The following is a 144,179-nucleotide window of genomic DNA, read 5'->3' as shown; positions in this document are numbered from 1 at the left end:
AGGATTTGAAGCCAGCGGCCCAGGTGTGACACAGGCTCTCTCGCCTTCCAGCTCTGTGACATGGCCTGCGTTACTCACTTCCTCATCTCTGTAACAGAGTTGTCACTCAGATGAAATAAAAGCGTGAAGGTATCTCATAAAGCGCTGACCGTCCTTTCTCTACCCGCACCTTCTTCTAGCACACAATGGCTCGACTCATCGGCCTGTGGTTTTTAAATATTTACTTATTTGGCTGCCTTGGCCCTTAATTGTGGCACATGGGAATCTTCACTGTGTCGTGTGGGATCTTTTGTTGTGGCGCCAGGACTCTCTAGTTGTGGCCCGGGGACTCCGAAGCACGCGGGCTTCAGTAGCTGCATTGCCAGGGCTTAGCTGCTTGGTGGCATATGGGGATCTTAATTCCCTGACCAGAGATCAAGCCCACGTCCCCTGTACTGCAAGGTGGATTTTTAACCACTGCCCTACCAGCCAGTCCCTGCTGTGTGTGCATGTGTGTCTTAAGTAGTTTTCTCAGACTTCTTGTTTCACTCTGTCGTTCTCTCCAGCACTGGGACTCCTATATTTGGGTCCCCTTGGTTCTGGTCTCCAGTCAGACTCTGTGAGTCCACTTCCTGCTCGGTCACTAGCTGTGCACACACCACTAATTTAGGTGTCCGCCTTGACCTTGATACACTTCTCTTCCAGGCTCATGCATTGTCCTGTGGGACCCTTATCCCCACTTTGCAACTATTCTTATCCCACCAAGGAACATGCGGATGGTACCAGTCACCAAGGTGGGAGATTCAAGATGAACAGGCTTATAAAGAAAGAAGGCTGAAAAATACCCAAATGAGGTTAGACCATGCTGAGTTGGAAGAACCTGTGTGCCTGCAACTCCCCACCCCGCTCACCCCAGTAAAGATATTTAGGAGGCTGTTGGAACTAGAAACACAGATTAAGAGATCATAAGCCTGTTGGGGAGAGTGTGTCAAGTGAGAAGAGTGTAAAGAAAATGCCAAAGAAAGTAGGGACCAAAATATGTTTATTGCATTGACCCTGCAAAGTCATGAGTAACCTGAACAAGAGCAATTTCCAAGGAGAAGTAAGAGTAGATGCAGCCAGATTCAGGAGGATCAATAAATTATGGGAAGAACATGCCTTTATAGTCAGTTGCCTGCAGCTGCCTGGTTTTATGTGCCAGCCAGTCATGGTGGCAGAATTGGGGAAACTGCCTCATGATCTTTCCAGAAAATAGAAAAGTGATGGTGGCAGGACTTAGGCTATTTGGAAACGCTCACCTCAAGATTTGAAGGAGATTTATAATACCTGCTTTATTTGTATTAAACTCTAAAGCATAGCAAACCTGTTCCAGACCTAGTGATTTTTCTTTTTTGAAACTCAATTCAGATGAAGAACAATTTTATGGAACTATTTACTCTGAATTGATCAGGAAATAGGAGGATCCTAATTTTTTCATGTTGTTTTTTTTAAGTGATAGTTGTCTATGTAAGTATATGTATGCGTGCATGCTAAGTCTCTTCAGTTGTGTCCAACTCTTTGTGACCCCATGGACTGTAGCCCGTCAGACTCCTCTGTCCATGGGATTCTCCAGGCAAGAATAATGGAGTGGGTCGCATGCCCTCCTCCAGGGAATCTTTCCAACTCAGGGATTAAACCTGCATCTCCTGCGGGTCCTGCATTGCAGGTGGATTCCTTACCTGCTGAGAAACCAGGGATGTGTATATGTACACACACATATGATAGTGGAGGTAGGCCGTGGAGGTGTGGATAGGATAAGTGTAAGTATTTTCTAGCTCTTTTGGCATTTCCAAAGGAGCAGGTAATGTGCTATATTCCCAAAGGAGATGAGAACATGGGGCAGAATCTGCCATATTTTCTGAAAATATCTCTGCCTGAGTTAGAGGGTTGATGGGTTTAACTCTGTCTCTGGGTCACCCATTAGTGAAGAAGGGGTCGATCTGGCTTTCCATTAGGAAGGGGTAGAAGAGGACACTATCAGGGGAGTGAGGGACTGTCTCAAAAATAAACTCAGGCAGCTAAGAGTTCTCTTCTCCTGTATTTTGATGTGGTTTCCTTTTGTCATCTCTTTGGAAAATCATCAAAATAGTGATACTATTTTATAACATTTAACAAATAGGAAAAGGAGTACGTCAAGGCTGTATATTGTCACCTTGCTTATTTAACTTCTATGCAGAGTACATCATGAGAAACGCTGGGTTGAATGAAGCACAAGCTGGAATCAAGATTGCTGGGAGAAATATCAATAACCTCAGATATGCAGATGATACCACCCTTATGGCAGAAAGTGAAGAACTAAAGAGCCTCTTGATGAAAGTGAAAGAGGAGAATGAAAAAGTTGGCTTAAAGCTCAACATTCAGAAAACGAAGATCATGGCATCTGGTCCCATCACTTCATGGCAAATAGATGGGGAAACAGTGGAAACAGTGTCAGACTTCATTTTTTGGGCTCTAAAATCACTGCAGCCATGAAATTAAAAGATGCTTGCTCCTTGGAAGGAAAGTTATGACCAACCTAGACAGCATATTAAAAACCATACTTTGCCAACAAATGTCCGTCTAGTCAAGGCTATGGTTTTTCCAGTGGTCATGTATGGATGTGAGAGTTGGACTGTGAAGAAAGCTGAACACCGAAGAATTGATGCTTGTGAACTGTGGTGTTGGAGAAGACTCTTGAGAGTCCCTTGGACTGCAAGGAGATCCTACCAGTCCATCCTAAAGGAGATCAGTTCTGAGTGTTCATTGGAAGGATTGCTGTTGAAGCTGAAACTCCAATACTTTGGCCATCTGATGTGAAAAGCTGACTCATTTGAAAAGACCCTGATGCTGGGACAGATTTAAGGCAGGAGGAGAAGGGGACGACAGAGGATGAAGATGGTTGGATGGCATCACTGACTCAATGGACATGGGTTTGGGTAAACTCCAGGAGTTGGTGATGGACAGGGAGGCCTAATGTGCTGTGGTCCATGGGATCGCAAAGAGTTGGACATAACTGAGCGACTGAACTGAAATGAACTGAACTGAACTGTCCAGGAGACCTATCTCCCACAGTTTGGGTTTCTAGCTAATTGAACAGAGAGAAATTAGCAGAAGCTGTATCCTATTTTTAAATTTTTTTTTAATTTTATGTTATATTGGAGTGTAATTGATTAATAATATTGTCTTAGTTTCAGGCATACAGCAAAGTGATTCAGCTGTAGATATGTATGAAGAACACACACATAGTTGTACATATGTATAAAAAGAATTCTTTTCCAAATTCTCTTGCCATTTAGTTTATTGAAAAATATTGAACAGAATTCCCTGTTCTATACAGTAGTTCCTTGTTGGTTATCTCTTTTAAATATAGTAGTACATATGTATTAATCCCAACCTCCTAATTTATCCCTCCCTCCACCCTCCCCCTCTGGTAACCATAAATTCATTTTCTAAATCCATGAATCTGTGTCTGTTTTGTAAATAAGTTCATTTGTATCACTTAAAAGAAACAAATTTGAAAGCAAGGTAAGTGTTTGGTTCTTTTCAAGACTCTGGATATCAAATATTGCAATGTTCTATTTGAGGGTTCGGTGAGAATATTTTCTAAAACGCTTCCTGTGAGGGAAGTATAGCACAAAGCTTCCAGTTTTTGCAGAGTGCTAGCTGCTAAGACTGATTAAACAGTTTATCCGTGTTTACATGGGACAAAGCTAAGTTCCTAAGCAAGTCCTATACAGAGGTGGTATCAGTAATCTTTGTCCTACAGCATCGGGTCTGGAGATGCCCCATCCAAACTCTCTTGTGGTTGTGTGGATGCTGAGATGCTGAGAGGGAAGCTGTGTCCTCAGAGTACAGCCTCATAGAGTCCAGGGGCACAGAAGGCATCAGGACTGGTAGGCAGCCTCCATAGAGGCGCTAGGTGATGACACACACACCAAGGGAACAGCAAACAAGGTCCCTACGCACACAGTGCCCGTGCCTGTAAGAATGGTTGCTGTGCTTGCAGAAAAGAAGCGGTGCTGAGGATGATGACTGCCTCCTCTCCCTTTGGGAGCCTTTGAGCCCTGCTCCTCATGGTGTCCTTTGTGGCTTCCTGCCATCTTTGGGGTGCAGGAGACTCCACATTGTTGCCCATGAGGCATTACACCTAGTAGTTACTCATCTGCAAGGCCTTGCTTCCCTAGAGTGGCCCAGCTCCCTCCTTTGCCTACAATAGCAGCCCAGCCCAAGGGAATATTTTCCATCCTGGAAGGAACCCTCCACTTTCTTGTCTACCTTTAGAAACATTTTGTCTAGAGAAAGAGAAATGTCATATGACACCCCTTGTATGTGGAATCTGAAAAGAAATTATACAAATGAACTTACAGACTTTCAGAACCATCTTATAGCTGTGGGGTGGGGGAGCAGTAAGGACGGAGGGAAGGGGTAGCTAGGGAGTTTGGGATGGACATCTACACACTGCTGTATTTAAAATGGATAACCAACAAGGACCTACTCTATTACATAGGGAACTCTGTTCAGTGTATGTGGCAGCCTGGATGGGAGGGGCGTTTGGGGGAGAATGGCTTTATCTTTGTGTGTGGCTGAGTCCCTTCACTGTTCCCTGAAACTATCACAACATTGTTGGTTAAATCCATTACAGCCCAATACAAAATAAAAAGTGTTTTAAGAAACCAAAATTTTGCCTGTAAATACATACCCTTTTTCTTTAAAGTTCTCTGTACAGGAAAAAATAAACTTAATGGTAAATGCTTCTTACCATCAAACCCAGAGCTTTAGTCAGACTAAAGGCTATTCCCCTTATCACAGAGGCCAAAGACAGCTTAAACTTGAAACCCTTGAAAAAGTAGCCAAGAAAGACAAGAAAAACACACCAGCTAATTGCCATATCAAAGCCACTTGTTTATATTCTGCCAAAGCTGCAAAAATCACATTTTTGTGTTCTGTGAGAGTTTTAGTCAATGGTAGATCCAAACCAAAAGCTTATTTAGGAAAAAATGGACACCTTACTGGAAAACTTACCTCGACAGATTGGTTTTGTGCAGGCCAACATGCTGGTCGTGGATGCTGCGTTTCCCTTTACAACTCACAGGCAGGCCTTGTGCTGGCTCTTTTTGATTTTGTGGATTTGAGCTAAAGGTCTCTGTTTGACTCACCCCTGCTGTCTTTTCATATCAAGATGTTAAAATGACAGATTTGGTGCTGCTTAGCCTTGGTACGGAGAAGGCAATGGGACCCCACTTTTGTACTCTTGCCTGGAAAATCCCATGGATGGAGGAGCCCGGTAGGCTGCAGTCCATGGAGTTGCAAAGAGTCGGACACAACTGAGCAACTTCACTTTCACTTTTCACTTTCATGCATTGGAGAAGGAAATGGCAACCCACTCCAGTGTTCTTGCCTAGAGAATCCCAGGGATGGGGAAGCTGGTGGGCTGCCGTCTATAGGGTCGCACAGAGTCGGACACGACTGAAGCGACTTAGCTGCAGCAGCAGCCTTGGTACTCCTGTTTCATTCATGGAGTTCAAACGTTTGTACAGGAAGCATCAAATCCTATTTAGACTACACCATGAAATGTGAGCCCTGGATAGAAGAGACTTCATCCGAGGTACCCACCTGCTTTAATATTGATTCAATAGCTAAATTAATCCTTAATGCTTGAAAAGTCAACATTTGATTTTGATAATATGAGCAGCCCAGGGCCAGCGAGCTCTCTCCCGTGTGTGTTCTGCTTGCAACTGACACACTTTCCCTTCGTAGGTCAGCGCACGTGGTTTGCTGGAGGCAGGTGTCAAGGAAGAAAGAAATAACTCATTTCATAGTTTCACAAACTTACCAAAACTGTATTTGCATTGTTACCATTTTTCAAAACTCAAGGTACTGGATTTCCATCCTCAACACTCTTACTTTGAGGGGTGTGGAGTTGCTTTTATCCTCTCTGCCCCTTCCACCAAAAATTTTCCCAAGCATATCTATGATTCACTCAAATATCAATTTACCAGTCAGGCTTTCCCTAACCACTCCCAGGGTTATGTGAGAAAATAATTTAGGAGGCTATTGACCTAGTCCAGACAAGATATGCCAATGTTACCTGACTAAGGCGGTAGCACTAGAGGTGGAAAAGTAGAAAGAATCAAGGTAGATAAATGTAGGTTGGAATGAATGGGTAATGGAATGGTTGCCATTTGTTGAGCATTTAGTGTGTCAGAAATTGTGCCAGATGTTTCATACATTTACCTTATTTACCCTCAGAATGAGTTTAATGAAGAGGTGTGGCATCGCCATTGCGTAAATGAGGAGTTTGACCCTTTTGGAGATTCAGTAACATATCATGAGTCACACATTATTGTTGGGGCTGCTATTTGGATCAGGTCTGTTTGATGAGGGCAAGAGAAAGAGGGAGCAAAAGATATATCTATATATCCATACAGAGAGACATAGGTATATAGGTCTACCTAAATCTGTGATGGTTAATTTTATGTGCCAACTTAAGAACATGATTTTGAATGCAATTAGCATTTGAATTGTTGAACTCTGAGTTAGCTGATTGCCCTCCATCTTGAAGGTGGGCCTCATCTAATCAGATGAAGGCATGAATAGAATAAAAAAATTGGCCTCCTGAAGCAAGAGGTAATTCTCCAGAAGATCACCTTCAGCCTTCGTTTGTAACACAGGCTGTCCTGAGTCTCAAGACTGTTGCCCCATCCTGCAAACTTGGACTTCCCAGCCACCATAGTCATGTGAGCCTCTTTGCTAAGGATGGTTGGAACATGGAGAGTCACTATACCATCCTTTTGATTTTTGTATGTGTTTGAAGTTTCCCAAAGTAAAAAACATTTTTGCTGTTTTTAATTAGTTACCATTTTGAGTGACTGTGATTTGCCCCTTATTCTTTTTTGTCTTTTCTAAATTTTTCATAAATGTAGTGATTTACTTTAAAGAATATTTTAGGCAAGGGATAAAATGAAAAAATTTAGTCTCTTTCTCAGAGACTTAAAAAACACTTTCCATATTACACCCTATTAATTCTGTTTCTCCAGATAACCCTGACTGATGCAATATCTATCTTTCTATCCATATATCCATCCAAAAAGGGAAATGTACAATTAAGAGAGCTAGAACAAAGGATGATTGTGGCATTGAAATCAGAGGTCACCAGCCATAGGGATCACTGCTGTCGTAATGTATGGAAGAAAATGACCTTTTAACAGGTTTATCTTTTGTTTGATGGTTTTCTTTCCTGGACACAGATGATTTTCAGTTTTGAACATAGTCTGCATATGATGAACTAGTTAGGTTACCTTATATATTGTATACATATTCTTATACAAACCGGCCAGATACTCATGTGCATGCATGAGTGCGCATACACACACACACACACACACACACACACACACACAGACACACACAGACACACACAGATACACACAGACACACACAGACACACACACACAGACACACACACAGACACACACAGATACACACACAGACACACAGATACACACAGACACACACACAGACACACACACAGACACACACAGACACACACACACAGACACACACAGATACACACACAGACACACAGATACACAGATACACACAGACACACACACAGACACACACACACAGACAGACACACACACAGACACACACAGACACACACAGATACACACACAGACACACACACAGATACACAGATACAGACACACACACAGACACACACACACAGACACACACACACACACAGACACACACACACACACACACACACACACAATTTGGCCAAGAATACCCATCTGATCCTGCAGACTTGAGGGTAATTGCTGCGCTCTGTTACTTCTAGGGAAACACAGAATAAGCATGGCAGCTTGATCCAATAGGTAGACATTTCTTTACTAAAGAGGGAACCATGGTAGAAAGAACATTTTCTTATTTCACAAGCAGCATCTTTGTTCTAGAGGTAAGGACAGTAAGATGCCTCCCTCTAAGAACTTGGGAGGTTACACCATGATGGCCCAGCTGGTAAGGCAAAACAGCCCGGCAAACAACAAAAATGCATTTCAGCTCTTCTAGCTCAAGTGGCTCCAGCTCTAGGATGATGCAAAAGGGACTCAATAAAGGGATATTAAAAGACTGAAAATGTCATGGTGACATTATCTTTTGGAAATACCAGACTATCAGTTAAAGCGCTGCTTCCCAATGGTACAGTTTGCAGGATTTGTGGCTGAAATTTGTAGATTGTCTATTGCGGTTCACAAAAGGTGCTTTGCTGAGTTTTGTGGCGAAAACTCCCCCCGCCCCTTGACTCAGCAGGAATTGTGTCTAATTGTGCATTCTGTGTATATCCTAGCTAAATTTAAGTGTTGGAAAATGGCAGTTAAGTGAGGACATGTGACAACTAATTGCCTTTAGTTATAGAAAGAAGTTTTAGACTGAAAACACATGTGCCTAAAGCTTCACGTTTTCTGTGAAGAGTATCATTGGTTTTTATAGGACTACACAGCATACGTGAAGTAGCAAAGATTTGTATTTCTCTTTCTGAGGTTTGTAAGAATTCCTTCAGTTGTGTGGATCCCCTGGCCACATACAGAATGTGGAAGTACAGGTATATTTTTACTAAATGATATAGATGCCTCCTAGCAAATTCAGCTTTAAAGCAATCCCATTTCCCTTGAATGTCCTTTTAAAAGTTAGGGATGATTTCCCAAAGGGGCAAAATCTTATAACAATCCTAACTGCAAACTTTTAATGAAACAGTGAATAGCCCAATCACAAGATGGAATTTGGACTAGGCTAAACATTTTGATGTTCTCTGGGGGGATTTTCCCAACCTAGGGATTGAACCTGGGTCTCCTACATTGCAGGTGGATTCTTTACCATCTGAACCACCAAGAAAGCCCTCAAATACTTTGATGTTAGGTTATTAGTTCCAATTCAGGAACTCCATTTTTCCTTATATTTTCTTAACATTTACCCAGTATCATCATTTCTTTCCTCAGATTAACTCATTTTCTCTAGTACCACAGATATTTTTCGTAATTAGCATGATCAGCGTTATTGTCTTTATTTTCATGTCATTCTTTATTTACTTAAAAAAGAGTTGCTGGTAGACAAACACAGTGAAGGAACGTAGATTTAAAAAAAAAAAAAAAACAGAATCCTGTCCTCCAGGAGCTTCTAATCTATAGAGGAACTTTCTGTTTCTAATAATATTTAACTTCCAATTAATATTCTAGCACTTCACAGTATTACAAAATATGTCCATGAAAGTGATCTCTTTTCAACTCTCAACAACTTCTTACACAGTAGGTAAGTTAAGTATTTTTGTGCCCCTTGAACTCAGAGAAGTGAAGGGACTTTCCCAGTCCTTGCTCACCCCCTTGATGGAAACACACGCAGTGCTGTTTTCGTGATGCTATGTAACACCTAGCTGCGATGGGCCTTTGTGTCAGCTTGAATCACCCAAAGCGTGTCCAGATGTCCGGTGAAACATTGCTTCTGAATCGCTGGTCTGAGTACCTTAGAGGCCTTCCCCAGAAGAGGTCGGCATCATCCAATCTGTTGAGGAGCAGAGTAGAGGGAAGAGCCAGAGGACGACTGAAATCACTCTGCCTGCCTGAACTGGGACATTGATCTCCTGCCCTCTCCACCCTTAGACCTCAGGCTTTCAGAGTCAGACTGGCATCTACAACACTGGCTTTCCTGGGTCTCAGACTTGGAGACAGCAGATCGTTACAGCCAGCCTGCTGAGCTGTATGACCTTATCAAGATCTCTCCATATTTACATATGTAGTTGCTGTTTAGTCACTAAGTCAGGTCCCACTCTTTGTGACCCCATGGACTATAGCCTGCTGGGCTCCTCTATCCATGGAATTTTCCAGCAAGATTACTGGAGTGGGTCGCCATCACCTCCTCCAGGAAATTTTTTTGACCTAAGGATTGAGCCTGTGTTTCCACGTCTCCCGCACTGTGGAGGATTCTTTATTGCTGAGCCACTGGAGGAGCCCATATATGTATTGTTGGTTCTATTTTTCTTGAGAACTCTGGCTGATACACTAGCAAAACTTTTTCTTTAAAACAGAACTCTGTATTTCTCTTTTAATCTAGTCCCTATCTAACAGAGCAATTATTCATACCACATGTAGGTGGTAGATGCCACTCCATCTAAAACCTAGAGGTTCTCAACCAGATGCCATGTCATTGCTGTGTTCTAGTCAGTTGAGTCAGACCCTTTAGTAACAAATGAAACGCAGTTTTTCTCTGATCATTTCAACCTTCTTTCTGTAGTGCGAAGAGAGAGAGTTGAATCAAAAAGGAACGAAATTTCATATAAATGTACCCAGGCCTGTGGGATGATGCATGATAATATCTTTTCTCAATATGGTGACACAGAATAAACATTGCAAATCATCCTATTATATGATAATTCTATCCTTCCAACACTCAGATATTAGCATGCAAATTATACACAATTCATTCCCTACTTGCTCAAGGTAGGGAACATCGATGTTGTCTCAACAACATCTAGACTACGTTTTTACTGATTTTGTGGCTGAGTTTAGATATAATTGACTCTCCACTCACCCTTGTCAAGTTGGATCCTGATAGCCTTATCCAATCAGAGAATGGCCAGTGTGATTGATAAAGGATGGTCCAATTAAACCAATGGTCAGGACTCATATTTGATTGTGAAGAGAAATTCTTACTTCTCCAGTTTTCCTGCCCACTGAGCCCACAAGTGAATGCGAAAGTCACTCAGCTGTGTCCAACTCTTTGCGACCCCATGGACTATATGTTCCATGGAATTTTCCAAGCCAGAACACTGGAGCAGACAGCCTTTTCCTTCTCCACAGGTTGTTCCCAACCCAGGGATCGAACCTAGGTCTCCCACAATGCAGGCGGATTCTTTACCAGCTGAGCCACAAGGGAAGCCCAAGCCCACAACTCACAGTTATTAATAATATGAAGCATGAAAGACATTGTTGTTAGAGGCCATGTGAAAACTGCAGAAGAAGCCACCAGCACAGACCAGAGCAGAGCTGAGCAAACTGCAAAAAATGGGCCCAGAGCCCTGGCTGGGCTACAGCTGAAGTCCACCCTACCTCTGGACTTTTCTGTTTCTACATCAGTAAATTGCTCTAATTTAAACTTCTATCATTGAATTTTGCTATTTGCCACCAACAGCAGCCTCACTGAAACAATCCCTTAAGAAGGAAGAATTTAAGAGCTGAATATCAGGTATAAAGTTTAACTCATCTAGGATAAGATAAAATGTTCCTGTGCATTCATTAAAAAAAGGGGGGGTATATACATGTTTTATGGACCTTCAAAAGTGAAAATTGCAGGATTTTAATTATGTTCAGCTTCCTTAAAAACCCAAAAAGATTATTTCTAAGATAAGATTCTGCCTAGTTGGAGACTTTATTGCTCAGCATTAGCACGTCAGTCCCACTGAAAAATGAACACTTAGGTCCATCTTGGTAACCTAATCACTATACAAATTGGCGTACTTATGAAATGATTGATTTTCTGCCACCTCAGGGATCGTATTCTGCAACAGCTGTTCACAAGTGAAGACCCTTGCATACTGTGTTTAGCTCTCTTATGAAGAGGACCACTCTTCAGGTTAAGTAAGAGTCGCCATTTTCCTAAAAACTATGATAATATAAAAATTCTGATCACGGATAAGCCCTTGATTAAAGATTTAAGAAAGGTACAGATCACACTAGTAAATGATGTTCAGGCTCTTGCTTCTGGTAATGTCAAAATGATTCTAATCAACTAAGGAAATGTAAGTTTAATTCAGAACCACCTAGTAGCTCATATGTGAGCTGCAAACAATGACTGTATTGGTGAATGGATTACAAATTGTGCTTTGATGTCATATGATGGATGTTGGGAGTAAATAGGCCATTGCCCATCCAAAATCTCTCTCCAGGCTGTGAATGATACGACTATGAGTAAAACATAACTCACAACATAGCACCTCCTCACCTCTTTCCAGGCCAGAAGTGGACTTGCTCTATGTACTATTACTGCTTCTGTGTATTGAAGCACAGAGAGAGAAGAGCAGGGACATCCTCTGAAGAAAAGCTATTTGGCTATAACTCTTTATACTTGATATTCTCCCTACCTGACAGATGTATCTTCAACTGCAAACCAAGGCAAGAATTTTTGTGTGCAAATGATTCCCATCAGAATACATAAACCAGTTGAAAGCAAATATTTTAACTGGGATCTAAACTGATACATTAACTTTTGGGTACTTTAATCATTTATTTTCAAAGACAATATTCTGCAGGGACTTCCCTGGTGGTCCAGTGGTTAAGACTTCAACTTCCAATGAAGGGGATTCCATGCAGGGGGTTCAGTCCCTGGTCAGGGAGCTAAGAGTCCACATGCCTCACAGCCAAAAAACCAAAATGAAGATAATATCTTCATTTAATAATAAAACAGTAAAGTTATATATATTTATAAGATGTCAGGATTTCTGAGTTTAGTGAGATTTTCTTGGTTCCCATTATTATATGGATTTGAAATTGGCTGAGTCTTAAACATTACTTTGCCAACAAAGATCTGTCTAGTCAAGGCTATGGTTTTTCCAGTGGTCATGTATGGATGTAAGAGTTGGACTGTGAAGAAAGCTGAGCACTGAAGAACTGATGCTTTTGAACTGTGGTGTTGGAGAAAACTCTTGAGAGTCCCTTGGACTGCAAGGAGATCCAACCAGTCCATTCTAAAGGAGATCAGCCCTGGGATTTCTTTGGAAGGAATGATGCTAAAGCTGAAACTCCAGTACTTTGGCCACCTCATGCAAAGAGTTGACTCACTGGAAAAGACCCTGATGCTGGGAGGGATTGGGGGCAGGAGGAGAAGGGGACGACAGAGGATGAGATGACTGGATGGCTTCACTGACTCTATGGACGTGAGTTTGAGTGAACTCTGGGAGATGGTGATGGACAGGGAGGCCTGGCGTGCTGCAATTCATGAAGTGGCAAAGTCGCACATGACTGAGTGACTGAACTGAACTGAACTGAGTCTTAAACTCTTTGGAAATCAGATTCCAAATTTTACAGATTCTTCATCTGTAAAATGAAATTTGTGGGATGATGATCACTAAGACTGCTTTCAGTGTTAAATACCAAAGGCAATAACAGTAGCATCAACAACAGAATCCCCATCCCAGTGATTCTATTAGCATAAAGACTGGTTTTCAGTCTTGCTATAAACCATAATCAGTGGCTCTGTAATGACTAATAGGTTTAAATAGATTGATCATCCAAGATTTTACATCTTATGGGTAGTTTGGGAGTTAACTCAGGACCAGCAAGTATCTTCTATCCTTCTTCAAAGACAGGAGCAGCAAAGGGATACCATTTCCCCTAATCACTCCTGGAACAGAAGGGCGTGTCCAGAGCAATCCAGTAAGTAAATTAAATAGGCAGGTGACTTTCCTAATAGGTCATTTCTGTGAGAAACACGCTTACCAGCCCAAAACCAAGATGGACTTGGAGACATACAGCACAGCAAAAACAGGGCTTTTAATGACAATCTTGCAAGATCGGTATTGGGTGGGCAGGTGCACCCAGAGCCGTTACACCGTCGCATGCAAGTCTTTCTCTCAGTTCGCCATTGGCTGAGTACTACGGGGTGAACAGTCTTCCCAGATGTTGCCTAAGTTTATTCCCTTCCTCTTTATCGGCTGGCCCTTCCCTAACACCTTGTTTCCCCCTTTCTCGCACACTTCTTCCCTGTGCTTATGTTTTGAATTCATGAATAGAACGAGCCTGCGCAAAACCCTAAACATCCCACCCTCCCTTTGTTGGCCTGGACTTTTCAGTTCTGTAACTCTGTGGTTGCTACATCAGCGATAAGTCATTATTTAAGCTAGCTATTAGTAGTTCCTCATTCCTAAGTTAGCATCTATGTTTGAAAATGAACCATTAAACATTAATGTTTCTTACAACTTTTGTTAAGGCTGTAGCTCTTTAGTTGGTGATGGGACCCCTATCCAAGTGATGTGGTTAAGGAAGAAAGCTTTCCCAAAAGGAGAAGTGAAAATACATTTGTTGGATCTATTTATAGCCTCAGGCATTGCATCCAAATTGAAACCATCCAGAGACTGTTTCTTCTTTTTCCTTTTTGGACTGAGGAATTACTTAATTCAAAGAGCAATTAAGTAGAAGCTTAACACTGAAACAATAGCAAAACCAAAAGCAATACCAATTTCTGAATGAACTGTTGCTTTTCCTTCAGGTATAGAGCTCCAGTGCTCCATCATGGAGGGTGGAGAAGGAGGGAAAGGAAGGGTTGATGGTTTTAACTGGATTTGGTTTTCATAAAGAATCCTGGTTGGCTATCCAGTACTTATGTTCCTCTAAAGTTTGGGAGAAGGCGATGGCGACCCACTTCAGTACTCTTGCCTGGAAAATCCCATGGACGGAGAAGCCTGGCAGGCTGTGGTCCATGGGGCCGCTAGGAGTCGGACACGACTGAGCAACTTCACTTTCACTTTTCACTTTCATGCATTGGAGAAGGAAACGGCAACCCACTCCAGTGTTCTTGCCTGGAGAGTCCCAGGGATGGGGGAGCCTAGTGGGCTGCCGTCTATGGGGTCGCACAGAGTCGGACACGACTGAAGCTACGCAGCAGCAGCAAAGTTTGTGCATGTTGGATGCATAATGATTATTCCATAGTCTTTCTAAATAGCAGCATAAGAAAAGTCATCTTGCATCTTTACTGAAGAAACTCCAAACACAGAATGCATTTTACAACTTAAAAAAGAAATTGTGTAATACAGCCAGCTTTCTAAAAGTACAGTGGATATTATTCATTCAACATGTGTTTATTGAGGACCAACTCTGTACCAGGCATAGTGCTTGGCATTGGAGAGACAGGGGAACAACACAGACAACCCCCCTATTCTCAGGGGGTTACAGACTAACAGAGAAGACAGATATTCAGCAAGTAAATCCACCAGAGTGTGATAGGTGTTGTAATAGTTACTAAACAAACTGTTGCAAGAAGACAGAGAAGCCCCTCTGTCCCAGTCTTCAATCAGGGGGGCTTCCCTTTAAAAGTGACACCTGAGTTGAGGAGTCTGATTCTTTGAGATGTGAGTTCAAGGAATTTGTTCAGAGTAGCAAACCACTTACACATAAATATAACAAAGACAGTGAGCTTCTACTATGTGTCAGCCACTGTTCTGTGTTCTTTATATTTCATTTAGCTCTCACAAGAGGTCTTCAAGATAAACACTATTATTCTTACTACAAGGCTGAAGCTTAAAGGGATTGACTTTTCCAGTGTCATAGTAGCAAAAACAGGGTTCTAATATTGGCTGATTTTAAAGCCCATGATGTTTCTTTTTTCTCTAAATTATGTTTCATTGGAGTATAGTTGATTTGCTCAGTTGGTAAAGAATCTGCCTGCAATGCAGGGGACCCTGGTTTGATTCCTTTGCTTGGGAAGATCCCCTGGAGAAGGGAAAGGCTACCCATTCCAGTATTCTGGCTTGGAGAATTCCATGGACTGTATAGTCCATGGGGTGACAAAAAGTTGGACACAACTGAGCAACGTTCACTTTAATAGTTGCTTTACAATGTTGTGTTAGTTTCTGCTGTACAGCAAAATGAATCAGCCATACATATACATGGATCTCCTCTCTTTTGGACTTCCTTCCTGTTCAAGTCACCATGGTGTATTGAGTTCCCTGTGTTATGCAGTATGGTCTCATCAGTTATCTATTTTATACACAATATCCATAGTATATATGTGTCAACCCCAGTCTCCCAGTTTCTCCCACTCTTGGTACCCATATATTTGTTCTGTACATTTGTGTCTATTTCTGCTTTGCAATAGGATCATCTGTACCATTTTTCGAGATTCCACATATATGTGTTAATATACAATACTTGTTTTTCTCTTTCTGACTTACTTCACTCTGTAAGACAGACTCTAGGTCTATCTACATCTCTAAAAAAGGCCCAATTTTATTCATTTTTATGGCTGAGTAATAGCCCATTGTGTATATGTAGCACATCTTCCTTATCCAGTCCTCTGCTGATGGACATTTAGGTTGGCTCCATGTCCTGGTAAAGCTCATATTTCTAATGTCTAGCCATGTAAAAGAAAACTTTCAGCCTAATATAGGGGGCACTTTATAAACAGATTGATTCTTTAAACTGGTATAGTAGGTATCATTGGAAAATATTAGACTGATTTACAATTAAAAATGATAGGCTGACCACACGATTGTGTCCTCTCTCCAGAGACTATATTATAATGTCAGTAAAGGGGAAAAGTAGGAATGCAAAAGTAGGAAGTCAAGAAACACCTGGAGTAACAGACAAATTTGGCCTTGGAATACAGAATGAAGCAGGGCAAAGGCTAATAGAGTTTTACCAAGAGAACACACTGGTCATAGCAAACCCCTCTTCCAACAACACAAGAGAAGACTCTACACATGGACATCACCAGATGGTCAACACCAAAATCAGATTGATTATATTCTTTGCAGCCAAAGATGGAGAAGCTCTATACAATCAGCAAAAACAAGACTGGGAGCTGACTGTGGCTCAGATCATGAGCTCCTTATTGCCAAATTCAAACTTAATTGAAGAAAGTATGGAAAACCACTAGACTATTCAGGTATGACCTAAATCAAATCCCTTATACAGTGGAAGTGAGAAATAGATTTAAGGGACTAGATCTGATAGAGTGCCTGATGAACTATGGACTGAGGTTCATGACATTGTACAGAAGACAGGGATCAAGACCATCCCCATGGAAAAGAAATGCAAAAAAGCAAAATGGCTGTCTGGGGAGGCCTTACTAATATCTGTGAAAAAAAGAGAAGCAAAAAGCAAGGGAAAAAAGGAAAGACATAAGCATCTGAACGCAGAGTTCCAAAGAATAGCAACAAGAGATAAGAAAGCCTTCCTCAGCAATCAATGCAAAGAAATAGAGGAAAACAACAGAATGGGAAAGACTAGAGATCTCTCCAAGAAAATTAGAGATACCAAGGGAACATTTCATGCAAAGATGGACAGAAATGGTATGGACCTAACAGAAGCAGAAGATATTAAGAAGAGGTGGCAAGAATACACAGAAGAACTGTACAAAAAAGATCTTCAAGACCGGGATAATCACGATGGTGTGATCACTCACCAAGAGCCCGACATCCAGGAATGTGACGTCAAGTGGGCCTTAGAAAGCATCACTACGAACAAAGCTATTTCAAATCCTGAAAGATGATGCTGTGAAAATGCTGCACTCAATATGTCAGCAAATTTCGAAAACTCAGCAGTGGCCACAGGACTGGAAAAGGTCAGTGTTCATTCCAATCCCAAAGAAAGGCAATGCCAAAGAATGCTCAAATTACCACACAATTGCACTCATCTCACACGCTAGTAAAGTAATGCTCAAAATTCTCCAAGCCAAGCTTCAGCAATACATGAACCGTGAACTTCCAGATGTTCAAGCTGGTTTTAGAAAATGCAGAGGAACCAGAGATCAAATTGCCAACATCTGCTGGATCATGGATAAAGCAAGAGAGTTCTAGAAAAACATCTGCTTCTGCTTTATTGACTATGCCAAAGCCTTTGTGTAGATTACAATAAACTGCGGAAAATTCTGAAAGAGGTGGGAATACCAGACCACCTGAACTGCCTCTTGAGAAATGTATATGCAGGTCAGGAAGCAACAGTTAGAACTGGACATGGAACAACAGACTGGTTCCAAATAGGAAAAGGAGTATGTCAAGGCTGTATATTGTCACCCTGCTTATTTAACTTTTATGCAGAGTACATCATGAGAAACACTGGGCTGGAAGAAACACAAGCTGGAATCAAGATTGCCGGGAGAAAGATCAATAACCTCAGATATGCAGATGACACCACCCTTATGGCAGAAAGTGAAGAGGAACTAAAAAGCCTCTTAATGAAAGTGAAAGAGGAGAGTGAAAAAGTTGGCTTAAAGCTCAACATTCAGAAAACGAAGATCGTGGCATCTGGTCCCATCACTTCATGGGAAATAGATGGGGAAACAGTGGAAACAGTGTCAGACTTTATTTTGGGGGGCTCCAGAATCACTGCAGATGGTGATTGCAGCCATGAAATTAAAAGACGGTTATCCTTGGAAGAAAAGTTATGAGCAACCTAGATAGCATATTCAAAAGCAGAGACATTACTTTGTCAACAAAGGTCCGTCTAGTCAAGGCTATGGTTTTTCCAGTGGTCATGTATGGATGCAAGAGTTGGACTGTGAAGAAGGCTGAGTGCCGAAGAATTGATGCTTGTGAACTGTGGTGTTGGAGAAGACTCTTGAGAGTCCCTTGGACTGCAAGGAGATCCAACCAGTCCATTCTGAAGGAGATCAGCCCTGGGATTTCTTTGGAAGGAATGATGCTAAAGCTGAAACTCCAGTACTTTGGCCACCTCATGTGAAGAGTTGACTCATTGGAAAAGACTCTGATGCTGGGAGGGATTGGGGGCAGGAGGAGAAGGGGATGACAGTGGATGAGATGGCTGGATGGCATCACCGACTCGATGGACGTAACTTTGAGTGAAGTCCAGGAGTTGGCGATGGACAGGAAGGCCTGGCGTCCTGTGATTCATGGAGTCGCAATGAGTCAGACATGACTGAGCAACTGAACTGAACTGAACTCAAAGGGAAAAAAGTCTCTAGAAACCTACAGATATAAAAAGAATGATGGCGTTACCATCTTTCAAGAACCAAGGATTTCAATGAGTTTCTGGGGAAACAAAAGGAGAAGTGATGGATGCTGATGAAACAGGGCAGAAGAAGCTGAAACCCTAACGAATGTAGAAGAAAATGACTAAGAAAGGAAAAACTTGCCTCCTAGAATGTGAGAGGTTCACGAGTGGAATTGAAATGCGAGGAAGTGAGGCCTCAGACTGGGAAGAAGGGGTAACTTGAAAGAATGTATTGGGAACAATTGGATGGATTTTCTAAAATGGAGATTATCTATCTCTGGGAATTGAACTCCCAAGCAGAAGACTGTCTTTTATTTGGAGGAGCTCCAGAGACAATACATTTTAATATCCCGTAATGAAAGGGATGACTAGCTCTCTGTCTGAGGCACCTAAAACAATGCCTGGGTGTTAACAACAAAAGTGGGTTTTAGTGACTCACTTTTAATTATGAAGAATCAACAAAAATGCAAACAATTGAGAAAAGCCTCCAATGAGAGCAATATGGGAAACAATAGAAAAGGGGGGAAAGAAACAAGACCTAGGAGAATATACAGTTCACATAGCAGAAAAGAAGTTTAAAAAAAGAAGAGAAAAAACCTCCAACCACTGTCCTTTGAGATACAAAGGAAGATATTGCATCCATAAAATGGAATCAGAACACTTAAAAAAGGAACAACTGGGAAGAAGGAAACATTCTTGGGAATTAAAAACATGATGGACAAAGTATTAAATTCAAAGACAGCTTGAGAGGCAGTGACAAGAAAATGGCCCAGAATACAGAACAAAGTGAAAAAAGAGAATACAGAGAAAAGCTGAAAGAACACAGATCAGTCTAGAAGGCCCAGAGATGATGGGATAATCAAAAAATAGATAAGACTTTTCCAGAGTCAAGGAAAACATGTGTCCAGATTTAAAGGGCCCATTAATTTTTCATCTCTTTGAATGAGCAAACATCTAAAGAAGAAAACAATAGAGAGTCAAAAAAAAGAGAAAAAAGCTGAGATGGTTCCTTGGTAGATCAATGAACATAATTGTAAATTTCAGAAGTTCTGGAATGAAGAGATGATCCAACCATCTCTAGAGAAAAAGCACAGATTACTTTCAAAAAAGTGAAAATCCAAAATGGCAGTGGGCTTTCCAACATCATTACTAGATGCTCAAGTGTTTCAGAAAAAAAATATTTTATATTAATATCTTAAAATTCTATACTCAGCCACTTGTGTAAAAAAAATAATTTTTTTTGGCTGCACCACGTGCCATGTGAGCTCTTCGTTCCCCGACCAGAGACAGAATCCGTGCCCCCTGACGTGGATATCTTAACCACTGGAACACTGGGAAAGTCCTAGAGTGTTTTCTTAGATGGCAGTCATGCAAAAGCGCTAAACTTAAATTCTGACGTTATCTTTCTTAGGAAGTTAATTTGAGGATTCCTCCAAAAACAAGGATATAAACCAAGAGAAAGATGAAATTAGAGGAAAAAGGAAATCTAAAAAAGTGAGGTTCTGGGAATTCTCTGGCAGTTAGGACTCTGTGCTTTCACTGCAGAGGGCATGAGTTCGATCGCTGGTCAGGAACTAAGATCCTTCAAGCTGCACAGTGCAGCCAAAACATAAAATCAAGGAAGACAGTTGTGCAGCAAGCCACGAGCATAACCAGTCCAACTTGGAGTAGGAGGCAAAGGCCTCTGGCAACAAAACATAGGGGCTTGACACGGTCTGTTAGGCCTCTGCTGAAAATTTAAACACAGGAAAACAAGCAAGTATGTAAAAGAGAAGAAAACAATAGTAAAAAATAAATAAATAAATACCCAAATGAGAAAGGAAATATAATCAAAGTATACTTCTTAGCCTTCCAGTAAATACTACTGTTACTGATTTAATTTTAAAGCTGTGATATAATTAACTGTGTGGAGATCATGGTGGAGGCAGGAACAGGGTAGTGCCCAGAAAAGACCCTGATGCTGGGAAAGGCTGAGGGCAGGAGGAGAAGGGGGTGACAGAGGATGAGATGGTTGGATGGCGTCACCGAATCAATGGACATGAGTTTGAGCAAACCCCAGGATATAGTGAGGACAGGGAAGCCTGGCATGCTATAGTTCATGGGGTCACAAAGAGTCAGACACGACTGAGTGACTGAACAACAATGATTAATTTGGGAGGATAGCAGTAGGAGAGGTATGCACGTGTGTGTGTCAGAGAACCACACTCTCATCTGACATAATGAGGAAATGAACAGTTGATTAAAGTTGATAGATCAAGACTTCCCTGGTGGTCCAGTGGCTAAAACTCCACACTCCCAATGAAGGGGCCCTGGTTTGATCCCTGGGCGGAGAACTAGATCCCACATGCCGCAGCTAAGAGTTCATATGCTGCAACTAAGACCTGGTGCAGCCAAATAAATAAATATTTGCTTTTTAAAGAAATTGATAGATCAAGGAACAGCCAAATAACCTATTCTTTGGAGATTTGGGAGTAACAACCAGAAGTAAAAAAGTTGCAGGTAGTACCTAGGCATTTGCGTTGGGAAGTGAGGAGAATGTGGAACCTGAGATTATTACTTTGCCGTTATAAGGATCTTGAGGCTATTAAGATTTTTTAACTATGTGCATGACACTAATGGGTTTCTCTGGTGGCTCAGCAGTAAAGAACCCACCTGCAATGCAAGAGGCCCAGGTTCAATCCCTGGGTCGGGAAGATTTCCCTGGAGAAGGAAATGGCAACCAACTCCAGTATTCTTGCCTGGAACATCCCTTGGGCAGAGGAGCCTAGCAGTCCATGGGATTCTAAGAGTCAGACATGACTTAGAGACTAAACCACCACATGCTACTAACACCAACTGAAAAGTTTATAAAAGGAAAAAAAATATGTTGAATCATCAGTTTAGAAGTCAACATAGGTTTCTGTTTAAACCTATTAAATGTGCGTGGGCCAAACAGAATAAGAATCGATGACAAGTACACATAAACAATTTCAAGAAATAAGCAATTTCAGTGCCTTGTCTATCATTTCCTTCTTACGGGTTGATGTATCTCTTTTGTTTACTTTCTGACTCAGATATTGGTAAATAGAAATTCTGCATTAAGTAATTTTATTTACATATATGGCACGTAGTAAGAAAATAAAATATACCTAATTCTGTGCAAATGTGTTCACACATTTGTAAATACCAAATTGGTGATTTCAGTTCGAACTGCAAATTACATATACAAATGTTTTGTGGAGTATGTCTAAGAGAAATGGCAAATTCTTTGCCCTACTTATTTTGTGTTGATTTTCTGAGATTTGTTAGGCTTTGTATTATGTGACATTTTTTTCTCAGACCTGTCTTTTGTTTAAGCAAAGGAAAAATAAAACACAGAATAACTTTTCCTAAATAGGTGTGTTCCTGTGACCTACCTTTGATGGTGGTGGGCTTCCTGGGCGGCACAGCAGTAGAGAATCTGCCTGCCAGTGCTAGACATGGGTTCAATCCCTGGGTCAGAAAGATCCTCTGGAGTAAGAAATGGCAATCCATTCCAGTATTCTTGCCTAGAAAATTCCATGGACAGAGAAGCCTACCGTGCTATAGTCCTTGGGGTTGCAGAGACACGGTCAGACACAACTGAGCCACTGAGCATGCATGCACCTTTCAGGGCAATACAGCATTCCAGTTTTGATTAAAATAGAATAAAGCACACAATAATTATTTGAGATGAATCCAAATCATAGTCATTGCCGTCTGTGTTTGTTCTGCTAACATCATTCAACTTACCTCTGAAATGCAAGGAATGCTTGGTAAGTAGTCTCTGCCTACTGGTTCTGTTCTTTTCTTGAAGGATGTTTTCACTGATGACAAAAATAGTATTGCTAGATATGTGGCCACATCTGTCCACCTTGCTAGAGCTGCGTGCCTGAACACCGCATAGTTCTGTGGGTTGGAATGCAGTCTCTAGGGTCAAACTTGGGTTTAAATCTTGGCCCAGGTACTTAGCAGGTATGTGACTCTGGACAAGTTACTTACTCCTTGTGAGTGTCATTTACCTCCCTTCAAAATGAGGTTAATGATAGTGCCTAGCTAAATAGTTGTAAAGATTAAAGAGATAATTCAAATAAGTCCTTAGTAAAGAGCCTAGAGCATAGCAAGTGCTCAATAAATTATTATTGTTGTTACAGATTTTGCAAAGCATGACATGGTTTAAAATCCAATGGATTAGAAATTAGAAATACTAGATTATTGCCAAATTTCCTTCCAGCTGTGGCTTTCCATAGGGAATGGTTAGATCCTTATCATCAATCTTCTGTAAGACTTTTGGTGTGTTTTAGTAATACAGAGTATAAGCTAATTACTAAGGTGTTTTCATGACTATGTGTGAAGAAACACAGTTAGATTAAGGAGAAAGACATGACTAGAAAGATGACTTACAAGAAGCAAGACTATAGCTTATCTGAGGGAGCAAGTAATGTGATACAGGACTTAAAGCAAAGAAGGAAAACAAGTCACTGAATTGTTACTATTGACCTCACGTTCACTAAGAAAAATCCAAGCATTTCACAAAGGTAGATCCTTTGTAATTTTAGAAACTTAGACTAAAATGTCGCAAATTTAATTCAGTTCAACAATATTGATTCTGTTTGATCATTTAGTTCCAGGTAAGTATGCTGCTGTCATTGATTTTCTGTTGTAGTTTGGTTAGGATCCAAAGGCTTCCTGCTTTAGCCTCTTTGTTAGTATATTTGAATACTCCCCTGGCTTCATTAAGCTTCAAACGACTTTATTCTTCATTCAGCAGCATTTGTGTTCAACAGATTTCCCAAGCTTCATTATGAATCTTCCTCTAGATGTTGAAATGCATTCGGCATAGGTGACTCAGGATTGCGGTAATGGGCCATCTTCTTGAGTCTGGGAAAGCTATGACTATTGTACCTATTACACCCCTAAGGCCTGTGTATATGTCTTTGCTTCAGCTGCTGTTGCTGTTAAGTCGCTTCAGTCATGTCCAACTCTGTGCGACCCCATAGACAGCAGCCCACCAGGCTTCCCCGTCCCTGGGATTCTCCAGGCAAGAACACTAGAGTGGGTTGCCATTTCCTTCTCCAATGCATGAAAGTGAAAAGTGAAAGTGAAGTTGCTCAGTCGTGTGTGTCCGACTCTAGCGACCCCATGGACTGCAGCCCACCAGGCTCCTCCGTCCATGGGATTTTCCAGGCAAGAGTACTGGAGTGGGGTGCCATTGCTTCAGCTGCTAGGGGACAAGAAAATAGTCCCAGGTGGACGAGTCAGATGTTCTATGGGGCCCAGTACTGCACCATCAACTATTACATTTTGGAGGTAATATTGGAAGCAAAATATCAAGAGTTAAGGAGACTCTTCAGGGCTTACTCAACCCTTCTACTGGCACTGTAAATCTCCCAAAGACTTTCCCTGAAGTGTCTTGGCACTAACCTTGTCTGATACCACCAAGCTGACCTTAATGTATGCAATTTAAGTAAATAATTCTAGTCTATCTTAAAAAGGACAAATTAGAGGGAGCCCTAATTCCCTAAAACAGAGCTGTCAAATAGAACCTTCTGATTTGATGGAAATATACATAGATCATGTAACTGAGGGGTTGAATTTTTAAATTTATTTTATTGGAGTATAGTTGATTTACAATCTTGTATTAGTTTCTGGTATATAGCATAGTGATTCAGATATAAATAAACATATGTTCTTTCTCATATTCTTTTCCATTATGGTTTATTACAGGCTGTTGAATATAGTTCCCGGTGCTATACAGTAGGACCTTGTCGTTTACTCATCCTATACTTGATGCCGTGCATCTGCTAATCCCAAACTCCCAATCCATCCCTCCCCACCACCCTTCTGCTTGGCAACCACAAGTCTTTTCTCTATGTTTGTGAGCCTGTTTCCGTCAAGCAGATAAGTTCATCTGTGTCATATATTAGACCCCACATATAACTGATGTCACGTGATATTTGTTTTTTTCTTTCTGGCTTACTTCATTTAGCATGACAGTCTCTAGGTCCATCCTTGCTGCCACACATGACGTTATTTCATTCTGTTTCATGGTGAGTAAGATCTCATCGTATACGTGCACCACATCGTCTTTACTCATCCGTCTGTCGCTGGACATTTAGGTTGTCTCCATGTCTTGGCTATTGTAAATAGTCCTACGGGGACACTGGGGTGCATGGATCCTTCTGAATTAAAGTTTTCTCTGGCTATATGCCTAGGAGTAGAATTTCAGGATCTTAAAGGTAACTGTGAACATGAAGGAAAGAGCCTCCAGTTTTCTATTTTTGGGTGGCTACCTACCTAGGTTTGAGAAAGTTTAACAGGTGTTCCTGGTGAAGGTCTGGGGAAACCTACATGTGACTATATACCTTAGATCTGCACTCATATCCACCTACTCTCATGTGTTTAGATATCACCTCTATTTTCTTCTGAGTATAATGTTTGTACTACTAATCATAACATAGCTTAACAATCCTGAGATTTCTTTAATTTTACCTAAAATTTAGGAGAAAAGCTCTATTCTAAAGCTTGAGAAAAATATTTTCTTACATTCCCTCTCCCATTAAAACACATTTGAACTATGTATTATTTCACCCATCTCATCATCAGCACTGTAATTTTCACATTATGAATCATAAATCCTTTCAGAGTCTGAGAAGGGGGCTTCCTTCTTTTGGTCTCTTGCTCAACGTTGTTCCCCCAGAGCCGAGACCAATTGCATAGATGTTTGCTGAATAAATGAGCAAATTAAAGACAGCATCTTCTTCTGAAACAGTTCTCATTTCTGGTATCCTGTTGTTCCTTTGAGGTTTCTGTTAGGGCTGGGAATGAGGAAACTAGACAAACATGAGCTCAACCAGATAACTGAAAACTGATTCCTTTTCCACGACTCAATTCAACCCATGCTATTTCTCAAGCATCCGAAGTCTGGTTGTAGTTTGCTTAAAAATGTGTATGCTCGTTGTGTTCAGAGGGATTTTATCTCCACTGGCATCTTTTTGTTTCACAAATGGGAGCCAAACCATGTTAAAGACTGGAAGAAATTAGCAACTGTTTAACATCTGTGGGCAAAAGAGTTCATAACTGGGAGAATTTACAAAGTTAGTCCTGGGGTCACTCTGTACGCTTTTTCTTCTCTGTTCATTGCTGGAGGTGCTCCGGCTGGTTAACATGGGAAATTATCAAGGTGGACCTGACACGTAACGTGATTTCCACTGTGTATAACTCAGCAAGGGCGGGGGTGGGAAGGAGGGAGGCGCCGTGATTGATCACGTTTTCATTTACCTTGGGAGAATATTCCATTTGTCACTCATAATACTACTTTCAGTGGCGTCTCTCCAGAAGTTTATTCCACAGATGGGGTCATAAGATTCGTGACAGACTCCAGGAAAGTGTTTCCAGTAAGAATTATCCAAACTGTACCCTCTGGGGACTGAACAGAGCTCATGCCTGCAAGGAATAGATTCCCAGAGTCCTTCAGCGTCTGAAGAGTTCCATGAACTATGTGGCAGGATTGAGTGAAGTAACAGTTGGTGGAAAAGTATCTCTGTTCTACTGAGGTTAAGTCTGAACCAGTAGTTTTTTCAGTCAGAAAGTGAATATGAACTGTTTCTATTTTGTGGCGGGTCTTAACATGGTAAGTAGACAAGAGAGAGAAGGTATCTTAGAAAGGGAATCTTTCCAGGCCCAGTAACTCCAAGAGTTATACCTTAGTTACTATTCCTTTAGGTACACAAAGACAGAACCTTCAAGATGTGACTGATTTGGGTGCTTTGGGGAGATTTATAGTTTCTGAATTACCAAAGAAAGCACCAGCAGAGATTTTGCTTGCTATTAAAAAAAAAAAATAGGTGTGGGTAGCCTTTGACTGTGTGGATCACAAGAAACTGTGGAAAATTCTGAAAGAGGTGGGGATACCAGACCACCTGACCTGCGTCTTGAGAAATCTGTATGCAGGTCAGGAAGCAACAGTTGGAACTGGACATGGAACAACAGACTGGTTCCAAATAGGAAAATGGGTACATCAAGGCTGTATATTGTCACCCTGCTTATTTAACTTATATGCTGAGTACATTATGAGAAACCCTGGGCTGGAAGAAGCACAAGCAGGAATCAAGATTGCCGGGAGAAATATCAATCACCTCAGATATGCAGATGACACCACCCTTATGGCAGAAAGTGAAGAGGAACTAAAAAGCCTCTTGATGAAAGTGAAGGAGGAGAGTGAAAATGTTGGCTTAAAGCTCAACATTCAGAAAACGAAGATCATGGCATCTGGTCCCATCACTTCATGGGAAATAGATGGGGAAAGAGTGGAAACAGTGTCAGACTTTATTTTTGGGGGCTCCAAAATCACTGCAGATGGTGATTGCAGCCATGAAATTAAAAGATGGTTATCCTTGGAAGAAAAGTTATGAGCAACCTAGATAGCATATTCAAAAGCATAGACATTACTTTGATGACTAAGGTCCGTCTAGTCAAGGCTATGGTTTTTCCAGTGGTCATGTATGGATGTGAGAGTTGGACTGTGAAGAAGGCTGAGCACAGAAGAATTGATGCTTGTGAACTGTGGTGTTGGAGAAGACTCTTGGAGTCTCTTGGACTGCAAGGAGATCCAACCAGTCCATTCTGAAGGAGATCAGCCCTGGGATTTCTTTGGAAGGAATGATGCTAAAGCTGAAACTCCAGTACTTTGGCCACCTCATGTGAAGAGTTGACTCATTGGAAAAGACTCTGATGCTGGGAGGGATTGGGGGCAGGAGGAGAAAGGGACGACCCAGGATGAGATGGCTGGATGGCATCACTGACTCGATGGACGTGAGTCTGAGTGAACTCTGGGAGTTGGTGATGGATGGGGAGGCCTGGCGTGCTGTGATTCATGGGGTCGCAGAGAGTCGGACATGACTGAGTGACTGTACTGAACTGAGGGGCACTCAAAATGACAAGAAGCAAAGTTACAACTTGTCTACCTTTTCTGGCTCCTCATCTCTGATATTTGGTTGACAACTTCATTCCAGCCAACTGTGGACCCAGGCTTATTACAATGGGTCCAGCCCCTAAAGCATTTTTTTTCCCCTGCCGTATGATCCAAGATTCATTTTTTAAAACTTTTTTGACCGTACCACACAACACGTGGGAGTTTTGTTTCCCAACCAGAGATCAAACCCATGCCCCCTGCATTGAAAGTGTAGAGCTTTAACCACTCTTCATTTTTAAATTGTATTATATTTTTGGCTTTAAGAATAACAGCAGAATTAGACATATTTTGTAAAGCGCACAATTCCTAAGTGTAGTGTTCAGTACATTTTACACATCTCAGAAAGTTCTCTCTTGCCCCTTACAGTCATTACCCTGCAAAGATAACCAGTCTTTTGACTCTCTTCGTGAAGATGAATCTTGCTTATTCCTGAATCAGCATTTTTACTAAAAACCCAAGAGATTCATATGTATATTGAAGTCTAAGAACCACTGACTTGAGGTTTTGAACATAAAGCAAAATAGACATCTCCGATGCAGGTTCTTTAAATAAAACAAAGCACAACATTCATGTGTTGAGATTGATCTATAGTGTGGTGATCTACAAATCAATATTTTCAATTTCCTCATGAAAGCTCTGCAAGGAAGTAAAATACAGTTTTCTGCCAGGACTAAAATTAATGCCAAATATCAGAGAGGTTCACCTGAATCCAGACACCTACAAGTTCCTATTATCATAAATAGACCATGATGTTTCCTGGACGTGGACTGCATCTATATTTGCGTGGGCAGGAAATTCAGATTCAGGTCATATTTTTTCCCTTGTCAGTTGTGGTATATTTTCCTGGCCCATTCTAAATCTGCCGTGTGCAGTCCCCTGGGTAAACTTTATGGTTGACTGTACTGTAATTTTAATATTGAATGCAATTTTACGTATAGGAGGTGATATACCTTTCAGTGAATCCAAATAAAGCTGTCAATATTAAGATAGGAACTCTCCATATCTACTTCCTGTAGTTTACAAAATTTTATTTGGAGTTGAAGAGAGAAAATCGCATCTTGGTATTCCTTGGCCAACTCTCCCTATCTTGTTTAGCAATATCTTCTAATATATGATTCTTCCAGAACATTGTCAATCTTTCTGACTTTCTGAACCAACTTTTAATGACTCATTTGCCTGATAATTTCTTCGCAGCTAGCAGTGACTCCTCAGTGCATTTAAATCTTCCCTGGAACTTCTAAATTGATTTAGAGTGTCACTCTAAATCAATATTTTTAAATTAAATGGCCATCTGAGTAAGGTTACATTATGTTTCTTTCATATCCCACTGTGGGTTGTGATGGACCCAGACAGACTCCCAGGATCATCAGTGGGGTCATGGTGTTTGAGAATATTTGTCAATGTCAATAATGCTTATCCAGATATTTTCATTATCTGTAGCCCCCATCACCATAGTCTACAAAGAAGGCATGACGTCCATGGCTACCAGTAGCCAGAGTTAAGAATCATCAAATCAGCTGAAAGAGATGTTCATTCTCATGCTGACAGACTCCAATGCAATCCTTGTGAAATAAGCAAATCATGTGAGTCAGATGATGGAATCTGTGCTGTCACGATGATAGGGACTAAAAATCCAGCACCAAAGATTTACATTTTATTCTTACCAATTATATCCTTAAAGCAAAACTATGACTTATCAGAGAGAAAATAGTTAATGTTAAAACTCATTACATACTTGCATGGTACCTATAAATCTCTATAGAGAGAGAAAGATAGATATTTAATACATTTAAATTCACTTCTGAAAGTGTAATTTATATTATGATGCATTATGATGCAAGGGAACTTGATTTGCTGTTAATTACACCAGTTCTTTGTTCAACAGCACTAGGTTAAAATGAGGCAAGTTAGTATCGACTGTTTTCCAAGAAACTAAAGTTGAGGCAGTTCAGTTCATTTCAGTCGCTCAGTCATGTCCAACTCTTTGCAGCCACATGGACTGCAGCATACCAGCTTCCCTGTCCATCACCAACTGCTGGAGCTTACACAAACTCATGACCACCGAGCAGGTGATGCCATCCATGTGGTGATTTCCACAGTTTGTTGTGATCCACGCAGTCAAAGGCTTTGGTATAGTCAATAAAGCAGAAGTAGATGTTTTTCTGGAACTCTCTTGCTTTTTTGATGATCCAGTGGATGTTGACAATTTGACCTCTGGTTCCTCTGCCTTTTCTAAATCCAGCTTGAACATCTGGAAGTTCGCAGTTCAAGTACTGTTGATGCCTGGCTTGGAGAATTTTGAGAATTACTTTGCTGGAGTGTGAGATGAGTGCAAGTCTTTGAATATTCTTTGGCATTGCCTTTCTTTGGGATTGGAATGAAAATTGACCTTTTCCAGCCCTTTGGCCACTGCCGAGTTTTCCAAATTTGCTGGCATATTGAGTACAGCACTTTCACAGCATCATCTTTTAGGATTTAAAGTAGCTCAACTGGAATTCCAACACCTCCACTAGCTTTGTTCATAGTGATGCTTCCTAAGGCCCACTTGACTTCACATTCCAGGTTGTCTGGCTCTAGGTAAGTGATCGTACCAATGTAGTTATCTGGGTCATGAAGATCATTTTGTATAGTTCTGTGTATTCTTGCCACCTCTTCTTAATATCTTCTGCTTCTGTTAGGTCCATATAGTTTCTGTCCATTATTGTGCCCATCTTTGCATGAAATGTTCCCTTGGTATCTCTAATTTTCTTGAAGAGATCTCTAGTCTTTCCCATTCTGTTCTTTTCCCTATTTCTCTGCATTGATCGCTACGGAAGGCTTTCTTATCTCTCCTTGCGTTTCTTTGGAACTCTGCATTCAAATGGGTATATCTTTCCTTTCCTCCTTTGCCTTTCACTTCTCTTCTTTTCTCAGCTATTTGTAAGGCCTCCTCAGACAACCATTTTGCCTTTTTGCATTTCTCTTTCTTGGGGATGATCTTGATCACTGCCTCCTTTACAATGTCATGAACCTCCATCCATAATTCTTAAGGCACTCTGTCTACCAGATCTAATCCCTTGAATCTATTTCTCACTTTCACTGTAAAATTATAAGGGATTTGATTTAATTTAGGTCATACTTGAATGGTCTAGTGGTTTTCCCTACTTCCTTCAATTTAAGTCTGAATTTTGCAATAAGGAATTCATGATCTGAGCCACAGTCAGCTCCCAGTCTTATTTTTGCTGACTGTGTACAGCTTCTCCATCTTTGGCTGCAAAGAATATAATCAATCTGATTTCGGTATTGACCATCTGGTGATGTCCATGTGTAGAGTCTTCTCTTGTGTTGCTGGAGGAGGGTGTTTACTATGACCAGTGCGTTCTCTTGGCAAAACTCTGTTAACCTCTGCCCTGCTTCATTTTGTACTCCAAGGCCAAATTTGTCTGTTACTCCAGGTATCTCTTGACTTCCTACTTTTGCATTCCAGTCCCCTATAATGAAAAGGACATCTTTTGGGGGTGTTAGTTCTAGAAGATCTTGTAGGTCTTCATAGAACTGTTCAACTTCAGGTTCATCATGATTACTGGTCGGGGCACAGACTTGGATTACTGTGATATTGAGTGGTTTGCCTTGGAAATGAACAGAGATCACTCTGTCAAACTACAGTTGAGTTTGTATCTTGTTTTTTTGTTTGATTGAGCCTTTTTGTTTTTGACTTTGTATTCTCAAATATAAAAATGATACAGGTGCATGAGAAATATACAGACAATACAGAAAAGTAGAGAGAAAATAGGCACCTGTGTTCGCCCACCAGTGAACAGCAACTATTGCCTCTGTGGTGCGTTTCCTCCCAGGCTTTTCCTGCTTGCAGGTTTGACATAGCTGTGCTCACTTTGCAATCTACCCATTTCATTTGTCCTTTTATTATGACACTATCCATGTTACTGAAACCACTTCATAAACACAATTTTTAACAATTACATATTTTTGTTAGGTGGCTATAACCTTGTTTAATTTTCCATCTGTCTAATGTTGAGCAATTAACCTAACCTGTTTCAGATTTTTCACGGCTGTGAATAAAACTATGATGGATGGACATCCTTACACATGAGACTAAATATTTTTTTGATTGTTTTCTTAGGATGATTGCCCAGAAGAGTTAATGCAGGGCAAAGGGAATTCTCATCTTGAGGGTACATACTACAATTTTTTTCCCAAAAAATTTGCACCAAATAACACATCCATGAGAAATGCACCCTTTCTGTTTTTATTATTGAGTCAACCTCTTAAAATCCTACCTTAGCAAACTCGTATCTAGAATCCTTTATATGAAATTGCTTTCACCCTCCTTAATGTCTAGGCTTATCAAACAAAGGAATTAGATGGAGGAAAAGGAAGATAAATAAACTAGGGATGGAAGGAAGGGAGGGAAAGAAGAGAGGGAGGAAAGGAAGGAAGAAGGATGGGAGGAAAGGAAGGAAGAAGGATAAAAGGAAAGGAAGAAAAGTAGATAGAAAAGGAGGAAGGAAAGAAGACAGACATGCAGCAAGGCAGGACTTCGCAAAGGAAACTGATTCCGTAAAGTTTCCCCAGCCCAAAGGATAGCCTTTAGCACAAGCTAGTTCTCACTATCCTTCTGATTCATAACTAGGGACTGACTTATACATAAAATGGGTTCCAAATCTTCTCCTTCCTAAACGGCACTCTTCAAAACTCTAAGCTTATTAAGCTTGTGAAAATAAAAATAGAATTAAAATTAGCCCTCTTTATCTCTGCCAGGCTTCGTGAGTTTTCACACACATCATCTCATTTGTTTCTCCAGCGAATCGTTGTGAAATAGATATTATCACCCCAAATTAATAAATAAAAACCCTAGCTCAGAGAAGTTAAACAACTTCCCCTATGGCAGCTGGTACATGGCAAGGCCAGGACTCAACGTCAAGGTTGGTGACTCCAATTCTACTCTGCCCCAAGGTTTCTGTGACTTCTTGATCTCTTTTCACTTATTTGATTTCTCTTCCCAAGCCCGCCCTGGCATTCTTGGATTGTTGCCTGGGCTTTGCTTCTTTCATCTGGGCTTCTTGCCTAATTCCTTCAAACTGCTACTGCCCACGTCTCAACCTGTCACCTTGCCAACCATGTATTACCGAAGTGTGTTCATTTAAGAAAAGTTTTTGGTGTGTTTTAGACAACAAGGAGACTTTATTAGAATGTCTAGTGGGGCATTCCCCTTAAATGTAATCCCTGGCTTTCTGTTCGTGTAAAGGTCAGACCTGTTCCCCAGCCAGTGGTCTCTGATGTCCCTCCATCCCCAGGCTGGGTATGGGAGGACAGATGTTCCTCCTGTAAATTCACCACATTAGTCTAGTTGCTGCACCATTGTGGAAAATACTACCAGTTGTTCACCAGCTTCATGCCTCATCTTCCTGAAAACACAGATTATATTGCTCATGTGACTGTCTTCTGGAGATTGAATGTGAGTGAAAGTCCCATGTGCCCCTTCCAATCCTGGAAGTGTCTTCCCCCTGCAGCCAGTCTTTCACATTTATTTCCTTTCACTGGTTTGAAGCTGGCCTGTTTTTTAATTTTACATATTTATTTATTTTTGTTTGCACTGGGTCTTCAATGCTATGCAATGAAGATCTATCAATAGGGAAAACTCATCTGGGGCTTTGTATGAACAAGCAATAAACCTCTTTCTTGTTTGTTTGGGAGTTTATGTTTCACCAGTTAACCTACTCTGGTATAGCTAGGAATATCTCTGCATAAAAACAGTGCTAAATAAGGAGTACCTCTTTGGTTTTGTGGTTTGACTACACAGCAGATTAAAGACACTCCTTTTTAAATGAAAATTTTCAAAAAGTTTATGTATCTGAATGAATGTGTGTGTGTGTGTGTGTGTGTGTGTGTGTGGATACTGTTTAGAAGATAGGACTTGTATATTTCGTATAAGCTTTAAATCTGTAAAACAAAGCCCCGTATTTCTGCTTTGCTTTTTAAAGTGGCATGTGGATGCATTGCATTTAATAGAATTTTACCCCAGGGTTGGAAGGGGGAGATCTTTGTGAAAGTAGAGTCTCATAACCCAGCCCACAGAAGCATTCCTAGGGCAATGCCAGCCATCTCCAAGGAAACACATGTGGCTGCCTGCGATGACTGCTACGGCAGAAAGTCCCTGCTCCCTCTGCCAGGGGTGGGGTGCCATGAGCCTGGCAGGTCATTTTTCAGGCTGTTTCAGATGTGATGAGGATTAATGAAGAGGTCTTGATGATGTATAAGGTGTGTGCAGGACTTAAGGAGGTATGAGAAGCATAAAAAGAAATTACTTTCAGTGTTTAAACCCAGCAGGTGGAAAGATTCAGGGATCCATTAACAGAAATAAGGAAGTCAGAGAAGGAGGAGTTTGTTCAGAGAAGAGGACAACGGGCTCCATGATGGTGATTCTGATCTTCAGGCCTGGAGCCACTCTTGTTTCAGCTGTGTCTCCTCTCCTCTCCTTCGGCTCTGTTATCTGTCCTTAGCCCAAACTGCCTCATCTCTGCCTCTGATATGTGTTTTATCATACCACTGAGTGATCCTACGTGCATTTCTCAGTATGACCGTCTTCTGGAGATGCCTTTTCAGAAATGGAATTAAAAGAAAAAAAAGAGCACAGTATAATTTATCCCTCTTTTATTCATCCCATCCTGTTTTTTTTTTTTTAATGCTCTAATCATCTATCTTCCTGATTTGTGGGCTGAAATAGTCTATGTGATTTCTTCTGTCTTGATTGGGCTCTAATACATTTTGGAATTTCTTTGTTTCACCAATTAATCTGCCCTCCTGAAAACAGCTATGAACAGTTTTGCATAGTAACATTGCTGATGAAAGAACACTTAACAAATCACAGTTGACAATCAAGAGGTATTTACCAAAGTAATCCCATCATCCCTTTCATTGTGGGGAGAAATGAAAAATTAATTTATAAAGTAACTTTAACTCTTAAGTTACAGCTCTCAATACTCCGGAGACATGCCAACCCTAAGCTTCTTATCTCCAGTATCCTTTTGCTTTGATCCTTTTTGATCACTCCATGCCCCGAGTCATCACCACCTGAAACACCTTCATATCTCACTCGGATCACAGCCTACATCTTTCTAAAGATCTCACTCTGTTGCTCCTGATACGGTTTATCTATTTTCCTTTTAATTTATTTATTTAGCTGCACTGGATCTTAGCTGTGGCACTCAGAATCTTCAGTCTTCATCATGGCATGCAGTATCTTCAGCTGGGGCATGCAAACTCTTAGTTTCAGCATGTGGGATCTAGTTTCTTGACCAGGAATCGAACCTGGGCCCCTGCATTGGGAACACAGAGTCTTAGCCTCTGGACCACCAGAGAAGTCCCAGTGGTATATTTTATCCTTGAATTCACTTCAGTTTCCAATGTTGTGATCACCTCTATTTTCTCCGAGGTCATCATCTACTCCCCGACCCCAACCCCAGCCACCTCCCTGTCCAAATTCCTTCTAATCCAGTCTAGACTTCATGGCACATCATTTCAAGAAAGTTCTTGTTAGAATCAAGGCCCTCTCCTCCAGCCCTGCTAACTGAAGATCTTTTTCAAAACATTTGTCTTCTAGGTTCTTATACCCAGCCTCCTGACAACTAATACAAAACATCATGGTAAAAATATACTGCCTATCTCCTCACCTGAGCTTTCTGGGTCAACTTTTGGTTAGCTGTCTTTTCCATTCCCTTCAGTGGCTGTCCCTAACACCCACCATTCTCCCCGGACATCATATCCCTTCCCAAATCTCTTTTCTCTCAGCAGATACTTCCTCACAGTTCACTGGGAAAACAAATAAATGTTGTCTATCAGGAACAATCTTTTTCACAATTCCTTTCCCCACAGATATACTTATCTGGAGCTATGCCATCTTTTACTCATGTCCTAGAGAAAGAAATTTTTACCAAAGGCTGTTCCCTCTTCTATTCTTTAGATCCTATCTGCTCTCAATTACTCAGAATCTTTATACTCTCAATTATCTCTTCTCTTTCCTGCATCATCAACCTCCTCTCAACTGAGTCCTTCCCTCAGCACCATATTAAAAATGTTCCTGTTTCTCCCACCTTAATAAAAAACCTACCTTCTGACTCCTCCCTTCCTGTAAGAGTTGTTTATGCTTCTTGTCTACATATCCTCCTGTGCACCCCTCCGCCTTTTGCAATTTGCTGCTACTTCACTTATGCTATTGAAATTGCTCTTGGTAAGATCATTTCAATAAACCCAACTTTCTAAATTTAAAGGCCAACTTTTCATTCTCTTATTTGACCTCCCTGCAGTAGCTGATGCTCCTGGCCAATTCCATCCTCCTTAAGTGCTCTCTCCTGAATTGTGGGATAACATTCTCTTGTTTCTCCTTTCACCTTTTGTAACCAGTCTTTCTCAGTCAGCTTTCTGGATTCTTCTTCCTTTATGCATTTTTTTTAAGTTTAAAAACAAAGCAAAGAGAATTCTATGTTTGGTCCTGTTCTCTTCTTCCTCTTTATACTTGTAAAGAGTTATTCAGTCACAGATCTGAGTTCTGCTGTCGCTGCTTCAACTCAGGTGATCCCAATATAATGCTGTATTTGGGGACGACTCCCTGGCAGGATAATTCCATATGGACTCCTCAACATGACTCCAGGCTCCTTCCTGACATGGCCATCCTCCAGCATCCTCTGTCCTCTCCTCTTTATGCCCTAAGCTATAAAAGATAGGGACTGCCCTGGTGGTCCAGTGGTTAAGAATCCACCTTGCAATACAGAGGATGTTGGTTTGATCCCTGGTCAGGGAACTAGGATCCCACATGCCACAGGGTGGCATGATGCAAAGAACATCCTGTGTTTTGCAACTAAGGCCTGACACTCCCAAATAAATATTTTTAAAAGATTTTCATGTTAAAAAAAAACATAACCCAAAATAGCTCTTGTTACACTAAACGCTTACAATATATACTACAGTTGAGTGATTAAGAGCTCCAGCTTGTAAGCCTGCAAGCTGCAGTTCAAATCCTGGATCTGGCCCTTGGGAGCTCTGGGACCATGAGCTGATTAAAAAGATCCCTTTGTGCCTCAGTTTTCTCATTTGTACCATGGAAATTATGGAGTATTGTGACTATCTGTAAAGTGATAAGATCTGTAGCCGACATATAGTAAATATTCAATAATGTTAATGACCACATAAGTCATTATATGAGGTAATTTGCAAACAATGGCTTATCCCAGGACTTAAGGACACTATGGATACAATCTCCCCAAGGTAGAGGTCAGAAACTTACTTTTCCCAGCCTCTCTTGAAGATAGGCACGTGGTAAAGACGTCTCCAAGACTTCGATTCCAAAGAGAACAATGTGAGGACAAAGGCACCATGGAGGGTTCATTCTCTGAAGAGCATGGACAGCGGAAGGCACTTGATTTAAACAGTGAAGAAGATGCGGGTGTTCAGTGTCCAGGGTCAGCAGTGCACAGCATGATGTCAGTGCCCAGAGGTGGCAATGGGGACTTTCCTGGAACAGCTCTGCTATATGTTACAGGAGTTTTACTCAGCTGGGTACCCTTGATGTCCAGCTCTGCAGCCCTTTCAGTGATTCTGGGAACTATCCAGAAAAACCTTGAATGACTCTTGCTTAACCTAGGATTTCCCTGATGGCTCAGAGGGTAAAGCATCTGCCTCCACTGCAGGAGCCCTGGGTTCGATCCCTAGGTGGGGAAGATCCCCTGGAGAAGGAAATGGCAACCCACTCCAGTATTCTTGCCTGGAGAATCCCATGGATGGAGAAGCCTGGCAGGCTACAGTCCATGCGGTCGCAAAGAGTTGGACACGACTGAGGCAACTTAGCATGCATGCATTGCATCCAAACAAACACAATGCCACAACAGAAGCTGCCTGATGTCTCTGACCTCCGGTCCTCTGATCTGCATCTCTGGGGACTGGAATTCTGCCACTTCTATTTCCCACTCTGGCCAGGTGGCTGCAGGTTATTCCTATCAACGGAAGACACTGGAAGGAGCTGCAAGGTGGCAGAAAAGGATCAGCCATTTTTCTTTACCTTTTCTGCTTCTGGCAGTGTCCCAGGCAGTAGCAGCAGCAGTCAGTGTGTGTGGGCTCCCTGCTCTCTGCTCTAAAAGTGTGGTTTCAGAGGTGGCAGCAGCAGTAGGAACCTGGAAGCTGTTGAACTGGTTCCAGAGGAAGCTGTGGTGGGCAGGTGACTCCCAGCTCCTGGGCTCCTGGCTTCATGCAGGGTAGTGATTCTTGTGGTCCCGGTGATCCCGCAGGGTCAGCAGATGCTCTGGTAAACCTGCCTCCAGGAAGTATGGGCTCAGGTAACAGCATTTCCTCTTCACTCCCAGATTCGACCTTGAAGTTCTTCATGTTGTTACATGCCTGGATCACTGCATCACCTGCTTTTTGTGTCTCCAGACTTTCCAACACCTATGTAACCAATTCACTCTGTTAAGACACCCTGTTTAAAATAACTGGAGGGATTTGTTTCCATGACTGACAGAAGAACTAAAGGATATGAATTATATTTTTTTAATTCTTGGTAACTTTATTATTTGTGATTATACTTACTCAGGGCTTCCCTGGTTGCTCAAACAGTAAAGAATCTACCTGCAATGCAGGAGACCTGAGTTCAATCCCTGGATCAAGAAGATCCCCTGGAGAAGAAATGGCTTCCCACTCTGGTATTTTCACCTGGCAAATCCCATGGATTTGATGGGTCACAGTCCATGGGGTCACAAAGAACTGGACAGGACTGAACCACTAACACTTACACTTTCATACTTACTCAAGTGAAACCTGTTTTTAAGTAGTCCTTGAATAATCATTCGTTGAATCTGAGTGCTAATCCTATACCACATATATGACTCATATATAGTTTATATGATATGATTCATAAAGTTTATAAAGTCTTTGATTTCAGCTAATGAGGATGGAAGGCACACTGCCTGGGCTCACAAGTTGGCTTTGGTGCATGCCTGCTTTGTGAACTTGAGCAAGTCACTACTTTCTCTCTGTTTCCTCATCTATGAAATAATATAATAGTCATTAATAATAGTCATGCATAGTTGCATGATTGCTCTGCTAACTACCATGTCGGTGCCTGCAAAGTGCTCAGGACAAGGCCTAGCACATTGCAGTCACTCAGTAGCTCGTAGGTGGGTTGTCACTGTTCTAACTACTGTTATTATGTTAATTTTTCCTGAAGCAAAGAGAAACAGCTCAAAATCTTAAAATAATCTATACAATGAATGAATCATCTTAAATATAAAATAAAAATAATCTTTAAAAGTCTTTGAAAATTTCTTTGAACCAAAAAATTTCTATTTGCCTTGTATATTTGTTAATGCAGTTCCTAATATACACATCTTCAGTTCAGTTCAGTTCAGTTGCTCAGTCGTGTCTGACTCTTGGCGACCTCATGAATTGCAGCATGCCAGGCCTCCCCGTCCATCACCAACTCCCGGAGTTCACTCAAACTCACGTCCGTCGAGTCCATGATGCCATCCAGCCATCTCATCCTCTGTCATCCCCTTCTCCTTCTGCCCCCAATCCCTCCCAGCATCAGAGTCTTTTCCAATGAGTCAACTCTTAGAGAGGCCTAAAGACTCTGAAAACCCATTAACTTGGAAAATTCAGTAATAAAGAGAATGCCGGCAGTAGCAGCAGCAGTCAGTGTGTGTGGGCTCCCTGTTCCCTGCTCTAAAGTGTGGTTTCAGAGGTGGCAGCAGCAGTAGGAACCTGGAACTATCTGGATTAAATGCATAAAGTACCCTTTGAAAAATCCACATTCTTACAAAAAAAGGACGAGAAAGGAGAGCAAAAAAAGCCTACCCTCTCTTTTATTTTAGGTGTAAAGACAAATTGCTTATTTTCTTTAGTCCAATTCAAGAGCTTTAGTGACAACAAATATCCTTACTCTGCACCTACTGTGTGCCTGGCTTTGTTCAGGTCACTGGGCAAGCACAGTGAACAAAAGACACAACACAGCCTTTACACTAATGCAGCTTGAAGTCTAAAGTGGTTTTTTTTTTAAACTTTTTATTTTGTATTGTGTGGTGCTTAGTCACTCAGTCATGTCCAACATTTTGAGACCCCATGGACTGTAGCCCACCAGGCTCCTCTGTCCATGGGATTCTCCAGGCAAGAATTCTGGAGCGGGTTACTATGCCCTCCTCCAGGGGATCTTCCCAACCCAGAGACTGAACCCAGTTCTCCCACATTGTGGGCAGATTCTGCCTGAACCACCAGGGAAGCCCAAGGTGAACAGTGAAGGGACTCAGCTGTACATATACATGTATCCATTCTCCCCACGAACTCCCCTCCCCTCACCTCCAGGCTGCCACGTAACATTGAGCAGAGCTCCACGTGCTATATACAGTAGGTCTTTGTTGGTTATCCATTTTACATATAGCTGTGTGTACAAAATCAGATTGATTACATTCTTTGCAGCCAAAGATGGAGAAGCTCTATACAGTCAGCAAAAACAAGACTGGGAGCTGACTGTGGCTGAGATCCTGAACTCCTTATTGCCAAATTCAGACTTAAATTGAAGAATGTAGGGAAAACAACTAGACCATTCAGGTATGGCCTAAATCAAGTCCCTTATGATTATACAGTGGATGTGAGAAATAGATTGAAGGGATTAGATCTGATAGACAGACTGTCTGAAGAACTATGAATGGAGGTTTGTGATATTGTGCAGGAGGCAGTGATCGAGATCATCCCTAAGAAAAAGAAATGCAAAAGGGCAAAACAGTTGTCTGAAGAGGCCTTACAAATAGCTGAGAAAAGAAGAGAAGCAAAAGGCAAAGGAGGAAGGAAAGATTTATCTATCTGAACTCAGAGTTTAGAATAGCAAGGAGAGATAAGAAAGCCTTCCTAAGTGAACAGTGCAGCGAAATAGAGGGAAACAATAGGATGGGAAACACTTAAGATCTCTTCAAGAAAATAAGAGATACCAAGGGAACATTTCATGCAAAGATGGGCACAATAAAGGACAGAAAACATATGGACCTAACAGAAGCAGAAGAGATTAAGAAGAGGTGGCAAGAGTACATAGAACTGTCCATAAAAGGTCTTTATGATCCAAATAACCACGATGGTGTGATCACTCATCTAGAGCCAGCCATCCTGGAGTGTGAAGTCAAATGGGCCTTAGGAAGCATCACTATGAACAAAGCTAGTGGAGGTGATGGAATTCCAGCTGAGCTACTTCAAATCCTAAAAGATGATGCTGTGAAAGTGCTGCACTCACTATGCCAGCAAATTTTGAAAACTCAGCAGTGGCCTTAGGACTGGAAAAGGTCACTTTTCATTCCAATCCCAAAGAAGACCCAAAGAATCTTCAAACTACCACACAATTGCACTCATTTCCCATGCTAGCAAGGTAATGCTTAAAATCCTTCAAACTAGACCTCGACAGTTTGTGAACTGAGAACTTCCAGATGTACAAGCTGGCTTTTAAAATGGCAGAGGAATCAGAGATCATATTGCAAACATCCATTGGATTATAGAAAAAGCAAGAGAATTCCGGAAAACATCTGCTTCATTGACCACACTAAAGCCTTTGACTGTGGAGATCACAACAAACTGTGGAAAATTTTTCAAGAGATGTTAATACCAGACCATCTTACCTGCCACCTGCAAAACCTATATGCAGGTCAAGAGGCAACAGTTAGAACCAGACATGGAACAACAGATTGGTTCAAATTTGGGACAGGAGTATGTCAAGGCTGTATATTGTCACCCTGCTTATTCAACTCATATGCAGAGTACATTATGTGAAATACTGGGCTGGATGAAGCACAAGGTGGGAGCAAGATTGCCAGAAGAAGTATCAATAACCTTAGATATGCAGATGACACCACCCGTATGGCAGAAATCAAAATGCCTCTTGATGAAGGTGAAAGAGGAGTGTAAAAACGCTGGCTTAAAACAACATTCAATAGATGAAGACCGTGGCATCCAGCCCCATCACTTCATGGCAAATAGATGGGGAAACAATGGAAACAGTTGCAGACTTTATTTTCATGGGCTCCAAAATTACTGTGGGTGGTGACTGCAGCCATGAAATGAAAAGATGCTCCTTAGAAGGAAAGCTATGAGAAAACTAGACAGCATATTAAAAAGTAGAGACATCACTTTACCATCAAAGTCCATAGAGTCAAAGCTATGGTTTTTCCAGTAGTCATGTATAAATGTGAGAGTTGGACCATAAAGAAGGCTGAGGCTGAAGGTGAAGCTCCAATACTTTGGCCGCCTGATGCGAACAGCCAGCACATTAGAAAAGACCCTGATGCTGGGAAAGATTGAAGGCAGGAGGAGAAGGGGACGACACAGGATGACGTGGTTGGATGGCATCACCGACTCAATGGACAAGCGTTTGAGGAAACTCCAGGAGATAGTAAAAGACAGGGAAGCTTGGAGTGCTGCAGTCCATGGGGTCGTAAAGAGCTGGGCATGACTGAGGGGCTGAACAGCAACAATGTGTACATGCCCCTTCCAAACTCCCTAAGTACACTTTCTCCACAGCCTTCCCCCAGCAACCATGGTTCATTCTCTCAATCTGTAAGTAGTTCTCTGATGTGAGTTCATTTGCATTAATTCTTTTTAGATTCCACATATAAGGGATGTTATATTTCTCCTCTGTCTGACTGACTTCACTCACTATGACAATCTCTAGGTCCACCCATGTTGCTACAAATGGCATTGTTTCATTCTTTTTAATAGCTGAGTAATACTCCATTGTGTGTGTGTGTGTGTGTGTGTATATATACACACCACCTCTTCTATATCCATTCCTTTATCAATGGACATTTAGGTTGTTTCCATATCTTGACTATTGTAAATAGTGCTACAGTGAGCATTGGGGTGAATGTATCTTTCAGATCATGTTCTCCAGATACAGGCCCAGGAGTGGGACTGCAGGGTCATGTGTTAGTTCTATTTTTATTTTTTTAAGGAAGCTCCGTGCTGTTCTCCATAGTGACTGTACCAATTTACATTCCCACTAACAGTGTAGGAGGGTTCCCTTTTCTCCATACCCTCTCCAGTATTTATTGTTTGTGGATTTTTGATGGTGGCCATTTTGACTGGTGTGAGGTGATATCTCACTGTAGTTTTGATTTGCATTTTTTTAATAATTAGGAATGTTGAACATCTTTTCTTGTGCCTCTTGGCCATCTGTATGTCTTCTTTGGAGAAATGTCTACGTAGGTCTTCTGCAGGTTTTTTGATTGGGTTGTTTGTTTTAATGCTGTTAAGCATCATGAGCTGTTTGTAAATTTTGGAGACAAATCCCTTGTCGATCACCTCATTGGCAAATATTTGTCTTTTTGTTTTGCTTATTGTTTCCTTTGTTGCGCAAATGCTTTTGAGTGTAAATAGGTCTCATTTGTTTACTTTTAATTTCCATTATTCTGGGAGATGGACTGAAAAAGATATTGCTGCAGTTTATATGAGTGTTCCGCCTAAGTTTCCCTCTAGTTTTACAGTGTCCAGTCTCATGTTTAGGTCTTATAACCCATTTTGAGGTTTTTTTTTTGTGTGTATGGTGTTAAAGAATGATCTAATCTATTTTTGTGAATTGGACTAAAGAAGGTTGCTTATTTTCTTTAGTCCAGTTCAAGACCTTTAGTGACAACAAATATTCTTATTGTGCGCCTACTATGTGCCTTGGCTTTGTCTGGGACACTTGGGCAAGCAAGACAAACAAGAGAAACAGCCTCTGCTCTAATGTAGCTTAAAGTCTAAACTGTGTTTTAAGAGTTCTAATGCTGTTTTATAAATTTTTGGTATTGTCTGTTTTCATATCATAATATTGTATATGAAATTAAATTTTCATTTTAATGTTTAAATTTAAGTAACATAAATATTAAATTCTAGGATCCAGGATAAATTAGATCTCTTTGTATATGTTTTCACTTTTTTCAGAATGTATCAAATACCTACTTTGTTCTAGAAAATGTGAAATTTCTGTCCATATGGTAATTATCTTTTTCAGAGATGTCTTTCTATATAAAATTAGAAAACAGAATGGTATCATCATTATAGATTCTATTGAGTAGTTTTAATAAGAGGGTCTTTTGGGGGGTTGCTGAAATTTAAATGTATCACTCTCAAATTTTGGACCAATGGTGCATAAAAATAGTTCTAAGCAATTTATACTAGAAGTTCTTCAAGGTAAATCATGTCTACATAGTTTTTTTTTTTTTTTTTCAAGAAGAAAGTATATTCACATATTTCAATATAGATAAGTGTGGGGCTTTTTTTTTTTTTGCTGAACTAGAATATACTGAATATTGACAAATTCTTTTCTGAGAACCAGTTACAAATCCAACTAATGAAAGCCTACTACTTCCAATATATCTACCATAGTATTACATCTAACATCAGATAAACAAATACATCATTAATAATTACAATTGTGAAATAGCACAGTCATCCAGGTGGGAGTCTACTCTATTAAATTAAGAGATATTTATCTAATCCTCATAGTTACTCCAGTATTCTTGCCTGGAAAATTCCATAGACAGACAAGCCTGGCGGGCTACAGTCCACAGGGTCCACAAAGAGTCAGACATGACAGACCACACACACACACACACACACACACACACACACACACACATAGTGGTCTTATCTGGAAAACTGTGTATATTTATTCTATATAATTGGCAAAAGGAGTTACTTTAAACATGGTATATTATATAGTAATAGCTAATATTCATTGATTTCTTACTTAATACAACACCGTATCAACTCATTATAAGGCTCAATAATTGGGTATTCTTATCCCCATTTTAAGTTGAAGAAATGCACTTCCCTGTAGCTCAAATGGTAAAGAATCTGCCTGCGATGCAGAACAGGATTCAATTCCTGGGTCGGAAGATCCTCTGGAGAAGGGAATGGCAATCCACTCCATTATTCTTGCCTGGAGAATTCCATGGACAGAGAAGCCTGGCAGGCTATAGTTCATGGGGTCGCAAAGAGTCGGACACGACTGAGTGTCTATCACACACACGCATACACTCACTCATGACACAGATGTAAGAGGAGCTAGAACAGGGCTTACATCCAAGTGTTGTCTGGAAAGGGTCAAGGTCTTATTCTTGACCCCCCTGCCCTACTCTCATATATTAGCCTCCCCAAAAGAATTCACTGCTGTCAGCAAAAAGACAAGAATTTTTCCTTCCTTTTTTTTAATCCTAAGAAAAATGTTCATAACTATGACCTGCTTCTCTCTCATATAAATAATAATGGTTCTAGTGTTCAATGGACATTGATTTAGGTGCCTCTTTTTATCTCTAGGTTCTTTGGAAGCACCTCTCACTATAATGTCTCTGCCCTCAGACAAATTTATGAATCATGCTTACAAAGAGAAAGATAAATTTCCCCCGGTCTCTATCACATTTTAATAGTGGGAAGAATAATGCAGAGGACAGATAATGAAAACAATGAAGAATAGTAGCAGGAAACTTCTTTGGTGTTTTTTTGGCTGAATCACCAAACCATAACTCAGACCTTGGCTATCCTGGCTTAGATTTCTGAATCTTAGACCAAAAAGACAGAGAAGTAATGGTGACATTGAGATGCAGTGGTATAAAACTTGCCATATATCTCTAACACGTGTATTGTCATAGCTAAATGTTAAAGTATTTTAATTAAATTTTCTTGTACTTCCAATAATTACTGTCCTTGGAAAAGAAACCCAGTGATTCTAATTCATAATGAATTCCACAGTACAGAATAATTAGAGTGCTGTTAAAAGAAAAGTCTAAATTGATTATTTTTATTTTAATTTTATATTAAGTATAATTTTACATTGGATTTACAATGCTGTGTTCGTTTCAGTGTAGAGCAAAGTGCATCAGTTATACATAGACATATATCTATTCCTTTTCAGATTCTTTTTCCATATAGGTCATTACAGAGTAGTGAGATAGTTATCCGTGCTATATAGTAGGTCCTTACTAGTTATCTATTTCATGTTTATTAGTGTGTGTGTATTCGTCTCAGACTCCTAATTTGTCACTGTGCCCACCTTTCCCCTTTGGTAGCCATAAGTTTGTTTTCTAAGTCTTTGAGTCTATTTCTGTTTTGTAAACAAGTTCATTTACTTAATTTTCTTGTACTCCACATATAAGTGATATCATTACATATTAGATACAACTTCATAAATTATTCGTGAAACAAAAATGTCATGTTAAAAGTACTGGAAACACATGAAGACAAAATCTAACTCTATGCTCCTACATTTCCACATTGTTTTAGGCAGGAGTGCCTTCCTTTCCTAGTTTGTTTACTTGTAAATAATTTAATTAATTTAACAATTTTAGTTTGATTGGGTTTCTGTTTCTGTTTGATTGGAGGCACATTCAGCTCCACGGTCAGGCATCGTCCTTGTGGGTCACGTCTGGGAGGGCAGGTAACAGCCATTTGTCCCCCTCATTTGTTGTTTTTCAGGCTTCAAGTCAGCAGGCAGAGGAGGGAGACAAGTGACAAGGCCCAGGCTTTCAAGCCCCTTCTGTGACTGCTCAGGCTGGCGGCACTGCCAGGAAGAGCTGCTGGAGCTACAGGGAAGGACAGGGTGCTTCCCGTTTAGAAACGACTCTGTGAATCCCTCCAAAAGCCTTTCTTCTCCCTGCAACTGCCATGAGGGTGGGAATAGAAACAAGCACATCTCTGTTTAAATTCAGTGCTTGTTCCAGATGTCACTTTTGGGGATATAATTTTGACAGAAGAAAATTAATTATGATGCAAGTTCAATTACTTAGAGACTTAGAGAAGACAGGTAATTAAGAAGTGCAATATCCTACTATATTGCACAGGGAACGCTGCTCAACATTATGTAATGACCTAAATGGGAAAAGAATTTGAAAAAGAATAGATATGTGTGTGTGTGCATGTGTGTGTGTGTATATATATAACTGAACCACTTTGCTGTACACCTGAAACTATCACAACATTGTTAATAAACTATAATAAAAAATAAAAAGTTTTTAAAAAGGTGGAGTTTATCTTACAAAAATAACTTTTTACATTCAGAATTTAAACCACTTTTCAGGCCTGAAATAAGTATAGTTTCTATTGCCCAAAGAGATTCAGAACTTTGTGGTTCTGAACTTTTTGATCTTATCCATGCTATGTGAAATGTACAGTACCCAATTTAAAAAAAAAAAAAAAAGAATTCCCCATTTATTTGTGAATACAATAATATTTGCACAGAAATTCCTCATAAACCTTACCTTGCTTCATAAAAAATGTTAAATCAGTAGTGTACTTACAAAGAGACTTCTGAAAAGGTACATCTTCTAAATACATTTTCATTATTCTTGCAATGTACTTTAATCATAATTAGAATCTTTTAATGTTAAATCTTTCCTTAGCTTTGTACTATGACTTTTTGGCTCTTTTTAATATTATGTGATAGTATCATGTTACATCAATACTCAATATTCAAAGGGATTGCAAAGAATCTGTTAGTAATGATGGACATTAGTTTGTTTTATGTTGACATGTTGTTGTTGATGTCCAATTAAAAGCAACATGTGATAAAAAAAAGTAAGTTATTGATCTTGAATAGTGATTCGCTTTAGACCTTGTTTTATTGAAAACCTATCTCCATACTGAGCGTGGTTCCTCACAATCCTGAATACTCAAAAAGGAATTATTTACAATTTCAGTAGTGTTACACTCTCCACCCATCAGTATGTCATACTGTTCGATATTATAATATAACCACTATACTACGATATATTTCTATTCGTCCTTAACTTTGTTTTTACCTAAGCTTTTTAGTTACTAAAAATTTAAGGCCAATATCTTTATTTCTAAGATCAAATCATTGCAGACTAATAATTTTCCAGTTTATATATTGTGAGTTTTGAAACCTATGGGCATATTCACCACTAAAAAATAGTGTTTTCAGAGACATGCAGTCCATTGCTCTATCTCACAGTGTCTGTGGTATTCTTGCATGATTTATGTAGGCAAGAGAGAGAGAGAGTATAAACAAAAGTGAGAATCCTAAATCAGAGAACCTCGGCTCTAATTCTGATTTTGTCACTTAAAAGCATTATGGCATTAGGAAAATTCTGTTTTTGCATCTGTAAAATAATACTTCTTGCCTTACTGAGTTATTTTGAAAGTTATATGACTTATGATTTATTAAGTGTTCAACACTGTGTGTGGCCTCAAACAGATGGCCAGTAAATGTTAATTTCCCATTTCTTCAGCCCCAGTGTCTTCATCTGTAAGTCAGCAATAACAATACCTTTACAGCCCAGTGGCTGCTGGCTCATACCAGCTCACAAGAGCTGGTTAAATTTTTAAGCACTTTGCAAGCCTGCTTTTTTTTTTTTTTTTTTTCACACAGCCAATAATAAATAGTAAATTACTTTGGGCTTCCCTGGTGACAGTAAAGACTCTGCCTGTAATGCGGGAGACCCAGGTTCGACCCCTGGGTTGGGAAGATCCCCTGGAGAAAGTGTTCCAGTATTCTTGCCTGGAGAATTCCATGGACAGAGGAGGCCGGTGGGCTACAGTCCATGGGGTCACAAACAGTCAGAGACCACTGAGTAACTAACACTTTCACTTTTCTTTTTTTACCATTAAATAATCTATGTTAAAAACAAAAGCAATAAACATTCAAAACTCATCTCTTCATAAGTATTTTACTATTATCATGCCCTTAAATTTATGTCCTTCAGAATGGACTGGTTGGATCTCCTTGGAGGAGATCAGCCCTGGGATTTCTTTGGAGGGAATGATGCTGAAGCTGAAACTCCAGTACTTTGACCACCTCATGCGAAGAGTTGACTCATTGGAAAAGACTCTGATGCTAGGAGGGATTGGGGGCAGGAGGAGAAGGGGACGACCGAGGATGACATGGCTGGATGGCATCATGGACTTGATGAACGTGAGTCTCAGTGAACTCCGGGAGTTGGTGATGGACAGGGAGGCCTGGCGTGCTGCAATTCATGGGGTCGCAAAGAGTAGGACACGACTGAGTGACTGAACTGAACTGACTGAACTGAAGGTTATGTCAATGTGTTGGTAATCAGTGTGCTGGAAATTCAGTGAAGTCATTTTATTGAAAGCTTGGAATTGGCCATGGAAGTATTTATATCATAGAAATTGTAAACTCTACATCAGAGCTTCCCCCAATCCCCTGATTGCTGCACATTTTTCAGCATTGTGCATACCTACCTGATTTTTAAATGGAAAAGCACTCCACACATATAGATAATTTTTGAAGTTCATTCTGAGCTTAATACCATCCGATATCATGTTGAACACTTTGAGGAACAGATGCTGCCAGTGATCATGGAAGCATCAATAGTTAACAACACACTGATTATGTATTAACAGCTTGGGGGGAAGGTAGCCTTTAAGATTTGGTCTGAAAAATGATTGAATCCTTGTATTCAAATATATATGGAACATATGACTGTAATCATTTGCCAGGCATGAATTTCAGGAAGTAAGTCCTGCAAATGGCCCTAAATATCATTTAGTCTCTTATTCTAATTATAATCTGTAATTTAGTGGCTCCATTTTTAAGACTGACTTGGCAATGTTTGCATGTCTATTATTATGGTATCATGATATGCATTTATAAGGGGACTTGTTGATAAAGAGGTCAGTGATTTGTGTAAATTGTTATATTTAAGCAGCCACAGTCTTAAAACCTAATTCCATAAGACATAGAGGCCCCAATTTTTACTCCTGGAAATATATTTTACTTAATTGAGACTGCGATAACTACAAAAAAAAAAAAAAAGAATTTAGTCAAAAGTTCCAAGAAAAGAAAAAAACATAAGTACTGACTTTAAAATACATACTAGTGATGGAGTATTTCCATATATTTTTCAATTATGATTTGGAGTGTTTTTTCTTGTCGGTGCTATTTTTAAAAGCTCTCAAATCTCATAAACCTCTATTTTGCAGCAGTGTTTGCACCTAAAACCCTTTTTCATTTTAAAGTAACAAGTCAAATCTTCTAAAAAGCAATCTCAGCATGCCAACTTGAAAGAATAAGAAATGACAAACTGTAATGTCTGTGGAAAATAACATAAATTAGCTATTTTGAAAATAAAATCTGGAGAATACAAAGAATAGAAAACAAGTTGATATTTGAATAATATTTCCAATGATTCTTTTTATTTCTCTTATATTCAAAGTCACTTTTTTTATCCCAGGGATTAGTTTCTATTACAAACTGCCTTATTACAAAGAAAGTTGTCCTAATATGATTAGATAATGTGAGAGGAAAATGGAAATTATGAGAAAGTCATTCTATTGATAAATTTTATTCCTAAATTTTATATTTTGCTTTAAAATTATTCAATTATTTTCCTATGCACATTTTTTCTTACATTAGTGCATAGTGTTTTTTTAAACTTTATAATTGTGAGATTCAGTTTGATCTCTACTGCTTACCAATCATGAATAAATTAATATAATTCTTCTGATTAGTTTCATGCACACAAAAAAACCAGGAATAACAGAACCTAAAAAGCAGTTCTAAAACTGTTCATATCAGGCAAAAAGTTGATTTCCACAGATGTTCCTTTTGTAAATGATGTTAGCACTTCTCCTGACACCAATGTAGGGTAGGGTACACACACTGTCATACAGGAGCTTAGAATATCAAGAGAGGAGTCTTTGCTGAGACTAGTGACCTAAATGGGAAGGAAATCCAAAAAAAGAGGGGATATATGTGGGAATGGCAACCCACTCCAGTACTATTCTTGCCTGGAAAAATTCCAAAGACAGTGGAACCTGGCTGCAGTCCATGGGGTATCAAAGAGTTGGACAGGACTGACCACAAGTGTGGGCACACGTGAATGATTCACTTTGCTGTATGATACAGGGAACTCTACTCAACGCTCTGTGGTGACCTAAATGAGAAGGAAATCCCCAAAAGAGGGGATATATCTATAACAGACTCGCTTTGCTGTAAGCAGAAACTAACACGTAAAGCAACTATACTGCAATAATTTTTTTTAAAAGAACAGTTGGAAAATGGTACAAGATACCCCTCAACTCCATCCCATTTGTCACTGGCTTCAAAAAATGAGGTGAGCTTTACCCACTAGAAAGTAAGTCAATTTTCCACGTTTCTTCTGTCACAGTGCACGCATGCACGCACACACACACACACACACACACACACACACACACACACACACACTGTAATGGAGAGATACCCTAGCATTCATCCTTGGGATCACAATCTTTCAGGATATTTTACGTGTTCCTTCAGGAGTCTTCAATGGAATAAAGTCCTAGTGGTCCACAGTTGTAATGAACTCAAAAACACAATCTTCATTGACTTTCTTTTCCTTGAAGCCTTTCACTCCAGCTCTTTGGGATCACACTTCTTTGGGATCAGTGGAATTACCTACACCTAAGCCTTTATGCAGGTTGTGTTTTCAGGGACATCCAAACTAGGATGAAGGTCCTACTTCCCCCTTGTTTGGCTGCTTTATAATTTTATTCACTCTTTAAGACTTAGCTCAGATATCACCTCCTCAGAACAGCCTTACCTGACTCCGCCACTCTGATTTAGATACCCCTTTCATTGTTGTTCAGTCAATGAGTCCTCGTGTCCGACTCTTTGCAGACCCATGGACTGCAGCATGCCAGGCTTACCTGTCCCTCACTATCTCCCAGAGTTTGCTCAAACTCATGTTCCTTGAGTCAAGGAGTCCATCCAACCATCTCATCCTCTGCTGCCTGCTTCTCCTGCCCTCAATCTTTCCAGCATCAAGGTCTTTTCCAGCGAGTTTGCTCTCTGCATCAGGTGGCCAGAGTATTGGAGCTTCAGTTTCAGCATCAGTCCTTCCAATGAACATTCAGGGTTGATTTCCTTTGGGATTGACTGGTTTGATCTCCTTGCTGCAAAAGGACTCTGAAATGTCTTCTGCTGCACCACAGTTAAAACCATCAATTCTTTGGTGCCCAGTCTTGTTTATGGTTCACCTCTCACATCCATATATAACTACTGGAAAAATCATGGCTTTGACTATATAGATCTTTGTTGGCAAAGTGATATCTCTGCTTTTTAATACACTGTCTAGGTTTGTCAGACTTTTCCCCAAGGAGCAATTGTTAATTACTGTGAAGTGATGGTTGTTTTATTAATCAAATTGTGGACGTCACTTTACAAAGTTTACGTACATAAATTCATTACACCGCATGCTATATACAGTTTTATCAGTTGTACCTCATTCCCTGGTAGCTCAGATGGTAAAGCGTCTGCCTGCAATGTGGAAGACCCGGGTTTGATTCCTGGGTCGGGAAGATCCCCTGGAGAAGGAAATGGCAATCCACTCCAGCACTCTTGCCTGGAAAATTCTGCAGACGGAGGAGCCTGATAGGCTATAGTTCATGGGGTTGCAAAGAGTCGAACACGACTGAGCGACTTCACTTTCACTTTCATACCTCAAGAAAGTTGAGTAGAGGGCAGAACAATTTTTTTTAAATGTCAAGCAATATTTTTTCCTGCTGGGAATATAGGTTTACTCCTATTTTTCAATCTTATGCAAAACCTCTTACTGAATAATTTATGAGGTATAGCAGCTTTTGATTGTTGTCTTTGAAAATTCTAAACTACAGACCCCATGGTGGCATTTTGTTAAATAGCCTTGCACATGTTGGCTTTTGAACATTCAACAAATAAAAGCACACAATAAAAAAGTCAATATGCAAAAAAAAAAAGTCAATATGCTCACATTTTTGTTGGCATGTGTTTGTGATTTATAGATTATAATATAAAAATATTCTGTTAAGTGAATTGTGCTTTAAAGTGTTTTAGGGCCAGTGCTTCTCCCAAATGTAGTTCCAGATCCTCAAGTCCTAATAATTAGGCTAAAAATGCAGCTTCCTGGCCTCATCCCAGAAATTCTGATTCAATAGGTCTAGGGTGAGGCCCAGAAATTTGTATTTAAGAAGAACTACAGGTGATTCTCACTGAATCACTAATGTTACAGGCTCAGATGATAACACTTCAAGGGGTGCAATGAAGGGTTGTAAAGAATTGCCTGTCAGTTCACTTTCTAACATTATAGAGGCTTCCCCAAGGTTAGAATTGTGTCAGAGACCTTAATTCTTGATACAAAGCAGTACAGTGCAGTGGTTAAGAGGAAATGAGACAGACTCGAGCTTTTATCCTAATTTGTCATTTACAAGTTGTGAGATATTGGGACCCTCATTTACTGTGTATAAGCAGGGTTAATAACTGTTCCTACTGCATAGAGCTAAAACGATTCAATGAGATAAAGCAACTGGTGTATAGTAGTAACGGAAATGTCTGTCATTATCTTTAGGGGTCCCCAACATTTTGAAAAAAAGTTCTGCCCAATTTAACAGACATTAGTTGAGTGTGCAAAGAATTATGCTAAGTGCTTTTGGAAATGCAAAGATGAAAAACAGCCCCTACATTCATGGAGCTTACAATCTATTATGATCATAGACTTTTACAGCAGAAAATAATCAGGTTACCCAACCCACCTCTCATTTAAGAGGAGGAAAGTGATACTCAAGAGCCTAATCACGTTGCTCAGAGTTGTCCACATAGTTAGTGGAGGAGCAGAAATAGAACCCAGGCCAATGTCTTTCCATCAGACTGGACTTCACTTCAGGGCTCAGAGCCCAGTCCTCACAGGGATGTACTGGTAAATGGTAACAACCAGTTCTCCTGGTAGGAAAATGTTTGTGTACATATTATATGTACATTTATATGTAATTTTATTCTACACTTTACTCATATGAATAAATAACACATCCCTTACAAATGATCAATGAAATATACAATTCCTTTTAATGTAAATTCCATATGACCAGTTGATTCTCATTGGATGCTCTGTTTAACTTTTGCTCAATTCTTATATTCATAGCCAGCACATGGATTGGCTCAGATGGGTCTTTGTCCACTAACTCTTTTTTTTTAATTGTGGTAACATACATATAACACAAAAGTTATTATAGTAATCATTTTTAAATGTATAGGTCAATAGTGTTAAGCACATTCACATTGTTGTGCAACCAATCTCCACTTTTTCATCTTGCAAAACTGAATCTTTATACCCATTAAACAATAGCTTCCCATTCTCTCTCCCTAGCCCCTGGCAACTACTATTCTACTATCTGTTTCTATGAATTTGACTACTCTAGATACTTTATTTCAATGGAATCATACAGTATTTGTCATTTTGTGACTTTTTTTTTGTTTAGCATAATGTCCTCAAGATAATCCATACTGTAGCATATGAAAAGACTTCTTTCCTTTTTTAGGGCTAAACAGCGTTCCTCTGTATGTATAGACTGCATTTGGTTGTTACTCATCCACTGATGGACATTTGGGCAGCTTCTATCTCTGGGCTATTATTCATAGTGCTGATACAGACACTGCTGCGCAAGCATCTCTTTACAATCCTGCTTTTAATTCTTCTGTATACATACCCAGAAGTGGAATTGCTAGACCATATGGCAGTTCTATTTGAAAATTTTGGGGGAGTGGTCACGCTTTTTTTTTCTTAGTGGCTGCACCATTTTACATTCCCAACAGCGCAAAAGCATTTCAGCTTCTCCATTTTCCCAGCAACACTTATTTTCTGGGTTTTTGATAGCAGCCATTCTAACGGGTGTGAGATGATCCACTAACTCCTTACCCAATAAAATTTATTCTTAAACCTGACATGTGACCCCCTGTTAGATTATGTGAACATTGATAAAGGGAAAGCTCACTAAAATGGAGTCAGGAGGCCAGTGGGAGAAGCTCTCATGTCAATACGGATCCCAATATCTGTATTTGTCATCTCTGGCAGGATGTGGTAGTACTCTACCACCACTAGAAAGAGAGAGATTTTTCTTCTGCCTAGCAACATCTCAGCCAATGAGAGACTGTTACAACTCAGCCAGTGAAAAGTCACTATACTTCAAACTCCCGGTTTCCTCCAATGGACTTTTTGTTTGTAACCCAAGCAACTTCCCCTTCTCTATAAGAGAGTCCCCCCGGCTTGCTTTACCATACTTGCTTGTGGTTCACTGTAGTCGTGTGTCCTGAATTATGTTTGCTGCTCTCAAATAAACCCGTTTTGTTGGTAAAATAACTTGCTGTTTTAAGATTGCACTGAAGTCTCATAGAGCTCCAGAGAAGAACACTGACAACTCCAAGTGTGGCCTAGTCCACGGAGCTCATGCTGTCTCGCTGACCCTGAAATCTGAGGGTAAGTTTTTCTGCTGGATCCGAGCTCCGCCCTCTTTGCATTTTGAAGCTCTCCAGGCTGTACTGGGGATGTGTTTCAAGCTTTTGTCATTTACTTGTTAAAGCTTTGTGCTGTGAGTATTCACGCTGTGGGTGGCACTTTTGAAATCAAGCCCTTCCTACTGTAACTGTGTTGGTATTTTGGCCTGCAGCCTATTTAAGAATTACTCTTTGCTCTAGGGGGGAAAAAAAATCTGTGAAAATAGGATCCCAGTTGTCTGAATGTATTGAGCCCCACCCCACCAACCTTCATGGACCCCAGCCTATATTCATTTAAAATCCATGGTCTCCTCCTCATGTTTATTTGTGTAAAGGACTTAACCAAAAGCAACTCAGAACATCAGTGGCCATTGTTGGGAACTTTAGAACTCTCTAGACTTACCTTCCTTGAAATGTTAGATAGCCATGGCCCTGAAATCATCTGAACTGAACTGGACACATATTTTTGATTGGTATTTTGAGGCTTCCAAATATTATCAGCAGTCTGAAAATTGCCTGCACAATACAATAATTAATTGCAGAAAATTCTCTGCACAATATAATAATTAAATTAATTGAGGCAAACAAGCTATTAAAAACTAGTGAGTGCAGTGCTTAGTCGCTTGCAGTCGTGTCGGACTCCAAATAAACCCCAAATTACTTAGGTTCCTGGACTAGGCCAAATTGTGAGTTACAGTTAGTTTTCTAAAGTAATCAAGGACTCCAGCAGGTTTGCTGAAGAATTTAACAGAGTTATTCAAACCTATCAGCCTGGGTTCTCAGATTTGTATCAATCCACATGCTTGCTGGTGAGGGTCAAGCCAAACATTGGATGAAACTAGCCTAGAGGGAACATCCTGGAAGGGATTAGAAGATCAAACCCCTAACTTGGCAAGAGGCTACAGCACTCCCTGAAAACATCCACCAAGAAATGACAATAGCCTTCCCTAAGCCAATTGATGGGAACAGAATTCAGGTTTCACACAAAAATCTGATGACCCAGTCCATGACTATTGTAATTGACCTCAGAATATTTTTAAAGACAATCTGGTCTTCCTTGAGATGTTAAGTCCACTGGGGTAGCCTCTAACTGTATGTTTATTAATCAGAACCTTTCTCTTTTAGTTGAAAGGACCAGGATGGAATGGGAAACTATGTCCATTCCAGATTTAGTTAATTTAGCAAATTAGCATGTTCAAACTCTAGATGAGTCACCAAAAAAGATTGCTAAATTTCTTAATCTTCAACTCTGGCAAATGAAGTTCCCTAAACAAAACCAAAACCTTGCAGTTTCTGCTGTTATTGCAAAGAGCCAGGAGATTGGGGGAAAATGTTTGTTACAAATGTAAACCTTTCTGGCATCTTCAGCCTTCTAACCAGCCTTTCCATTTTTCTCCCAATTCCAAGTGATGGACCTCTGAGCAACAGCAGATACTTTTCCGATTTCTCCTCAATCAGCTCAGAGAAACAAGTCTCCAGATGGGGAATGAGATCTCTCTATCTTAATGGACACTGGAGCCACACCCTTGGTACTCAATCCCACTGCTATAAAGCAGCCCCTGCCTTGAAGTACTAAAACTGTTCAAATTGAGGGGAATCTGTAGTGAACCTCAAGAGGTCCTTATCCCTGAGCCGATTCTCTTTTGTTTAGGCTCTTTGAGAGATGCACACCCTTTCTCCTAAGCTCCTCTGCCCCTATCCACTTATTAGGCTGAAATTTCGGAAAAGTATCTGACCAGGATTTATTTCTTCTAAAAAGGGAAAATAATTTCTAGAATTTGACAGAAGCCATCAAATTAGCCAACTAAGTGAAGTAAGCGACCCTTCAACATCTTTTTCTCTGCCTTTAACAGTACAGGAGCTGGTTCTGGAGAAACCAATAATTTTTCTCTATTGAAGCAGTTTATGGGCAAATCTCTGGTAATGGAAAAATTCACAGTGCATCTCCCACAAAAGATTCAAACAGATCTCCTCAAAATCTCTTCTCAGAATTAATCAATACCCTATAAGTAAAGAGCCACTAGTGATAAAAGAACCCACCTGCCAATACAGGAGACAGGTTCAATCCCTGTGTCAGGAAGATGCCCTGGAGGAGGGCGTGGCAACCCACTCCAGTATTCTTGCCTGGAGAATCCCATGGACAGAGAAGTCTGGCATAAATAATACTCTTATTTACCTATGAGACAACCCAGGGGCCAAGGATGTAGGTTTGTTCAGAACCCCTGAGCAATAAATAACACCATTATCCCTTGACACCCTGTTGTTCTATCCATTCCCACTGGGAGCAGGTTTTCACTATAATTGATGGGTGTATTAATAACGTATTCTTTATTGTTCTGGGCTTCCCTGGTGCCTCAGATGGTAAAGAATCTGCCTGCAGTGTGGGACACCTGGGTTCCATCCCTGGGTTAGGAAGATCCCCTGGTGAGGGCATGGCAACCCACTCCAGTATTCTTGCCTGGAGAATTCCATGGACAGAGGAACCTGGCGGGGTATAGTCCATGGGGTTGCAAAGAGTTGGACACAACTGAGCGACACTTTAATGTTCTAGCTGGTGAGGCAAGTCAGTATCTTTCTGCCTTTACTTGGAAAGGGTAACATGACACCTGGACAAGCATGCTCCAGGATTTCACAGAAAGTCTTTTTTATTTTTCACAAATCTTAAAAGCTGATAGTTTTCTGCAGGTTCTTAGTTATATGGACAATTTACAATATGTAGATGATCTCCTTCCCAAATCTCCACACCAGATGATAGTATCCACTTATTAAAATGTATGGCCTTGAAGGGACATAAAATCTCCAAAGAAAAGCTGCAGTCTGCTCACACTCAGGATCAGTATTTATAGCACCTGATTTCAGAACAAGGGCTGCTATTTGGTTCCTCATTGGCTTCCTGGCCTTTTGAACTTCCACAAACCTAAACCTAAGCACCAATTCCAAAGTTTTCTCCAGCTAGCTAGTTACTGTTGAACCTGGATTCCAAATTTCTCCCTTATGGTTCATCCACCATATGCTTTATTAAAAACCTAGCAAACCTGATCCCATTAATTCGGGAGGTCAAGATGACACAGCTTCTGAATGCTTACTGAAAAGCTTATTGAGATCACTTGCCCTTGGACATTCTCATTATCAGCTTCCCTTTTCCCTTACATATGTGAAAAGGAAAGGAATGCCCGTAGAATGCTCACCCCCAAACAGGGGGACTGTCAGTGACCCATAAGGATATTATGGCCAACATCTTTCAACTCCTTGTAATAATTTACAGAAGATTCCTCTAACCAATGCAGATTTCCATGGTTTACAGGTGGTTCTTATTTAAAGAAAGAAAATGGTAAATAGAGTGCTCTATAAGCTATTGCAACTCCTTTGACATCACTGAGGCCTTTACCTATAGCTACTTTGGCCCAATTGGCTTCACTACACATGCTTTCTCATGCTTAGAATTTAGCCAAGGGCAAAGCCACAAACATTTATACCAATACTGTAGTCAGTGTGTCCTTGGAGCAGCCCATGACTTTGGGATGCTATGAAAACAATGAGGTTAAGTTTCCCTTGCATCCAGAATTAATTAGTTGCCATACCTTGCCAAAAGCCTTGGCTATTATTGAGATCCCTGGACAAGTCAAGCTTGACTCCCTAGAGGCAAAAAGGAAACCACTGTGCTGATATTTATGCCCAAAATGCCGCTTTCAAAGGAATAACCAGATCTCTGTTGTGGTCCTAAAGGACACTGGTTTGATTAAAAAAAAAAAAAAACAAACTCTGGTTCAGGTTAAATAACAGACTGATCCTATGAGAAATTTTAAGATTCCCATTCCTTATGATTGTACATGCATTAAACTAGTGGTCCACTGACAAAATGATGGCATTCATGAAGAAATATTGTTGGGGGAATTCTAATAAAGCCACAAAGAGTGCTTTCCTCTCTTGTCCTCCCTGTCCAAAATACAATCCGGGGAAACCTCGCTGCACTGCTCCTGGGTATCTTGGAATGCCAAGTGGGCCATGCAAGGTTTGGCAAATGGATTTCATACTGCCCCTACCTCATGGATATAAATGTTTTAGTCATGGTACGTATGTTTTCTCCCTGGACCAACGCTTTCCCTTGTAGACAGGCTACTGCTGCTTCTGTGGCTAAATTTTGTTAGAAAAGATGATCCCCACCTGGGGGACTCTTGAATTTCACAGGGTTAAAGAACCCACTTTACTGGCCAGGTATTTGGACAGGTCTGCTTTGAGTCAGTTTTTACTGTGTCTTCACTATTCTAAGATACAGACAGACTTAATTTTTTATTTTATTGAAGTATTGTTGATTTACAGTTTGGTTAATTTCTGCTGTACTTAACCATCCTTAATCATCAGGGTTGGTGTAATGTCCTAACATTTGCATTTTTCTAATAATTAGCCCAGGGAACTATACTCAGTGTTTTGTAATAACCTATAAAGGAAAGGAACCTGAAAATATATACATATATAAATATATACATACACATGTATATATATGTGTGTATATATAACTGAACCACTTTTCTGTACATCTCAAATTAACACAACATTGTAAATCAACTATACTTTGATCTTTAAAAAAATTGTTTTAAAGACCCAACTAGCAAAATTTAGAGAGACTATCCAGATACCCTGGCCAAAAGCATTGCTCAGATCCACTCCTTTTGAAACTTATAAACTCTTTTCTTTTGAGATGGTCCAAGGGATACCCAATGCAATTGGCTTCTGACTCCTTTGATCCACCGTTGATAAGAGAAGATATACTTCAGTATTGCACAGGCCTAACTGCTTGTGTTAAGAATAACTCTGTTTCAGTAGAGTAATCTTTTCATACTGTGCTCTCAGGAAATGAAGACCTTAAGCATCACACCTTGCAGGTCGGATTTTCCGTTTATTGGAAAAGATGGGCTCCAGAAGGGCTCTCTTCAACCTCACTGGAAAGGCCGCTATCACGTACTGCTAACTAACCATCTGGATTCTTACCTGAATTCATATTCTCTGACTTTGCAACCTATAAGCTATAACACAAGAAAACAGTTCCAAACAGTTTAAGGTAACTATCGTTTAATTACTTCACGCTTATTCCTACAATGCCTCGTCCCAAAAAATGTTTTTCATTCCTTCAGTTTTTAGTGTGTTCTTATTATATTCACTATTCTAAGGTACAGACTTTATTTATTTTATTGAAGTATTGTTGATTTACAATTTTGTGTTAATTTCTGCTGTACAGCAAAGTGACTCGTTACACATATATACATTCTTTTTTATGTTTTTTTATTATGGTTTATCACAGGATATTGAATATAGTATCTGATGCTATATTGTTCTTCCATTTTATATATAATAGTTTGCATCTGCTAATCCAGAACTCCCAGTTAACCCCCGCCTCACTCCCCTACTCCTTGGCAGCCGTAAGTTTACCGTGTGGTGTTTCTGTTTCGTAGGCAAGTTCATTTGTGTCATATTTTAGAGTCCACATAAAATGATATCATATGGTATTTGTCTTTCTGACTTCACTAAGTATGATCATCTGTAGGTCCATCCTTGTTGCTGCAAATGCCATTATTTCATTCTTTTTATGACCGAGTAGTATTCCATTGCATCTGTGTACTACAGCTTCCTTATCGATTCACCCATGGACGGATGTTTAGGTTGCTCCCTTGTCTTGGCTATTGTAAACAGTGCTGCAGTGACTATTGGGTCCAGGTATCCTTTCAAATTGAAGTCTTCTCTGGATATATGCCCAGGAGTGGAATTACAGGATCTGGGCTTCCCTGGTGGTTCAGACATAAAGAACGTGCCTGCAGTGTAGGAGACCCAGATTTGAACCCTGTGTTGGGAAGAGCCCCGAGAGAAGGGAATGGCTACCCACTCCAATATTCTTGCCTGGAGAACTCCACGGACAGAGGAGCCTGGTGGGCTACAGTCCACAGGGTAACAAAGAGTTGTACACAGCTGAGCGACTAACACTTTCACACTGCTTCATGGTAACTCTCTTTTTTCGTTTTTAAAGGAACCACCGTATTATTCTCCATAGTTCTGTATCAGTTAACACTCCCACCAGTAGTATAAGTAGTCGCCACACACTTTCCAGCATTTGTTAGTTGTAGACTTTTTGATGGTAGCCATTCTGACCAATGTGAGGTGATGCCTCATTATAGTTTTGATTTGGACTTCCCTAATACTTAGCAGGCTTGAGCATCTTTTCATGTGCCTTTTGGCCTCCATATATGTTCTTTGGAGAAATGTCTATTTAGGTCTTCTGCCATTTTTCAGTTGGGTGGTTCTTTTTGTTGTTGCTACTGAGCTGCATGAGCTGTTTGTATATTTTGGAAATTAAACCCTGTCAGTCACATCATTTGCAAATATTTTCTCCCAGTCCATAGGTTGCATTTTTGTTCATGATTTCCTTTGCTGTACGAAAGCTTGAAGTTTGATTAGGTCCCATTAGTTTATTTTTGCCTTTATGCCTTGGGAGACTGACTTAAGAAAATATTGGTACAATTTATGTTAGAGAATGTTTTGCCTGTATTCTCTTCTAAGAGTTTTAGGGTTCCATATAAATTTTAGGATTATTCTAGTTCTGTGAAAAACTGGCATGGGTAGTTTGATAGAGATTGCATTAAATCTGTAGATTGCTTTGGGAAGTATGGCCATTTCAATAGTACTCTTCAATCTAAGAGCATGAGGTTTTTAATTTCTTTGAATTGTCTTCAGTTTCCTTTATTGAAGTTTTACAGTTCTCAGCATGTAAGTCTTTCACCTCCTTGGTCAGATTTATTCTCAAGTATATTTTGATGTGATTTTAAAAGGGATTTTTTTAAATTTCATTTATAATATTTGTTAGTGTAAAGAAACTCAGTCGTTTGTTAATCTTGTAGTTTGCTGCCTTGCTGAATTCATTTGTTAGCTCAAGTAATTTTTGTATGGAGTATTTATGGTTTTCTATATATACTATATAATCTGGAAGTAATGACAATTTTACCTCATCCCTTCCAATTTGGATACCTTTTATTTCTTGTCTGATTACTATGGCTAGAATTTCCAATACTATGTTAAACAATAGTGGTCATTCTTGTCTTGTTTCAGATTTTAGTGGGAAGGCTTTGAGCATTTCATCATTGAGTATTATGTTGGCTGTGGGTTTGTCATAAATAGCTTTGATATATATTACCCTTCTACCCACTTGGGTAAGAGGTTTCATCATGAATAGACGTTGAATTTTATCAAATGATTTTTCGGCATCTATTGAGATGATCATGTAGTTTTTGTCTTTTATGAATGTGGTCTGGCACATTGATTTTGCATCTGCTGAACCATCCTTGTGACTGTGGGGTGAATAGGATACAGACTTGAGATGAAAGGTGTCTGAGACAGTTCCCTTTTACCCTTCCTTATTACTCACCCACAGTAGGTTTCCAGTCTGTACACCTGCTCTTTGATGAGGGACATGACCTTCAGGAAAGATCCTTCCTGGCATTGAGAGATGAAAAAGCCACTGAATGCTAGTTAAAACAGACTCTCGATCAGTAATGCTTTCAGAGAAAGGTCTTGGTCAAAAAGGAGAAATGTGAAAATTAATCAAGGCAAATCTCACTAAAACAGAAATGAGAGATCAGAAGGGGGAGCTCTCATGCATATACTACACAGCCCCACTACAGATCCTAACAGAGAGCTGTACTTTACACCTCTGGCAGGAAGTGACACTACTTTATTATCACTGGGAGGAGGAAGGAAACTTTTCTCCTGGCAACAGCTCAGCCAATGAAAAAAAAAAAACCACTGTCCTTTAAACTCACAGTTTCCTTCAGTGGACTTTTTGTTTATAACTTTCCCTTCTCTTCTATAGAAGAGTTTCCTGTCTTTTCTTTGCTGGATTTGCATGTGGTTTGCCATAGTTGTGTATCCCAAATTACAGTTGTTTGCTGCTGCTGAATAAATCTGTTTTTCTGGTAAAATAGCCTGCGGTATAATTGTTTTAGTTTGTTTCTTACTCTCACACAAATTATATTCAATAAACTAAAATTTGTCTTAGGTTCAGCTTACATATGTTAAAATTTCACTCACTCGTAACAGTGTAAGTGATTGCCTTGCTGAGTCAGATAATTTTCTAATATTGGAAGAGTCTTTGCTCAGCTCTTTGTGCTATTCTCAGTGTAAGAACTGCAAACAACAACATGCTTTTAGTTTAATCTGCATTACTATAAACATTATCCTAATCACTGTTTTAAGTCTAAATAGGAGGTGGGCCAGTTTCTATCAGGGACCAGAGAATGAATATTTCACACTTTGTAGGCTTCACCGTCTCTTTCCAAATGGTCCATCTCTTCCACTGTAGTGTGGAAGTGGCCATAGACAATACATAAGTGAATGGACAATGCTGTATTCCAATAAAACTTTATTTATAAAGATGCATGATAAGCAGGCTCTAGTTTTCCTAACTCTGGTCTGGACACTCAAGAAGACAACAAATCATTGGCCCTGCTGCTTGCCGGCTTCCCTTGTGTTAATATTCTCACCATTGGCTACTTCAGGTTACCACCATGCAGTCACTGAAAGTACAATCAGAGTTACACAGAAGCATGCTATTTATAGCATTCTGCACATATAGACTAGGGGGACATAAACAACCTCAACAGCACAGATAATAATGGAATATAATAAAATAATCAAAAGTGGTGGATTTTTAGTACTTAATACCTGTTTTTAATATCATTAATTTTAGCTAAATTTTTGTTAATGACTCTAATTAAAAACTGGCACCTTTGGTGGATTCATGGCAATGTATGGCAAAACCAATACAGTATTGTAAAGTAAAATAAAGTAAAAATAAAAATTAAAAAATAAATTAAAAAGAGGGGAAATAAAAAAAATAAAAATAAATAAATAAAACTTCAGGTTAAAATACAAAAAAAAAAAAAAAAAAAAAAAAACTGGCTCACGAAACACCTAAAAATTGAACAACCGGATCTCACAAACCAGTGTCAGCCAGCTGATTCCAGACTCCAGTCTTCGGCCAGTCCCCTCCAAGAAGTAATAACCAATCCATTTCCTGCTCTTTGTACCCTTTGAAGCTTTAAGAAAATGTTGTCTTCTGAAAGAAGTCAGAAACCTGGTCTCTGGGTATGTATCCTACTCCCCCACAAGCTAACTTCTATAAAAGTGCCTCCTCTTCCAGTTATTATTTATACATCTGCCCCTCAGGTAATTACATTTCTGACCAGACTCGCACTGTCTTAGAACTTACAGAACCAAACCATTTCTCATGTGTTTATATTGTGAGTCACATCCAGTCAGAAAGAATTCCCGTACACTTGAGAAGTTTCTAAAATTACAGCTTTGCGCAGTCCGGAAACCAGTAACTTAGGGTAGAACGTGAGAAGGACGGAAGGTGGATGTGCAAGCAGAATCAGTTGATCTGTATTTTCACTCAGCGCCAGCCTTCACAATGGAATCTTGAACAACTACCGACTTCACTTCAGTCTCCGTTTCCTCCTTTTTCCAAACCAAGGGTGGTAATAATGCTTCGTACTCTTACAGTTTATGAGGGCAGATATTGCTAACGTGATTTGAGAACACTGGCTAAGGGTGTGTCGGAAATGTCGGTCATCATTTATCACCTGGACATGACTGTGAGGCACTGAAGACTGTAATTCCATAAACGTGAATAAACATTTTAAGCTCTGAAAAACGTGCTTAGGTTGTTAGGGCAAATGGAAACCACCAGCTTTGGAACTTGCTTTTTTCATCTTCATTTCCTTCAGCGTGCCTTCCCCTTCTTCCTGCGTCCTAAGTAACTGAGAGGTAATGGTTTAATATATTCATTTACCTTTATGTACCCTTTGGATCTGGAATAGAAGGTTCGCGGCACCAAAGTCACCATTTCCACGTCCCTCCTTTTCTCTGTTCTTCCTTTCCTACTCCATACATCCCGTCCTTTTATCGCCTTTCTTCCTTCTCTCACTTTTTCTTTTTTCTTACTTGCCAGAGTACATGTAAACTCAAACATTCCAACCTATTACCCTTAAATCTGTTTGCGGCATTAAGTTACATAAAGATGTATGTGCTGCTCCTTCAATAAGAGGCAGCCTAGATTTGAATGGTCATTGAATCCGTGTTTATTAAGCCATTATATTACATCATCCTTTTTCTGTTTTCCAAGTTACTTCCAGGTTCTGCTTTTCACTTTGCTGTGTGTGCATATGCCAAAACACAACCATCTAACAAAATAAGCAGAAACACAGGATTTAGGTACTAGAGTTCATTCTAGTAAAGCATGACCCTTGCATGATAACTCTTCACAATACATTTCATGTATTTCATCAAACCCAGTTGGGTTCACGCTTTGGTCTCATGAGAATGCCAACCGACCCATGGACTTTCCAGAGTCCAACCTGTCTCCCTGTTATGAAGACCAGTATGAAAATCTGTACACTTAATATCTTTGATTGAATCTTTCTTTCCTGGCATTCTATATAAAAGTAAATTTTCAAAACCCCATCAAGTTGGGAAATATATTTCTCTTTTTTCAGTGGAACATCAGATTTATACTGGGCTTCCCGTGGCTCAGATGGTAAAGAATCGCTTGCAATACAGGAGACGCAAGAGATGCATCTTTGGAGTAGGAAATGGCAACCTGCTCCAGTGTTCTTGCCTGGAAAATCCCATGGACAGAGGATCCTGGCAGGCTACAGTTCATGCAGTTGCAAAAGAGTTGGACATGACTTTGCAATTAAACAACAGCATTCTGTTGAGGAGGGTAGTTGTGAAAAGGCTATCTAGCTCTGGGTTTTCTGTGTCCCTTGTATGTGTATGGATGGGAAAGAGAAAATGCTTGCTTTTATATCAGCTATGATTAGCTACAAGTAATTGTAGTGAGCTTTGCTGAAATTCCTCATCCTAATGATCCAAACAGAAATTACAGAGCTTCAGGTTTCCGAGGTGACTCACAGAGTCTAGCAATCCATCTTGGAAGTCTTCGCAGGCCTATTTTGGGCTGGTCTCCACACATGGCAAGGCTGAAGAATCCCAGGTGTTCAGGCTGAGAGCAAAGTGAGAGAGTGAGGATTGCCCTGCAGAGCAAGAACATGCTCATTAAAGCAGGTTTCTGGTGGGAGGTGGGTCACCTGGCAGTCTGCATTTCTTCTTGAGTTGACCCCTTTCCTTGTTAGAGAGGGGGTCTGAGGTCCAAATGCATCTAGGTTTAATGAGTTGCAGTTCACTGGGGACCCAGAGAGGGCAAAGAAGTGCCTCCTTGGTGAACCAAGAAGAGTATACTATTTATTTCATGGATACTGTACTGCTTAAAAAATGTAAAATTTTTTCTTCTGTGAGATCTTTCTCCTCCTCGGAAGTCTGAAATGGCTTATGTGAATATAGAAGACCTACAGCTAACAGGCTTATCAAGTTAGTTGGATTGATGATTCTCCATTATAAAACACTAAACTCTTTAAAATGATAAGATCAGAAGGCATTCATCTCTCTATCTCAAATGAGGATAGAATAAACTTAGAGAAATTCTTCTCTGCAGATGTTGGTTTGCTAATTAGGAGAAAAGATCTTTGAATAATAGATGAGGGAATCAGGCCACACCATACTGATTGTTTTAATCTGACAAATACTTGTTAACAGCAAGAATACTTTGTCTTGCAGGACATATTCTAATGAAACAGTGAATAAATGTGCATCATGGTGCAATCAAAAGTGAGAAGTTGTATGTAATAAAATTGAATAGCAAAATGGAAATTTATATATGGCCAAGGCTAGGATTTTATATAAAATATAAAGGATGTGATGTCTGTATAAGAATATGCATGATGACTACAGCAGTGTCAAAGCCCTCAAGAAACATCAAATGTGTATCAGAAGCTGAGCTGAGCATTAACTTGGCATTAAGTACCATGAAAAAAAAGATTTTTTTTTCCTTTGCTATATTTTGAAAGACGTTTCCATTATTTAAAAGTATGAGTTCTTTTCTGTCAGTAATTTAGAAATAAATATGAATGCAATTAAAGTATATGAAAACCTTTCCTACTATTAGCATGAAAATTCAACTGCAAAGGAAAACTCTATGCTTTCTGAATCAATATGCTAAATATCTTTATAGAATCAATTAGGTTGCTGCTGCTGCTGTTCAGTTGCTAAGTCATATCCAACTCTGTGACCCTATGGACTGAAGCATGCCAGGCTTCCCTGTCCTTCACTATCTCCCGGTGTTTGCTCAAGTTCAGGACCACTGAGTCAGTGATGCTATGCTATCTAACCATATCGTCCTCAGCAGCTTCCTTCTCCTCCTGTCTTCAATCTTTCTCAGCATACAGGGTCTTCTCCAGTGAGTCGGTTCTTCACATCAGGCAGCTAGAGTATTGGAGCTTCAGCCCAGCTTCAATCCTCCCAATGAATATCCAGTATTGATTTCCTTTAGGATTGACTGGTTTGATCTCTCAAGAGTCTTTTCCAACACCACAATTTAAAAGCATCAATTCTTTGGTGCTCAGCTTTCTTTATAGTCCAACTCTGACATCTGTACATGACTAATGGAAACCATAGCTTTGACTATACAGACTTTTGTCAGCAAATTGATGTCTCTGTTTTTTAATATGCTGTCTAGGTTTGTCACAGTTTTCCTTCCAAGGAGCAAGTATCTTTTAATTTCGTGGCTGCAGTCACCTATCCACAGTGATTTTGGAGCCCAAGAAAATAAAATCTGTCAATGCCTCCACTTTTCTGTTTGCCATGAAGTGATGGAACTGGATGCCATAATCTTAGTATTTTGAATATTGAGTTTCAAGGCAGTTTTTCCATTCCTTCCACTTTCATCAAGAGGCTCTTCAGTTCTTCTTCACTTTCTACCATTAAGTGGTATCATGTGCACACATGAAGTTGTTGACCTTTCTCCTGGCACTCTTCATTCCAGCATATGATTCATCCAGTCCAGTGTTTCACATGATACACTCTGCATATAGGTTATACAGTGTAAAATTACATAATTTATTATATAAATTTGCTTTATCCTATTTGAATAAAAGTTCTAAATCTTTGGAATTTTAATATGAATACTCCCCATTTTTTATGGATTCTGTAACTCTAGTCAATTCACTCAATTGGCTTTGCTTTGACTTCCCCACTGAAAAATGTGGATTGTGAGATAATTCTACCTCCTTATCATACTACACAGGATTCAGTTAAACTGAGCACAAGTAAAATTATTATATGATGTAATAAACGTATAATAAAGGTATTAATAGTGTTAAAATGTTCAATTATCATGACTGAAATTGCACAATTTTCTAATTAGATGAAATACATGATCCAGATCATCACTGGGCATATCTGGTTGGCTGGGGAGGAAACTGATTCAACAAGTACCATTTATTGTCTACTGTGTGCCAAGAATTTTGTATGAACTATTTCATTTGAATAGTTCACATTTCATATGAATGTTGTTGACACTTTGAGGTAAATACCACTATAAAGGTTTACTTGATAAATGAGAAAATCAGGACTCATGAAAGTCACTTGCTTTCAATAGGAGGTGAGAAAGACCAGGATTTGAACCCTGTCCTCTTTGATTCCATAGTCTAAGTTCTTCCTCACACTTTGTGACTGCCTCTCCAGATTAGGTTCCCTGATCCCAAACTCTGCAATACTGCACAAAGCCTGACATCAGTCCACATGGAATGCTGCAGTTGTTTGTCAGTACAACACTTCTGAGATCTTTCTTTCTTTCTTTCCAAAATTCAAATCGAAATGCATGCCCTTTGTCATCTGAATGAAAATAAGCATAGGAGAATCTGTCCCCTGTGAGCTAGTAGGCGGGAAATAGGGAAACATTAGGTCTTCTGCTTTGTTAACTGTGTGGGTTTGATAAGAAGATGATGCATTTTCTTTAGAGATGATCAAATATTTCTCATCTATTCATGAAAGCTTCAAATAGAACAGTTAAGCCAGTATTCATTTGCCACTGCCAGGAAAAAAAAATGTAACCATGCATTATTTGGAAGTTTCTTTTTCAGCTTTGGAATTGTAATAAATATCTTTTCACCACTTCCAAACAGGAAAATGCTATGATGGTCCAGGAAAATGACAGCAGATGCATAAGTATTATGAATAATCGGTGTGGAATTAAGTAACATAAATAAGTTAGCCACTGACTTCATGTACTCACTTAGTATGCATTTTATCTGAACAAGTATTTAAACTTTGGCAATTTTCCAAAACAATTATTTTAAAAGGTAATATGTAAATTAGTTTAAATTTTAGAAAAAGGGAAACAAATATACTCTAAATATTGGGGGAAATAATATACAATGATTATTTTTTAATAGTGATTTCTTGAGGATGTACATCTGCTTATTAAACAGAAAAAATTTTAAAACATTTATGTAGTATAAATTGCTATGGCTTTCAGCTCAGAAAAGAAAGTTTTCCAAAACCATATTTAATTGTTTGAACCTCCTAGAATAGGCTGGGCTTCCCAGGTGGCACTAGAGATAAAGAACCCAGCTGCCAACACGGGAGACTTAAGGATTCAATCCCTGGGTCAGGAAGATCATATCGAGGAGGGTACGGCAACCCACTCTTGTATTCTTGCCTGGAGAATCCCATGGGCAGAGGAGCTTGGCAGGCTGCAGTCCATGGGGTTGCAAAGAGTTGGACATGACTGAAGTGACTTAGTGTGGCACAGCATAGCACATAACAGGTTAGCTTAGTTTTGTTTTTCTGAATATGCATGTTTTTCTTGATGATAAATATTATAAACAGTAAGTATCACAGTGAGTTCAGTTCACTTTTTGAAGTGTTAGAAGGGTCCAAAATGAAGAACAACTAAACACCAGGGAGGAATCCAATTATTCAGAAACAACTACCTATGTAAAAGCTTCATCCAAATGAGGATTTTTGTACAATGTCAATGAGCCCCTTTTACTAAACATAGACGTTTACCATTGCTAATAACACTTTATCCCCAGGCGGTACAATTTTCCCAATGCTAAGCAGCAAGACAAAAATGCACAACAATTATTCCTCCTAGGAAAAAAAATCCTGCTGCGTTCAATTTATATTATCAGTTTCCAAAAACACTGGAACATAAAAAATACACCACATAAACATTCACTCTGCATAAAACTAATCCTCAGAACTGTTTTCCAGCCTGCCAGATGTTTTCCTCCTTTATTATAAATTAACAGTAGTGATATATCAAGGATACAGAGGAATTCACAAATGCGTTAACACTCTTGCTGCCTTGTGTGTAGGCATCTTATTCATTTGCAATAAATACATATATATACACAGACATAAATCTATATACACACACACACATATACACATTAAAATTTATACTTGGTATCTTCTAACCGAAAAGCTGCTCTAAAAGATACAGAAGTTGTATTTCCATTAAGCTAATTTGTGTTATTCTATTCCACCTCATCCTGTTAACTGACAGGCAAAGAAGATGAAAAGATTCTCTCGTGTGCTTTCATGAGAAAATGCCACTGTGAATGTGTTAATGTTACAATAATCCTATCATACTCCAGTTCTTTTTAAGTGACTCCGGAGAAGTAATCCAAGATCAAGAGAAGAGTTGATAGAGTCTAGAAGCACAAGCTGGAACTATCCAGGCAGGGAATGTCACTGCACCAGTGTGGCCTGGTGGTTCAGAGCAGCAGAGTTAGAGGGGAAACACGCTCACATGCACAGACATCACTGCACACGCGTACACGGAATACATCAGCAAGCAGAGTAGTGTTGTCTGGAACTTCTTTATCGGATAGCATGCTGTTCACATCAAATTGTGGCTGAATCAGATCTGCTCAGAAAAGCAGAAAGAAATGTCTTTCCAGGAACAGCTCCAGTGTCTGAAGCCTGTTGTAGTTCTGGTTATCAGATCAGTGAAGTTTCTCTTTCCAGTCCTACCAAGAGCATGGGATCCTTAAACCTTTGCAGCCTATTATTGCTTCCCAAAATCAGGCTAGTAATGGTCCCAGGCTATCACTTTGGTTTTACACAGCATCTCCAAATGCTTTAGAGTCACCTGGGTGATAACTGTACTGTGGGCTGCTATTAGCAGTATTAAAAGCTCAATCAGTGTAGAGAGGACAGGTCAGAATCATACTCAATACAGTCATGATCTTTTGATCAACACTATAAATCAGTTCAGTTCAGTTGCTCAGTCGTGTCCGACTCTGTGATCCCATGAACCGCAGCACTCCAGGCCTCCCTGTCTGTCACCAACTCCCAGAGTCCATCCAAACCTATGTCCATCAAGTTGGTGAAGCCATCCAACCATCTCATCCTCTGTCCATTCTCCTCCTGCCCCCAATCCCTCCCAGCATCAGGGTCTTTTCAAATGAGTCAACTCTCCACATGAGGTGGCCAACGTACCGGAGTTTCAGCTTCAGCATCAGTCCTTCCAATGAACACCCAGGACTGAGCTCCTCTAGGATGGACTGGTTGGAGATCCTCGCAGTCCAAGGTACTCTCAAGCGTCTTTTCCAACACCACCATTCAAAAGCATCAATTCTTTGGCACTCAGCTTTCATTATAGTCCAACTCTCACATCCATACATGACCACTGGGAAAAAGGAAAGATACAAGCACCTGAATCCAGAGTTCCAAAGAATAGCAAGAAGAGATGAGAAAGCTTTCCTCAGTGATCAATGCAAAGAAATAGAGGAAAACAACAGAATGGGAAAGACTAGAGATCTCTTCAAGAAAATTAGAGATACCAAGGGAATATTTCATGCAAAGATGGGTTCAATAAAGGGCAGAAATGGTATGGACCAAACAGAAGCAGAAGATATTAAGAAGAGGTGGCAAGAATACACAGAAGAACTGTACAAAAAAGATCTTCATGACCAAGATAATGACGATGGTGTGATGACTCACCTAGAGCCAGACATCCTGGAATGTGAAGTCACCTGGGCCTTAGAAAGCATCACTACAAACAAAGCTAGTGGAGGAGATGGAATTCCAGTAGAGCTGTTTCAAATCCTGAAAGATGATGCTGTGAAAGTGCTGCACTCAATATGCCAGCAAATTTGGAAAACTCAGCAGTGGCCACAGGACTGGAAAAGGTCAGTTTTCATTCCAATCCCAAAGAAAGGCAATTGCAAAGATGCTCAAACTACCGCACAATTGCACTCATCTCACACGCTGGTAAAATAATGCTCAAAATTCTCCAAGCCAGGCTTCAGCAATACGTGAACCGTGAACTTCCAGTTGTCCAAGCTGGTTTTAGAAAAGGCAGAGGAACCAGAGATCAAATTGTCAACATCTGCTGGATCATGGAAAAAGCAAGAGAGTTCCAGAAAAACATCTATTTTTGTTTTATTGACTATGCCAAAGCCTTTGACTGTGTGGGTCACAAGAAACTGTGGAAAATTCTGAAAGAGATGGGAATACCAGACCACCTGACCTGCCTCTTGAGAAACCCATATGCAGGTCAGGAAGCAACAGTTAGAACTGGACATGGAACAACAGACTGGCTCCAAATAGGAAAGGGAGTACGTCAAGGCTGTATATTGTCACCCTGCTTATTTAACTTATATGCAGAGTACATCATGAGAAACACTGGGCTGGAAAGAAGCACAAGCTGGAATCAAGATTGCCTGGAGAAATATCAATCACCTCAGATATGCAGATGACACCACCCTTATGGCAGAAAGTGAAGAGGAACTAAAAAGTCTCTTGATGAAAGTGAAAGAGAGTGAAAAAGTTGGCTTAAAGCTCAACATTCAGAAAACGAAGATCATGGCACCTGGTCCCATCACTTCATGGCAAATAGATGGGGAAATAGTGTCAGACTATTTTTTTGGGCTCCAAAATCACTGCTGACGGGGACTGCAGCCATGAAATTAAAAGACACTCCTTGGAAGGAAAGTTGTGACCAACCTAGATGGCACATCTAGAGACATTACTTTGCCAACAAAGGTCCATCTAGTCAAGGCTTTGGTTTTTCCAGTGGTCATGTATGGATGTGAGAGTTGGACTGTGAAGAAGGCTGAGCACAGAAGAATTGATGCTTTTGAAGTGTGGTGTTGGAGAAGACTCTTGAGAGTCCCTTGGACTGCAAGGAGATCCAACCAGTCCATTCTGAAGGAGATCAGCCCTGGGATTTCTTTGGAGGGAATGATGCTAAAGCTGAAACTCCAGTACTTTGGCCACCTCATGCGAAGAGTTGACTCATTGGAAAAGACTCTGCTGCTGGGAGGGATTGGGGGCAGGAGGAGAAGGGGACAACAGAGGATGAGATGGCTGGATGGCATCATAGATTCGATGGACGTGAGTTTGAGTGAACTCCAGGAGTTGGTGATGGACAAGGGAGGCCTGGCGTGCTGTGATTCATGGGGTCGCAAAGAGTCGGACATGACTGAGCGACTGAACTGAACTGACTAGATGGACCTTTGTTGGCAAAGTAATGTCTCTGCATTTTAATATGCTGTCTAGTTTGGTCATAACTTCTTCCAAGAGTAAGCGTCTTTTAATTTCATTCCTGCAGTCACCATCTGCAGTGATTTTGGAGCCCAGAAAAATAAAGTCAGCCACTGTTTCCACTGTTTCCCATCTATTTGCTATGAAGTGATGGGACCAGATGCCATGATCTTAGTTTTCTGAATGTTGAGCTTTAAGCCAACTTTTTCACTCTCCTCTTTCACTGAAAGATAAATTGATGTACAATTACATCTAGGGCAAAACTGCTTATCTTCTCAATGAGAGAAGTGAAAACTTGTGACAATAATCATAATTTCAACATCACTAATTGCCTTCTGTTTACTCTGCTTCCTCTAGGAGGTTTCGATGCTACCTTAATTATCACTGTTGGTTTATGCGTATTAATTAATGGTTTAAGTTTTGTACTTTTATCCTGAGGCAGTTTTATAAAGGGAAATATTGTTAACAAACCAAAATGTTAGCCTGTAATTCTTCATCTTAGCCAGCTGCACAGGTGTAATGGAGCACTTGGCTTGTTTTCCATTCCCCCTCTGGCAGGCTGAGAATACTCGTTATGAAGCCTAGTTAGGATCAGCAGAGCATCTTAATGGATGTCAGTGATAAAGTTCTCTGGCTAAGACCATCCCTTCATGTTTGGATAATACTGGTCACCAAAAGCTTGCTTGGGACTTCCCATGATAGAAGGCTATATACCCTGAAGGGGACAGGGAGGTGCAAGGCTCTGTTCTAGAGCAGAGGCCACAATGAAAGTTTAGCTTAGGTGAGATGCTATTTTGGAAAATGTCTGCTACAGAGTAGACACTTACTGAATGCTCAGCTTAGGTTTAGCTTAGGTTAAATCACTTTGATGTGGGGAGAAGGGAAGGAGGATGGGAGGGAGAGAGCTTGGGTTAAAAATGCTGTGCACTAGAAAACAAACACACTTAGGGGAAAGGAGGGGGATAAATTAGTAGCTTGGGATTAATAGATATACACTGCTATATAGAAAATAAACAATAAGGTCCTACTGCACAGCACAGGAAACTATATATAGTACCAACCTATACTAGAAAAGAATCTGAAAAGAACGGGTGTGTGTGTGCGTGTGTGTGTGTGTGTGTGAGTGACTGAATCATTTTGCTGTACACCAAAAACCCAGCATTGTAAAGCAACTATAGTTGAATAAAAAAAAGTGATATCCCATGAGCCTATCAATCAAAGACCATCACTGACAGTATTTTAGATATTTTTCTATGCATTTTTGTTTATAGTTATCAATTACACAAAATCTGTATAGTTTTGTATCATGGCATCCAGTCCCATCGCTTCATGGCAAATAGAAGGGGAAACAATGGAAACAGCGACAGACTTTATATTCTTGGCCTCCAACATCACTGCAGCTGGTTACAGCAGCCATGAAATTAAAAAGCTATCACCAACCTAGACGGCATGTTAAAAAGCAGAGACATTACTTTGCCAATAAAGGTCCGTATAGTCAAAGCTATAGTTTTTTCAGTAGTCAGGTATGCACGTGAGAGTTGGACCATAGAGGTAGCTGAGCGCCAAAGAACTGAGGCATTTGAACTGTGGTGTTGGAGAAGACTCGTAAGAGTCCCTTGGACTGCAAGGAGATCCAACCAGTCCATCCTAAAGGAAATCAATCCTGAATACTCTTTGGAAGGACTGATGCTGAAGCTCTAATACTTTGGCCACCTGATGAGTCAGTTCAGTTCAGTCGCTCAGTCATGTCCGACTCTTTGCGACCCCATGAATCGCAGCACGCCAGGCCTCCCTGTCCATCACCCACTCCCGGAGTTCACTCAGACTTGCGTCCATCAAGTCAGTGATGCCATCCAGCCATCTCATCCACTGTCGTCCCCTTCTTCTCCTGCCCCCAATCCCTCCCAGCATCAAAATCTTTTCCAATGAGTCAACTCTTTGCATGAAGTGGTCAAAGTACTGGAATTTCAGCTTTAGCATCAGTCCTTCTAAAGAAATCCCAGGGTTGATCTCCTTCAGAATGGACTAGTTGGATCTCCTTGCAGTCCAAGGGACTCTCAAGAGTCTTCTCCAACACCACAGTTCAAAAGCATCAATTCTTCGGCGTAGAGCTAAATATTTAGAAAAGACCCTGATGCTGGAAAGATTGAAGACAGGAGAAGAAGGGGACAACAGAGGACAAGATGGTTGGACGGCATCACTGACTCCATGGACATGAGTTTGGGCAAACTCTGGAAGATGGTGAAGGACAGGGATGCCTGGCGTGCTGCAGTCCACGGGGTCACAAAGAGTTGGACATGACTGAGCGACTAAATGACAAAATCCTGTTTTTTGCTGACTTCCCAGGAGACTGAGTGGTGAAGAAACTACCTGCCAATACAGGGGACACAGGTTTGATCCCTGGATCAGGAAGATCCCTGGAGGAGGAAATGGCAACGTATTCCAGGATTCTTGCCTGGAGAATCCCATGGACAGAGGAGCCTGGTGGGCTACACTGCATGGGGTCTCAGAGAGTCAGACACACCTGAATGTACACACACACACACACACACACACACACACACACACACACACACACACACACATACATCCTGATTTTCCCTCTACTTTCATGTAAAAAAATTTTCAAATGCTGTGACTAAAGTATTACTAAATGTTCTGTTATTTAATGAGCAGGCAGTTGTGTATCAGATGCCATACATCTTGGGTCACAGTAAGTCTTCAGCTGAGAGGATGATTGTATCATGGCATTTCTACTTTTTTTCTTGGATGTTTCCTCCTCCTTCTCATTTTTATTTAGGGACGTTTTCCTCCCATAGAAACGGAGATCTTTACACTAGTGAGGGAAACAATAACAACTTGGAAATGTCAAGGGAAACGAAATTCTCCTTTAGCTCAGTAACTGACTTATCAGAGTCTGGCATTCTTGTAGCTTATAATAAAGGCATCACTTCCAGTTAAGATTTGTGGTGTTCATCGCTGACCTCAGATTTGATCTTTGAAAAACACGACATACGACAAATGAACTTTGACAGAAATATATTTAGTGACTAGTTTGCTGACATACACAGGTAAGAGAGAGAAAACTGCCAGTTTTCACACACACACAAGCTAATTTGCATCTGGCTCTCCACCCTCAGGAGCCGTCTGTAGGGCTTAGTTCTGAGCAGCAGGAGGAGTCCAGGGCGCACCCAGCATCCATGCCTGTGGACCAGGCACTATCTGGAGCCAACACTATGGGCCAGAAGAGTCTGTACCTTCCTTCTTAAAATGCTCTGTTTGCAGCCAGTGAGATAAATATTTACTTCCCGTAACCTTTACTTGTGTAAGATGATTTTACTCAAGGGATGGGGAAAAAAATCAGCTTTCCAGAAATAGAAGGTCTTTCTATAAAATGTCCTGAGTTAAATATTAAAAAAACTCTATATAATTATATCTCATCTGTTATTAGTTACAGGATTCTGTTTAGTCAGTAAATCATGTCCGATTCTGAGACCCCATGGACTATAGACCACCAGGCTCCTCTGTTCATGGGATTTCCCAGGCAAGAATACTAGAGTGAGTTGCCATTTCCTTCTCCAGGGGATCTTCCCAACCCTGGGATTGAACCAGAGTCTCCTAAGTTGGCAGAGGATTCTTTGCTGCTGAGCCACCATGGAAGCCCATAGTTAGAGTCTTAGCTCTGGCTAAATTCCTTCCTTTCCTGCTTCATGAGTATTTATGAAAAACCATTTAACAAGCCTGAATACCTGCAAAATGGTATCAAATACAAATCCAGTATTCGAAAGACAGGAGCTGGCACGTAGCTCTAAACAGAGCCTTAATTACTTGCTTAGAGTAATTAATGAAAATGACTGCACTTAAACATATTCAAAGATTTGGAAACCACTCATTCCAAGTGTCCTTCCACACACAAATCCAAAATATGAATTGTATTTGACGTCTGAGGTCTGCAGCCTAGACCAGTTTTAACCCATTGTGGAAGAACGCCAGGGCCGTCGAGTGATTAAGGGCACAAAAGAAAAAATACTTCAGCAAATGTAACTGAGTAAAAATTTCATGCATTTTTGCAGTTCCAAGTAGCTGAGTATTAAATGATGGCCTTCTTGATCAGAGCATTTCATGACCAATTTACATGTGATTAAACGATCTGTCAGATGGTTTGCAGAATACATTTTTCTGGTTTGGTAACAGGAGCAACTCTTCTTTCTGTTCCTCTAAAACCAAGGTATTCAAAATGTAACTGGTGGACCAGCAGCCCTGACATTGAGCTAGTGAGAAATGCAGGATCTCAGCTGCACTCCAGACCTTCTGAACCAGCCGCTCTCTAGGTAACTTACTCACTGTGGTGTGAGAAGCACCGAGCTAAAACAAGTGCATATCTTACGAAGGAGAGATGGGCTCTTTCATTTTCAGAACTAATTATTAAAATTAAGTCAAAAATTTTTTTTTATTCTAAATTTTTAACTTTTACATATTTAAGTCAACTCAATGAGTAAAACATTAGCATGACTTTAATTTTTTTCTAGAAATTCTCTCATACAATTGGTGATTTGTTAAAATGGTCCCAAACAATGTGTAAGTAAATCATGTTATAGAATAAGAGGATAATGCTTGATTCAAGAAAAAATTATCAATGACAGATCTAACAGCTAGTTTTGTCTACTGTAATATTTTTTTAATGGACCAAGTTTATTATTTTGCCCTTATTTATCAAATACTTTGTGCCTTGTATGCGACATTTTCAGAATTTATGAAAACAGCATTACGCTGTAAATTATCCAGAAAAATTCTAAAAAGGCTTTGTTCAGATCAAGACTAACCTCTACTGGATTGTGGCTGTCTTTCTAGAAATCCAAAAAAAGTTGAGGTTTTCTCAGTCTTTACTAAGGAAGAGCAATTGCTCTGTTTACTCTTGACATAATCTGCCTTCACTTTCTGAAATAAACTGAAACTCCTAATGAATAATATGCATGTTTCCTGAAGAACATATTATCTAAATAATAATTTAGAGCTATGATATAACATTTTACTGCCAAATCATGAGGTCAGATTTAATTGGTTCACTTACATAAGCCAATTACATATTTTCTCCTTAAGTTTAAATATTGTAATACATCATCTTCAATCCTTTAAAAATAAATTCATTTCAGGGAAAAAAAAACGTAAAGGGCAAATAGTGTGGTATAAGGGTAAAGTAACTTAGCTTGATTAAATTGCTTCAGCTCTTCGTAAGATGTACATTGAAACAGAATGAGCATCTCTGATAAGAGTTCTTCTCATCTGCAAACTGTCCATAAAAATCACATCTTTTCATTTTATAGATGCTTAAATGAGCATCAGTTAATTAAAGGGAAACTACCTTATGCAATTAAAATTGTTAATCAGTTATGCAAAATTAACCAACAGTGGTATAAAAATGCATAAAAGTCTGTCCCTCTTTTTAACTCTGTAAGTGATATGTTCCTGATGACAGGACGGAGAAAACGCAAAAGGAGAAAAGGGTAACCATGAGAAAGTGTTTATGTGTGTGTGTGTGTGATTTTCTTCCCAAAAATAAGCACAGTTTTGATTACAGTTCTTTCTACTCAAAAACTTTCAACTGCTTGCTGTCTAAGTTCTCAACTCTAATGGCTAAAATTCTTCCATGATTTTGTCCCAAACTATGTTAACAGTTGAAGGTGAAAGTGTCAGTCGCTCAGTCAGACTCTGTGTGACCCCATAGACTGTAGCCCCCCAGGCTCCTCTGTCCATGGGATTCTCCAGGCAAGAATACTGGAGTGGGTTGCCATTCCCTTCTCCAGGGGATCTCCTGACCCAGGGATTGAACCCATTTCACACACTGATGGCAGATGCTTTACCATCTGAGTTATCTCCCACTAATCGCCATCTTTTCTTCTTGCTCCAGTGAAACCAAACCACTTGTTGTTTGCCTTATATAACCTGAGTTTTTCCTTTCCATGCTTTTGTTCACACTGTTTCTATTGACTAGACTATTCTCTCTCTAACACCATTTCACCGTACCCCACCCCCTATCATAACCCCAGATTGGGAAAATCCTACTCTTTGTTGAGATGCTTAGAGCTTCCTATAACAGAGTACTCAACTAACTGCTGTAAACAATACAGACCTTTACCATATACATAGCAAGAAGTTCTGAGATAGAAAAGAGCCATGTGCTTGCTTTCAGTCTACTTTGCTATCTTTAGCATGTTGGCCACTGTTTTGAGGCTTGTTTCCTTATAGTCACAAGAGAGTTGCCACTGCTCCAAGCATCCCTTTCTATGTCAACAGAGAGAAACTGAGAAATTCCTCTGTACTTAGCAAACATCTGCTAAGGTGCTAATTGAAAAGAATCATTTGTGCTCATTCTCTAGCTTCAAAGAAGGCAAAAAATGTAAGCATCTACAGTAGTACTTTTAGCCTCAAAAATGGGAGATGCTCTGTACTATCCAGGAGGAGGATGGGACAGATGGGACTGGTGAACAACAATTGCCTCTAGTCCTCCGAAGTCCAGATCTAATAACTCTGACACCATGAAGCCCTCTCCAAGTCATCCACTAAGTTACCTCTCCTTTGGTTTTACACAACACTGTGTAGCTTTTATATTCACATTTTACTTTGTATTATCTGTACGCTTGCCTCATTTCCACTGTGAGAATGCATCAATCCTATCTTGTTCATCTTTTATTCCCATATCCTCTGGCATAGTCCTTGACCCTTAGAAAGTGTTAAATAAATACTTCCTGAAGACCTCACTAATTTGAACCACAGTTAGATGAGTCACTAGCTACAGGGGGAAATAAAAAAAGACCTATCATAACCTCCTCCAGGGGAAAAAACACACACACACCACTTAGAGCTTTTACCACATTTGTAATTAATAGAAATGTTGCTTTTCAATAAGCCAAGTACAGAAGTAACAGAAACAAAATTAAAAATAGAGAGAGGCTGACCTTATTCTCTCTACCAACAAAATAAAAACAAGCAGAAAAACATCCTGTGCTGTTTTCTCAAGAATGGCCCACTAGCTTCTGGATGAAGGAGACTCCCAAGGATTCATCCTAAAGAGATCCCAGACTCAACCAATTTAGACCAAGAGGATCAGGGCTGCCTACCAGGGACAGAGGAGCAATGAGCTAAGAGTATCCTGAGGGTTTCATAGAGCATGGCTTCCATATCACTGCTGGACTTGAAATCTAGGAACTTGTAAGAGAGAGAAATTTACTTCTACTGAGTTTTTTGCCACTCACAACTAAACCTAATCCAAATGAAAGCATCCACTCTACCCTGGAGACTATGGTACTGTGAGAGCCTTTGGAGCTGGTCAGGGCATCTAGAAGTCATTGCCAGCAGGAAAGTCCTCTTGAGTTAAGCCTCAACCCAGCTTGGAACTCAGCTCAACTTGAAGACGATCCAACACTAGTTCTATCCAGTCAAGTACCATCAACTCTCTGCACTCAGTTCTCTTGGCAAAACATTGGTTGCCTATTGAGTTTCTCAAGCAAAACAAAGGACACTAACTAGGATTGTCATCCTAATCAAAATTGCTGATTGTGTTTATTTAAATGCCATTTCTTCTGCCACAAAGTCACAGACCTGAATCAGACCTTCCCAATGGAAAAGCAGCTTACCTCCATCCAAGAGGTAGATGAGACACATGGAAAAACCTGACTTAGTGGTTCCTTGCTTTTTATTTATATTGCTGTATCTTTTACTAAAGATTATCAAACTAACACTGTGGCAACTCGCACAAGCAAAAGAGTCAACTGAACAGGAAGAAAAGTCAGTCTAAAAGTGCATTTTGTATTTTATTCTAAAGATCAGTTTAACTGAAAAGTTGTTTCTTTGGACCGATAGAGTCAGTTAAAACAAGAAGCAGCTGGTTTGTACATGAAGATGCAGGTAGCTTGAAAAATATCCCTTCACAGCACATGTCAGGGTTTATGTAAACAGCAGAGGAATCTCTGAAGCTGGGCCTTGCTGAGGACAGTGGGATTAATACCCTGGCAGACACACAAGAAGGGCAGGAATGCTTGTTCTCAGTTTCTCCACCCAGAGGGCATCTGTCCAGCCAAGATTAAGCTGAAAAGACATGACAGATTATTCTAAATTCTAACAGGGGGTGTTTCACAACCAATCTAATTCAAATGATAAACATAGACCTCAGATCATATAATTAAGGTAAAGACATTCAAGAGAAGGCTTGAATTGTCTGATTTATCTAACTGGTCTTATCATACTGTGTTGTTATGTTAGTCACTCAGTCGTGTCCAATTCTTTGTGACTCTATGGACTGGAGGCCACGAGGCTCCTCTGTCCATAGGATTCTCCAGGCGAGAATACTGGAGTGGTTTGTGATGCCCTATTATACTGATATTCAAAACCAAGTTTCACTTGGTGGAAAACAGTTCCCCAAAATGGGTGCAGCCAGTCGCATAAAACTGATCATTTAAAGCCACAAAGGAAATCTATGAACCCATTTGGTACTGAAAGTAAAATAGTAATACTACCTTTCTTAAAGAAAGTACTGGGTTTTTGTTTTTTGTTTTTAAACTATTGTGATTCTCTTTCCATTTGAGATTTGCAAACTGAATTCTCATGTTACTGTCTTCCATATACAATATCTTATTCAGGGCCTTATATTTACCATTTCTTTGCACACATTACATACTACTGAAATGCAGTGACTGTGTATTTATCCTTTAACTTTAGAAAATGAAAACCTAAGGACTTTGAACCTGAAATTATTTTGGTGACTTATATACATAATCCTCTATACCATACTCCTTAAAGAGAAACCTGTTTTATATAGTCTTAATTTCTCTAAGAATGTATAGCACTGTGGTTATCACGGTATGTGTGGGAAGCAATACAGCACTTTGGTTAAGAGACGGACGCTGGCTGAGTAGTAGTCCACTGTAACGGCATCGTCTTCATCCATGCCTCTTCAATGGATGTTTAGGTTGTTTCCATGTTTTGCCTACTGTGAACAGTGCTGCTGTGAGCATGTATCTTGTTGAATTACAGTTTTCTTCAAGTATATTTCCAGGAGTGGGATTGCTGGATCATGATGCAAACTGTTACATTTGGACAACAATGTATTACTATTACAACAGACAACAAGGTCCATGATTTAGGATAAACACGGTTCTAATGTATTGCACAGGGAACTATATTCAGTATCCTGTGATAGGCCATAAGGGAAAAGAATATTAAAAAATGCATACACGTGTATAACTCAGGCACCAAGCTGTACAGCAGAGATTGGCACAACACTGCAAATCAACTAGACTTCAATAAAAAACAAATACAATTTGTAAAAAGTGGACTTTGAATCCAGATTCAAATTCTAGGATCCTGGCTTCAAATCCTAACTCTACCACTTAAGCTATGTGAACAGTGAGCAGGTTATTTTACTTCCAATGTACCTTGGTTTCCTCATCAATTAAAGAGTCCCTACCACACCATCCCACTGGGCTTCCCTGGGGAACGAATCCACCTGCCAATGCAAGAGACATGGGTTCGACGCCTGGGTTGGGAAGATCCCCTGGAGGAGGAAGGGACAACCCACTCCAGTATTTCTGCCTGAGAAATCTCATGGGCAAAGGAAGCTGGTGGGCTACAGTCAATGGGGTTGCCAGAGGAGTTGGACGTGACTTAGCAACTAAACAACAACACTGTCCCATTAAGAGGTCAAGATAATTTAATGTTAATACAGTACTTGGCACCAGAGCACTTCCTTATATAATACAAAATATCTCTGCAGTGGACAGTAAAAAGCTAATTTAAAACTCTGTATGTGACCAACTCCCTCTAAGGACTATTAGAACATAATACCACCCAACATTTAACTTGACGAGCCAGAGTTAAATTTTTAAGACTGAAGATTTGTTCAGGCAGTCTCTCTGGTGACCTCCTTTCTCACTGATCACAAATCAAAGGATAGAAAAGAAGAAGAAAGGACAGAGTATGAAGTGAGTCAGTCTCCCCCATTCATTCATTCAAAGGTCGAAACCAGCTGGCCCCAGGAACTGACCCACCAGTAGTGGCACCGTCTTAAGAACTGACCAGGGCAACTTTTTCTTTTCAATTTGTAAGTTGAAAACGGATATAAAGTACCATCTTAACTACTGAAATAGCCACGTGTCTCTCATCTCTCCCTACATTATTGCTAGATAAGTCTTCCTAAAGCAAAGAGGTAAGAGTCTGACTCCATTTCTGCTATTTCATCTCTGAGACTTTCAAGCCCCAATTCCCCCTCTTTCTTTGATGCCTCACATCTGGGAAAACTAGTAAGAAGTATGTAATGTATATAAATTCAAGTTGCTACTAATATAATATTGCATGTCAACTATACCTCCGCTAAGAAAGCTTAAGGGCCAAAGATGCCATTGCTCTTTTGGATAACTGCAAAATGGACCAACCAGGACTATGGGTTCTATTGAGTGCAGAGATTTACCAACATGCCAAAGAGTCATTTCAAAACTGCCTTAAGCCCAGTGTCTCTTCACCCAGTAAAGCAACAGTTAACCATGGAAGCCCCTAAACCTGAGTCTGGACTCTCTATAGGAAGAAACATAAATATGACCAAAGTAAAGAGAACCCTTCAAAGTATATCCAGTAACCACCAAGTAGAGGTATCGGGGACTTTGTTATGGGGGAAGAATCAGAAATTAAACAGAGTTCTGCAATTTGATCCAACCATAAATCCAAAATATACTAAAATAATTTCTAGAACAGAGAACAGATTGTCTTTTGTGCCTCTGCAACACTGCTTCTAAATTAATGTTAACATCAGCTGAGATGTACGCATTGGCCTTTAAAGACCGAATACTGGTGCCCAAGTTACAATTACAGCTGTAATACATTCAAACAAGATACTCCCCTAGGAATAAATCTATCTAAGGAGGCAAAAATTTGTTGTTTGAAAATTGTAAGATTTTGATGAAAGAAACGGACAGTGACACAGATAGAAAGATGTACCATGTTCTTGGACTGGAAGAATCAATATTGTTAAAATGACCATACTACCCAAGGCAGTCTATAATAATAATATAATCGCTAAGTCGTGTCTGACTCTTGGAACCCCATGGACTGCAACCTGCCAGGCTACTCTGTCCATGGGATTCTCCAGGCAAGAATACTGGAGTGGGTTGCCATCCCCTCCTCCAGGGGATCTTCCCAACCCAGGTATCGAACCCAGATCTCCCACACTGGAGGCGGATTCTTTACCAGCTGAAAGCCACCAGGGCAGGCAGTCTATAGATTCAATGCAAACCTTACCCAATTATCAACGGCATTTTTCACAGAACTGAAACCATTTTTTTTTAATTTGTATGAAACACGAAAGACCCTATTTCTTTGAATAGCCAGAGGAATTGTGAGACAAAAGAACAGAGCCAGACGAATCACACTCCCTAACTGCAGATTATACTACAAAGCTACATTCATCAAAACAATATGGTACCAGCACAACGAATAGATACCTAGATTAACAGAACAGGATAGAAAGCCCAGAAATAAACACACACGGTCAATTAATCTATTGCAAAGCAAGAATATACAAGAGATGAAAGACAGCCTTTGGGGGACCTCCCTGGTGATCCAGTGGCTAAGACTTAACCTTCCAGTGCAGGGAGTGTGCGTCTGATCCCTAGCTGTGGAGCTAAGACCCCACATGCCTTGTGGCCAAAAACAACAAAACAAAAAAGAACACAAAACAGAAGCAATATTGTAACAGATTCAATAAAGAATTTAAAAATGATCCACATCCAAAAAGATGTGTGTGTGTGTTAGCTGCCCAGTCATCTGACTCTTTGCAACCCCATAGACCGTAGCCCGTCAGGCTCCTCTGTCCATGGAATTCTTCAGGCAAGAATACTGGAGTGGGTAGCCGTTCCCTTTTCCAGGGGATTTTTTCTGACCCAAGGATCAAACCTGGATCTCCCACATTTCAGGCAGATTTTCTTTACCATCTGAGCCAGCAGGGAAGCCCCTCCAAAAAGACAGTCTGATCAATAAGGGGGACTGGGAAAACTGGACAACTACATGTAAAGGAATGATTTAGAACATTCTCTTATACCGTACACAAAAATAAATTCAAAATGGATTAAAGAACTAACTGTGAGACCAGATTCCATAAAACTTCTAGAGGAAAAAATAGGCAGGACACTCTTGAGACATAAATCGCACCAACATTTTTTTAGATCCATCTCATAGAGTAATGGAAACAAAAACAAATGGTACCCAGTTAAGCTTAAAAGCTTTTGCACAGCAAAGGAAACCATAAACAAAAAGACAACCTACAGAATGGGAGAAGATATTTGCAAATGTTGTGACTGACAAGGGATTAATTTGCAAAATATACAAATAGCTCATACAGCTCAATATTAAAGAAACAACCCAAGTGAAAAATGGGCATAAGACCTAAACAGCTATTTCTCCAAAGAAGACATATAGATGGCCACCAGCATGTGAAAAGATGCTCAGCATCACTAATTATTAGAGAAATGAAAATCAAAACCAAAAAGATATCACCTCACACCAGGTGAGATAACCCACACCTGTCAGAATGGTCATCATCAAAAAATCTACAAATAAAATTCTGGAGAGGGTGTGGAGAAAAGGGACCTTCCTACACTGTTCCTGGGAATGTAAACTGACTCAGCTACTATGGAGAATGGTATGGAGGGCTTAGAGAACTAAAAATGGAGCTACCATATGATTCTGCAATCCCATTCCTGGGCATGTATCTGGAGAAAACTTAATTTGAATGGATACATGCATTCCAATGTTCAATGCAGCACTATACAACAGCCAAGACATGAAAGTAACCTAAATGTCTGTCAACTGGTAAATGGATAAAGATTTAGTACATATATACAGTGGAATATTTGCCCTTGAAAAGAAGGAAATAATGCCATTTGCAGCAACATAGATGGGCCTGGAAATCATCATATAAGTGAAGAAGTCAGACAAAGACAAGTACTATTTGATATCACTTATATGTGGAATCTAAAAAAAACATAGAAATGAAATTATTTATGAAACAGAAATGGACTCATAGGCAGAAAACAAACCTATGGTTACCAAAGTGCAAAGAGTGGGGAGAGCCACTGGCTGCCTGGAGAGGGAGGGAAAGAGAGAGAGAGTGAGTGTGAGTGTGTGTGTGTGTGTGTGTGTGTGTGTGTGAGAGAGAGAGAGAGAGAGAGAGAGATCACTCAGGATGAACTGGGAAAAGGGAATTCATTTATTTGTCTATGATAAAGTCACCATAAAACCTGATGGAGCCATCTAGCAAGCTGCTGCTATCCACTCCCTAACCAAGTCAACCTACATCAAGGATGAGGCTCAAGGATTAATACAACTGGCCAAACTACATGCAGTGATGAAAAATCCTTGATCAATAATTGGTTCAGTGTACATGTTTTGCTTTGTTTTGTTTTTAACAAAATCTTGAGGCAATACCAATTATCTGTCCATTTAGTCTGACCAGTGGCAACAACTCCTTATCCAAGGCTGTCACCTTTGGGCTAAAGCACTATGGGATTGACTGCCCTGGAGATACCTAAGATAAAAATCAAGGCTTGATTTTTATTAATTTGTTTGCCCACATTAGGTTTTTCCATACTAAGGTCAAAATTAAAGGCCTCCTCAAAACATTCCTTATCCCTTTCAGAGTTCCAGACATTACTGATGATGACCATGGCTTGCATTTCACTTCTCAAAACATATACCAGAAACTCTAGAATGAGACATTCAGTGAAACTTCCACCTCCCTAATGGCCACATGCCCTAAACTTTAGAAAGGCATAACAGCTTTCTTAAACAAGTCCAACATCAATTAAATGAGACACAGCACATCATCAGTCAAACATTAGTGGTGACTTATAATTGAGTCTGACTTCACCCATGATGTCTGAGTACTGACAGCTTTCAAGCCCATCCCCTCCTCCACTTTCTGCCCCATGCTGGGGCAAACCCATAAGGTGGCCCATGAGCTTCATCCTTTGGCACCCGGTGGGCAGTTAAAATCGTGAAAACCCCAACTCACTCTGGTCCTACCCTCTAGTCACAGTGAAAAACACAGCCAAGCCTTGCCCTCCCAGAAAATCCCGTATGAGAGTAATAAACATTTTTCGTTCCCTCCTGATGCACCTGTGGTGTCAGCAGGCTTGATCACCCAAACTTATTTGGGGAGGCAGTGTGGATGTCATCCCTGAGGGAACAATCAGATCTATGCATATCACTTCCCTGCTCAAAGACCTCTGATACCTCTCCACTGTCCACTGAATTAAATGGAAACTATTGACCATAACTGCTTCCCAAGTGGCACTAGTAAAGAACCCGCCTGCCAATGCAGGAGACATAAGAGACGCAGGTTTGATCCCTGGGTCAGAAAGATCCCCTGGAGGCGGGCATGGCAACCCACTTGAGTATTCTTGCCTGGAAAAATCCCATGGACAGAGGAGCCTGGTGGGCTACAGTCCATAGGGTTGCAGAGAGTCAGACACGACGGAAGCAGGTTAGCATGCATGCCCACATGCACAGATATACCTTTCTACTAGCACTTTCCACTTTTCTCCTGGATAAACATCATGCGTCAAATGCTATTGTTCCTAGAACACGCTCGGTCCTTAGTCACCTTCATTCCCTTTGCTTATGCTCTGACCCGAGTTTTCTCTTCTACCCACTGTCTCCATTTGGTTCTTCTTCAAGTTCATCTTAAAGATTTAAGGATTTGCCAATCCTCCATGAACATTTCTCTGAATCTTCCAATTAGATAAGCTCTCTCCCTGCTTTGAGCTTCATATCACACGGTTTAAATATCTGGCAGTGCTTTATCATATTCTGCCCTATAACAAAGTCATTCACATCTTATTGCTCCTAAAGGTCAGGCGTTGACAGCACATGTCCTGGAAACAGACCAAAAAGAAAAAAAAAAAATCCCGCATCTGATTCTTGCTACCTAGTTGTCCTTGGGCAAGTCACCTAGCATCTCCAAGCCTGTTTACTCTTCCAATGAGAGTAAGATCTTATATGTGAAGGGTTTGCCTAGTATCTGATTCATACTAAGCACCCAATAAAATGTTGGCAATTATCATTATTTATCCTCTCCACTGGATCAGAAGCAATTTTATTTCAGAAATTCATTTTTTACTCTAATGCAACAACGTTTGCTTTATAGAAAGCACTGAATAAATATCTGAGTGAACTGAATAAATGGTTCATAGGACTTCAGTGAAATTTTAAAGCAATTTAACCATAAGATTAGCACAATTAAATCATGTGCACGAATCTAATTCTAAGAACACACAAATCACCAAAAAAGAGAGAATTCAGGAAAACAGGTTTGTCTTCTAAAACCTGCTTGCTAACTTATAACTTTCCAGACATTCCTCCACACCCCATACCACCTCTCCCAACCCTGCAACACACACATGCACACACACACATACCAATGAGTTATTTCATTAGCTATCTTCTAATTCTGATATTTTAACAGAGCAGACATTTTTGGATTAAAAACAGTGACAAATTAAACAGTTTAAACTTTCTATCTGTTCAAAATCTTGTCCACAGATCATTCAGCACTCTATACGAAATCTGATATGAAACTCTTAAAATATACAATGAACAATGCTATTCTACATTTAATATTCTCAAAAAGTCTTCAAAAATATTTTTAGAGTTAAAAAAAAAAGACTGCCATCTTTGGCAGTGAATCTCATTCAAGGATCTACTTTAAGAGAAAAATGGGAGATGTATTATAGTAGAAACACAGGTGGGTTCAACAGTGCTTATTAGAACATTAGCAAGAAACATCCTCTTTGTGTAAAATACCTGATTGTCTGTAGTAGTTTAAACTATTAAAATAGTATTTAATGATAGTGGGGAATGCTCATAACATTGTAAATGAAAAGACAAGGTATAACATAATACAAACAGAAGGTGGTTTAATCGATATTAAGGTGCTTTTCCCTTAGTAATAGGATTATTCATGGTGTTTGTCCCCCTGTGTTTTTAAATAATCTGCAAGAAGCATGAGTTAATTTTAAAATGTCCTTTATATGTTTAATAGCAATGTGTTTGCCATGATCTATAAGAATAACTACAGAGGGATTTCGCTGGTGGTCCAGTGGTTAAGACTCTGTACTTCCAATGCACGGGGCGCAAGCGCAAGTTCGATCCCTACTTGGAGAACTAAGATTTCCTATGCTGCGTGGTGCAGCCAAAAAATAAATAAAAATAACTACAGAATGTGTCTAACTGAAAGAGTAAAGTCATCCTCGAATACATTTAACTAGCTGTACTGTCATAAACTCAGAGAAGCTGCATCACACGCAGAAAGGTACATCTGTTAACTGACTGACCTAGTGTTCCAGTCAGCGCAGTTCTCTACGGTGCCAAGTCGTCACCTTGGAATGTTACGTAGCTCGGTTCTCTTTGAGGAAGGGAGACAAAGTTGTACAAAAATGACTACAGGGGTTCAGGGTAGGGGAGAACTGTAAACTTCCACTTTAAAAAAGCCTCTCTTGGTAACATCTTCAAGCCCTGGAAAACATATTCTCAAATATTTGCTTTTTCACAAAAAGTATTACAGTTGGTCATATATTGAGCTCTGGCTTCCTTAAAAGCAAATGTACCCTTATATTCACCACCTTCGAATGGGAACCAGCAGTAAATCCTATTATCAGAAAATGTCAGCTAAACATAAATTGCATTTCTGTTTTTATCAACATTTCCATACAGGTTTGTGATATGGTAATCATGATCTCAAATCTTACACTGTGTTTTCATTTTCAGTAGCCAAGCAAACCTAACGAACTTCCATGTAACACGTTAAAAGGCACCGACGATAGATTTTTCTCAAAATTCACATAGATGAGGAAGTCTTTGTGATCTGTGACATGATACTACAAGGTGCGGATGTAGAGGTTGTCATGAGGTCAGTCCTGTATATATAAAGACAATGAACTTGGCGTATCAGCAGCAGGGCTGGCAGGATTTGGCCCGTCAGTCCACTGGTTTTCCAGGGTGATGATGGATTTGCATTGATTTGGATTCCCTGTTTGGTCTCAGTTCTCAAAGAAAGGAAGGCAGCCTGCACCTGGAGCTGGTGCGGGCCTGGAGAGCGGAGCATGCAAAGCTGTCTCACCTGGTGATTGAGTGACTTCACGGCCGTGAACTTGGTCTTATTTGTTTGTTGTTCTCACCAGCTGAGCTAACTCATCTTTTAAGATAGAATTACAGAGGCTAGTACAGCTTTCCAAAGTTTTCTTTTTCACTTCCCAAGAAATACCACCATTAAATTTCTGAAATACTTCCTATTATATGATGGACTCCTATGAGCTCAGAGGAGCTTTACAGTAATAAGATTTCCTATGACCAAATTATTTCAAACATATTTAAGCATACTCAGGGGTCTGAATGTCTTTTTCATCACAGGGGACTGGAATCAAATCCCTTATGATTATACAGTAGAAGTGACAAATAGATTCAAGGGATTAGATCTGATAGAGTGCTTGAGGAACCATTTGTGACATTGTACAGGAAGTGACGACCAAAACCATCCCACAGAAACAGAAATGCAAAAAAGGCAAAATGGTTGTCTGAGGAGGCCTTATGAATAGCCGAGAAAAGAAGGGACATGAAAGGCAAAGGAGAAAAGTAAAGATATACCCATCTGAATGCAGAGTTCCAAAGAACAGCCAGGAGAGATAAGAATGCCTTCCTTAGCGATCAATGCCAAGAAATAGAGGAAAACAATAATTGGGAAAGACTAGAGATCTCTTCAAGAAAATTAGAGATACCAAGGGAACATTTCATGCAAAAATGGGCAAAATACAGGACAGAAATGGTATGGACCTAACAGAAGCAAAAGATATTAAGAAGAGGTGGCAAGAATACAGAGAAGAACTATATAAAAGAGAGCTTAATGGCCCAGATAACCACAATAATGTCATCACTCACATAGAGCCAGACATCCTGGAGTGAGAAGTCAAGTGGGCCTTAGGAAGCATCACTATGAACAAAGCTGGTGAAGGTGATGAAACTTCAGCTCAGCTATTTCAAATCCTAGAAGATGATGCTGTGAAAGTGCTGCACTCAATATACTAGCCAATTTGGAAAACTCAGTGTGGCCACAGGACTGGAAGAGGTCAGTTTTCATTCCAATCCCAAAGAAAGGCAATGCCAAAGAATGCTCAAACTACCACACAATTGTACTCATCTAACATGCTAATGCTCAAAATTCTCCAAGCTAAGGCTTCAACAGTATGTGAACCGAGAACTTCCAGATGTTCAGGCTGGATTTAGAAAAGGCAGAGGAACCAGAGATCAAATTGTCAACATCCTCTGGATCATTAAAAAAAGCAAGAGAATTCCAGAAAACCAGCTGCTTCATTGACTATGCTAAAGCCTTTGACTGTGTGGATCACAACAAACAGTGGAAAATTCTTCAAAAAACGGGAATACCAGATCACCTTACCTGCCTCCTAAGAAATCTGTATGCAGGTCAAGAAGCAACAGAACTGGACATGGAACAACAGACTGGTTCAAAATTGGGAAAGGGGTACGTCAAGGGTGTGTACTGTCACCCTGCTTATTTAACTTCTATGCAGAGTACATCATGCGAAATGCCGGGCTGGATGAAGCACAGGCCAGAATCAAGATTGGCAGGAGAAATATCAATAGTCTCAGATATGCACCCTTATGGCAGAAAGTGAAAAGGAACTAAAGAGTCTCTTGAAAGTGAAAGAAGAGAGTGAAAAACCTGGCCTAAAACTCAACATTCAAAAAACTACGATCACAGCACCCAGTCCCATCACTTCATGGCAAATAGATGGGGGAAAAGTAGAAGCAGTGATGAATTTTATCTTCTTGGCCTCCAAAATTGCTGAGGACGGTAACTGCTGCCATGAAATTGAACGAGCTTGCTCCTTGGAAGGAAAGCTATGACTAGCCTAGACAGTGTGTTAAAAAGCAGAGATGTCACTTTGCCAACAAAGGTCTGTAGAGTTAAAGCTATGGATTTTCTCGTAGTCATGTATGGATGTGAGAGTTGGACCATAAAGAAGGCTGAGTACCAAAGAACTGATGCTTTTGAACTGTGATGTTAGAGAAGACTCTTGAGAGTCCTTTGGAGTCTCAACCCTAAAGGAAATCAACCCTGAATATTCACTGTAAAGACTGATGGTGAAGCTGAAGCTCTAATACTTTGGCCACCTGATCCAAAGAGCTGACTCATCAGTAAAGACCCTGATTCTGGAAAAGACTGAAGGCAGGAGAAGGGGACGACAGAGGAAGAGATGGTTGGATGGCATCATTGACTCAATGGACATGAGTTTGAGCAAGTTCTGGGAGATGGTGAAGGACAGGAATGCCTGGCATGCTGCAGTCCATGGGGGCTCAAAGAGCTGGACATGACTGAGCGAATGAACAACAACAATAGGGGTCTGAAATTCATTTTTTTTTTAACACACTGAAAGTTGAATTTAAACAAATATAGTGAATGTTTGAGTGCAAAGTAAAAACAATAAAACAAATTCACATCAATTGCCTTTTTGAAAATTAGACATGAGGATTTCAAAGGTCTCAAGGTAGGTAATTAACAATAGCATCATGTGGTCATAAAAGGACTGGAAGGGGAGGATGGAACCTAAGACCTAGTCCTGGTTGTTGCTGTATAACAACAGGTCACAACTATTAAGATTTTCATTTGTAGGGTAGAATGAGAATCTGGGCTTGACACATTTAAGAGCCCATCCAGTTTTAAAATAGTGAGAATTCTGATTCTTGTTAAAAATACATAAATTATATACTAAGTATTTTTTAAATCTAGATTTTTTTGTTTAACTCATGGCAAAGTTAGAGCTGCAAAAATGTTTTAAGGTGAGAGATGACCTCTTTTAAGGCAAGAGAGAGTAACATGGAAACTTACATTACCATATGTAAAATAGATAGCCAATTTGCTGTATGTCTCAGGAAACTCAAACAGGGGCTTTGTGTCAACCTAGAGGAGTGGGATGGGGAGGGGAATGGAAGCAAGGTTCAAAAGAGAGGAGATACCTGTATACCTGTGGCTGATTCATGTTGAGGTCTGACAGAAAACAACAAAATTCTTGAAGTAATTATCCTTCAATAAAAAATAAATTTTAAAAAAACTAAAAAAAAAAAAAAAAGGTAAAACACAACATAAAACCAGCCTGTGTTTTTAATCAAACAGTTCTAGGAATGAAACATATCTGTACAAAACACCCTCAAGGAGCTGTTTTTCTCCTTCTGAAACACAGGATCACCTGGACAATACAGAATATATTTTCTTAAACTATTTCAAGCACAGCACTGCAGAGTTACTGAAAGATTTAAAAAGGACATCATCGAGGTCTTTTCCATATACAATCTAGAAATCTCATTTCCTTCTTCCCTCTCCTTTACTATGAAAAATCCTTGCCCAAGTGTAAAAGTGAAACTTGAATCTCATCTGAAAAATGTCTCTCTTCACTTTAGGGTGCTGCTCTCTGAAGGATGGATGACTGAATGGATTTTGGAGCAGGAAGAAAGCACGGGCCAAACTGGTTTTAACCTTGCAAACCAGCACAGATGATAGCAAAGCTTCCCAAACTAGAGCTGCAAAGCCTCTGATGTCCTCAAGTAAGTAAGCCCCACATTTGGAACACAAGTCTAAGATGATGAGATGGTTGGATGGCATCACCAACTCGACAGACATGAGTTTGTGCAAACTCCGGAATTGGTGATGGACAGGGAAGCCTGGCGTGCTGCAGTCCATGGGGTCACAAAGAGTTGGCAACTGAAATGAATGACAGAATCCCTAAGGAAACAATGACAGTTCATTTGGGATCTTCTTTTTTTTCCCTACCCACTTTAGTTAAGACAGAAAACAAAGCTGTAACTTATTTCTGATTCTATATTGAGGTGACCATAATCCACATTTGCTCCCAATTAAGGTAATTTTAAAGGATTTACCATTTATTTCAACCAATCTTTTCTCTATCTCTAGGGGGGAAAAAATCTTATCTACTATCAGTCTTTCAATTTAAGCAGCTCGTCTGTCTTTAAAATTTTTATTTAATGTGCTTCAAAGACTCCTCACTTTGTAAGAAAAACCTATCAGTTGAAAGGTATAAATGTGCCTAGTGGGTCACTATTAAATCACATGGGGAAGCAAAATTGATGATAAATGTATTAATGTTGCAAACTGAATTAGTCCATTGAAAGGGGGGAGTTACAATTCAGGGTCAAGGTGTATTAGCCTAAATTCTTGCCACTTTAAATTGAAATTTATTGGACATTTTAATAACCTTTTAAATTGAGGGATTTATCAAGTGCTTACATTTTTAAGTATTTTTCTAACTTTCCTCAAATGAAACTGGCAAAGAAAAAAGGGTGTTTTCTGCTGAAACCTTTGCTGAGTAACAGAATGTATCACCAAGCAAAATAAATTTCAAAAATGGATTACTTGTAGGTTTCTAGGATTGATAATGCATAATGATACCAAGAAATAGTGTTTAAAACAAGTACACTTCAAGTGACGATACTGTCATTTTCTTTTTGCCTATTCAGTTATCCTTACTGAATTTCTGCAGCACTTATCTGCCAAGGAATTCAGAATGCATTAGAAACTTATGCTGTGCTGTGCTTAGCGGCTCAGTTGTGTCTGGCTCTTTGCGATCCCGTGGACTGTAGCCCGCCAGGCTCCTCTGTCCATGGGATTCTCCAGGCAAGATTACTGGAGTGGGTTGCCATTTCCTTCTCCAGGGGATCTTCCCAACCCAGGGATCGAACCCAGATCTTCCACACTGCAGGCAGATTCTTTACCAGCTGCACTACCAGAGAAGCCCTACAAGCTTCTAGACTTAAGAGTATTATAACCATACAATAGAATTGTTTTCAAACAGTAACATTTTTTACCTCAAGAATGTGTATCACCATGTATTGGGGAATAATAAGCAGTGATATGATATTAAATTGGGAAGTTTATACAAAGGAAGAAGCAAGAAATCAAACTTCAAAAAAGCCATCACTTAACAGGCTAAAAACTCAGCTTCACTGTACCACAGATTCTGCTTCAGTGAGTTGATAATGAGAAAATCTAGACTAACCTATCTACTGCTTTCCTGGATCCTAAAGGTCAGTTTTAACTGTTAGACTTTCACATGATGAAATAATTCTTCTGAACAGAGACTCTATAAATATTACAATTTGTTGTTTTGTACAATATCAGCAGACTTACCAATGAAAGTCCATTGGCAGTTTATTCCTAAGATGGTGTGCTTTTATTTATTAGATATTTTTGATAATTTGGCATCATCCTTAGGAAATAATGGCAGCTGGCCAGTTTATGAATTCCTGGTGAACATTTAAAATGTTTAATGGAATATTAAGTACCATATATTTAACCTTTTTTTAGGTAATTATAGGATCTAAAGTATAACCCCAAAATAATGAATACTATTTCATAAAATGAGCCTTAGAAAACTTAATATAGTTAAAATTAAAATATCATATCTGTCTAATCTAATCTAAACAAGCAACAAATTTAGATATTTTTAGCTCTATTTTGAAAACTTCTGAGTTTAACTCAAAGAGGGCAAATGTTTCTATTCTATTCTAAAAAAACATTTCTACAACTAAAGTACTACCTAATCCTATTTCATTTATAAAAATATGGAAACAAATTTTATTTCAAATATAAAACTCTCTATAACATAATCATTTTAAAGGGAAAGAAGGGCCCTAAGACTTACTGATACAAATTTACCTACACTTTAAATTAAATAATAATAGCTAAATTAAGATCACTGTATATAAGAGGTTAGAGATTAATGGAATTTACTCTTAAGCTTAATTGGCAAATGATAAACTGAAAAAAAAAAGAAATTCTTGCCTATCATTGACAATACCACTTCATTAACCAATTGCTTTTATTTACCGTTAAATGGGATTCATTCTTCATAAAGGTGTATATGCTAACACTGAATTTAGCTTAGCAAAATGTCCCCAAATTCTTAAATACTGAATTGAACATAAGAAACTGATTGAGACACTTGTTTATAGACAGTTAGTTCTGGTTATTTCCTCAAATTCATATCATACCATGACAATTTTTTTAAGCACATTAGCAGGGTCTCTGATAATCAAACCATCAACCCTGTATGTTCCATTTTATGCATTTAAAAAAATATATTCTCAGGAAAATCTAAGTTCCAATTTACATTATGATATCAGGAATTTATTTATTTTTAAATCTTTTATTTTAGAATACTGTCTTAAGACACTTCACTTTCATACATTTATTTGCATTATATTTGTTTCACACTCTGCCCTAAAACTCCACAGAACAATTTTCTATGGAGGGTTTTATTATGTAACTAATTTTGTTCTGTCCTAACTTAATCAGCCTAGGAAAAACCTCAAAATGTGAACTGTTTGTCTTACAGAAATCTTCCTTTTTACCAACTTTATAATGCTTTTACAAAACTGTTTAATGAATAGCATTAACTTTCACATGAATATTCAACTTCTCTATGTAAATCGTGAAAGGATCCACCATCTCAAATCTATCTCCAAAGCCTATCTGTATAAAACACTGCTCCTGTTTCATTCTCAGCTATAACTAACAGCTTAATTATCAGCAGAGCCAAAACCATTCAGTATCACTGCCCCTAATCCATTTTTCAAATAGCAAACTTGAACACAGCTGTAATTCTTTTAAGAATCTTTATTGAATTTTTTTTAACAATTTAGTTTGTTGGCTCTCGATGCAGTTTATAAAAGAACTTCAGCATAGTTTCATATAAACTGCAATCAAAAAAGTAACTTGTCAAGAAGTTATCTGAAGTTGCAAGTTATTTTTTGAAATATGCAGAACAGTAAAATGTAAGCATGCTCTCGGATGCAGGGGCTCCTGTGGACTATGGAGTTACTCTGAAGAGCTTGCTAAGGTCTGCAGGCAGTTTATGAAATGCAATCATTCTCTCCACAATTTCGGTACATGAGAATAAAACTGATATTTATGAAATAAGTCTTTTTCTCAAAAAAGTTGAGGCAGCTTTTGTTGAATGCTATCAGTGAGAGTACACTTGCTACACCTTGAACTGTACTAAGAGAAAAACAGCCAGGAGGCCATGTTCATGCTGAAACTTGAAAACATCCCTCCACACATGTTGAGTTCCAAGAAGGAAGAGGATAAAACACTATGCACAGTTGTTCATCGTCCCACAGTAACAGAACACACCAAGAAACTTTACAGAAGGGAGCAAATTCCCTTCGCTGCTTTCAGTCAAGGTCACTGGCGGCTACAGTGGAGGGTGGAGGTGAAGCAAGCCTAGGACGGGATAAAGCTGAAGTCTACATCTCATGCAGAGTTGTCCTGGTTCTGTCCTCACGCGCTTCTCAGACATCCGAATTCGAGCTGAGGTTTGTTAACCTGGGGTCCGCATTGATTTCGTATCTGTAATGATACCCTTCCATGTGATCCCTACAGGCATCTCTGATGTTATGCATCCACTTCTTTATCCCTTTACGGTTCAAATACAGAACCAGGAGGAAGATGGCGCCTATCAGGGCTAAAACAATACCCAGGAACACATAGGACGTCTGCAGGGATGGCGGGAGGATAGGGTCACAGTCCAGGTCGGAGCTGTTGAGTTCCAAGAGGACTCGATGCCTCATTTTCTCCGGGAACGCACAGGTGAGCCTGCCTTTGCCCTGCACTATCTCGGTCTCCTTGAGCCAGGCCACCATGTCCACCATGTGGCAGTCACAGACCCAGGGATTGTCGTCCAGGAAGACCCGGACGTGGGGCAGGCTTTGCAGCTCGGCCAGGGTGCCGTTGCGCAGGACCTTGAGGGCGTTGTCCTCCAGGTGCAGGCTTTCGAGGTGCGTCAGGTTCCGGAAGGACACGTGGGTCAGGCCCACCAGCGAGTTGTTGCGCAGGTCCAGGTGCCGGAGACCGGGCAGATGGGCCAGGACGTCGCGGGGCAGGTAGAGGAGCTGGTTGCTGGCCAGCTCCAGGCGGCGGAGCCCCCGCAGCGCGTGGCCAGCTCGCAGGGCCGCCGCCACCATCCCCTCCAGGCTCAGGTTCTGCCGCTCGGCCGCGGGGAGCTCGAGGCGGTTCAAGATGAGCTCCGCCAGGGGGCTGGGGGCCACGACGCTGGCGTTGCTGCCCGAGAAGGCGAAGGGGCTGAGGTCGGCCAGCGGGTTGTGGCTGAGGTCAAGCTGGCGCAGGCCGGGCAGGTGCTCGAAGGCGCCGGCGTCCACCTCCTTCAGGCGGTTGCCGCTGAGGTTGAGCGCGGCCAGGTCGGCCAGCGGCGGCCGGCGGGCGAAGGCGCCGGCGGGCAGCACGGCCAGCTGGTTGCCCGTGAGGAAGAGGTTGCGCACGTAGGGGGGCAGGTCGGCCGGCACCTCGGTCAGGTTGCGGTTCACGCACTTGACGGTGCGCGCGGCCTCGGAGCACTCACACGGCGCTGGGCATCGGCCCGGCAGCGCGGGCTGGCCGGACGCCGCGGGCGCCGGGAGCGACGCCGAGGAGGTGGAGGAGGACGCCGACGAGGGGAGGGAGGTCGAGGAGACCCAGCCCAGGAGGACCAGCGCCAGCCGCGCCAGCCGCAGCCGCCCGTCCCCGGCGGCGGGGCCCCGGGAGCACCCCCCAGGCATCGCGGCTCGGGTGTCCCCGGAGCCGGGCTGGGACGCCGCCCGCTCCGAAGGTTCGGGAGACGGGGCTCCGAAGGGCGCGGGCCGGCCGGAAGCTTCTGGAGAAAACTTTCCTCTCGTGGGAGCGGAGGAGGGCCGCCGCCAACGCCGCCGCCGGAACTTGGCCAACCCCCTGGCCACCGGGCGTCCCCCTCCCGGGGCCGAGTCCCCCGCCCCTTCCCTCCAGAAAGTACGCACGGCCGGTCGGGACGCTCGGCTCCGCGCTCCTCCTCCCGCTCTCGTTGCGGCCGCCGCCCCCGGGTGGCACCTCCCGCCTCTTTTGTTGGCGCCTCCCGCAGGATCCGCTGCGCGACCTGGAACAAGCGGGAGACAAGCGTGAGGCGTGGTGGCGCCCGCGGCTCCCCGAGGGCAGGAATCGCCGCCGCGAGCCAAGCCGACCCCACCGGGTACCCGAGACCTCCCTCCGAAAGCCCGTCCGGGCCTCGCCTCCTCCAGCGCCACGCACATCCTTACCCAAGCAGAGGGGCAGGCGACCCGAGGGGCGAAGCACAGTGTTGCAGCGTCCCGAGCCCTCACTATATATACCCTTCCCAGCTCCCGCCCTCCTCCTTTCCCCGATCAGACATCCCCCGCGTCTAAACTTCTTGCTTAATTCCCAGCGCCTCCCGACTAAAACTTCTCCTTCCCAGCTCCTTCCCCCCACCTCCTCCGCGGACGACCTGCCTTCCGGGGTCTCCGCCCCCGCCCGGACCTCTCCTCCAGGTCCAGGTTTGGACGCGATGGAAGTTTCAGGTTACAGGAGTCTTTTGATGTCTTTCAGGACCCTGACGGATTAGGTGGAAAGCACTCGGCTGGCGCCCCCAGCCCGCGCCCCAGCCAGCCCCATTAGACCCGAGGGCGTTCAAGTCATCTCCAAAAGGGAGGCGTGGGGGAGGCCGCAAACAAAGCGGCGGTGGGACCCCCGGACCGGCGCTAGTCTCCTGCCTGAGGATGGGGAGGGGCCCCGGAGCCGCCCCCCAGGCCCCTCTTTCCCCCTCCTTCCCCCAGGCTCTCGCCTTCTCCGCTTGCTCCCCGGCGCTCACCTCCGCACTCGAGATAACTCCCAGTCTCACCAGAGTCGCAGCGACTTGCCCGTTCAGCGCTGCAGGCGCCGATTCTCCTCGCACCCCAGCCCCTGGCCCAACCTCCGCAGCTGGGAAAAACCAACCCGGGGGGCGGGGAGGGGGGGTGCGGAGGGCCAGGGCTGCCGGAGGAGCTGCTCAGGCTGCGCGGCGAGCCTGAGCTGCGCTCGGTAGGGGGATGTAAGGAAGGAGGCGAGGGGGGATCTAGACCGCGCGCCTCCTCCTGGTGGAAATTGACAAGGAATGTGCCGGAAAAGGTGAGGGAATCCCTTTTTCTCCCCCTTTCCCTGGGATCCTTTGGTGGTTCCTCATTTTGCATACTGGGTTTTACCTTGGACTGAAACAAAACCGCTCGTGCATCTCGTGAAATTCGCCGTGATCTGGGCACTTAAAGCGGTAACCAGGTAGATAGAGGCATAACAGAGCAGGAGCGTAAAGAAATGAGCTGCAAATGTACAGCGGCACCAGGAAAACGCCCAGCTGCCTGCAAGGGAGTTTCGGAAAGGCTCCCCAGCCAAGTGATGCTTTAGACTGCCAACTTCGGATTTAGGTGTAATTAATCCGTCCCCACCTGTCCCGCCCCCGTCACCCCCGCACTTCTCGGATAGTTACGGAACTTGTGAAGGGAAGAGAGCCAACTTGAAGAAGAAGGGCGGGGGGAAGATGGGTGGAGAAGAGATTCACTCTTGATTCATTAGTTTCCCTGCTTCCCAAATTAAAAGCAGAGGGAAGAAAACGGCCGCCAAACCGTCCTAGAAACAAAAGACAAATAGCGAGGACGTGAGTCACCGGAAAGCGGACCCGCCCCCCTCCCCAGACGTGGCAGCCGTGTGTCAGCGCAAGTCAGTTAGCTGGGAGAGTTCGCAGGGTAGGGGGTGGGAGGCCGCCAGGGAGAATAGAAGTTTGGTAACCCGTCTGACGCTGCAGGATGCGCCAGGTAGGCAAGGAGCAGAGAGGCTAGGGTTGGGGCAGGAGACAGGGAATGATTGATTACAGACAGGATTTGTTACCCCGGAGAGGTTTGGGGTCCTGAAAGCTCTATTCTTGTTCTCTCAATGAGTGTCTGTCTCTTTTGTCCCGAAAAAATAATTTCCCTAAAAGAGTGAGAAAGTGCTGGTTATTCAAAGTTCTTCATTTTAGAGAGAAAATGGCAATTAGAGAAAACAGTTGCAAAAAAAATAAGATCTGGTAATATAAAAAGGATCCAATAAGGAATGCTGAAGTTTGTACCTATGGCATAGGCCTGCCTTTAGTGTGAAGGAAAGGTCCCACTTGGCAAGTCACTTCTTGATTACTTTCGTGGGAAGAAATAGACTGCACCGCCAACAGCAAGAAGGGCCCAGGTGATACCTAGAGGGCATGAAGACTGCAAAAGAATTGTGCAAAAAGCCAGTTTTGTTCATTTGCATCCTCAGCACTTTTATCTAAATCTTTTTCGTGTTTTTAAAAGTGCTTTGTAATACGAATGTGAAACATTTTCAAAAAAAGAATCTCAAAAGCTGGAGTCATGTTCTGTATCCTGACGGTGGTGGTGGTTACATAAGTCTAGACATGCGTTAAAATTTACAGAACCTTGTACACTGAATCAGTTTTACTGTGTGATAATTTTTAAACAAAATTAGTTATTCACGGGAAAAAAATACTAATGCTCTGCCTTGGTATTCTGGTTCTGCTCTATTGAGGAGAGTAAGAAGATTCTAAATATCTTTAGAATTTAGAAAGATATATTCTCATCTGATCTCACATCAGCTCAGCAATATAGATACCAGTAGTTATTCGTATAATTCTGTTTCACAGATGAAAAAACTGGGGCTCTGAGCTGAGACTAATTCACATTGACAGTGTCTTTTACTTGCCAAACCTCCTGCTGATCACTTTACAGAAATCATCTCATTTGTTCTTCCCATCAGTACTCAGGTAGATTCGCTCACTCCAGTTTTAAAGAGAAGAAAACTGAAGCCGAAATAAATTACATAACTTGTTCTAATGTGTGGTGGAGGTAAGGACTGGGCCCAGATTTGTCTGCTTTTCGTGTGTATCTCACATTCCACCTCTAGGCAAAATTGAGGCCCTTATGCAAAGTCCTACACTGCATACCTTAGGCAGAACCAAAGCCTCTCCCCTGGTTCGCTTTCTCCTTATTTTCTTCTACCTGCCTGCAGCTGGCAGTTAGTTGGTTATGGCTGCTGAATCAGGGGTCATTTTTAGCTCTACCACTTACTGTGTGGCTTCAGTATACTTCTGTTTCTTAATCTGTAAAATAGGACCACTAATAAAACATTATGACATTTCCATGAGAATTGAGATAAGATATCTAACATGCTTGGCAGAATTGCCTGTTATTATTTTGTTATTCTTAATCTTCATTGCTCTCTTGCTTGCCATTTGTTCTGTACCCACCAAATCACTGTAACTATATTAGTTATAGGAGTCCAAGGATGGATAGTCTAAGGTCTCCTTCAAGTAGAATTGCCAGATTTAGCAAATAAAAATACAGGACACTCAGTTACCTGGACACCTGAATTCCAGGTATACAATGAATGTTTTTTTTTAGTATGAATATGCTCCATGCAATATTTGGGATGTACCTATGCTTAAAAAAAAAAATCCCTTTTTACCTGAAACTCTAATTTAACTGGGCATCCTATATTTGGTCTGGTAACAGAAGAGTTCATAACCTGGTGGAAGAAACAGACAGAAATAAAAGCTTTCATTGCAGAACACTGAGGGCAGTTTACTGTGGGTATCTTTCCAGTCTCTCTGTTTGTATATATTTTACTTTTGTTTCTAATATTTTTATATGAATGGATCATAGTCTATGTATTATATTATTCATGATTTTTAAAATTTTAAAACAACTATGCCTCGTTCTGTGTCCATACTTTCTTTGTTTAAAGATTGCAAAATGTAGTGTGGACTGTTTTACCACATTTTTAAAACTGCCCTATTGAAAGACAGTAAGATCAGTAACTACTTTTTGAAGAACTCTCCTTCAAGTGAGAAAAGCTTACTAGGATGAGTTCTATTTTGATTGTCTTAAGCATTTAATTATCCGAAATTATCATACTTGCTTAACTCCTGACAGCTTGAAAATTTTTTGTGTGTGATGCTATTTACATGCTCTAAAGCAGGACAGAGAATTTCAAAGCACATTTTCCTCCATTTATTCTTCCCTTCCAAAATAAAAGAAGGATCTGAATGTCCTAATGGAGAAGAACCAATCTAGTGCATTTCATAGGTCACATTGTAGCCTCCAGGAAAATGTCTCTGCACTATTATTTATGCAGCACATTGTTTCTCCAGGAACCATTTTTCTTCTAATGACCCAAAGGAAAGTCATTAGTAAATTTTTGAAATATTGCTGTTAAATTCTGGGAAGGCAAAGAACAATGTAGGATTAAAAAAAAAAAAAAAAAAAAAAAAAGACGGATGGTTATGGTAACCAGAAGAAAGAAACCATGTAGTCCAGCATGGACAAACATCAAGATTATTTGAGACTAGTTAATTTTGCAAATTAGCAAAGGAACTGAAAAAGGTGAACACTCTCAAATCTAAAAAATTTCTAAAACAGAATTAAACATTGGTGAATCTCAACCACACATGTAAAACCATGAATCAACACTTGAAACCAGAACTATCAATTTGACAGTTTGCGGGAAACAAGTTATACATTCATGAAAAATATTTTTTAATTGTTAATGACTAAAAAGAAAACTCATGTGCTGATTTCAAATCATTTGAGGAAAAAGCTTCTTATCTGAGATATATACACTAAATTAAGTAAAAATACCAACTTTGGAATGGGTTGAAAGGACATATTTGTTTCATGAGTCAATACAAGGGGAGTTGAAGCTGGTAAAAGAAAAAGCGACATTTCAGGATTTATCAGAAATTAAATAATAAAAATAGAACAAGCTAAAAGGCTGTAGTATTAGAAAGATTAAACTGGATGGAAGTATATGTTTCTTTAAGAATGGGAAAATATTGAAAGGTAAAAAAAAATAATTATATAGCAATCTGCAGAACTTTCCAAATAACATTATAGGATTATTCAACTTTAAATGTGTTTAACTTTCTAAGACCTTACTGCATATTTCTGCCTATTTGATTTTCTTAGAATATAAAGGTAGAGAGAATAAAAATCTCTGCCTTCAGACATCTCACAGTCTAGTGGTAAACGCGGGCTACCTACCAGTTACAAAACAGGGTGAGTGCAAAGGTCAGGGTGGACTAGGGAGATTGAAGAAGATTTCTTTGGGGAAGTAATACCTGAATTGCATTTTGAATTATTAGTAGGAACTTGCCAGACAGAAGATCGCCAAGTTGGTGGAAAGACTCAGAAAACTTGCCCAGTTCTAAAGACCACATGGGGAAGAGCACAGCACAGCACGCATTGAAGAGAGTGGTAGGAGCATGGGTCTGATATATGTTGGGATAGGATTACTGCCCTCTATTCTAAGAAGTTTGATTCCATCCGGTAGAGCTGGGAAGCCTCCAAAGATACTCAGCAGGAGAATGACGTGATTAGGTGTGTATTTTACAAAGATCACCTTCGCGATCTATTTGAAGGATAAATTCACAGGCAGAGAGACTAGGGACACCGAGAAATTGGGAGAGCCAAGTGATAGATGTTGAAGAACTATAAACCAAAGCAGTGTTAAAAGACTGACAAGGCAGGAACAGTTACGAGGACCAGTGGTTCTCCAGGGTGACACTGCCCCTAGTGGGCATTTTGGATATTTGTTGGAAGCATTTTCTGGATGTTATAGTCAATGGGAAGAACTACTGGCATTTAGCCTGCAGAGGCCAGGGATGTTAGACATCCTGCAATTAAAGGGACAGTATCATGCAATGAAAAATTATCCTGCTTCCCACATGACTTTCAAGTATCCATCTAGGCATTCTTGTAGGTGAAAACCCTAAACAACCATCCTACACTTAAATTACAAATTCTTATAGAATGGTTTTAATATACGCTGAATTTTTCAGGAAGGCAGCTACTGTGTTCATCAAAGGAAAAATATATATTGTTTTATTTTGGACACGACCAAAATTGTATCTCTGACAGCTGTGTTGGTCATGGTATTTAAATCACTAATACAAATCAACCATATCCGTGTGTATTTGCATTTATTGCATTTACAGTAATTCTTATTTCAAAATATGTAATGTAAAGACAAACTGTTTTCACTATTAATTTGAATCTTAGTCTACTTTCTCAAGTCCTAGCCTGTTTATAAGTGTGTGTGTGAGTCACTCAAACGTGTCTGACTCTGCGTCCCCATGCACTGTAGCCAACCATGCTCCTGGGATTCTCCAGGCAAGGATACTGGAGTGGGTTGCCATTCCCTTCTCCAGGGGATCTTCCTGACCCAGGTCTCCTACGTTGCAGGCAGATTCTTTACCAATATGCCACCTGGGGTGCAATTAACACTTCATTAGGTCTTCTAGTATAGACATTTGGAGAAGGCAATGGCACCCCACTCCAGCACTCTTGCCTGGAAAATCCCGTGGACGGAGGAGCCTGGTAGGCTGCAGTCTATGGGGTCGCAAAGAGTTGAACACGACTGAGTGGCTTCCCTTTCACTTTTCACTTTCATGCATTGGAGAAGGAAATGGAAACCCACTCCAGAGTTCTTGCCTGGAGAATCCCGGGGACGGGGGTGCCTGGTGGGCTGCCGTCTATGGGGTCACACAGAGTTGGACACGACTGAAGTGACTTAGCAGCAGTAGCAGTATAGACATTGGAGAAGGACATGGCAACCCACTCCAGTATTCTTGCCTGGAGAACCACAGGGACAGAGGAGTCTGGTGGGCTGCCATCTATGGGGTCGCACAGAGTTGGACACAGCTGATGCAGCTTAGCAGCAGCAGCAGTATAGTCATTTGTATATTATACTACCTGTTATTTATTACTTAATTATGCTCTTATTTCTCTTTTATATTATAGTTAGTATAATATGTATTTTTAAAATTTACATGAAGGTATGCTTTATATAAAGGCTTTATAAAATGCTTGTTTGTAAAAAGGTTGAAAATAGCCCATATAAATACTTGAGGTAGAATCTATAAATCCTGTTGATTTATTCAGCATGGAGGGGAGAATACAGGCATTTATAATTCTAAAACATGTGACATAGCAGATAACTACTATATTTTAAATGATGTCTAAGAGAAATCCTGATAATTCTAGATGGAAGAGTCAAATTTACTGTAAGGAGGCTGAAAAATACCCAGAGGAAAGGATAGAACAGTGAACCTATTCATTTGAAGAAGACCTAGCTTATTTGTTTGTAATTATTGTCTTTTCAAAAGAAATTGTAATAAAAATTTAATTCAGTAGTGTTACCTAATACTCTTTTTCTAATGTAAATTAATTCAACTTTGAAGTTGACATTGAAGATTTTCCATTTCTCTAGTCCTTGCCCAAACTGGGTTCTAAACCAAAACTGGAATTCAGCCCAGCAATGGGAGCAGTTGCAATTGTAGCTCTCATCCAAATTTAATTAATTTCAATTAAATTTGATACAGTTCAATAAATGTTTACTAATGTGCCTTTTTGTATGGAATTCACTTTGTCTTCCAAATAGAGCCATCTCCAAAGCCAGAAATTTTTCTTAAAAATTTTCTAATTCTGGCACATTGATAGGCAGTCTAGAGCATGTCCATGGCAGAGGTTCAGCAGATAGACCTGGGCCAAAGCTTAGATATATGACCCAGGTGTCTTTAATCTATTCTCCAAGTCATATCCGGTGAGCTAAAGGACGTAGGTCAATAAGTCGCCTGTAGCACTGCTTGAGATATTTAAAGCCAAAAAGTGAATATTTATCAGATTTGGTTTAGCTCCCCCATATAAAAATCCAGAAGAGAAGACTGAAAATATTGTGTATTTTGAAATAGAAATTTATCACATTACCTTGGCAGTGAAAAAAAAATGTTTAACTAGGGAAACAAAATCAAGCCAGCATCCAATCTTACGGCCTGAACAATGAGTGGATGTTATGTGTCTTCTGTAGTTAATAACAAATATTTTAATTCATTTAAAATGTTAGAATAAAGGAGTTGGGTACAAAGTGCATGTCAAAGGATACCTATTTTGAACTTGAACAAAAGCCTGCAGGAGAAATGTGTGACATAAAGAAACACTTGAACCCACAAAGTAGTGGTGTGATGACATTTGAAAAGGGGTAATGTTCAAAATAGTTTACAACTAGTCACTGACCACTAAGTGTTTAATAATCAGACTGGATGCCACCTATCAACTCACTGACCACTAAGTGTTTAATAATCAGACTGGATGCCACCTTTCAACAAACAATAGGGCTTTGCTGGTGCAAGCAGTTAAGTGTAAAGGTTTCTGATTCTCTTGGCACCCTCCACAGTACAGGTAATCACTAAAATTGTTGCGTAACTTCTAAGCTTTACCATAAGGAACTGGAAATCTTCTTTAAGAAAATAACAAGTAGGGTGAATAAATTGAGTTTATTCATTATGTGATAGATAAGTAATTTTGAAGGGTATAAGTGCTTCTAGGCCCTGTCCTGAGAACTGGGGATGAAATGGTGAATTAAACAGACAGAAGCCCTGTTTTCATGGAAATTACTGTTTCCGTCAGTTTATTAAATCAGCTCAAATGAGAGAAATCTAGTTTCCTCCCTGGAGAAGGAAATGGCAACCCACTCCAGTAATCTTACCTGGAAAATCTCATGGATGGAGGAGCCTGGAAGGCTACAGCCCATGGCGTCGCAAAGAGTTGGACACGAATGAGCGACTTCACTTTCACTTTTAAAAATGGAATTAAAATATTTTGTTATTAAATATAGAAAACACATTAAAAACTGAGAATTGTATAACACGTTTGTCAACTACTCAGCTTGACAAATCCTATCATTTGGTTTCTTCTCCAATTTTCTTTTGTAGATAATTAAAATGACAAATTGCTAAGTTTTGACATATGCAAACATTCTTGAAACCATCATTCAAGAAAAGTAATGAATTCATCACCCTCAAAAGTTTTCTCATGACTTTTTGTAATCTATCTACATGTCCCCCCCACTCCAAGTCATGCCCAGGCAGCCACTGATTTGATTTCTGTCACTATAGATTACTTCGAATTTTCTAGAATTTAATATAAATGGAATTATGTAGTATGTGCTCTTTTTTCATCTGCCTTTTTTTCACCCAGCATAATTAATTTATGATTTATGCATGTTATGAGTGTCAGAAATTCGTATTCATTCCTTTGCTAAGTAGTAGTCTGTGATATGGATATAGGAAAATTTATTTATCCCTTTACCTACTGATGGACATTTGGACTTTTTCCAGTTTGGGGCTATCACATATGAAGCTGTGATAAACATTCACATTTGAGTCTGTGGGCATATACGTTCATTTCTCTTGGGCAAATATCAAGAGGTGGGATTAGGTCATATGGTAGATTCATTTTTAACTTTATCAGGAATGCCAAACTGGGTTTCTAAAGTGATTATGCCATTTTACATTACTTCCCATTAGTGAAAAAGTGTTTGCTCTGTGATAGCGAAGAAGAGTTCCAGTTGCTCCACATACTTCCAATACTTAATATCATTAGATTTTTAAATCTTAGATATACTAAATTGTGTGTAGTGGTATCTAATTTTGCTTTTAATTTTTCAGTGATGTTGAGCACCTTTTAATGTGTGTGTTTGTTATCTGTATTTTCTTTTTTTCATGAAGCATCTGATCAATTGATTTGTCCATTTTTTTAATTGAGTCATTTGTCTTCTTACAGCTGAGTTTTAAGAGTCCTTTATATATGTATTCTAGCTACAAGGAAATAATAATAGAGTTCTACTCCTAGATAAACATAGTTGAAACTCCTAATGTAAGGAAATAATAAAGATTCTGCAGTTATTGAAGCAAAATTGGCCCTTGTCAAGAGAATAAAAAGTTAACTGATTTTAGATTTTTTTCTGCTCTATTAGATAATAGAAGAATTTGGAGCTCTATGAATAGACTGAGTTTTTAAAAAAATAATTTCTTTTTTTGAATATATAATGCATTTAAGCTGTTGAAAATTCAAAAGTGGAAGAAAGTTTATAAAAGGAAAACCTCCTTTCACTCCTGTCCTTGACTTTCCATTCACCTTCTCCACAGACAACCAGCTTTTATCAGGTTTCTGTATGTATCTTGCCAGGTAGATCTTATGCAAGTGTATGCAAATTCCACTTCACAAATTTCCATTCACAAAATGAACACTGCACATTGTTCTGAACCACATTTAACTGAACCATGAGACTCGGAGATTCCACATTATTTGGGTATTAAAGAATTCTTTGATGGGCAGACAGTATTCACTGGACAGTGTAATTAGCTGCCTCACTTGCTGTCTAATAAACCACTGAAACTCACTGAATTTAAAAAAAGACACTGAATAAATCACTGAAAATTCAGTGGCTTAAAACAATTCTTTATAAGCAAAGCTTATGCATCTGTATGTTGGCTGAGGATTAGATGGTTTGGCTTGGACTTGGTTGGCAAACTTGGCTAAGCTGGGCTGGCTCACACTTCTGCGAATTGATTGGTGGGTTCTATTTTAGGTTGGGCTTGACTGAACTACCTTATCTGAAGACAGTGCTGTTCCAAATGGCTGTTACGTTCTTCCAAGACCAGTGGAATAGCAGCCGAGGCAATAGAAGCGCAGGAGGGAGCAAGCCTAATCCATGCCTTTCAAGATACTGCGTCCATCACATCTGTCACCGTGCTGTCAGCCAGGGCACATCACATGCTGCAGCTGATGCACCACAGTTTATTTCAACAACCTCCCATTAAGAGATTATTAGCTTTTCGCTGTTACAAGCAATGCAGCGATGACTAAATACACGTCATCTTTCGTATATACCAGTATCTCTTTGAGTAAATGCTGAGACGTGAACTTCAAAATTAAAAGGTGAGCTTTTGTAATTTTGATAGGTGTTGAGAAGCACTGTTTAGAGATTATTGTAACTGTATATTCCCATCAACAATATTGGGGGTATGTTATCATTTTTTATTTTTACCAATCTTGCACATGAAAATGTTATTTTTGCATAGCTCTAACTTGTATTTTTTAATTATAAGTGAGGTTGACAATCTTTTCATATGTTTAAAAACAATTTATATTTCCTGCTGTTCATATCTTTTGCCCATTTAGTTCCAATGGGTTTTTTAATTTTTTTCAATTGATCAATATATCTTAAAGAAACTAATACTTAACCTATTAAATTAGGGCACTCACACCCCCAAAAAAAGCTCCTATAATTAAAAACAACAAGCAGAACCATAGTCTAACCGGTTCACCAGGGAGTCAGTGAAAGAGAGAGCTAAGAAAAGCCCTCTTTGTCAAAACAAATCTTAGAGATGTTTTTAAATGAGATGGTGTTAATTTAATGTCTTACCTCAGGCTGCCAATGACATAAAGCCATATTGAAATGCCATAAACTGAGTGACTTAAACATTTTTTCTCACAGTTCTAGAGTCTGCTGCTGCTACTGCTAAATCGCTTCAGTTGTGTCCGACTCTGTGCGACCCCATAGACGGCAGCCCACCAGGCTCCGCCATCCCTGGGATTCTCCAGGCAAGAACACTGGAGTGGGTTGCCATTTCCTTCTCCAGTGCATGAAAGTGAAAGTGAAAGTTCTAGAGCCTAGAAAAGTCCAAAATCTAGGTATTGGCGGGGTGGGTAACAGTCTGAGGCCTCTTATCTTGGCTTGTAGGCAGCTATCACCTTGCCTCGTGCTCATACAACCTCTGTGTGTATGGCCAAGAAAGGAAGCTCTGGTGTTTCTTCTTCTGGTAAGAATTCTAACCTCATGGGAGCCTCCCATTAATGACTTCATCTAAACCTAATTACCTCCAGGGGCCTCGCCTTCTAACATAAGCACATTGGGCACTAACATATGAGTAAAGAAGTGGGTGGATGGAGCCACACAATAATCAATCTTTTATTTCAAACTTAACTTTTCAATAAACAAAATAATTCATTCTAGTTATAAGATGGTATAAATGAATATGTCTTCATATTTCTTTTCTTAACTAATTTAAAGTACAATTGTATATTTTGCTTGTAATTGTACTGTTGGACCAGAACATATAGAAATGTAATATATTTGACAATAACAACATCAAGAAGACAGATGAGAGCAAAGCTGTGTTGTACTAAGGAAAGGACCCCTAATGGTAGCTTGAATCCTTAGAACATACATAGGGAACCAAAATCAGTAAATAGAAAGGTTACTCTAACAAACTCTAATAAACTTGTTCCCATCTTTTCTCAGCCTGTTTAATACATATAAAATTATATAAGATAGTACTATTGGCGGATTAATAGCATATATACATGTGACATGTATAATAATGATAGTGAGAAAGGGGAAAGAGAATAACACTTCATGGAAGTAATGTTTCTATATCACACTGTAGTTAAGAATGTTTAAATCTGAAATAGATTCTGATAATATGTACATACTAACCCCTAGAGCAATCACTAACAAAATAAGTTTTAAAATAGTGAAAAAGTAATCATAGTAATTAACGTACTACTCTAGAAAATATTCACTTAATTCAAAATAGAGCAGTAGGAGAAACAGAAAAAAAAGACATTAGTTCAGTTCAGTTCAGTCGCTCAGTCGCGTCCAACTCTTTGCGACCCCATGGACTGCAGCACGCCAGGCCTCTGTGTCCATTACCAACTCCCGGAGTTTACTCAAACTCATGTCTACGGAGTCAGTGATGCCACCCAACCATCTCATCCTCTGTTGTCCCCTTCTCCTCTCGCCTTCAATCTTTCCCAGCATCAGGGTCTTTTCAAATGAGTCAGTTCTTCGCATCAGGTAGACAATGTATTGGAGTTTCAGCTTCAACATCAGTCCTTCCAATGAATATTCAGGACTAATTTCCTTTAGGATGGACTGGTTGGATCTCCTTGCGGTCCAAGGGACTCTCAAGAGTCTTCTCCAACACCACAGTTCAAAAGCATCAGTTCTTCGGTGTTCAGCTTTCTTTATAGTCCAACTCTCACATCCATACATGACCACTGGAAAAACCATAGCTTTGACTAGACGGACCTTAGACAGTCATTACATTAGACAGTAGAAAATAAAAATTTAAATGACAGACATAAATCCAGCTATATCAATATAAATGCAAATGGTTAAATAATCCAATCAATAGGCAGAAATTGTCAAATTGGATAGGAAACATGATTCAACTATTTACTCTCTACAGAAGAAGCTTCTTAGGTTCAAAGATACAAATAGATTGAAAGTAAAAGAATGGAAAAAGATAAAATCATGTAAATAGCAACCAAAGAAAGCGAGAATGACTACAATAATATCAAATATAATAGACTTTAAAATGAAAAGAAAATGGTACTAGAGATAAAGTGGGCAATTTATAATGAAAGAGTCAAACTATCAGAATGTTATCATAACTATAGACCTATACGCCTGCAACATCAGAGCTCAGAAATACATGAAATAAAAACAAACAGAAATGTAAGGAAAAATAGACAATTTGGCAAAAACAGTTCACGAGTTCACTACTTTCCCCCATAATGGATAGAACATCAAAGTAGACTATCAACAAAGTAAATGGAAATCTTGAACATTATAAGCAAAACAGTCTGATGGACATCTATAGCAAATTCCACCCAACAACGTCAGAATACACATTTGTCTGAGTATATGCTCAGGATAGACTATGCTAGGGTATAAAAAAGTCCTCAATAAATTTAAAGGGATTGAAATTATAGAAAGTATATCACAGTGGAAATTAGAAATTAGTAACAAAAAGAAATTTGGGATATTCACAAATAAGGAGGAATTCAACCAGTACACTACTAAATAACCAATGGGTCAAAGAGGAAGTCAAAAGAAAAATTAGAAAATATTTTAGAATGAATGAGTGAAAATGAAAATATAATATACTAAAATGTATGAGAGGTAATTTAAGCCATTCTCATATGCATGCATGTTAGTCACTCAGTTCTGTCAAACTCTTTGTGACCCCATGGACTATAGCCCACCAGAGTACCCTGTCTGTGGAATTCTCCAGGCAAGAATACTGGGCTGGGTTGCCATTCCCTTCTCCAGGTATCTTCCCAACCCAGGGGTTGAACCCACGTCTGCATTGCAGGTGGATTCTTTACCACCTGAGCTACCAGGGAAGCTAAGAAATTCTTAGGGAGAAATTTATAGTTGTAAACACCTACTTGTGATCACATTACTTCATGGTAGATAGATGGAGAAACAATGGAAACAGTGACAGATTTTATTTTCTTGGGCTCCAAAATTACTGTAGATGGTAACTGCAGCCATGAAATTAAAAGACACTTGCTCCTTGGAAGAAAAGCTATGACAAACCTAGGCAGCATATTAAAAAACAGACATCACTTTACCAACAAAGGTATGTATATTCAAAGCTATGGTTTTTCCAGTAGTCATGTATGGATGTGAGAGTTGGACCATAAAGAAGGCTGAGCACCTAAGAACTGATGCTTTTGAACTGTGGTGCTGGAGAAGACTCTTGAGAGTCCGTTATACTGCAAGGAGATCCAACCAGTCAATCCTGAAGGAAATCAACCTTACATAGTCATTGGAAGGACTGTTGCTGAAGCTGAAGTTCCAATACGTTGGCCACCTGATATAAAGAGCAGATTCACTGGAAAAGAGCCTAATGCTGGGAAAGATTGAGGCGAGGAGGAGAAGGGGACAACAAAGGATGAGATGGTTGGGTGGCATCACTGACTTGATGGACATGAGTTTGATCAAACTCCAGGAGATAGCGAAGGACAGGGAAGCCTGGCGTGCTGCAGTTCATGGGTTCTCAAAGAGTCAGATACAACTTAGCAACTGAACAACAACAAATACCTGCATGAGGGGGAAAAAAGAAACAATCTCAAACAATGATTAAACATTTCACTTAAGATACTGGGAGGACTTCTGCAGTGGCCCAGTGGCTAAGACATCGTGCTCCCAATACAGGGAGCCTCAGTTTGATCACTAGTTCCCATGTGCTGCAACTAAGACCTGGCACAGCCGATTGAATAAAAATAAATATATATTTTTTAAAGGTACTGGAAAAGGAGGATCAAATTAAATCCAAAGCAAGGATAAGGGAGAAATAATAATGATTAGAACTGAAGTAAATGAAATGGATAAAATAATAAAGAAAATCAATAAAAGCTAAAGTTAGTTCTTCAAGGTCAACAAAATTGATAAAACTTTAAAAAGACTCCAATTACTAAAATCAGAGATGAAAGAGAGCACACTATCACCAAACTTACAAAAGTAAAAAGAATTATGGAAGAATGCTATGAATAAGAGTGTACCAATTAAAGGAGGTAATTTGGATGAATGGAAAATTTTCTAGAAAGACATGTTACTAAAACTGCCTCAAAAAGAAGTAGAAAATCTGAATAGACTTCTAACATGTAAAGAGACTTCGTTAATAATCAAAAAACTTTTCACAAGGGAAAGCCAATGACCAGGCAACATCACAGGTAATTTATACCAAACACTTAAATAAGAGTTCTAATTTTTGATAAATTTTTCCAAATATAGGAAAGGTAACATTTCTTTTTAGTGAAGTGTTGTTGATTTGCAATGTTGTATTACGTGCACAGTAAAGTGATTCAGTTATATATATGTACACATACAAACACACACACATACTGTTTTTCAGATTCTTTTCCATTATAGATTATAAGATATTGAATATAGTACCCTGTGCTATATAGTAGGTCCTTGTTGGTTGTTTACCTCATATATAGTAGTATGTATTGTTAACCCCATATTCTTCATTTATCTTCCCTCTGCACCTTTCCCCTTTGGTAAGCACAAGTTTGTTTTCTATAACTGTTAGTCTGTTTCTATTTTGAAAATAAGTTCATTTGTATCATTGATTTTGATTCCACATATAAGTGGTATCATATGATACCTGTCTTTTCCTTTGTGACTTTACCTGGTATGGCAGTCTCTAGGTCCATCCATGTTGTGGCAGATAGCATTATTTCATTCCTTTTCATGGCTGAGTAATATTTTGTTGTATATATACCACAGCATCCTTATCCATTTATCTGCTGATGGACACGTCTTGGCTATTACAAATAGTGCTGCATTGAACATTGGGGTGCTTGTGTCTTTTCAAAGAAGAGTTTTCTTTAGCTATATGCCCAGGATTGAGATTGCAGGACCATATGATTAGGGATTATATTTTTAAGGAACCTCCATACTATTCTCCAAAGTGGCTGCATCAAGTCATGTTCCCACCAACCGTGCAGGAGGAAACCCTCATACATTGTTAGGTGGGAATGAGAATTGGTGCAGCCATTATGGAAAACAATATGGAGGTCCTTCAAAAAATTTTTTAAATTAAAAAAATTTTTAAACTTAAAAAATAAAATGATCCCACTACTCTTTTTCATATATAGTTGAAGAAAATGAAATCAGTATCTCAAAGAGATTTCTACACTCCCATGATCATCACAGCATTATTCACAAGTAGCCAAGATGTGAACAGTCTAACTGTTCATCAGCATATAAATAAACAGAATGTGGTATATGTACACAAGGGACTATTATTTGCCATAAAATGGAAATTCTGCCATTTGTGACAACATAGATACACCTGGGAGGGCATATGCTAAGTGAAATAAGCGAGACAAAAAAAGACAAATACTACATGGTATTGCTTATATAGGGAATAAAAAAGTTTGTATTTCATAGACCCAGAGAGTAGAATGTTGGTTTCCAGGGTCTGAGAGTGATGGAAATGAGATGTTATTCAAAGGGTACCAACTTACTGTTATAAGGTGAATACATTATGAGGATCCCAGCATGGTGAGTATGTGAATAGATCTTATAGACCACACACAAAAAAGTAATTACGTGAGTTGATGGATATGTTAATTAACTTGATTGTGGTAATGACTTCATGACATATGTATATAATCATCACATTGTATACTTTAAATATATATAATTTTATACCTCAATTATATCTCAGTAAAGCTAGTGGGGAAATCTACAAAATGCTGAAATATCTTAAGGAGATCCAAATAAGAGGATAGAAATCCCTTGCTCATAAAACTTAATAGTAAGATGACAGTATTCTACAGATTGATCTGCACATTCAAAACAGTCCCTATTAAATTCTCACTTGAGATTTTTACAAATCATTGACAAGTTGATCCTAAAAGCATTTTACAAAATGCAAGAGACCCAGAATAGCCAAAATGACCTTGAGAAAGAACAAAGTTGGAGGACTCATGCACCTGATAACTTCAAGTAGTATCATACAACTGCATTAATCAAGACAGTGTGGTGTGCGGACACAGAAGACAGACCTGTAGTTGCCAAGGAGAGTGGGGAAGGGACAGTGGGAGTTTGGGATTAGCAAATACAACCTACAGAACGGATGAACAACAAGGGTCCTGCTGTATAGCACAGGGAACCATATTCAATATCCTGTGATAAAGCATAATGGAAAAGGATATAAAAAAGAATGTGTGTGTGCATCCAAATCACTTTGCTGTTCAGCAGAAATTAACACAACATTGTAAATCAACTATACTCCAATAAAAAGAAAAAGAGAGAGTGGTGATTTCATGAGGATAGATTTATAGATCAGTAAAATAGAACTGAGAGTCCGTATATAAACCCTCACCTTTAAGTTTGGTTGGTTTTTGACAAGGGTGCCAAGACCATTCAAAGGGAAAGAATTGTCTTTCAACAGATGGTACTGGTACAACTAGATAGCCACATGTAAATGAATTGAAGTTGGTTTCCCTCTTTACCTATATACAAAAAAAATTTAACTCCAAATAGATCACAGAAGTAAATGTAAGAGGTTAAACTAAAAAACTCTTAGAAAAAAACATAGGAATAAATCTTTGTATCATTGGGTTAGGGGAAGTCTTTTAGATATGACACCAAAAGCACCAACAATATTAATAACAAAAAAAGTCTATCCATCAAATTTCATCAAAACTAAAAACTTTTATGATTCAAAGAACACTATCAATAAATGAGACAATAACTCCCAGAATGGAAGAAAATGTATATAAATCATATATCTGATAACAGATTTATATCTGGAATATGATAAATGGCCAAAATATCTGAATTGACATTCCTCCAAAGAAGATATACAGATAACCAATAAGTCCTTGAGAAGAGGCTCAATATCATTAGCTATTAGGAAAATGCGAAATAAAACCACAGTGAGATAATGCTTCCAGCCCACTAGGATGACTATAATCAGAAAGACAAGTAATGACAAGCGTTGGTGAGGATTTAGAGAAACTGGAGTCCGTGGGCACTGCTGGTGGGAACGTTAAATGATGCAGCTGCTGTGGAAAACAGTTTGGCAGCTCCTCAAAATGTTAAGTAAAAGGTTATCACATGACTCAGCAATTGCACCCTTAGGTAAATATCCAAGAGAAAGGAATACATATGTCCCCATGAAAATTCATAAATGACTGTTCATAGCAGCGTTAGGCATACTAGCCAAAAAGTGTTTTCACACTTTGAACAGTGTTTGGACATTGTTCCCAAATCTTTAACAACTGATAAATTATTAAAAAAAAAATATTGTAGGAGTGTGAAAAGTAAAAGTCATATTTCTTTATAATAATGTCAATATTTTCATGGTACATTATTTGACAATAAAAATGTCAATAAGTGATATATTATTTGACAATAAAAATGAAATACTAATATATGCTATAATATGAATGAATCATAAATATCATGCTATATAAAAAAGGCAGTCGAAAGGGGTCACACATTGTATGATTCCATTTTTATGAACTATCAAGTGTAGGCAAGTCTATAGAGACAAGTAGCTGAGTGGTTGGCCAAGGCTGGAGCTGGTAGTGGGGGAAATAGGGAGTGTCTGCTAATGCATACGGATTCCTTTGGGGAAGTGATGGAAATGTTCCAAAATTGATTTGATTTTGGTGATGGCTTCATAACTCTGTGAGTATCCACAAAAATTAATTTAGTATTTAAATAGATTATTTAGTATGTAAATTATATCTCAAAACTGTTAATAGCAAAATTTTTTTATTAAAAAGAAACACCATTGGGCAAGTAAGTTTCAGACATGATAATGACCATAAGTAAGAGAGTCCTGGGAGAAATCTGTGGAAGTGTTGAACTTCCAGTCTCACAGATGAAAGAACCTGATGTGAATCCGTTTCATATAGAGAGTAGAAATACGTGTACCGAGCCCAGTACTTGCAGTCTGTCTGCTTTCTGACTCGCCCTTCACACTATCACAGGTGAGGTCTTTCTAAAGGCAAAATTCTGAGCAGTTCATTCCCTGCTCAGTGCCCTAATGGTAGCTCCTTACCTCCAGAGTAAGATAATGGGCCTTTAGTATAATAAGCCTCTCACACCACTTGCCTGAAACTACTCCATGTATTCCATTCTCCTGCAATACCATTCAGTTTATGGTTCCCTAAACCTGTCATATTTTTTTTCTTTCTATTTTCTGAGCATTCAACACTCTGCTCAGAGGACTTTCCACACACACATTTCTACACCTGCCTGGTAAACTCAGATTTATTCTCTCATGCTTGGCTTAACATCAGCTTCTTGACACATGTTGGCCTCAAATAGCATGTACTGACCCCTCCTCTGCAACACCCATGCAAGTTATGCCTCCTCGTGTGTGATAATTATTTGTTTACATGGTTGAATTTTACATCAGACTATAGTCCTTCCTTCTTTGTATCTTCAGTGTCAAGGAAAGCATTTATTGAAGGACTGGATGGATGGATGGATAAATTACAAACTAATTACAAGTTCTCAATCATCTACTTTAATCTTAGTGTAGTTTGAAGTACCTAAATGATAAATCTGATGGCTTCCTAACTAATAGGACTTTTAGAATGATTTTTTAAGTTTTCAGAAAAAGCTTTAGAGATTATATAACATCGCTTTTCATGCAAACTGGTCTTTCTCTTACTCTTTTTCCTAAAGGAAAAAAAGTACTCCATGGGGAAAAAAAAAGTTAAAAAATAATAATAGACTTCCCATGATATACATTCACTATTGCAATAGTCATTGTTCAAACAATGGAATTTAGCTTGATACTTCCATATTTGGGTGTTAGGAGAAGTTTTTTTTTAATATTTTTATTTATTTATTTTTGGCTGCTCTGGGTCTTGTTGCTTTCCGTGGGCTTTCTCTAGCTGCAGTGAGTGGGGGTGGCTATTCCTCCCCGCAGAGTGCAGGCTTCTCGATGCAACGGCTCCTCTGGAAGCAGAGCGCAGGCTCCAGGCATGCAGGCTTCAGTAGCTGTAGCTTACAGGCTCTAGGGAGCAGACTCCGTATTCGTGGTGACTCTGGACTTAGTTGCTTTGCGGAGTGTGGAATCTGCCCGAACCAGGGGTCGAACCCCTGTCCTCTGCACTGGCTGGCGGATTCTTATCCACCGCGCCACCAGGGAAGTCACTTATCAGGTTCACATAAAGAAAATATATTAAATTGTAATTATATATAATTAAATAAAATATAACTATGCATGAAAGTAAAAGTGTAAGTCACTCAGTCGTGTCCAACTCTTTCTGACCCCATGGACTGTAGCCCACCAGGCTCCTCTGTCCATGGAATTCTCCAGACAGGAATACTGGAGTGGGTTTCCATTCCCTTAGCTATAGGGGATCTTCCTGACCCAGGGATTGAACCCGGGTCTCCTGTGTTGCAGGTGGACTCCTTACCATCTGAGCTGCAAGCTCCATAACCTTGTATAATTATATGTAAATACTAATTTGGAGATTGTGACTGAAATGTGTTTTCAAAGAGTTGTCTAAGACAATGTGGACAATGTAACAAATGGATGTTATCACAGGCAACTCATTATAACAATTCTTTCAGTCTTTGGACAGAATGAAAAAATATGCTTAGTGATCACAAGTTGTATCCAATGCGAAAAGTACTGAGTTCCTACTTATTTGAGCATGAAATATTTACAATAATTCTCAATGGTTTAGCTGAATTTGGTTTTCTATTAAAATATCTGCTATAGACTCTTTCATGTGCATAATTTCATTAAAAATTGACTTTTGGTTAAGAAAAAAGACACCTAACATTTCTATTTTATGATAAAATCTTTGTTGAGAAAAACGTTTTCATGTTGAAGAAAACTCAACAATAGTTTTGTCAATACAAATAATGCACAATTTTTGTTTCCAGTGTTCCTTTTGTATACCTAAAATTTTGTGGCTTAAAAGCAGACCACATGATGTTAGATTTTTTTATAATTAAGAATTAGAGAAGGACTTTGCTTTTCCTCTTGAGAGCATTTTTAGAGACCAGTGCAGTTATCACTGAGTTAAAGGCCCATCTGGGACCTGTCTGTCTTTTCTAAGCCCAAGTCTGCTTATTATTAAACTTCAACTAGCGGGCTGGCAAGTGGGCCAGCAAGTAGGCCACATTTAATGAAATTTCCAGGACATTTGGGCGAGGCTTAGCTATTAATATTACCATAAGAAATAATAAATCGCTTGGTGCAGAAATAATTTTTCTATCTTAGAATTTTCACAGCCCATGGTATTTTTTTTGTGTGGATCTTATCACTTTCCACCTTGCTTTATGGTTGCTTATATGCCATGCTCACTCCTTCTAATGCATTGTAAGTAAGAGACTGACTTTCACTCAACTTTTTATAACTCATACCACTTTTTACAGAGATTTAGCATATAGGACTTACCTAATCAATTCCATTAGAATGTCAGATTATTCAATTAATTTCTCTTAAATTCAAGTGTAGAATTGTGACAATGCCAAAAATGTGTTTAGAGAAAGTTTTAATTTCACCGTGATTATATACATCAATGACATAATTGAAACTTAGATCAACATAATATTGATCTATGTTGTCCTATAGATCAACAAATATGTAAATAAGGTATCATCGTCTTCCTCTAGTTCATTTTCTTGAAGAGTCAGCAGCTCCCTGCAATACTTCTTGTAAGAGGGCTCCTTGATGTTTCAGCGCCCTCCAGAGGTCTCCAGAATATTCTGACACTTGTCCTTGAAGAGTATGCAGAAACCCACAATTTTGCATTGGAAGCACAAAGGCTGCTGGAGCCTGCAACACCTGGCAGGCTCCCAAGAGACAGACGAGATAATCTTCTAAATGTGGAAAGGAAATATTGCATGTGTGCTAAGTCGCTTCAGTCATGCCCAACTCTTTGCGATCCCATGGACTGCAACCTGCCAGGCTCTTCTGTCCATGGGATTCTCCAGGCAGGAATACTAGAGTGAGTTGCCATGCCCTCCTCCAGGGAATCTTCCCAACTCAGGTATTGAACCCGTGTCTCTTTCTGTCTCCTGCATTGTAGGTGGGTTCTTTACCACTAACACCACCTGGGAAGCCCCAAAATGTTAAAGAAATTATGCTTTCCTGCTAATGGTTAATACATGATTGCCAAAATGTGGTACTCAATACATCCTGAGGAAAGAAAGGAAGAAATAGATGCTGGTGCCCTCCTTTCTTAGTTTGCTTCATCAGAGTGTCCTGCTGCTGCTGCTAAGTCGCTTCAGTTGTGTCTGACTCTGTGCGACCCCATAGACGGCAGCCCACCAGGCTCCCCCACCCCTGGGATTCTCCAAGCAAGAACAATGGAGTGGGTTGCCATTTCCTTCTCCAATGCATGAAAGGGAAAAGTGAAAGTGAAGTCACTCAGTTGTGTCTGACTCTTGGCAACCCCATGGACTGCAGCCTACCAGGCTCCTCCATCCATGGGATTCTCCAGGCAAGAGTACTGGAGTGGGGTGCCATTGCCTTCTCTGTCAGAGTGTCCTAATCCTGACCTTAATCCTAACCTTCACCAGGTGGAGAAGGTTAGGATTTGGACTTCCCTGGTGGTTCAGACTGTAAAGCGTCTGCCTACAATGTGGGTGACCTGGGTTCCATCCCTGGGTCAGGAAGATCTCCTGGAGAAGGAAATGGCAACCCACTCCAGTATTCTTGCCTGGAAAATCCCATGGACAGAGGAACATGGTAGGCTACAGTCCATGGGGTCACAAAGAGTCGGACATGAGTGAGCAACTTCAGTTTCACCCGGTGTAGTGGAGACTGTAGATACCACGCCCCATACCTGCCAGATCTACCTGAATTCACCTTAGATGCAGTCGGCAGCAATCTAAAAACTTCCTACCTCTAGCACCACCAATGTCTCTCTTCTTCCTCCCGGTTCTCCAGCACCACAGGAGTTTGCTCTGCCAAAGACAGTGGCAACCCAGAAGTCAAGCAGACGGAAAGCCACCATCTGCTGAGGGACCTCCACCAACCCTCGGGGACTGGAAGCTGGTGTCTCAGTGCTGCAGCCACAATGCATCCAGGCACGGGCTTCTGAGGTATATCTCACCTGGCTTCTCTGAAGGTCACTATTGGGGTTGAGCCCAGAGCGGCCTCATTATCACACCCTGTATCTCACTGTGTTGCTCCCTCCCTGTGCTTCCAAGGGTCAGCTCCCCAGAAAGTGACCTGCACTTAGTCCTTCCCTTGAGGGAACCCAAGAAGTCAGGGAAATGAAAAGTACGTACTACATGCTCTAGTTAACTAGCACTCATATAATGGATACCCCTTTTGAAACGATTTTTCTTTTCTATTGGATGTTATATTTTCATTGGCTGGCTACAGCAGACTACTTTCTATTTCTGAAAGATTCCCTTTTAATTCAGTTTTTAATTGGAGTATAATTGCTTTACAGTGTTGCTTTCGTTTCTGCTGTACAATGGGAATCAGCTGTAAGTATACATATATCCCCTCTCTCTTGAGCTCCCACCCCTATTCCACGCCTGTAGGTCATCACAGGTCACAGAGCTCAGCTCCCTGTGCTCTACAGCGGCTTCCCACTTGTTGAAAAGATTTTGCAGGGAAATTTCATAATGAAAATACTGCTGATCTGTAAGAGCCAGTGAACAAGAAAATGACATTACTGACACTTTTCTGAATCTAAGAAAAAGCTCTCTGTCAGCCAAATTGCAGTATAAAAATAATGGCCGTCTAATCAGATCTAACAGGAAGTGGACAAAAGAATCAAAATTGTTAATGGAAAATAATAGGGATCTCAGTCTGATGCACAGAAGCAGAACAAGGGGAAACATAAGGAAGTACAATGGGCTTCCCTGGTGGCTCAGTGGGAAAGAGTCCACCCGCCAAGCAGGAGGCATGGATTCAATCCCTGGGTTGGGAAATCCCCAGGAGTAGGCACTATGGATCCACTCCAGTGTTCTTGCCTGGGAAATCCCATGGACAGAGGAGCCTGGAGTCTACAGTTCATGAAGTTACAAAAGAGTCGGACATGACTTAGCAACTAAAACAACAAGGAAGTACAATGGCTAACAACATGAATTCGAAGCCAGACTGTGATCTTATTCCAGCTCTGCCATTTATTAGCTCTATAATAAATTAGAGCAAGTCAGTTCCTCTCTCTGTTTCCCCATCTATAAAATGGGCATAATAATTGTACCTACTTCAGAAGAAATTTGTGACGATTAGCTAAGGTAATACAGCTAGAGTATTTAAAATCATGTCTGATGAGAGCAAGTTCTATGTAAATATTAGGATATTTACATAGAATATTTACATGTAGAATAATCTTCATGAAATGTTAAGTGTTGAATAGATGTTCATCTATCCCTGTGGCTCAGACAGTAAAGCGTCTGCCTGCAATGCGGGAAACCCAGGTTCGATCCCTGGGTCAGGAAGATCCCCTGGAGAAGAAAACGGCACCCCACTCCAGTCCTCTTGCCTGGAGAATTCCATGGATGGAAGAGCCTGGTGGGCTGCAGTCCATGGGATCACAAAGAGTCAGACACAAATGAGCGACTTCACTTTCACTTTTTTTCACTTTATCACTGAACAAATGCCTGATAATCTATATCTGTGTGCAAAATTGGGCTAGCTATTGTAGGGACTACTATGAAGTACAACACACAATACTTGACCTCAAAAGGGATAAGATAGGGTAAGAGTCTGAGTTAAAGCAGCAGGAATGGTAATGGAAATGAATGGACAAATGTTTTAATTAAAAACTCAGAATACACAGGATATAGTGACCAACTAAATGCAGATGTGAAAAAGAAATAAATGTAAAAAAAAAAAAAGAAAACTTTTCTGCCATCCTTCAGCTTGTATGTTAGATAATCTATGTTTTAAATTATGGAGGAAATGCAGAGGGAGAAACAGGCTTTAAAGGACACATAATGAAACTTGACTTGTGTATTTCTAGTACCTGTAAGTACAGATGAACCTGGAGTTCAGGAGAAAGGGACAGCGGAATTTGAACTGAGCTGATCATTGAGAACATAGGAGTCATTGAGATCACCCAAGGGAGACATTGAAAAGAAGGAAAATCCAACATTTTAGAGAGAATGGGAGGACAAATCAGAAAGTCATATAGTTAGAAATGTAGAAGCAACAGTTGTACATCATCATAGAAATGAAGGATGTAGAAAAGTCCAAAGTTCCAACAGTGGCAGCTGCTGGAAGAAAGAGTAGAATGAAGACTGACTGTAGACCCATGGACATGATGATTAGGCTATGATTGGTTGCAGGAAGTTGTTAGAGACAGTACACATTGCGCATTGCAACAGTGATATAGACAGCATCTCCAGGAGGAAACTAGAGTTGCTCTGTTGCCACCCACTCACTGTCTGAGTAAGCAACAAACGCTCTCTAAGCCTCTGTCTTCTCATCTGTATAAACAGAGCTGCTGATGATATCTACTGCGTTGGATGCTTGGAAGATTTAAATTGGATAATACATATAAGCTGCACAGTGCCTGGCACACATCATTCACTCAATGTATATTAGCTATTATTATTAATGATATATTGCAGTTAAAGAGAAAATGGGAAGTTAGGACATAAGGGCTTCTCAAGAAGTCTACCAGGAAGAGGAGGGACGTGAATCATTCACTAGAGTAGGAAATAGCGCCAAGAAGGAATTTTTTTAATTTTAGGATGGAGAGAGGCTTGTGCATGTTTTTAGGTGGAAGAGAAAGGGCCAGTAACTGAATAAAAATACTATTGTAAGAAGCGGAGAGTTCTTTACTTAGATAAGATAGTTTCATAACAGATGAATTTCACAAAGAGATAATATGACAAGTTCAATAAATCAGTAACAGAAAGTAATATTTGAGTTGAAACAACGATGGGTGAATCTAATTTATGAAAGCACCTGCAATTTGTTGGCTGTTCTCAGGCAAAGTAAGTTATTTCCTCCATGGAGCGCTTTCAGTTTTTCCATTTGTAATTCTTTACTGCTTCTGAAATGAATGTAACTTCTTCTGAAATGAACGAGAGTCTGGGCAGGTCTACCTAGATCACCTCCTTCCAACAGTTTTTCTAATCATGTGAGACTTGAAAAGAGAGACAGACAAATACATCTATCTCAACTAACCAGGCAGTCAATCCCCAAGTAGATCTCAGGTTTGGGAATTAGCATTAGTAAGACCCAGTGGAAAATAGTGACTACTTTGTTATCCATAAATATTCATCAAGGAAGTCAAATAGCCCCTGGCAGTAGATGGAGACCCGTAGACTCACATGATCAGAGAAGTGGGGAGAAGGGAAAGCGGAGGAGAATACAGAGCACTTTCATCTTGCTACACAGCTTGGTTCAAAAACAGGCGCTTCCAACATTATTATGTTTTAAAAAATGTGATGAACCATTCTGACTGCCAGATGCCATTTTGAGCTTTACCAGAATCATCAGCTTGCTGTGCTGAAAGTTTAGAAAAACTTAACAGCTACCTTTCCATGATCCATTTGACCCTGCACGCAAGTGAAGAAGATCCTTGTAACCCAGTTCCCTAGACCTCTCCAATCCCGGTAGTTCCTCTTTACAAAAGAGCTCCAGTCTCCTGGTCAGTGGAGAGAGTGATCGGGGCCATGTAACTGGCCAGCCTTTTCTCTCTCATCACGACAGCAATAACGCAGGACTCAGCTCACTTCAGTGAAAACGCCTTGGCTGAATTCTCACTTTCTTCTTGGCCAACTAGTGTTAGCAGGAAAAGAATCTAAGAAACCCATTCCCACTGAGTTGCTGATTTCTGATAATGGTTTATTATGATATCCCTTCAGGCTATTTACATTTGAGTAAGAGAAAGCTTTGATGCTGAAGGTAACAATTTAAGTACTTTGGAATGCTCTAGGGGAGACCTGTGAAGACTTAGGCCTCTTCCCAGCACTTTACCAATTATATCATATAAGCAGCCTACTCTTAGCTCCAATGATTCTTGGCAGGCAACATGGCTGAGGATACTAAGAATAATAGCCACGTGACCAGAGTCCCAATCCTAAACCCTTTCTGGAAAGAAAAGTCTTCATGATCTAGGAAATCAAGGTAAATTACCTCCTTCCTTTATGGGGCTGTCATCATGGATTAGCCGTGACAATCAAATGTATCTTGTACTGATTTTTTAAAATATGTCAGTTAAAACTATATATCCCCAACCATTATTCTGTTCTGAGAAAAGAAGAAAGAGGAAGACGAGGTTCACAGAAACTGTACTCCATAAAAGTAAATCCTCAGGCTGCCTTCAGGAGATAGAGAATTTTCACTGATGAAAAACTTAGCATATAAAAGTGCTGGGTAGATACTTATAAGTCAGGTAGTAACATCTGTGGAAAGGACAGTAGGCTAACTATTGTGGGCAAATATAAGGAGACAGTAAGAAACTTCTAAATACATGACAACAAATGTGAGAAACAGATATTACCTGGTGCAGCTGTGTGTGTGTGTGTGTGTGTGTGTGTGTGTGTGTGTTAGTGAGGACAGAGTGTGGATGAAGGGCATAATTAAGTAATCAAAGCAGGCAAAAACATAGAAATTCCTGTCTTTATGTAGGGCAATTACTCTCATAATTTTTTTTGTAATTTTATTCTCATATCTACCTTAAAATATTAAATATTAAATTTTATTTTAAAAATTAAACATTAAAGTACTAAAAACTCAAACAACAAGATTCTACTATAGCTCAGGGATATAGTCAATATCCTGTGATAAACCATAATGGAAAAGAATATATATATGTCTGTGTGTGTGTGTGTGTGAATATACATATAAAACTGAATCACTTTGCAGTATAGTAGAAATTAACACAATGTTGTAAATCAACTATATAACAATTTAAAAAAAGAAAAAAGAAAAAAAACTCCTGAAAATTCAAGTGCAGCAGAGATCCAGAGAAAAGAAAGGAGGCTTGTCTGAAAGGTCACACAGCAGGGGGACAGTTAGGGAGAGAGATGGGGGAGAAGTCAGGACAAAGCTATGCCATTTAGCATCATTATTGGCTTAAGCACCATTTTATTATACTCTCTGTTTGTGGAAACTTAAGGTTATTCAAGTCATAATAATTTCTTACTTGTTCATGTACAAAACATCTTATTCAGTTTAAGTATCCACCACTCCTGTGCGTTTATCTCAGGATAGTCTCACATTTGTTTGAAATGACATATATAATTATATATATATATAAACACACACACATACTATAGTATATAATGTATATAGTTATATGTTAATATATAGTTATTAATATAACTATACTATACTATTGTGTTGTGAGATTCACTCAGTCGTGTCCTACTCTTTGCAACCCCATAGACGGTAGCCCTCCAGGTTCCTCTGTTCATGGAATTCTCCAGGCAAGGAATACTGGAGGGGGTAGCCACTCCCTTCTACAGGAGATCTTCCAGACCCAGGGATTGAACTCAGGTCTCCTGTCTTGCAGACAGATTCTTTACCATCTGAGCCCCCAGGGAAGCTCTACTATACTATAGTATACTATATATATAATATATGTTAATATAGCTGTAAGTTATAATAAGTTATGTTATATAACTATATTAATATATATGTATATAGTTATTTGCTTTGTGTTATTTCTAATGACAAAATTAAACACTGAAATGTTCATCAGTAGAGAACTGAGTAAATAAATTCCCTGGAGGTCAAGTGATTAGGACTTGGTGCTTTCACTGCTGTGGCCTGGGTTCAATCCCTGGTCTGGAAACTGAAATCCCACAAACCATGCTGCATGGCCTAATGCATGAAATAAATGAAATTAAAAGTAAATCATTGTCCAGCCATGCAGTTAAATACTATGTACCTGTCAAATAGAATGAAGCATCTCTCCATGGATTTGGAAAGATCTAGGACTGTTGGGAAAAAGAGGTACAAACTGTGTGGCTTAAAACAATGGAAATGTATTGCTCACAGTTCTGGATGCTAGAAGTTCCAAAGTCAAGGTGCTGGCAGGGCCCTGCTCCCTCTGAAACTTAGAAAACGGCGCCTTGCCTGGTCTGGGCTTCTGGTGATCATTCGTAGCAAAGCCCTGGCATGCCTCAGCTTGCAGCTGCACCTCTCCATGCCTGCCTCTGGTGTCAGTCACTACATCACAGTGTCACCGTGCAAGTACGTCCTACTATAAGGACACCAGTCACACTGGATTAAGGGCTAATCTACTCCGCTGTGACCTCATCTCAACTTTATTTCCCAATAAGGTCACTTTCTAAGATACTGGGGGTTAGGAGTTCTGCATGTCTTTTTGGGGACCCAATTCAATCTATAAAAATCTCCAAGATATAAGTTAGGTTTTTACCTGATTTTCTCCAAACAAGGTACAGAGCAGAGGATACAGCACCTCTGTGTGGAAGAAGCGCACGCGTAGTGCCGCCCTCGGTTGCGTCCGCCTCTGTGACTCCATGGACTACAGCCGGCCAGGCTCTTCTGACCATGGGATCTTTCAGGCAAGAATACTGGAGCGGGCTGCCATGTCTTCCTCCAGGGGATCTTCCTGACCCAGGGATTGAACCTGGGTCTCTTAGGCCTCTGCCTTGGCAGGCAGATTCTTCACCGCGGGCGTCAGCTGGGAGGCCACCTCACTGTTATCCTCTATTCATTTCTGCTTTCTCCCCCAGTAGCTCTTATCAAAGGTTCTCTGACACAGGCTTTATTTCACTCGGGATCATTGAGATCCTGTGGGAGGACAGTCAGTCTGATATTCCAGAGAGTTTCAAGGCGAGGTAATGCTGAAGGATTAAGATCTAGAATAGAGTTGGCATGGGAGGAAAGAAACCTCCTCCTCAGGATGAAAAGGAGGTCTTTTCCAGGTCCAAAATTAGGAAGCCCGCTGTTGACACATGGGTGGAGGAGCCTGGCAGTCTATAGTCCGTGGGGTTGCAAAGAGTCAGGCACGACTGAGCAGCTTCACTTTCACTGTTGACAAAAAATGTTCTAAATTGTATTTTGATGCAATTTTCTCTGGAAGGAATAAATAGTATGCTGTCTAAATGGGATTGGTAAGAAATAAATTTGAGAAATACTTATCATGATCCCCCTCTAAAGGATTCACAATTCATATTAACATAGTTAAGACCCTAAGGAATCCTTAATGTAAAGAAATTTGTTGAACTTAAGAGTTTATAAAATGTTCTTGGCCCCACATGATTTTCTTAGAGTATTCTTGCAAATCTGAGATTCCAAGGAGCACAGTTTGGGAAAACTTACCATAAATATTTCTACATCTCATTCACCAAGAGTTTGGAGAGTCATTTGGGAAAAGGAAGTGTTTTAATAGAAATGAAGTCATCTGAGTGGATGAGATGGACTATTTCTGGGAGCATTCATTTATTTAACAAACATTTATTGAACACCATTTAGAACAATAAACTAGACTAAATATTTTTTCATAAAACATAAGGATTTTGTAGACTCCTTTATTAACATGAATCACTTTGTAATTAAAAAATTATAGACGTTTTCTGGTATATTCTCCTTTACAGAATATTCAGTTTGATTAATCCACACACTAGCTTCATTTCTTGTCTCAGAATGTACCAGATTAGGAGAACATGGAAGTGTTTATGTTTCAGGTGTACAGTACAGCAAATGTTTAGTTTTAGAATGTGCACCTGTGTGCTAAGTTGCTTGAGTCGTGTCCTACTCTTTTCAGCCCTACGGAAAGCCCGCTAGGCTCCTCTGTATATGAAATTCTCCAGGCAAGGATACTGGAGTGGGTTGCCATTTCCTCCTCCAGCAGCTCTTCCCAGCCCAGGGATCAAACCCATGTCTCTTACCTCTCCGGCATTGGCAGGCAAGTTCTTTACCACCAGCACCACCTGACTTACTTAAATGAATAAAATACAACAGCAGTGTTAATGGCAAATATAAATTATCTGAGGTCAGAACAAGACTTCTGATTAAACACAGCAAATTGAGCCTGTTTATTTCTGTACTCTCCTAAAGCTCATCAATGGCAGCAGTGGAATGAAAAAAGAAATAAACCCACTATGACAAAGGTAGGTAGTAATAGCAGCCAAGAGATAGCCACGTGGTTCTAGAAGGTGGAAAGTACACGACTGAATGGTGAGATTTAGCTCAGCAGAGAAACAGATGCCCAAATGCCTGCAGTGAGAGATGCTCCCCACCCCGCCCCACGAGAAGTGGACCAGCTGAACCATAAATACCATGAAGCTCCAAGATAGGAAGACACTGGTTATCCCTGAAGAACCAGGGTGTGGGATGGAGCTAAAAAGTAAAGAGTTGAATGACAGTAAGTGACAATAAGACTCCAGATGCCCTCTGCAGCCAGGAACATCAGGCATACCCCTCCAGCATCTGGGAGAAGGCAGGATGCAGCCCGATCCTGAGGCTACTAAAGCGTAGGCCTGGGGCTGCCCACACCCGGGTCCCTTCCAAGGACTTCTATGTAATTGTGCTTCATAATTTTATATTTGTCTGCAAGAGGGTCCTCCAAATGACGTAAGTTTGAGATCCCACAAAACCTACCTCCATCCTAAAGAGGGTAGAGAGATTGAACCCAGGAGACACCATTTTAAAAACAAGAGTTCAGTTTAGTAGCTCAGTCATGTCCGACTCTTTGCGACCCCATGGACTGCAGCACCCCAGGTTCCCTGTCCATCACCAACTCCTAGAGCCTACTCAAACGCATGTCCATCATGTCGGTGATGCCATCCAACCGTCTTATCCCCTGTTGTCCCCTTCTCCTCCCACCTTCGATCTTTCCCAGCATCAGGGTCTTTTCCAGTGAGTCGGTTCTTCACATCAGGTGGCCAAAGTATTAGAGTTTCAGCTTCAGCATCAGTCCTTCCAATGAATATTCAGGACTGATCTCCTTTAGGATGGACTTGCTGAATCTCCTTGCAGTCCAAGGGACTCTCAAGAGTCTTCTCCAACGCCACAGTTCAAAAGCATCAATTCTGCGGCACTCAGCTTTCTTTATAATTTTAACTATAGCTGATTTACTGTGTTTTAGGTATACAACAAAGTGATTCAGTTATGCATATACATATGATTTTTTTTCACTCTCTTTCAGATTCTTTTCTCTTATAGTTTATTACAAGATATTGAGTATATTTCCCTGTGCTACACAGTAGAGCCTTGTTGTTTATCTACTTTATAAGTAGTGTATGTATGTTAATCTCAGACTCCCAATTTATCCCTTCTCGCCCTTTCCCTTTTGGTAACTGTAAGCTTGTTTTCTATGTTTGTGAATTTGTTATATTTCTGTTTTGTAAATGAGTTCATTTGTATCATTTTGTAAGATTCCACATAAAACTGATATTATATGGTATTTATCTTTCTCAGACTCACTTTACTTGTTATAATGATCTCTAGGTCCATCTATGTTATTGCCAATGGTATTATTTAATTCTTTTTATTGCAGAGTAATGTTAATATTCCATTGTATTTGGGTACCTCATCTTTATCCACTCATCTATCAATGGGTATTTAGGTTGCTTCCATGTCTTGGCTATTGTAAATAGCTTTGCAATGACTTTAGGGTGTGTGTATCTTTTCAAATTAGAGTTTTCATCTTTTCTGGGTATATTCCCAGGAGTGGGATTGCTGGATCTAGTTTTAGCGTTTTAAGGAACCTCCATATTATTTTCCATTGTAGCTGCACCAATTTACACTCCCACCAACAGTGTCAGAAGGTTCCGTTTTCTCCACACCCTCTTCAGCATTTTTATTTGTAGACTTTTTGATGGCAGCCATTCTGACCAGTGTGAGGTGATACCTCATTGTAGTTTTGATTTGCATTTCTCTGATAATTTACAATATTGAGCATCTTTTCATACATCTAGTGGCCAGCAGTATGTCTTTTTTGGAGAAATGTCTACTTAGGTCTGCTGCCAATTTTTCAGTTGGATTGTTTGATTTTTTGATATTGAACTGCATGAGCTGTTTGTTTACTTTGGAAATGAATCCCTCGTCAGTTGCATCATTTGCAAATATTTTTCTCCCAATCTGTAGGTTGTCTTTTTGTTTTGTTTATGGTTTCCCTTACTATGCAAAAGTTTTTAAGTTTAATTAGGTCCCATGTGTTAAAAGCAAGAGGATTGTGTGAGAATCTACATGAAAAAACATTTCCCTTCCATTCCTGCCACATCTTAGCTCCCAGAACACTGCTGCTGCTAAGTTGCTTCAGTCGTGTCCAATTCTGTGAGACCCCATAGATGGCAGCCCACCAGGCTCCTCCGTCCCTGGGGTTCTCCAGGCAAGAACACTGGAGTGGGTTGCCATATCCTTCTCCAATGCATGAAAATGAAGAGTGAAAGTGAAGTCACTCAGTCATGTCCGACTCTTAGTGACCCCATGGACTGCAGCCCACCAGCCTCCTCCGCCCACGGGATTTTCCAGGCAAGAGTACAGTAGCCACACTATACTCCCAGGCAAGAGGCTATAAAACGCTGACCAGCTCAAAGCCAAAGATCTACAGAAACTGACATTTACACGGGCCCACCTGTCTCTTCAGGGGATTCAACTCTGACCCAGTCTCCCTACAACAAAGTTCACTGGTTGACAAGTCCTAGAGCTTAACAGCCTTTTTTAGTATGAATAGACATTTAAGAATGACCAAAGAAAGCCTTCAACAAAATAGAATAAAAGCAGCAAGAAATTTCAACAATAAAAATAAACCTTTTAAGAAATATCTTCAAATGACGACCCTGTATGCAAGACAGGAAAAAAGACACAGATGTGTATAACGGACTTTTGGACTCAGAGGGAGAGGGAGAGGGTGGGATGATTTGGGAGAATGGGAATTCTAACATGTATACTGTCATAAGAATTGAATCGCCAGTCCATGTCTGACGTAGGGTGCAGCATGCTTGGGGCTGGTGCGTGGGCATGACCCAGAGAGATGTTGTGGGGAGGGAGGTGGGAGGGGGGTTCATGTTTGGGAACGCATGTAAGAATTAAAGATTTTAAAATTTAAAAAAGAAAAAAAAAAGAAAATTAAAAAATTTAAAAAAAAAAGAAATATCTTCAGGAAGAAAAGACAAAATACTATATTCATTTAAAAACTTTATATGCACTCAGTCACCTCAGTAGTGTCCTACTCTTTGAGACCCTATAGACTATAGCTCGCCAGGCTCCTCTGTCCTTGGGATTCTTTAGGCATGAATACTGGAACAGGTGGCTATGCCCTCCTCCAGGGGCTCTGCCCAACCCAGGGGTGGAATCCTTGTTTCCTACATCTCCCCCATTGCAGGCAGATTTTTACCCACCAAGCCACCTGGAAAGTTCCAAAGCTTTATATATATATGTATATATATATATATTGCTATTGCTAAGTCACTTCAGTCGTGTCCGACTCTGTGTGACCCTATAGACGGCAGCCCACCAGGCTCCCCCGTCCCTGGGATATATACATACACACACACACACACACACACACACATATATATATATATATATATAGTATGCATACATATATAATACATATATAGTATACCCAAGGGCAGGGCTTCCCTGGTGGCTCAGATGGTAAAGAATCTGTCTGCAATCCCAGAGACCCAGGTTTGATCCCTGGGTGGGGAAGATCTCCTGGAGAAGGAAATGGCAACCCTCTCCAGTATTCTTGCCTGGGAAATCCCATGGACAGGGGAGTCTGATGGGCTATAGTCCATGGGGTCACAGAGTGGGACACGACTGAGCAACTAACACACACACATATGTAAGTGTTTCCCTGGTGGCTCAGACATAACGGAATCTGTCTGCAATGCAGGAGACCCAGTTATGTTCTCTGGGTTGGAAAGATCCTCTGAAGAAGGGAATGGCTACCCACTCCAGTATTCTTGCCTGACAAATCCCATGGACAGAGGAAGCTAGTGGGTCACCGTCCATGGGGTTGTGACTGAGTGATGAACACACACAAACACATATAGTATACATCCATGCATACTATATATACATAAAATACATATGTGTATATATACACACATATTCAAAAGATAAGACAAAATATTGAATATTTAAAATATTGCTGGTAGATTGAAATATAACATTGAGGAAATTTGACTGATAACAAGGATTCCAGGAAAAAAGTGTGAAGAAAGTGAAAGGAAATTATTAAAGAAATAATACAAGCAGATGTCCCAACTGTGAAAGTTTGAGTTTCCAAATTACAATAGTCTACTAAATATCCAGTGCAATAAAGAAATAAGTTAATAGTAATAACATGATAATAATGGCTAGTGTTTACAGAGAGCGTTTGTGCCCAGCATGGTTCTAAACATCTTGAAGCATTCCTCTTATCCTCACCAAGACCTTGTGATGGGGATACTAGTATTAACCTCATTTTACAGCCAACAGAGGCATAGAAAAGTTGAGTACCTTGCAAAGTAGAGAGCTAGTTAAGTGACAGACCCAGAAGTCTGGCTCTAAAATCTGTGCTCCTAATCACCACACATTTTTGCCTCTCCAGAAAAAGAAAAAAAAAAAATCTTGCAAAATCCGAATTATTCTGAAATTTTAGAACGCTAATTCTTCCAGGTCACACACCCAGGACTGGGAACAAGAATGTCATCAGAATTCTCAATAGCACTCGATGCACACCAAGTGGCAAGGGAGCGATCACTCCTGATTTCTAAGGAAAAATCCTTTCCTGTCTAGAGTTCTATAGCAGGTCCTCGGCAAGGAGGAGCCCGTCAGTCATGTAAGGCTGCAGACATTCGCTCCCTGTGCACTGTTTCTCACGAAGCTGCCTGAAGACTAAAGAATGAGGAGGATGTGGTGTCCAGGAAAGGAAGAGCGGATCAGAGGGAGATCCTGGAAGGTGGTAAAGGAGACCCCGGGGTAACAGCTGTGCTACCTGGAAAGCTCCCAGACAGCACTGGAAAGAGGGCCTGGGTCTCAGAAGGGGTTATGAAAGAGGAAGAGGAGGAGGAGGAGGAACTGAGAGATCAGCTGGAGGACTGGATCGTCTCGAGAGACATTTTCCAGTCCTGGCAGCATGTTTAGGAATGAATTCATTCTTGGTACATGGAAACCAGGAAATGCAATAACAAGGCCGTTTCAGACTCAGAGAAAATAGTTGTACAATAAGTGAAAGTTAATCATAATATAATTTATGCTGCAGTACTGAGGAATACTTATCTAGTTATACCCATGCAAGCATCAAGCATTTTATTAGAACTATATTGGGTGAGTGGAGGAAGGGAATATGTATTCTTTCCTCTGCTTAATGTTTTTCATGTCATGGATCACTTTCTGGAATTCTCCAATTATTTGGCTACGTGTTGTTTTTTATTTTTTCACACCAGAATGAATGTCATTTCCTAAGGATGGGGACTTGGTCTTATCCATTGATGTGTCCCCGATTATTTCCAAAATGGATGGGAGCAAGGCATGTTTAACTGAAATAAATCCCCATCCTTCAGATAGAAAATCAACAGGCAATGTCTAATATTGGGAAATCTTAAAATAACAGTACGAACATATCGTGTCAAATAATACCAGTAGAAACCTGTAAGATACTTGAGAACAATTTCTTCTGGGGAGGAGCAATCGGGAACACAAAGGGATAAAGCAGGAGAGAGCTGTGTCCATTATACGCTTTGTAATATTTTCTGGTTCTTAAAATATTAAAGATATTACTTTGGTGAACAATGATTAAACCTTGAAAAGAGAGAAAATAAACGGATAGCATAACAGTATGTATAGTAAAATTTCATTTTATATTTAAAACATTTTGTAACGGTGTTTTAGAATGCCTTACTTCACAACAGTATGTAGAATGGATTGAGTGAGGTAAGACATTAGAGAAAAGAAAACTAGGAAGACGTTGGGATGGTTAAGATGAGACCCTGAACTAGGTGGATACCTCGGAAATAGGAGTAGTGACATAGTAGAACATATTTTGGAGATTTAAAAACTATTTTAAAAGATATCCCGGAGTGACCACATATTCCATGACCATCATCTATAGTCATTCTCAACTAATTTTTCAGGACTTGGGAAATAGTGCAATGCTTATAATTAAATACTTAAAAGAAGTCAAAATTTACCCTGATTTGTAGCAACATTCCTTTCAGGACATTTTTGTAGTTCTATTGTCCGTGATAAGCAAAGTATTTACAATTGTTTGACACACAGGCTAACTTTCAAAGCATGAGATAGAATTGCAGTATCCGTACTGTATGATTACTTACAGTTCCGCAAGTTTAGGACTCGCTAGCTTTCAGGAGTCAGCATCCTCTGATTGTAAGAAATCATCTGCCATATTCCTGATAAAGATCTCAAGTTATTTCTCAGCCCTTTGGAATACTAAATCACCCTGTTTTTCCTACTCTATAATCATTTACATTAGTCTGCCTTGTATAATTTTGAATGGTTTTCATCCCTCTTATGATGAAGTCATGTAGACCAGTTTTTATACCATAGATATGTGTGTACTCAATATGGATTTTTTGAGTTGGATTGAGTAGTTGCCATTTGTAAGTGCTTATAGAAATTTAATTACTTATTTTGCTGAAGTTCCAATACTTTGATCACCTGATGGGAAGAGCAGACTCATTGGAAAAGACCTTGATGCTGGGAAAGATTGAAGGCAAAAGGAGAAGAGGGTGGCAGAGAACGAGATGGTTAGATAGCATCACCGACGCAATGGACATCAGTTTGAGCACTCTCCGGGAGATAGTGGAGGACAGAGGAGCCTGGCATGCTACAGTCCATGACCTCACAAAGAGCAGGACATGACTTAGCAACTAAAGAAGAGGAGAGGAACTCAGTTTCCTCACTAAATAAGGAATTAAACTAGATTAATTGTTTTTACCCCCTCTTGCACGTTAGAAACATCTTGAGACTTAGAAAACTTCTGATGTGCAAGTCCAAAAAAAAATCTGGGTAATTTTTTTAATTTCCCTGTTGCTTCTAACAGAGATTGAGAGCTCCTGAGTTCAGTTACGAAAGCTGAGTTTGATTCCCAAACCTGGTTAGGAAGCACTAAGAAGCACTTCTAAAAGTGCCTCCCTTCCAGCCCCAAACTCTGATTACGACCAAGGGGCACTCACACCACTGCTGTTGATTTTTCTCATACAGTGAATTTGATTTAACAAGTTACAGAAGCAAAGAGCTTGCAGTGGGTGATCCACTTGGAGAAAAATGTTAAGTTTGGGCTTGTGTACAAGGAATTGGGGTTGCCCTGGTGGCTTCAGTGATAAAGAATTCTCCTGCAGTGCAGAAGATGCAGGTTGGATCCCTGGGTGGGGAAGATCCCCTGGAGAAGGAAATGGCAGCCCACTCCAGTATTCTTGCCTGGAGAATCCCATGGACAGAGGAGCCTGGCAGGCTACAGTCCATAGGATCACAAAGAGTCAAACACAACTTACCAATTAAACAACAATAACAAGGAATTACAAAGCTGTAGGAAGAATGTAACTCTTTATCTCTACCCTCCCCTATGACATGCTTCTCTGTCAATACTGGGCTTAATTCCTGCCTGGAATGGAGATTTGGGATTTGAGCCAGTTGACACCTACAAGCTAGTTCCAAACCCCTAGGGAAACACGGAATAACATTCAGTTCAGTTCAGTCGCTCAGTGTCTGACTTTTTCTTTTAATTCAATTAATTGATCAATGGCTCTGCCGGGTCTTTGTTATCGTGCATGGGCTTTCTCTAGTTGAGGCAAGTGAGGGCTACTCTCTAGTTGCAGTTTGCAGGCTACTCACTGGGGCGGCTTTTCTCGTTGCGGACTCCAGGGCATGGGCTTCAGTAGTTGTGGTGCTTGGGCTTAGTTGATCCACTGCATGTGGGGTCTTCCTGGACCACGGATCATGTCTCCTGCATTGGCAGGAGGATTCTTAACCACTGGATCACTCAGGAAGTCCCACTATCATGTTTTATGCAACCCTTACGGCAGAAAGTGAAGAGGAACTAAAAAGCCTCTTGATGAAAGTGAAAGAGGAGAGTGAAAAAGTTGGCTTAAACCTCAACATTCAGAAAATGAAGATCATGGTGTCTGGTCCCAACATTTCATGGGAAATAGATGGGGAAACAGTGGAAACAGTGTCAGACTTTATCTTTTTGGGCTCTAAAATCACTGCAGATGATGACTGTAGCCATGAAATTAAAAAGACCCTTACTCCTTGGAAGAAAAGTTATCATCCTGGATAGCATATTGAAAAGCAGAGACATTACTTTGCCAACAAGATCAGTCTAGTCAAGGCTATGGTTTTTCCCGTGGTCATGTATGGATGCGAGAGTTGGACTGTGAAGAAAGCTGAGCGCCGAAGAATTGACGCTTTTGAACTGTGGTGTTGGAGAAGACTCTTGAAAGTCCCTTGGACTGCAAGGAGATCCAACCAGTCCATTCTAAAGGAGATCAGCCCTGGGTGTTCTTTGGAAGGAATGATGCTAAAGCTGAAACTCCAGTACTTTGGCCACCCCATGCGAAGAGTTGACTCATTGGAAAAGACTCTGCTGCTGGGAGGGATTGGGGGCAGGAGGAGAAAGGGACGACCGAGGATGAGATGGCTGGATGGCATCACGGACTCGATGGACATGAGTTTGAGTGAACTCCGGGAGTTGGTGATGGACAGGGAGGCCTGGCGTGCTTGGGGTCGCAAATAGTCGGACACGGCTGAGCGACTGAACTGAACTGACTGATGCTTGCCAAAGATAAGCATTGGTCTTATTTAATGGTAAACATTGTCACAGTCTCCTCCTCATACCACATATTGTAGTATCCCTAATACTAGTTTCACTATGAGTTACTAAAGAACAATGTTTATTTAATTATACAATATAAACTCATGGAAGCTTCATGACAGTCAGATAGGCTGGGAAAGCCTGACTTGGCATATGAGTAAACTGAAATTAAAACTTGTAATAGCCAAGCCATGGTCTTTCTGTCGCCTGGACAGAAAGTGTTCCTTCTGTTCTAGTATATCCCACTGTCTCTTTTGTGGTAAGAGCGGAAACTTTTCCTCCTTCGAGAACGCCAGATTTGTGGGACTTCCCTAAGGTCCAGTGGTTAAGAATATGCCTGCCTACGCAGGAGACATAGGTTCAGTCCCTGGGCCAGGAAGATTCCATGTGCCACGGGGCAGCTAAGCCCATGTGCCGCAACCACTGAAGCCCAAGTGATGTGCAGCAACGAAGACCAGTGCACCTGAAATAAATTAATTATTTAATTTTAAAAACGAACATTAAAAAAAGAAAGAAAGTCAGATTTCAAGTTCTGAATGTGCCGTTTACTTCCTGATGAACCCTTGCCCTTGAAGAAGAATGTCTGGAGTGCTAGATGTTCCAAGCAACTGAGGCAATGCAATTTGTATAATAAATTTCTATGTTACTTAGGTTTGTCTTTTTTCCACGTGAAAATTACTGTGTTTAAAAACTACAAATTTCCTATAAAACTGCTTAACAGAATAACTGTGAGTTTGATTTTTATTTTATCAACATGAAGAAGTGTTTGACATGCTAGAGTCCAAGGTTTGTTTTTCCATGTTGGTGGTGTTGGTGCTTAATACCTGGTTCTTGAAAATAAAGAAGTCCTTTGTGTTAGCAGTCATAACACATACACCATGCTCATCCTGTGTACAATTTGACCTTGTGGTGCTGAAAAAACAGATTTTATGTGGGAAAAAAAACAAAAGGAGACTGAAATGGTTATACAGAGGGGTCTAACTACAGGTATTTGAAGCATAAAATCATTGTTTAGAATCTCTTTGCAGAGAAAAGCTTGTCCTCTACCAGCTGTATTTTTTCTGTGCTCTTTTCTGCTTTTGTGGAAGTCAGCTTCTGTGTTACCCTTCCAGTGTTTAAATAGACTGGAGCTATATTTTGAGAGACAATTAGAAAAACTCTAGAGTGCTACCAAAGGTTGCAAAAGACGAAAGAACTGTTCTAACTAATCCTCCTAGTTTTACTTCATTTTATTTGTTTTGTTATTGGAGCATTGTTGCTTTACACTGCTATGTCAGTTTCTGCTGTAAAGTAGGTGAATTTGCCATACATATACGTATGTTTGGATTTCCTTCCCGTTTAGGTCACCACAGAGCACAGCTGCGTTCCCTGTGCTACAGGGAAGGCTCTCATTAGTTATCTATTTAATACAGTAGCAATTTTGCTTCATTTTAGCATGGAAGATGGAAGAAGAGAAGACCTGAATGGGGAACGATGACCCTATTTCTAGCCCCGATTCTGCCACAAATGTGATGTAAACCCCTGGACATATCACCTAACTTCCCAGAGCCTGTATCTCCTGTGTGTGAAAGGAAGGCATGAGGCCAGACTTGTTCTTCCTTCCCACCTGCATAGCCCATAATGCTGTGTCTCTACGGGTCTCAGGTTTCGTCTTCTTTCTACACTGAACATCTGTGAAATCTCACATTCTATGTGCATCCTTGCCTGAGACGTTTTGTTGCCACTAACACCATTTTTAAATTGTGATCCTCAAGCTTCCTTCTAACAGAATCATCTGGAATGCTTATTTAAAATGCAGAGTCTTGGGAATACCCTGATGTTCCAGTGGCTAGGACTCGGCACTCCTTACTGCCAGGGCCCAGGTTCGATCCCTGGTTGAGGAACTAAGATCCTGCAAGCTGAGCAGCAAAACAAACAGATAGCGAAACCAGAATCTTGAGCCTTGACCCAAGCCTCTTAAATCAAAATCTTGAGGATGGGAACTAATGTATAAGCAGAATGACCATAGTTAACAGTATTGTAAAGTTCTCACCACACACAAGATACGTATACACACACACACGCACACACACACACACAATGATAGTACTATGAGGTGTTAGCTACCTGATTACAGTAATCATTTCACAAGATATGTATATATATGTGTGTGTATATATATATAATAATTTCCTTGTACGCCTTAAACTTACACAATGTTATATGTCAATTATATATCAACAAAGCTTGGGGAAATAATAGTCCTAAAAAAGTCTGTGTAATGGGAGGAGGGATTCAGAAATGTGTCTAGTGGGCTCTAAGGGGATCCCTATTTCCTCTCAAGTTTGAGAATGACTGTGAATCCAGGAATAAACTGTCAAAGAAGGGAGGGAAGGGTGACAGGAGAAATTGGTCACTGCTACCTAGCTTTGGATGCGGCGGAAACAGGTGGGGCGGAAAGAAGGCTGCACTCTAGGTGGTGAGGGTGCCCCCTGGAGAATGCACCTCTCTGCTCATTGCCACCTGTTCTCATGCTTGAATGGACTGAAGTCAAGCACTGACTATGAGAACTATTATGTAAAACCACCCCACAGCTACAGCATCACCGTGGGTACTTTGGGACCCTAGCTTACGTTTTCCATAATATTCAAAACCAGACGAGTAGCTTGAGGTTCCGTTTTATGAATGAAGAAATGCCCTTCCTCAAGAAGCCGAGAGAAAGCAGGTAAATGGTGACCATTTCAGATTTCTGAAGATTTTTTTTTCAATGAGTGGAAATAAACCCTTTGGTGAGTCAAAATATATTCTTTTCATGCTGGGGATTTTGCTCAAATTTTCTTTATCCTGGTTTGGGGACTGTTATTCAGAATATGTAGATGAGATTATTTGTGAGAATACATGGAAAACCCATACTTGGTCAGCGTGATTTCCTACCACGGGTTGATAGTTCTTTAATGATAATTTCTGTAGGTTCTATGACAACGTCGTCTTTCTAGCACAAATACAAATACATACAAAATAGAAAAAGAAGGGAAAATTTCATCAGTCAATGTTTTAACTGCAGACAAGTTTGAGATCAAGCCTCAAAGAATCCAGCTCATCTCTTGATAAACCGGGTATCTTACGCGGGAGGACCCCTGGCACGCCTAGCATTGGGTGAAGTTCAAACCTCTGTATCACTTGAGTCAAGAGTCGAGTCGATCAGAGGGAGGAGCTTCTTTGGCTTAGAAGGATCTTCCCAGAACTACAGAGATGTGAGTACCCCCAGCACAGGGCAGCATTGCATGGGAAAGCCCAGCAACCTCAAAGGACCTAAAGGAGACTCTGATGAGGAGTGGCAACAACCCAGTGGGAGCACTCTGGCTTTGCACTGGCTGAAGAGTGAATCTCTACACTTGTGGTAAGCGGGCTCCTGGGGCGAACTCACGCCCGCTAAGTTCAAGTGTCATCTTGGCGGAAAGGAGAATAGAAGTAAGGGGAGGGAGCTTTCCTGGTGGCCCAGGGGTTAAGAATCTTCCTTGCAATGCAGGGGACTTGGGTTTGAACCCTGGTCAGGGAACTAAGATCCCAAATGCCGGGGGGAAACAGCCCACATGCTGCAACTAGAGGGAAGCCTGGCTCACCAAAATGAAGAGCTTGCCAGCCCCAGCGAAAGATCCCACATGCGGCAATGAAGACCTCGTGTGCAGCAGCTGAGACCGGAACACAGCCACATGTTTTGTTTGTTTGTTTTTTGTTTTTGTTTTTTAAATTAATTCATTTATTTTAATTGGAGGCTAATAACTTTACAATATTGTGGTGGTTTTTGCCATACATTCACATGAATCAGCCATGGGTGTACATGTGTCCCCCATCCTGAAGCCCCCTCCCACCTCTCTCCTCATCTCATCCCTCACTGTCATCCCAGTGCGCCAGCCCTGAGCACCCTGTCTCATGCATTGAACCTGGACTGGTGATCTATTTCACATATGGTAATATACACGTTTCAATGCTATTCTCTCAAATCATCCCACCCTCACCTTCTCCCACAGAGTCCAAAAGTTCTTTACATCTGTGTCTCTTTTGCTGTCTCGCATATAGGGTCATCTTTCTAAATTCCATATATATGCGTCAATATACTGTATTGGTGTTTTTCTTTCTGACTTACTTCACTCTGTATAATAGGCTCCAGTTTCATCCACCTCATTAGAACAGGAACACAGCCAAATTTGTTCAGTCGCTCAGTCGTGTTCGACTCTTTGTGACCCCATGGACTGCAGCACACCAGGCTTCCTTATCCTTCACTGTCTCCTGGAATTTGCTCACACTCCTGTCCATTGAGTTGGTGGTATTATCCAACATCTCATCCTCTGTCTCCCCCTTCTCCTCCTGCCTCCAGTCTTTCCCAGCATCAGGGTCTTTTCCAATGAATTGATTTTTCATATCAGGTGGCCAAAGTATTGGAGTTTCAGCTTCAGCATCAGTCCTTCCAATGAATATTCAGGACTAATTTCCTTTAGGATGGACTGGTTGGATCTCCTTGTAGTCCAAGGGACTCTCAAGAGTCTTTTCCAGCACCACAGTTTGAAAGCATCAATTCATTGGTGCTCAGCCTTCCTTATGGTCCAAGTATTATATCCATACATGATTATTGGGAAAACCATAGCTTTGACTATATAGACTTTTGTTGGCAAAGTGATATCTCTGCTTTTTAATACACTTTCTAGGTTTGTCATAGCTTTTCTTCCAAGGAGCAAGCATCTTTTAATTTCATGGCTGCAGGCACCATTTGCAGTGATTTTGGAGCCCAAGAAAATAAAGTCTGTCCCTGTTTCCATTTTTACCTCGTCTATTTGCCATGAAGTGATGGGATCGGATGCCATGATCTTCGTTTTCTGAATGTCAAGTTTTAAGCCAGCTTTTTCATTTGACTCTTTCACCTTCATCAAGAGGCTCTTTAATTCCTCTTCACTTTCTGCCATAAGGGCGGTGTCATCTGCATATCTGAGGTTATTGATATTTCTCCCAGCAATCTTGA

At 40.2% G+C, this 144,179-nt stretch overlaps 1 protein-coding gene and 1 long non-coding RNA gene across 5 annotated transcripts; one reads left to right on the top strand and one right to left on the bottom strand.

Moving 5' to 3' along the window:
• Positions 54,722-128,969, top strand: LOC108636716. 2 transcript variants are annotated; one of them, XR_001918511.1, is made up of 4 exons: positions 54,722-54,926; positions 93,896-94,039; positions 122,416-122,570; positions 128,847-128,969. It is a non-coding gene; the product is annotated as an uncharacterized LOC108636716 (long non-coding RNA). The 2 variants fall into 2 exon arrangements; XR_001918512.1 differs by lacking the exons at positions 122,416-122,570; positions 128,847-128,969 and adding an exon at positions 109,761-110,104.
• TPBG (trophoblast glycoprotein) lies at positions 97,122-100,717 on the bottom strand. Of its 3 annotated transcripts, none has more exons than XM_018052918.1 (2): positions 100,514-100,717; positions 97,122-99,414 (listed from the first exon to the last, which is right to left on the bottom strand). In XM_018052918.1, the coding sequence occupies exon 2, from the start codon at positions 99,062-99,064 to the stop codon at positions 97,802-97,804; it is 1,263 nt and encodes a 420-aa protein (XP_017908407.1). In that variant the 5' UTR covers positions 99,065-99,414; positions 100,514-100,717; the 3' UTR covers positions 97,122-97,801. The 3 variants fall into 3 exon arrangements, with proteins under 3 accessions (XP_017908407.1, XP_017908405.1, XP_017908406.1); XM_018052916.1 differs by lacking the exon at positions 100,514-100,717 and adding an exon at positions 100,144-100,471; XM_018052917.1 differs by lacking the exon at positions 100,514-100,717 and adding an exon at positions 99,575-99,715.

Source organism: Capra hircus, chromosome 9, assembly GCF_001704415.2.
Source record: "Capra hircus breed San Clemente chromosome 9, ASM170441v1, whole genome shotgun sequence".
NCBI classification, from domain to species: Eukaryota; Metazoa; Chordata; class Mammalia; order Artiodactyla; family Bovidae; genus Capra; species Capra hircus.
Note: the sequence above shows the minus strand (reverse complement) of the source record. Positions and strands in the feature narration are given on the sequence as shown.

Coding starts and splice junctions, on each gene's coding strand:
- TPBG (XM_018052918.1), bottom strand. CDS start 99,064: ATGCCTGGGGGGTGCTCCCGGGGCCCCGCCGCCGGGGACGGGCGGCTG.